A 125,768-nucleotide genomic window follows, 5' to 3' on the forward strand; every position below is an offset into this window, starting at 1 on the left:
TGGGAAAACACTGATATCAAGCACACTTCCTTCAGAAATGAAGTTGGATCTGTGTAAGTAATTTAATCAGAATTTTCAATTGGTATCTTTACAGTGATATAATTATCGTGTGTCAGTATGCGCTAATAAATACAAGAAATAAAACCCCAAAAGTTTTGCAAGATTATTTATGCAAGCAGTTTTATCTCAAACTGAGAAACAAACACAAAATCAGATGTGGAGCCGTTTTGATGTGTTTGCATGCAGGGCAGAATTGTGTGCATTGTGAGATGCTCATCATGATGCAGTCATGAAAGGCAGAACTGTTTATGCACTAGGAGGTAGCTGAGATCTCTTTTCCACATTTGGAAATCTGAAGAATTTTTTGTCTTCCTCTGTCTTAATCCGGTAGGTTTCCTTCCTCTGCATTTCAAGTCACAGAGCTGTGCTGAAGGACACAGGACAACTTCTAACGTGCCAACACATAGTTAACATTAGTACAGAGAGCTGAAAAGTCGGTATCCTACACACATAACCTTAGAGATACATGTTAACAAAAAGCCCTGTCCCTCCCATGCATGCTAAGAATACCATCAGCAAATGTCACTACAGTATGTTCAGGAGTTGAAAATTGTCCAGATAAATCATGTTGGTAATTATGTTCTGTGTCTCTGGGCAGGAGTGGTTGAATAGCCCTAATTTGGAAAGTATTTGTTAGTCTCTTCTGAAAGAAGGTCAACTTCCAAGAAACAAGAGTGGCCTCATGAGGGGCATTTCAAAGGCTAGGTCAGGGTATTGTTGGTGTGTTGTGGGTTCTATCTTATGGGTTCTGCATAGGTCATAGAAAATTAATGAATATAGATAACAGCAGAATTTGGACAAAGGAGTTTAACCATTTGTATCTACATCTACTTTTTTTTACAGCCAGTAAGAGACATGAATTTGGGAAAGAATATATAAATACAAAGCTATATAAGCACACAAGTTGTCCATTTGCCTTACTGGCTCAGTCAGGTAGAGTAAATATATATAACCCTCTACTTCAGCTACTTCACTGTTGCAGGATCCAGACTCACTGCTAAAAAAATGGTCTTCCTCCAAGATTTGCCTTTTATTTTCTACTCCAACCTTTTTTTTCTGAAAAGCATTTACAATGTTTTATGCAGTTGTGCAAAGATGAGTGAACCATGTTCTGCTGGACAGAGGCTCTGTAAATTAACGCTTAAATGTGAGCTGATAAAGGCCTACAGGATTTAGCCTTAGAAACACAGTGAGTATGGGAACTTAAGAAATGCAGCGTAGGAGTCGAAATTAATTAGCTGCTAAGTTCTCAAATGACTTGGCTCCTTCAAATGTTTTGCTCTGTATGATTGTTTAGAACCTCCATAATTCCATAGTGTCACTGCTTTCATATACTCTTTATGCTTTTTTATACACTTCAGCTGTGGAAGGCCATGGTTTCTATTGGCAAAAAGGATGATTGTGGTTAAAGTGCTTTTATGGGCCTTTGACTTCCCCATCACTTGGTAACTGCAGCTGCATATTCACTTTCAGAGGTAAAATTAGTCATGAGAAAATAGCTTCAAGTATTATTCGTTACATTGACATTTTCACTTTGTAAATGATCATGTCTGAGAAATGCTGTCATTTACCTTCCTATTGGAAGTGTCACAACTAATGTCAATCTTCAGAGCTCCAGGTGTACATTTTCCTTGATGCCTCTGGGGTGCTGAGGGTCTGACATCGATGTTTCCATAAATCCACAAGATCATTCACAAGGACCATTGAATAAGTGGGTTACCTACCTACATGTTTGCAGAAACAAGCCTTAATGAGTAAATGGCATCAATCTCAAGCCCATGTGGTAGAAATGCACAGTATCAATGCTGTCCTCATGTGCCAAATATTCCTTAATATCTTTAGCCAGAGTGGAAAAATGGCTTCCTGCTGGTACAGAATGGAAACCTCAGCAGTAATTCACATTTTTCCTCATGAAATAAAGGAAATATTCTCCATTAATTTGCTGCCCACTCCCAGACTTCCAACTTGAAAAAGGAGCAGGCTCTCCCAAACTTCCAATGTCCCCCCAGACAACTGGGCCAAGGATCCTATATTGTCTTTATCTTAAGGGATGTTGGCCTTCCAAAACATGGCAAGGGCTTTTCATTTACTGGCTATTTAAAAGAACTAATTCACATTACATTCCTCCTTACCTCCCTTGCACCGTAGCAATGAAATGAGAGAGCATGTAAAAGCTTGCCTTGAAAACATTATGTTTAACTGTGATGAGGTCCGTGGAACTCCAGGGGGTCTCATGGCTCATATCCTCCCAAATTCTCTTTTTCTGCTCCCACACATCCTGCTGTTTCTCACTTGGGGTGTGTCACTGCTCTTTGCACCTTCTAGGCCAAGAGCAGGATTTTTTCCTTGTTCTCACAAGCATTTTGATTATCTAAGCAGTTCAGGAAGCAGTGGCAAAATAACAATGAATTTCCATGAGTTACTCCAAATGGATTGTGACTTTGATTTAATGATTTGCAACAATGGAGTGCAAGATTTTGCTATGTCAGCTACTGGATTAGAGCAGGAGTCATTCCCAGCACATGCCCACAGGAGCATCTCCAATGCAAAAAATGCTTTAATCACTCCTCACGCAAGCTGAGTAAACGTGACTCTGCAACATGAGCAGAAAGCCAGCAGCATTTTCCTGCTCAAGCACCATTGTCCCCAGCCCCAGCACTTGCCTGACTTTTGAAAGAATTAAGTTATGGAGAAGGAGTGACTAAAGAAGCTCTTGACAAACCTCCCCTCTTCCTTTCAGGATAGAATCACTAAGTTAGTGATTTCTGGCTGTCACTGCAGAAAGAGAAAGGAGGAAAGGATTTTTCCAGCTTTCATGCCTTCTGTGTTAACTCTTAGTTCCCATCAATTGAAGCCACTGAGATAATCTTTCCTCTAGTGCCAGAATCCCCAGATGGGTAGGTCAAGGTAGTTCAGCCAGTTTTGTCAGAATAGTCCCAGTTCAAATCACAGCCTTTCTTTAATTTGGTCAGGTACAACTCATACCTCATGGCCTGTATGAGATCCTACCTGAAGAAGTGAGAAATATATCCTTTGCCCCACAGGACATAATTACAGTAATCCCATGGGGTGTCTCTCTATCCCCTGAAGCATATGGGCTGCTGTGAGAGACATGGTGCTGAGATCAGCCAGCTACTCTTAGCACCCTGCTGAGCCCATTGGTATTATCTAGGAGTTTTCATTCAGCCAACACTATTGCCTTTCAGTGGCCATCATCTAATTCCTGCTCAGCGGAATGGGATGGTCTCTGCTTAGCCAGCATCTCCCATCAGAGCTCCAGTTGGGATTACACCTAGGGACTGCCTATCCCATCAGAAACCACTCCAGGCCACAGCTGCCCCTGGGTAACCATGGGCTAACATGCCAACCTGCTCCACCTGCCCAGATGCCCATCCAGTCCTCTCCCCTCTTCTTCACCAGTGTGGCCCGAGAGACATCAGCCAAGTGGGCAGAGGTTGGGCAATGCAGGACAGTCATACCCTCTGCTTTGCCTGGTTTGGCATGATGACATTATTTTCTGGGGCAGCAGGAAGATCCAGGGAGCACCTGTGGTTCATGAGGGATGCAATCTCCAATTTTTTCTGCTGCTTTGGGTGCATGTCTCTGTGGTAATCTGCAGTGTGGGGATTACCAAACTGACTCAGGTCATGGGGAGCCTTGTCCCATGACGCTTAAAGGTCCCCACTGAGTCTGTGCTAGACACGTTTATGTTACAGGAGAACCTCTTTCTTCACCATCCAGCAAACCAGTTTTTCTCCTAAGGAAGGACTCTTCCCATTTATCCCAACCTACTGCCAAGCAATGAATGGACTCCTGCTTACCCTGTCCTGACAGTCATCCCCTTTGTCATCATCCCCTTTGTGCGCTGGCTAGCATCTCGGAAATTCTGGCACTCAGCAGTTTGGATGTTTTGGATTGGTTTTAGTGGATGAGATAACACAGCCTGACTATGATCTCCTATGGCTGCAAACCTCCAGCCTCATGGGTCTTCTCCCACTGTGGGATCTTTCTGCCTTGCTGTGTAGAGCGAAGAAGGGAAGTCACCCTTTGGAAACTGCCTTCTGTTCTTCCTTCCCTCACTGCATGCAGCAAAATTGTTGTCCTTCCACCATGGTCAAGATGTGCTGTGGCTGCAGGGGAGGAAAGATTTGCCTCTTAGCCACGAAACCAGATTTGCTTTGGTTGTAGATTATTCTCCACCTAGTGAAAACCATGAGGAATTTTGTTTTGGACTATGGAGTTCAGCTTCTCTGTACAAGATTTTCAGCCACTCATCTTGGCTGGGATTGGAGACATAGGAGAGACCATCAACTGAATAGAATCACCAAAGTGCTCCTGACATAAAACATGGGACAAAATACATGTGAAAGCCAAGTGAAAGGCAGACACAAAGAAATGTTATGCCGTGCTTTGGTTATCTATGTGGTCTTCTGCCACAGGATAGGAAGACTAGAAAGAAGGGACAGGCAAGTATGAAATTGGATTGGCAACCATCAACTGTGTAACCAAAATGGACACTTAATAATGTGTAGAAGAGCTGACTCAGATTTTGATGTTGTCTTTTAATTTAGGATCGATGCCTGTGTAGATTACGTGGCACATTTTGCCAGACGAGTTCTCATAGAATATAGATGTTAATAGAGCAGATTATTATTTTAATTTTGTGCCAAGCCAAAAGCCACTTTATGGAAAGGTTTTAAATGCAAGCTTAACAAAATTATTCAAATGCAGAAATGAGAACAGGAAGGTTGATCTGTGTGTAAAGGATGATTCACATCTAACTCAGACTGCTTCCTTTTTTATGTGAGTCGCTTTAAATTTAACAAAGAAAATCCTCTAACAGTAGTTTTCAACCTGGGCAGGCAAAGGCTTCAGCTATTGAAAAAAATAGTGGTCTCCTTCACAGAAAGAATATGCAAATAGTCCCCAGTGGGAATTTTGGAGGGCAAGATCTGCTGACACTTAGCCACATCCCTGTTCTAGTGTTTCCTCCTTCTGTCTCCCTGCAGAAGATGGGGCTGCTGAAAGCAAGCTCTTTTCTGGGCTGTTTCCCTGTGCCCCAGGGCTGATGCATTGCTCTGAGGTGCTCAGGGTATGAGGGGGAAGCAGAGTGCCTATGAAGCCTTCTAGCTCTTCACGAGCATAAACATTTCTGTTTAACTTCCAGAATCCCTCTTCCCTCAGGGGAAACTGCTGCTTGTTTCTCTTTTTCCAGTGGATGTGAGAGCGGGCCTGTTATTACTGGCAGTCCCTTCCCACGGATGCATTTTTCTTGGTTTAAGAGATTCTGAATTTTTAAAAGGGAAACATGAGGCTTTTTTGTTAAACCTTCTGTATTTTATGTGAACAGAGGAGTTTTCTGTGTACATTTTATATCATCAGGGCCTTGGACATGAGTGACTTCTTCTTTACCCAGTACTTCATATACAACTCTATTCTTTCTTCAGTCATGAAATAACCACACCAATGAGAAAACAAAAGTCATTGCCTACCTATAAAACAAATCTGCAAAACCAGAGTACAAAGCGGAACTAAATAGCTGCTCTTTCCCTCTTTTTATGAGAGATGAGTCTTGCACATAAAATCCACATCCCAACTGTAAGCAGGAAGGAGAGCTGTAATGCACAAACATCCAGAGGATTTGGGGTTGTCAGGTGCTTCTGTGATGTTTCCCAGCATGGATCATGCCCTACCAGGACAATCCTTATTTAGCAGCCCAAGACCTGGCTGCTGCAAGCACTTGAGAGTCTCACCTTCAGGAGAGACTCTGCCTTCTTCTGGGGTGCAGAGCCATGGCTGACACAGGCAGCTGCTGGGTCAGCAAAAGGACTGAAATTTGTGCCTCCAAAACCTGTCATGGACCATGCCACAAGCTACACAGGAGTAGAAAATATTTTCTCATCTTGATGGTTTGCTACTTAGAGTCACACTCTGTCAAATAGTGCCAAGACCTACCTTTCCACTTCTGCTATTCCCTCAAGGAGCCTACTGTATTTTCCCTTTCTTCCATTAAAAAAAAAATTGTCCTGAAACAGCCTTACTGAAGTGGCTACAATCCAACTAAAGCCCAAGCTCTGAAACAGATTTTCCTCCCATCTTTGAGGGCATTTGGATCCTCCCTATGCTAAGCACTGGGGCTCTGAGTCCATCTCATCAGCATGTAGTGGAGCTCAGAGAGGGAATTGGACCAGCTTTTGTTTCACGTGCCTCTGTGCCTTTGTGGTGACACAGATCATCTCCCATGTATTGACCCCACTGGCAATAGAGGGGTCTTCCAAACCCTTTTGGGAAATCATACATCCACTTGAGCTTCCCTGCTCAGTTTCCCAGCCTAACCCCAGACAACAGGTGTTCCCTGGGACTTTTCCTTGGGGGGACCCTGTGGCATGAGGCATGAAGGAGTTTTGAGAAAGAAAACTTTACATGAGCTACTTATATGTGATCTGTCCTCTTTCCCCTTTCCAAAGTCAGGGTGGTACTTTAACCTTGGCATTGGCTGGCTGGGGCTGGTGGTGCCACTCAGCTTGTACCTACAGGCTTCCAGACTGCTCTGGAGCATTCCAAGCTCTCATCCACAGCTCTTGTCCTGCTGGTCATAATCTCCCAAGGTAAAACGTTGGCACAGAGCGCCCTGATCCCTGTGGGCCTGGTGGAAAGTTTGCACTAATTGAAGGAATAATGGCACACATCAGACATACACACAGTGAGGAGGGAGCAAAGGAACTTACTGAAGAAAACAAATCCTAACAAGTATGGGATACTAGTTTTAAGTAGTATTTCATACATTTCTTAGTGCTTAAGGGCAAAATTCATGCCTCTCAAGATACTTTCCTAAGCTTGCAATGCATGGCATTTGCAACAGAGTAAATAGGTACATGTTAACACTTTTCATGTCCACAAAGATGTCTCTGTAACCCATACCACATCAGACATTCACAAGGCAACAGCATGATGTGGGAATACATTTTAGTGTTGTAAAGAATCCAGAGGAGACCCATTCCTGCTCTCCCTCCCAGAGGGGTCCAGGCTGCCATCACAACCACATTGAGCAAGAAGCAGGTGGAGATGTGCATTAACCCCTTAATTAAGTGCTGAGATGGCAGTCACAAGTCAGGGTGTGCCCAGAACAGCCAGATGAACAACTGCAAAGAGCAGGAATCCCATTTGAATCCACAGGGCTGTGGACAGTACCTGTGGTAACAGCACTGAGTTTAGATGCAGCTTTCCATTTCTGGAACTTAAAGCCGATGGTGATTAACCAGCTAAATCTGCCATCAGGAGGCAGAAATTTCTGTTCTGGAGCATGGAGGAGTCAACCTGAGTGCCCTAACATCAAGCAGCTGTCAGCGCAGGACAAGGAGACAGACTTAAGGGCACCTTTGCCAGAAGACTGCTCTGGTTTTATCACAATTCCTTCTCTTTGTTTCCCAGTTACAAGAAAAATGTAACTATAAATTCTGCTGCTGTCTGTCCTGGAGGTGTGTGCACAGGAAATCAGGTGGGGTTTATCCCACCTGCCAATGCTCACACACAGAGATGGCAGTAGGTGGTGATGGTCGATGAAGCTGTTGTTTTTGCATCTTCTCCATAGCCTCCCACCAGGACACCAGGGGGACAAATGACATTGCCAGCCATCCCCAAAGAGTTTGGTAGAAGAACACAAGGTCACTGAGCTGCTCTGCCCAGTCATGGCCACAGGAGTAGTCAAGGTTGTTCTCTCATACAAGGGATGAAGGGTCCCAAGGCAGGAGTGTTCCTTGGCCCAATGGGTTGCTTTGGCAGGTGAATGGTACTTGGGTTGCAGGTGCTGCAACACCTCAGCTCAGCAATCTCAGCCATCCCCTGTTGATCATCTTCTTATGGGATGCCGAGACAGCATCCCATAAGAAGAAACTCTGTGAAAAAGTTAATGGATGTCCAGAAGAACAGTAGAAATGTAGAAACATCTAGAACTGGACTTTCAACATTCGTGGCTCATCACAATCCAAATTTTCTTGGGATCCTCACCACCAACCTCTCTCAGCATTAGCAGGAGATAAATGTATGGGAAAGAAAAAAGCAAAGTATCTCAAGAATCAAATTGCTGTGCCAACTAGAAGGCAAATATATGTCACGAGATAAATCTCCTTGTATAGAACAATGCGCAAAAGTGAAACCAATTCATTTTCTAACAAACATCAGTACAAATTTCAAGCAACACTGAGTTTTCATCTTTAGTTCTTTTCTCCCCCTTTTATTCTTTCTTCCCCGTTTTCCCATTTTAATTTCATTTTGGTAAATATTTCTCCCTGTTGCTCAGATAACCGTATCTGATTGCAGAGACTTGAAGCGTAACCGATGATGAAAGACGACCTGAGGGATATTGGAGTGCACACACCACAGGGGTGTGGACATAAATCCCTGAAATATGCTAGTAGTATGACCAGAGTCGTTCTACCTGTAGGTTAAGTCAAGATAAGAACTTGCCTGATGGTTGCACACACAGGATTAGACAAAACCAATCCTTTATGCTTGTTAAAAATCCACCAGGACTGTGGGCTTGAGATGGAGCTGAGCCTGCAGGCTGAGGGGATGAAGGGGAGCCTCATGTGTCTTTTGACACAAAATTTGATGGTGACCCTCTATCCCAATGATGCACTCCCAGCTGGGAGAGTGGGAACAGAGGGTTAGCCCTACCAGCCAGGACCAGGGGTTTTGCCCCAGGTGGGCTTTTCAGCTCACTGTTGCAGCAGGTCCTCCTGCACCAGGCTCACGGGCACCACTGCCTCTTCATGGCAGGCTTCAGTGTCACTTGTAGCGCAAGGTCACTGCTGGGCGCTGGTGGCAGTGGGGGAGGTGGCTGCCCCTGGCAGCAGCCAGCCCTCCAGGGAGTTACATAAAGGCAGTGGAACACGTCTGCTCCGGGCACAGGCAGTGAGGCATGCGGTGAGTGGATGACTAATACCCCCACACTGGCCTACTTAGAGCCGGGGCGGCTTCGCTACCTGCTGCTCTGGTGGGTCCCCACAGCACCAATGGGCAGGGGAGAAGGATGACCTCTTCCTGGAGTGGAGGGCAGGTGGAAAAGCCTCCCCTCACTCAAAGATGCTGAGCAGAGTTCACCCGTTCATACGTGAGGAGAGCTTAAATTTCACAAGAAACAGATAATCAGAAAATACTGCTGCAGCATAAAATCCTGCACTTCTTGCACTTCTTCCTCAACACCTTCATACAGAATCTTCTTAGAAATTATTTACAAATACCAAGCAAAGTTGAAGGCACAGCCATGCAATGCTGGTCATTGGTTTGCAGGATTTTATGAGTGCTGACTGATGATAGATACCCTCTTTGAAAAGTCAGGGCTGCTTGTGTCACCTGGTGAGTGCAAAGATCTCTACAAACAGCACAGACAAGCAGAAGAGGTCAAATCAAAACCAGCTCCCACAATGCATTATTAATCCTGCAGATTGCACGTAGTGGAAATAAAGAGTCATCTTAAAGTAGCCAAATGCTCTAATATAAAGAACTAATTAAAAAAAAACCTCCCAAACTATTAACAACAAATAGAAAGTGTTCTTGACAATGAAAGCTTGCATGGTTTTACCCCAGACCTCTGACTCTCAGGCGCTGGCAGTACTGGAGCAGTTCCAGGTGTGTGTATCTGCTTTCCCATTGCATGGCTTCTCAAGCCTAGCCCAGGCAGGGTATGTCCTGCCCCACCACAGCTGGGTGTGGACAGGCCCTGATGGAGAGCATCTCTGCCTGGATATCTTCTGAGTTTGAGAGGCTCAGGTGTCAAAGGAAACTCTCAATGGAAAACTATGGCCATAGATATGCTATTTTTAACAGTTGAAAGCTATTTAATGTTTAACCCCTCAGTTCACCTCTCCCTTCAGGTCTGTACCTCTAGCATTAATGCAGCTATTGTTCAAGTGTTTAAACTTTCCTTGTTATCAATCAGCTCAGGAACTGAAAACACTCACATTGTGGATCCATAATATCTTGTTCTCCATCAAGTGTTAAGATGTCATGGGACAGCTGCTGGGTTTTTGCAGACTTTTGGACACATTTTTATGCTGAAATTCTTTATGCTGAGGCCACTGATTGGGCTGTGCAGCAGGACAGCAGCAGGTATCTGCTGCCAGCAGTGACACAGAGGAGTGCAGGGCTCATCCATCCGAGCCAAGGGAAGGAAGCACTGCTCTAAATGAGGATCTTTGTGCCACAGCAGTGGATATGCACAGAGAGGGAAGATTTTTTTCCTTACAAGCATGGGGCCAGGGCCTTGGCCATGGCTTGGTGCTGGCAGGGAACAAGCAGCTCCTGGCTTAGGAGGAGAGCAGGGAATGGAGGATGACTCACAGCCCTGCCCAGTCCTCCCTTCCTGCCAGCCACAAGTGCTGGGCAGCAGATTTCAGAGAGGAAGAAAAAGACAAAGCCACTCATCATCCACTCCTGTTTCTCCACTGATTCACTCTTTGCTCATCTAGATAGGGCTGAAAATAACAGCATGCAAAAGGAAGGGCAAGAGGTGCAGGCAGCCCAGGTGGGAGGTCTGAGTGTGCCAGAGTTTGGCTGGGATCACCACTGAGCATGGTGTGGGCTGCTCTGGCATGGCAGCAAATTAGTCTGAGGACTGGGGAAGCACACACATTATCTTTACTCCTCTTCAAACAGAAGTGAGCATTGATATGATGTGATTTAATAGAGGCTAAAGATGTTTGCCTTAATTAACTGCAGTGTGAGGTCCTGGTCTGGACATGGTACTTGCAGACCTGGACAAAGTGAGAAGCATTCAAGGAGCACAAGAATCAAGAGAATTATACACCAAGGGATTCCAAATGAATCACATGGCTCATTTAGTCCAAGGAAAGAATATTTCCAGAATAGAGATGGAAACAATTCTCTAACATATACGGCCTTCTTGGGAAAATGATTGTTTTATATTATCTGTAGACAAAAACATGAAGAAATCAATTTTTCTTCTGCAACAAAGAGTCCTTTGACAACCCACTAGGGAACATTTCCAAGAACTACAAGGCGTGGAGTGTGGGGAGAGGCTGGAGGATCCCTTTCCAGAGAGATTTTTCAGGAGTCCTTAGACAAACCTGGGTGTGATGTTTTGCTGCGCTGAGTGCCTGTGGTGGGGGTCCAGTAGGGCTCCCTGGCCTTGGGATGTCTCAGTGCAGAGAGGGAATCCAGCATCCCTGTCAGGTCTTCTCCTGGCTTACATTTTGTCGCCTCAATGTGGCATTAAGTATTCTTGGCAAGAGTTGTGACTTGGCTTGAACAAGCCTTTGATAAGATCCATAAAGCTAAACACAGATTACTGTGTTTAGCTTACTCTATAAGAAAGTGTTGAACAGCAAATATGCCCCACTTTCTATGATCTAAACCATGTTAATTCTCTAAGCACAATTCATAACACATCTGGAGCCAACTATTTCCATCTACTTATAGACAGTGTTAAGTGAGCTACTGTTTTAATTTTGCTGAGCCAGCAAGAGATAATACCCCCAGGAAGCAATTTAAGTCTGTAAAAAGTAAAATTGACAGTGTAGGTTGCTAAGTGATAATGATTTGCAAAACATAAATACTTACACACAAAGGAAGTGATTAATTCAGGACATTCTTTATATATCTTTATCTACTATAAACTTTTCAGCTGCAGCCCATTCTGTACCCTTATCTCACAACATATTCACTTTGTTTTACAACTAATCCTTTTAATCTGCCCAGTTTTTTCAAATTCACATTTTTTATTTACCCAGCCTTTTGCCTGCTGTAGCCATCCTTACTCCATGGAATGACACCCATTGACCCATCACACACAGGATCAGAGACATTTACACTTGGACACCAAAGAAAGGTACAAATAATGGTTCCAGTACCAGTGTACTGTCCAACACAGGTGGCTGAGCAAATCTCCATTTGTCATCATCCATGGAGGAGTTGGTGGTGCAGAGTCCATCTGCAAACATAGCACCTATCTGTTATTTATTAATTCCTGCACAACAACATTCTGCCCTTTGCCTTAGATGAACACACTGGAGATGAGAAGCTGTAAATCTAAGGTGAAAGGACTGATGCTTGCAGCAAATGGAGAGTGTTGTCACTAATTTAAATACGTCTGATATTTATACTGTCTTACATGCAGTGACCAAGGAACAGCATTCAGATCTTCCATGGGAATATCGCTCCCAGCCCCTAAATGCCAAATTGCTGCTCATGGAAATGACAAGCACAGGAGCTCCATAACTCCTTGGCCCCATTAGTACTTACCTCGACAATGGCTCAAAGGTTTGCTAATTCTTGAAAAACTGCAATCTTGTTGAAACCTTCATTTTGTTTTATGATGGTTTTGTCATTTTAGTGTCTGCATGACATTGTTTACCCTGTAAAATGCTGCTTCCTGAAGCAGATGCCTCCTGCAAGGAATGTGCATGAGCAGCCCATGGCATCCCCAGCTCCCTGCCCCATTGTTGGGGTTGATTGGCTTCTCCTTGCTCACTACTGCCTTTAAAGTGATGTGAATCCACTGACAGCAACTTTACCAAGGCTGCTTCCAATACTGTCTCCCATCATATCTGTAAGGAAGCATTGAGGTGATGTTCCATAAAATCAGGGAAGAGCAGTAAAACCTGCTGGTTGGTATCTATTTACACTCTCCTGGTTTTGCAGATTTTTTCTGATGTTCTAGCAGCCTTTCCCCACTAGTTTCACATCCATGTCCTGTTTCCCTCTTCAGTTCTTTCATCTGTCATAGCCTCAGTGTTGACAGTGATTTGGCCTTCCCTGGTTATTTCAACATGCCTCTGTCTTGACTTTATTTCCTATTTCCTTCACATCTTCCTCTTTGTCAAAGTTGTGAGTATCTGCTCTTGTGATTTCTTCATTGGTTTGTGCAATGGGGATGTCCCAGCAGCCCTGGCTTGCTCATACCCTTCTGGAAATTATTGTATTATGTATTATTTGCGTAGCTTTGCCATGTTTCAAAAATGCCTACCACCACTCTATCTTGGATTGCTTCCTTGAATATTTGTCTTGTTTACAGTAAGTTTGGATTTGGATTTTTTTGTGGTTTCAGTTTGGGGTTTTTTTTGCTTTGTACAATGACCTAAAATGCTCCCAAAATGCTCCCTTTGGAAACCACCTACTCAGAGCTAGACTTTACTTACTGTGATCAAGTGTCATCCCACCTTTTTCTTCATTTTCCTCTTGGTCTCTTTAGATAAACTAATTTGTGGCTGCATGAGCATGGGATGTATGCTTATATTAAGCATTAGGCCATGTTGTATATTTTAATTGTTTCTAATTTGCATGTTTATAGGGATCGAGGATCTCTGATTTGTACTAACGATATCCGCATAATCTCCAAGAGGCGTGTATCAATCCTTTCCTAAAAGAACTCAAAGACCTCTGCAACTGCTCTAAATAACTTGTTCAGTTTCTCAACTTACACTTAGGAAGACTTTTTAAAAAAATCTCAGCTGTGGATCATCTTGTATTTGCAGCTTGATACTTGTATTTGCAGCTATGGCAAGCTTCATATGACCTTGTAAAAGCTTGAAAAATATTATTTAATCTATTTCATAAGCTTGTAAATGAGCCCAAGACTATAGATAAGTATGTGAAGATGGTCTCCATGCCCACAAAAAGGAACAAAGGTCATGACCAAGCAAACAGTTAAAATAACTGTCAGCCAAAATCATGGGCATCAGAAGGAAGAGATGTGGGAGGCTGAGCAGCAGGTGATAAATCTGCTGGCCTTGGGCTGACAGGGGATCGATCCCAGTCAAGATTTTTTAACTTGCCATACAGAGGGCTGAGACCATGGCTTGAGTAAGTAACCTCTGCTAAGGTGCCACCCTCAGATCAGGCTCCTGTGTAGGTCTTGCAGCCATTCCCTCTGCCATCTCCAATCCTCTTCCCCTGGGAAAGTGTGTGACCCAGAGCACTGCTAGCCTCCACCAAGGGAAAAATGGGAATGCAAAGGTGCAGTTGAGCATTAAGTAGGCAACTGGAAAATGAGGAAGACTGTAAGGGACAAACAAGCATGGATTAACAAATTTAGAAATATTTTGTAGTGCAGGAACTGTATAAAGGTACAAATGCAAGCTAGGAGAAGGCACAAAGCAAAAAGAAGCTGAGTGGGTCAGGACCATTGCATGTCCTCCTGGGCAGTGAATGGAGATGCTGACACAGATCTAAGGATCCCCCAGTGCAGCCTCCCTCAGTCTGGGCTGTGCTCAGGGTGTTGTTCAGCCCTGTGCTGTTGTGATGTATATGAGATTATTGCCGGAGGTGAAAATATACTGTCATAAAATTCTCCCCTAATAAATTTCCCTTCAGCTTGCATTTTAATTGTGGAGACTATACTTTCTCCACCCAGTTACTATGGTTTTCCCAGGTATGTAAACTGGGGATTTTAGCCAGGGGTGGAATTGTGTGAACCGTAGCTGGTTCCATTCCAAACCTTCACAAAAGTAGAAGCGTGTATTAGGCATTTCATAATTTCCTTACAAAAGGAATAAGAAAAGAGGAAGAGCTGTCACAGATTTGCCATAAGAACTTTCTCTAGGTAAAATTGTTGGAAATACCACTAAAAAACATGTGAAAATAATGGTTCAAGTTACAGAAATAGAAAGGTCTCCTTGAGAAAACTATGACTAGAAGGACAGTATTTGCCAAACAGGCATGGAAGCAAGAAAAAATGAATCCCATTTCTGGGCGATAGAAAGAATATGAAGTGAGAGCTGGAAGGAACGAGGGCTCAGAAAAGCGACATCAGTGAGCACTGGTACATCCAACACACATCGCCTCTGTGGGGTCTCTGCCTCTCAGGGAGGATGCAAGGAGTTGAAAAGGCAACAGGCAGGAGCCAGGGACTGGGAGAGCTGCCCTGTGAGGCTAAAAAATAAATATAATGTCCCACATTACAGGGACTGTGCTGACCACAAAAGTCCTGCTTCTACTGCCCTGTGCCTTCCAGATCCAAACATAAATCCTGTGGGCTAAAAATTCTGCCAATAACTTTGTTTTAAGGCTCTCAGAGTAGTTGATCACCAATAATCTCCGCAAACACCAAGTTGACAGATAAATACCGAGTCAGATGTAAAATAGGGAGCAGCTTCATCTTGGAACCTACCATGAGATTAAATTGGAGAAGTCAAATCTTGCTGTCAACAGGGAGGATTAGGAAAAGGCTGTGTTTGCACTCCTGCACCTGCAGCACACACCACTGTCCTGGGAGGAATGTGAGTCAGAGGAGTTTCTGCCAATGAGCTGCTGGGCTGTGCCTGGGGAACTGCAATGGGAATGACCAAAACACACCCTTGAGACACCAGCCATGATGAAACAGGGTCCAGATGGCCAGATTCAGAGTTTAGATACAATCTACTGAGTGGAAATAATCACTATGCATCACAAAGAGTTTGCTTGTAGAGGCTGGAGTGGGAGGTTGGTACAACATCTGGGTAGCAGTTAATCCCCATGTGTAGCTTTGAAATGAAAGATGATCCTCTCAGCAGCTGAGAAACATCAGTAGTGAAGGGTCACCACAAGCAACTCACGTGGAAAGAGAGGTGGATGGTGAATGGACAATTCAACGGAAAGCTTAAAAAAGGAAAAAAAAGAAATACAGCAAAGTATAGAATATACTCATATGGCTACAAGAGCTTGGAAATAATGCAAAGGATCATAGTTTTCTAAAAAATGGCTGCTAAATACAAGGTTATGCTTCCCTCAGAGAAACTTCTTGAGGAAATGCACACTAAAAGGATGAGAAGCAACCAGAATAACACTGTTTCAGTGCCACTATTGAAAACAAGCTCACTTGAGTGTTGCCAAAAGTAAGGGACAGCTGTGGTGTTAATGCTGAACAAACCAGTCTTCCCATGGTAACTGGGTTTTATTCAGTTCTGGTCTTTGTGCTTTCCTGCTATAAACGAGGTGATTGTGTGTTGTTTTAGAAGTGTCTCAACATTGCTTTAATTAGCCAGCTTACAAATTATCTGGCTTTTAAATTACTCATAAATCATGAGCACGGTCATGTTAAAGCCCTCCTTGTAAGCTCTAGCATCCAGTGATGATCACCTCTACCTTTTAACAAAAATTTCAGAACCTTTGACACAACCACCAGAGGAAGGTCCTGCAACCACACACATCCTGGCAAAAGAGCCCCCATGCTGCAGCTTTCCTCAGCTTTCCTCAGGCTGAAGTCACACCATCAGGTAGAGATGGCAGCTGGCAGTAGCCAACACCAGCAAAAATCAGAAAAGCTGCAGCAGGGATCACAGAAAAGAGCTTGGATCGGCACAGCACCAGGGCAGATGGATATCAGCTATCACAGGTAAACTATCTTGGAAGAAAAAAAAATGCTTTTATATGTGAATAGTCCAAGTTTGTTAGCCTGGAAAATGGGCAAATGAGGATGAGTTGTTAACATCCATTGCCAGCTCTGCAACAGGCTGTGGCTGGCTTCCTGGGAGCTGGGCAGACTGGCCTATACAGGCAGTACAGCCAAAAGCCCTTTGCTACAGAAACAGGGCAGCAAGCCATGCTGGAGGCCAGCACAGACTGACCTGGCCTAAGAAACAGAACAAACCCCAGGGCTGTGGGCAGAGCTGCCCACATCGCCTGTTTACTGACCTGCAGCAGCACGGCCAGCAGCAGCGTGCCAGAGCAAAGTCCTTCTGGCAACAGGCAAGAAATCACCTGCAGCTCACAGCAGAGGTGGCAGCTGGAAGTTACACTTTGTTCTGCTCTTCACAGGCATAGGGACAGGACTGCCAACAGGGTGGACAAGGCAGTAACTACCCGAGGCTGGTCAGTGGCCACTGTCTGGCCAGTTGTTACAGCACATTTTATGGCAGCGCACCCCAGAGGAGTCTGGACTGTAGATTTTTAAGAAGAGACTTGAAACCAAAACCTATATTCAGATGCAGGAAGCACTGTATACATAGTGCAACATGCACCTACCTCCCTTTTACTGATGATTAAATATGTTTGCATTAATCTCTACCTACTGGTTTTCCCTTATAATAAACTATCACGACACTAAGATCAGATTAAATCTGATTTTGTCATAATATAAGTAATACCTGCATCTGCCTCAGAAAAATTGTATTCTCTATTTTTCTCTGCAGTCACATCCTTATTTTTAATGGTTTTTGTTTTGTAAACAACACACTGGAGTAGTATGAGATGTCTCAGCAACTGAAGCTATATTCAGACTTTTGTGATCACCCTTTACTATGCATTGATACAGATACTGATAGAGGGGAGATGATATTTGTAATCAACATTTCTTTCTAAAGAAGGAAAATCAAAAGCAAATGGAAACATTTCTGGTTTGTAGAAGTACAAAATGTGACTTCATGCTATTCCTATTCCATAAAATTCAGTACCACATGGGCAACAGGCATGCTCATTTAATGAAATCACCTGGCTATGCAATGTGCTGTCTGCAGTAGCCCATGTGTTTGAAATGGCACAATTATATCTTTCCATTACTGCATGGCTTTGAGTAATATCAGAAAATCTGGTTTTATGGTTGCAAGATGCTCTGGAATGTGGAAAACTACACACTTTGGTGACTGCTGTCTTTGTGCCTGGCAATTCCAGAAATATATTTTTAACTGCACAGAAATAATTTTTATATTACTACTAAGGATTTAATATGCAGATTTCACCCCATTAAGTAGGGTTGATTAAAAAAACCAAACAACAAGCTCCACATCAACCATAGCTTGCAGTAAAGCTGACTCATAAACAACAACCTAATTTTTTCAGTAATATCAGAGTCACAGTGAGGATTTTCCAGCCTCATCACTTTCTGCTTGAGCTGCCAAAAAATGCCTCCATTGTATTCCTTAGGACCATTACCTGTTTAAACAGACCAAGAACAAGTAACCGTGGCTTGATGTGGAAAGTAGGTACTGTTTTGGTACTGGAAAAATTAGTGCAAGACCTGATGTTAAAGTTTAAACACATCATGAATGGAAAGAAGGGTTTTCATAGTGCTTTAAATTATAGAGCCTTTTTAATGTTTTCTATTGGAAAACCTTTCCACTGGGATGACACAGAGGTGTTGGACCCTTGTGGAGGCCTTGAGCAGTCTGTTAAAACTACAACAGTGTCATCATCTAGGCTTAAGCTAAACAGATCAAACATTCAGTTTAGGGCAAATTTACAGCTCTTATTGTATAGAATCTTCTAAAAAAAGTAAGTTCAGCATAAAGCTTTCCTGTATCCACATGAAACTATGGACTCTTAATTAAGTTTTCCATGTTAGACTATATTCTACCCATAGATAAAAGGAAACAAGTTTCTGAATGATTCTGCATCTTACACATCTCTGCTTCTTGTGAAAACAGGTGTGAAATGCAAGTAGCTGGAAAGAGTGCACCAAGACACATGTTAAAATCTCCATTTCACACCCACATTCAAGAAGAACTCTCATACACACTGAGTGCTCTTTTATTCCAAGCATCTTTCCATTTAAATATCTAGTGAAGAGCAATCCATCCTTGCAAGCCCATGGAACATTTCTTTGAATATGTTAAGAAAGTATGTTGTACTGCTCCATAGAAAACTAGAACACTGCCAGTATCTTATGATCTCCCATTGATAACAGAACCAAGAGGTTTGTTTAGCCTTTCTAGAGAAGAAGGTTCTACCCAAAAAATTAACTATAACAGATACCAGTCCATAGGTAACTTCCTCTAAGTGATGTGCTCTAAGCTGCACCCCTGCAGCTCTGAATAACATGCTGAAGGAATTCTCTTTTTGAAATCACAGAAAAGTATAGAAAGAAATCCTTGGCTGTTGGCTTGGTACATACGAATCCTTACCAAATTGAATGTGAATTTCCCCCTGGGGTCAGTTTTTGTCTTTCCACTCTGCAATAGCACCCGCATGCGCATGCACACACATACTCTCACTGGAGCTTGAGGGAACAGAGCAGATGAGCAGCCACATAGAGCAAACATATTCATTTACACTTGTTTGCTCTAAGTAGATCCAAATTAATTTGTTGAAGACTCCCTTTGGGCCTAGTAGGCTGCTGAAAGCAGAAGACCATTTGGTTTTCCTCCTGATACTTCATGTAATTGTAAGGTTCACATCTGCTGGGCTCTTCTTCTCAGGGAGAGCTCCTGTCCTCCGTATCTCCATCCCTGCAATGGCACCACAGTTACAGATTCTCAAACCCTCTGTTGTAACTCCATACTATGGCAATGCAATCCTGACATGGAACTATACAGACACTGGCAGCAGATCTCATCTTCCAAGAAATTGAGACTGACAATGACATCACTTTGTCTCAAAATGATTTTTTTCTGTTTTTATACAAGCACCACAAGCACTTCTCCTGCTTCCCTAATGAAGCACAGTTCACTCTTTGCCTAAAAGATGGTATAGACAGGATAATACAGTTTAATACCATTCCAGTTAGATAATAGTGCAATCAGAAAAATGCTCGCATTTTAACTTTCAAACTTATCATGACTTAACAGAAGAACAGGGAAACTACTTCAGAATAAGGAAAGCAAATTAATATAGCTGCTTTGCAAGCTGCAAGCTACTCCACTACACTCAGAGATTTAGGAAACAGAGGTATTGGAGACTTCCCTTAAAGAAGCAATTGAGTATTTCTGTGCATCTGTCCTTTCTTCCTATCTCACACATCACAGATGGTTTCTTTTTAATTAAATCAAAGGCTTTGGTATAATATATTGGACACTGCTTCCAATATGCAGCAGTAACAGTAAAATACATGCAATATGGAAAACAATAAATATCAAATTGGTGAAACGGAGAAAAACACAGTGTAACAAAGACTGCCTTTGAAAATTCTATAGGCGCAACCTGAATAAAAAAATACAGGAATTTAAAATATGTAATTGTGTAAAAAAGAAACCACAAGGTAAATTATTCCAAAATATCTCATAGTTTACCATAAAATAGTTACTTGATCATTTAAGTACTGCTCATTCTGTTGACAATCAAACAAAATAAATATTTGACTGGAGAAACATTTCTGATGCAAAATTATCCAGAATCAAATAAAACTTGAAATCAGGAAATGCAAACCAGGAGGAAGCTTAGGAGGTCTCTACTGTAACCTCCTGCTCACAGCAAGTCAGCTTTGAGGTCAGACCAGGCTGTTCAGGGCTTCATCCAGTCGGGCCTTGAAAACCTCCAGGCTGGAGGACTGTACCACCTCTGTGGACACCCTGTGCCTCTACCTGACTAATATCTCCTGGAGGCTGGAACTCCTATGCAAATAGCAGTTAAAATACACTTTTTGTCAAGCACCTTCCCCTTCCCCAACTTATAGCTGTAAGCCTGTGTGGGAGCTGATGCTCCGAGGCGAGATCTGCTGTAACCCTGTGGAGCAGCTGCTCACTCTACAGAACTGCTCTGTCTCTCAAGCATCAATCATACTGGAGCACACAAGTTAATACCTTCCTAATTAAAATATTTTATTAATAAGCAAATAATAAAGGCAGCAGCAAATATTTCATGGCATGATCAAGTTTTAAAAAAATCTCAGAGTAAACAGAAGCACTGCAAGCTAATTAGTTATGACAATGTCATATGCCCACAAGAAAAACAGGTCAAATCTTGAAAATAATCAGAACCTTCTTCAGCCTTGTCTGAAATGCAAAACCATACACAAAATGAGGAAATCAACCTCATAATTAATTTACTATTGCCTAGTAAGGCCTCAGGAGTGAGGACTGACTTCTCAGATATCTAAATGCAGGTTGAGCCAGTCACTGTGGCAATAAAAAACAAGAGAAGAAACATGAACATTTTAAGTCTCTATTGGGATAAAGTAATAATTTGAGCTTACAAATTTTCTGTTCACTCCACTGATTATAAAGACGCACAAGACAACCTCTGCACTATGCCTCTATGCCTCCCATCCTATGTTTTACATCCAGAGATGTGTTCTTGACCCACTTCTTGTGTCAAGCAATACAAATTATCTTATGTCCCTTTTACTGTGTCACAAACACAAATCAGTGGGTTTGGTATGTTCATGCAGATATTTCTGCTAAGCTCAAAACAATAACTAGTAAAGTTACAGCTTTAATAAAAACAGCTTGTTTGTGTACTGCATCCTCTATAAAAAACACATGAGAATTAGCAGAATGACAGCTTAAAACTTCTGCATCTGTACTGTGAAGTTACATGACAAACTAGCACAAATTCAGAACTGCATAACTCAAGCAGGGTGGGTGCAATGCAATGTTTCAAGTTATTCCTACTATCTGCATTAACAGTAATGCCCCAAGGTTCCAGCTAAGATCAAAGTCCAACTATATTATAGAGTACAGATGTTCATAATAACACTTTGCAGGGGACCAAAACATGCCACTGCAGAACCTCAGGTTGATCCTGCTTCTGGGTGTATCCTGTGTTTTTCTATGTGGAGATATTTTATCTCCTGAGGGAAGGGCAGCAGTAAAGCATAAATGTTACATTTATGCCACTGGATCTTTCCCTCTGTAGGGGACCAGAAGAGCAGATCATAGAATCATCAAATGTCTTGGGTTGGAAGGGACCTTAAAGATCATCTAGTTCCAACTCAGATATCTGGGTTCCTTCAGCTACAGCTGAATCTTAAAGAAGCAGATCTTGCTTCGACCAGTGTATAAAACAGATGTGTCAGCAGAGAGGTAAACTGCTTTCTGATCATTGAGAAGGTCATGGAGAAAGCCCAGACAGGTGCACTACACCACACTGTCTCCCAAACCAGCTACTAAATCCAGATCTCTTCTTTCTCACAGACAAGTCATAAAATTGGGCACGTACTTATGCAGCAGCGCCAACAGCCAGCATCAAACATCAGTGAGCAAAGCCATGGGCTCTCAAGTGCGTGGTCTTGAAGACCAAGTAGGTCTCTGGTAAGTCTTACAGAACCAGGGGGAGGGGATGAAGGGGGAATTCTGCTGTATTTACTCACATTTAGATCACCATACAGGTACAGAAGTGCCAAGGGGAGGGACAGGAGGAGCAGTTCTTTCCCCTACATTGTGAAACAGAACAGACATGAACTGAAGTGACCTTTAACTGCTGCTGAGGTCTCAGCTCATCATCCAGTGAATCCACTTTGTCAATACAACCTTCTCCTATCTGCAGTCACTGCTTTACAAATTAACCTCACTGTCACAAGGACTGGTGGGGGACGGCTTATTTTGTCCAGTGACGAACAGCTGATGTTTGCCTGTTTCAGATCCCTGCGCTAGCAAATATTGCTCAAGTGCTGAATTCCTAAGCAAGGTGAAAAATGCATTGTTTAAAATGTGATTGTGTTCCTGCATTGCACAATATTAATGTTGCTAAAGCTACTTAATGCTTACACATCTAATGCATTTATATAGCAATTTGTCACATTTTAACTGAACTTTTTAATAATTGTTTCTAGTCATTCATGAATTTGGCAAATTTGGACCAAATGTTTCATTGGTTTCCATGTGCATATATCATTGGTTGCCCATTCAGACTCCTCTTCTGCATGACTAAAAGTTTCAGCTTTTTATGAAGATCTGCTCTTCATTTGGTCTCTCCTGTTAGACAAGGTGCATCTCAGTCAGATTTCATTTGTGTTTTCAGTTTGGCAAGACCAGTGAGACATTCATCTCTCCATTTTCTCCTGGCATCCAGGGCTTTTGGAACAACTGGAATTTTTTCAGACAGTGCCTGGAAGAGAAAATTTAAGATAACTAAATTTCAAATTCTGAGTGAAAAGTTTTTCACCAGCATTTTTTTCCTGCTTTCCCAAGTCACCATCCACAGAAATTATCATTTAGGCTATCACAAGAAATAGGTCACTCTTTCCATGAGTGACTGGAAAGGAAGCAATCTGTATGGGAATAAAAATGCTCCCACCTGGATAAGGTCATCCTGAATGTGGCAATGTAGAGGACTACAGAAACAAGAAAGCATCAGCCTCTTCCCTCATTTTGCTCCACACAGTCACTGTCTTGTCTTTTTGATAACAATCTTTTATTAAGTAGAAAGGAGACAACCTGCCCATTTATGTTGCTGAAAATATGTTCTGAACCAGATTCCTGCGTGTGGTTCCCCATAAATGCAGTGAGGGATATCATGTTTATAAAAACATTTTGTCTTAAGAATACCAGTTATTATAAAAATGACAGGGGAAGACAGGGAAAAAAGCATTTCTGAGTGCACAGTCAAAGTTGTCTTAGAAGTGACAAGGAAAAAAAAGTTGTTTTGAGAGTGCAGATAGAGACCACAAGGTCATCTTTGCCAAAATAGGACCTGAGGTCTTAGGCTTAAAAGGCAAGTGTTGAGAAACTGGGTACCAATGACTGGCAAGCTGCAGTCACTCCAGAAAAAAATCAGGGAAGGACAGAGGAGTAAGGTAAGAAATGTTTAATGATTTACTCTAACAGAGGATCCCCTGCAAGCTCATCTTCGGCACCGAAGATTTAAGATAAAAATACAGAAACAGATTTTTAAGTGGAATCCAGCCTTCTATAAAGAAAGCAAACTGTTTCATACCAATTATAAGCTTCTGATTGTGAATGATGCCAAAATTATTATTGACTGTTATTATAAGCAGTCTATGTTATTTAAGCATAAAAGAATGTTTTTCCTCAAAATGCATTAACATAAATAGGAACACAACATGCTATCTTCCAGACAGGCTGCCTCCATATTTGGAATTAATCTCTGACAGCTGATCAGAAATTATTCAACTCCTACACATATTCTTTAGTGAATCATTAAAAAAGGCACCTTTTGAAAAGGCAGAGTTAGGAAATGACAATACTTCAGTTGATTCCTATGGTCATTCAAAATGACTATGTAGTGACTATAAACAAATTGTGGGCTTAGAAATGTTAATACATAAACTAGATCCCAATCCAGAACACCACTTAAACACATTTTATCTTTAAACATGCAAGTAACCTTACCAGACTGCTCACATGCTTCCCTTAAACATGTATTTGCACACACGACAAACTGGAACTCTGGTTTGTGAAGTATAAAAAGAACACCCAGAAGAAAAAAATCTACAGGTTTATGCAGGAAGATGGAGTAGGAGGAAGACACAGGATGAATATCCATGTAGGAATGGAGGCTGAGAATAATACGATAAGAGGAAAGAAGTGATAAGGAATAGTGTGGAGGATTTATTTACCTGATTGACTTTCTGCACAGTTTCACCTGAAAATTCTGGAACTGGCCCAAAGGTGTTCAGAACAAGTTTCATTCCTTCAGCATATCTTTCACAATAACTTGATACACCTGAAAATAAGAGTGAAAAGTTACATTTCAACAGAAATTCCCAGTTAAAGTCAATAAGGCTGCCTGTGCTTAAGCAGGCAGAGACCCAAAAATCAGAGATCCAAAATATGGTCTGCTCTTATGATTAAGACACCTAATTGTCATGAAGGAAAAATGGATTCTATCCAACCCATTTCCATTAAGGTTCACGGAAAAATTATTTAGGACACTGCTGCATTGCAAAACCAATGAATGTCACACACCAGCAGAAAATGCTATGTGAGGGTGTAGTGCACGACCATGAATACATCTGTGCTTTGTTACTTGTGACCAGAAAGCTTCCCTGACCAGGGAGCATGAGGAGAGTGTTCTCACCTCTCCTCCCAGTCAGTGTGTGTCATATCTTGAAGCATTCCTGTCATTACTTCCATTTATTAACCTGGAGTGTATCAAGGACAACATGGCTCAGGGGGAAAGCATCAAAGGCATGGAGACACAGGTAGGCTCCAGTGAAGGAAACAGGCTAAAGGAGGAACAGATGGGTCTTGCAGATCTGTATCTTTCAAACTCTAACTGGGGTTAGAGACAGGGATTTGGTTTTTTTAACCCTCTCTGATGGTTGAGGACTTCTAGGGGAAGACAGGGTTCACCTGACAAAGTGGAGAAAAGGCATCTTTGCCAAATCCCTGGCCCATCTAGTGAGAAAAACCTTATATCAGGGGCCACTGAGGTGTGTGGAGATGGCTCACACAACTGGAGAGATACACACTGCAGAAGAGATAAGGAGGGCATGTGCTATGTCTGTAATGGAGCAGCTCAGATCTGTGGAGCTATTCCATGGGAAGGGCAGCTGGCTGAGTGAGAGCCTGTGGACAGGCCAGTAAAGCACAGCATCCTCCAAGAGCAGGAACAGTCCATCCTGATATTCAGGAAGACAAGTACATGTATCAAGAAATTTGCTTGGATGAGCTCCTGTGCAAAAAGGTGTCATATAGCAGGTGGAAGCAGGGACAGGCTGTAAAGAAGAAGTTGAAAAACACCCCCAGGCATCTAGGAATAGTGTCAGGAAAGCCAAAGATCAGCTCCAGCTGAACTTGCAAGGATGTCAGGGGCAACAAGGTGGACTTCTGCTAGTAATAGCCCTTATTGTTACTAGCATGCCCTTGCAAGTCTGCTTTCTACCGTACTTTAAACATAAGTCAGTCAATGCACCAGTGTCATCACGAGATCTTCATATGACTGAAGGCAAATATTGCACCCATCTTCAACAAAGGTAGAAAAAAAATCACAGGCCAATCAATCTCTCTTCTGTCCCTAAGAAAATCAAGGAGCAAGTCCTCTTGAAAGAAATTCCTGGACACAAGAATGAGAGTGTGATTGTGACAATCAGCACGTAGTCTCCAATGGTGTAAATCATGTCTGACCTCGTTGCCTTCTGTGGTTAAATAACTGTGAAAAATAGGAAAGTAGTGGGTATCATTTACCTCAACTTTAGAAAGGCATTTGACATAGTCTTTTATGATATTCTTGTACCAAATTTAGGACATTAGGGTCTGTCTGTCTGTCTGGACAATTAGATGGACAAAAAATAAGTTGGACATGTAGGCTCAGAGGTAGTGGTTAATGGATTGCACTCCACCTGCAGGCCAGCAAAAATGGAATATTGAAAGAAATTGTCCTGAGACCCATACTGCTTAAAAAAACAAGCTCATAAGGTGTGAATAGCATCAAATTGGGTAGGCATAGGAGCTAGAGTGGTATGGACCAGCTGATACATTGAAGGGCAAGACTGCCCTTAGAAAGGTTAATGAGCCAATATAAAACTTTAACAAGGACATATGCAAGATCCTGAATCGCAGAAGGAAGGGCTCCTTGCAACAACACAGGCTTGTGAACTCCAAGAGCTCCTGGTAGTGGCAGGCAGCAAGCTGCACAGGAACCAACAGTGTGCCCTGACAGCAAAGAGGGCCAGCAGCCTAGGCTGTGTTAACAGATTGAAGTTAATTAACAGCAGACTGAAGGAAGTAATTAACACCCTTTACTCAGCACTCATTAGACTGCATCCAGAATACTGCATTCAGTGTGGGACTCCCCAGTACAAAAAAACACTGACAAAACAGAGCAACTTCAGCAGAAGCCACCAAAATGGTGGGGGCTGGAGCACTTGTCCTGTGAGGAGAGGCTGGGGGATCTGCGTGTTTTCAGCCTGCAGGAGAGATGGCTGTGGGGGAACCTACCAGCAGCTTGCAGTGCTGCAGCAGAGCCTGTGGGGAGGTCAGTGAGCATACAGAGCCAGGCTCTTTACGTTTGTGGGACAGCACAAAGACAAGGGACAACAGGGACAATTTGATATGAGGGGTTCAGACTGGACATTCAAGCACTGGCACAGGTTGCCCACAGAGGTTGTGCAGTCTCCACCTCTGGGGTTTTTCGAGACTGTATGAAACCCTGAGAGCTTGGTCTGACCTCAGGACCTTCACACAGGATCTGTGAAGCTCTTAAAACACATGGTCAGAGAACCTGGCAACCAGCTAACTGGTAATGATGGGTAAAATGGCAGCCAAGTAGACCTTGGCTGAATTACAGAAAGACCCAGGTTCCATCAGCTCTAGTAGGAATCTCTAAACAATTACTGTTGAGGCACTAGAGAGTATGAAATCATACATGCACCAAAAAGAGAAATCAGTCACTTAGCCAGACATACATATCTAGTAGACTTTTAGTGCTATTAACTACCACATAATCAGGAAAGGATAAGGATAAGCCTTTCCCAATCAGGATGTCAGGAACTGCATCACAACAGTAAATGAGCACTGCTTGTCTGGCAGTAAACAAGCTGACACTGATAAAAAACACAGAATCAACTAGCTTGAAAGAGACTTTGAGATCACTGAGTCCAACCTATCACACCTATGTGGATTATCCTGATGATCACCCCAGATCTGAGAAGTTCTGGACATCCACTAAAGGCTTCTGAGAACCACAGAGACTTAAGAATTTGCACACTTAATTCTATTTTTATTAGCTAATTATCAAAGCAAAGAGAAGAAACATGCAAAAGACAGAGGCAAGCAGTTACAGTTACCAACTCTTCCATGAAGACTCAGGACACCCTACAGATTGAGAAGCATGAAAGAAAACTGCTCATGGTCTTATCAAAACACAAAATGCAGGAAATATAAGTGAGTAGGCCTGACTATCACACAAAAGAATGCAAATCAGGTCTAGAGTCATTAAGTGATCTCTTTCCTCAACAGTTCCCTGGAATGCACTACTGTATGATATCAATACCTTACAAGTCACACCTGTCTAACCCTAAAATGGCTGAGGTTGGAATGAATGAATGGAAACCTCTGACTACTGCCAACTGTGTATCATAAACTCCACTACAGACTGCTCAACATGCCTGAAATTGCTGAGGTACAGGGTTTCTGAAAGGCCTCAGGTCAGTAGGAGGATGGAGAACACTCTTGTTTCTGGGCCAAAGAAGAACTTTCAAAGGACAAAGCCTCAAGGAAGTACGAAATTTCCTTCAGCACTCTGAAGTCATGATGACCATCAGCTAAACAAGAAAGGACAGAACAGCAGAAAGCTAAACTGAAAGGACAGAACAGCAGAATATGTCCATTGCATAAGAGCACCATAAAGAGATTTGTATCCCACTTCTTTAAAAATGGACTAGAAACATTCTCCAGTATCTGAAGGAAGGAGGAGGCTCTTAGAAAAACTGCAGCCTTGTTAAATAGCTTGAACCTGTATTTGGTGGCAAGAGTGTGACAATCAGCATTCGGTTAGTCTGTTTCCTTGTGTTATCTACCCATGGAGCCAAGAGTGTGACAATCAGCATTCAGTTAGTCTGTTTCCTTGTGTTATCTACCCATGGAGCATATGCATTCCTAGAATACAATCTGGCACGTTCCAGCTTTCCCCAACACAACAAGGAATGCCAGCTAGTCATAGAGATATATTGGTTTTCTAATTATAGAGAAAATTTGTATTTTGATCAATTTTCTTGATTGACACACAGCCAGAAACCTCCAGATTGCCTTGTGGGATTCAAAGCATCCCTGGCAGGAAGTGAGGTTCAGGAAGCACCACTGTGGGATGTGGAACAGGCTGTGACATCATCCTATCTCTTCACTGGGGGAAGAAGCAGAGACCACCATCCACTTCCATAAGCACTCTGGAAAGGACCACTGGTTATCAGGGTTTTCTGATCATACCCTGCCATTAGCATAAGTGTTTGCCTATTACATTTTAACAGCTGGGTTCACAGACTTCAGCACCTGAAGCCAACCCAGACTGACCTACTGGGGGTATGCTAACCACATGAGCAATCCTGGGAACCCAAGACAATGCTTTACAGGACTCATGCACCAGCCACAAGACAAAGATAGTTACATGCAATTTGCTCATGTGAGCTTTGTCTTCTAACAGTGAGGAGTCTGAGCAAAAATGTTCCCACATGCAGAAGTAGAAATTACTGAGGCAGAAGAGTGCAGGTTTATTCTGCCAGCAGCTGTTGCCAGCTGGAAAATGACAAAATAAACAAAGGCTACTCAGTTGAATATAGCAATCCAAGCAAATCCCCATGAGCAACTGGCAACAGAAAGAATGGTAAACTGAGCAGTGTCAGTTATCAGTTATTCTGGTGTTTACCCAGCTCACACAGGTCTATGACACTTAGACCTAATAGTTTAGATTTGGTACTTTTCCAAAAGTCAACGGGAACCCTTCAAACATCTGGTAAGCTTGTGCAATAATACCACAGATCTGAGTAGTTTTGACTGTGGTAGTAATGAGAAGGTAGCCTAGAAGAGTGTGCACCAGAAATCTTTTTCACAAGCCTCAAGTGCATTGTTATCTTGGGAAAGCTGAATGCTTGGATGTGGCTGAGCCATTTATCTGCTGAGTATAAACTCCTGAGCTGGACATGGCCTTTAAAGCTCACTCAGCCAGCTAGACCTGGAAATCAAGCATCTCCTGGCAGTTCACCTACTGCTTGAATGAATCAGAACAATTTCTGGGTGGGTGTAGCTCATCAATGCAGCAGAGACGTGCCAAATGCAGGCTGGATAGCACAATTCACCCACTGCATGTAATGTAAGAATAAAAAGAAGCCTTATGCAATGTCAGCAAAAGAGGAAAAAGTGAGAAAAAACTTAGAGGTCTAGAGAAGAGCAGTAACATTAGCACAGATGATATCAACATTGTGGCTGACATGGTAACGTGCAGGCACATATGCTGAACGCCAAGCAGGGTATGGGCACTGCAAAATCTTTCAAGTCTCAAGTGAAGTCAGTAGACCAAAAGTTCGAATACACACGCAATCTCACTCAAGGATTAAAAAAAATGCGTAGTTCAAATTAATAACTCAAGACAGTTCTTCCAGTGTGAAATGCAATTTTAATTTGATTCCATAAATCAGTATCAACTGATTGAATGCCTTCTTGAAGCTGGCACTTGAGCAATGGGGAATATTGCTGAAAAAAATCACTTTGCTTTTCAATGCAAACTCATAGCAAATATTTTACTCCAGGCCTTTAGACTTGGAGTCCTTTGGTTCAAGGGTCAGGGCTATTGCAAGGGTGGATAAGAGCCCTTGGCTGGATCATAGGGACAAGAAAGCAAACAAATATGATAGAATCTCTTTAATCCTTGTTGATACTACCCAGGGAGCAGCTTAAGCTGGAAGAATCAGCATTGGCAAACAGTGTGAAACAGGAGCACCTGGGAGGTGGAAAAATAGCAAGATGGTAAATGGGGTTGATGAAAACAACCATCTCTCTGTGTGGGCCACTGCTGTGCCCACACTGTGCCGCGTTATCTCCAACTGGAGAACAAGAATGACACAAGATGGGACAGAGGAAAAGGATGATAGCTTCCTCTTGTCTGTGCAGTTTGCTGGCTCCCTGTCTAAACCTTCCCCTGTCTTGCACACGCTCACCTAGCCAATGTTGGAGGAAAGAGGCCATGGGAGGAGGCACATGTTGCAGCAGGCAACTGAGAACTATGAATACAAAACAGAAACACTTCCAGGAAAGGTAGGAGTTTCCTGAATCTTCTTTCCACCACTTAGTCACAGCTATGGCAGGGTGAAAGAAGAAGAATGAGTTACAAAAAGTTCTAGGGGGCAGTACATGCAAGATTATAGAGATGAAAAGGGGAATACTCTATCTTCCTTGAAAATCCCAAACTCTGTCAGCATTTCTGACTTCTACAGTCTAGTTACAAGAACGTGTAGACAAAGGCATTGATTCAAGGCTCTTGAGCTGCCCATATGTATCTAGGACACACAAGGCTCCAATAATGGAATAAGCTGCTGCTTATGCAGTTTCGGTGAGACTTCAGGCAGTTTCCAAAATGGCTAATGAACTGTCCCACAAGAATTTGTTCTAATAACCACACTTAGAGTTTGCAGCTCCTTACCTGAGAACTTGCACAGGTGTGGTGCAAACATGGTTACTGCTGCAATGCCTCTAGTTGCATCACCAAGATGAACACAGTATTGATGAAGGAAAAGGAACTCAGGACAGATACTTAGCTTAGAAACATGCACTAAGTGCTTCACTGCCCTGAGAGAAACTACAAGTGAAGTTCATAAGGAGGATAATGACTGTAGCAGTAGGAAAAGAGAAGTGAAAACACAACAGTATAAAATGTAGTACATTCATGCATTATAGTTTGTAAGCACTTTAAAGTATCAGCTTCTTGTATGTTGTCTCATCCCTTTCTCTTCACAAGAAAGGCAACAGGCATGAGGGCTGAAGGATACAAGCAAGCAAACTCGGTAAACCAGCCTAGCAAGCACTGAGACACTTTGTGACATGGAATGAGAGTCAGGAGCAAGTGTCACTGGCATGGACAGGGAACATGCCAAAGAGAGGGTGCTCCACCATACTTGATGACTTTCAACCTGATGAGCAGCATATTAAGATACTGTAATGACTCAAAGAGAGGAGGCATGATGGTCAAGCCACTGATGCAATAGCATCAACAATTTGAAAAGACTGGGGTGGGGTTGACTTTAGCACATAAAATCTAAGAAGAGCCTGCAGTGAAAGATGGATGATAACAGAAAAAAGGGCCTATTTTAACAGAAAAAAGGGAACATCGTGAAGGAATCTGACATGGTTATATTATGTTCAGAGAAACAAAAGTTCCAAACTTTTTTAATGATAGAGGGATTACATTTCTAGACATCACACCTCCAAGGGCAACTTTTTAAATGTAATCCTATCTTCATCAAAGGTGTGTCTGAACACAGATGCATGCTCTGAGCTAGGGTGTGAATTCACAGGACGTTTTTTACACTACATTAATTGCCATATGAGTTCACTTACGGCTCTAATCACACAAATACTTGGAACTACACTGAAAAACTGGTAGCACCAAAAAAGGTTTTATTCTTGTTGTGCCAGTGTTACCATCTCAACAGCAATGCATGCCTGTTACAGCGCTTGCAAGGGTCTTTCAGGGTGAAGAGAGAGGCGAGAATCTTGACCTCATGTTCAGAAGGCTTGATTTATTATTTCATGGTACATATACATTATTACTATACTAAAAGAAATAGAAGGAAAGATCTCAGAATGCTAGCAAGCTAAGAATAGAAAAAGAATAAATAAACAAAGGAGCTCTCTCTGATTCTGTCCCAGAGAGAGCGTGGCCTTTGATTGGCTCTTAATTGTACACATCCAACATGGGCCAATCACAGATGCACCTGTTGCATTTCACAGCAGCAGATAACCAGTGTTTACATTCTTTCTCTGGGGCCTCAGCTTCCCAGGAGGAAAAATCCTAAAGAAAGGATTTTTCACAAAAGATGTCTGTGACACAGGCCTGCTGGATCAAGGAATAAAACTGAGTCATTATGAACTGCTTATTTTCTTAGATCAGTTTCAAACTTGGGATGAATTCCTCAGTCTGAACCACTTGGTGATCATTTCACACTCTCATTAATGCATCAAGACACTTTCTTTGGGAACCATCTATAAGGACTTGAGGAATAAAGCTCCAAGAATTCCTGTGCAAAGTCATGTGTTCCTGTCAGAAAGCAGAGGGAACTACTTTACACCTATGAGCCCATAGAAGGAAACTGGTGCACAGCAGCCAGTATTCTGAAAAATTCACACCTTGACTTACTGCATATAAACTCTTTCATACAAAAAAGCCCTGCAGCTCCACAAAGGCAAACAGCATTTCTAGAAGGCTATAAACTGCTTTTTTTCAGCCTATTGGGAAGGGAACTGAATGCATGTAAACACATATGAAATATATGGTGGGTTTATGAACATTAAAAGGGTTTGTATGATTATACACCACTGTGATACTCCATCTCAGTAGCATCCTTTTACAAGTATCCTGAATTGGGTTGAGATATTTTATTATCCTAAAACATAACACATAGACTGGACAGAAAAGAAGGCAGTCTTCCTTTTCTTAGATGTTACTACCTTAGACATTCTCATATCTGCTGACCAGCTTGCAGTACAAAAGCTCCTGAACTGGGTTAAAACTTGGTTTGCTCCCTGTGCAGCAGTACTGAAGTAGTGGCCATAGCAATGGAAATATACTCTGCTCTTGAACCAGCCAGCATGTCTGTTTAGAATAATTCTTAGAAACTACACTTGGCTATGTCTTGCCCAACAAAAAAAGTAAAATTTCCTCCCTTTCAACTATGACTTAATGATTCTCCACTCTTTCTTTTTCATATTTTGTGCTTTTCACACAGCACAATCATTCTGCCCCTATCATCCAAAACCAATTCACCTGGCAAGTGCTTCTAAAATGAGCAAATATTCCCATTTTCTGTAAGAGAAACATAATATTGATCATGAAGACTCATTTCTAGCTTACTGGATAGTTGCACTTTCTTTACAGGGACCATACATCAGTCCCAATTTCCACATAACTCCTATAGACACCTCTATGAATACCTCAGTGAGTGACAGGTAGAATATAATCCTGGAATGGTGTTGATATAAGATAAAGATCCTTCAACCTCCCACCATCCAACTCTTCTGCTGATATTGGCAGTTTAGATCAAGTTCCAATTATAGCTCACTAAATAACCTACTAACAAAATATCTGATCTAAGCCAATTATGAAATACATATTAAGAACACTTGCTGCAAACCTGTAAAACACAGGATGTTATAGTCTAGCCTCTGCTTCTACAGATGATTGCTTGCAAGGGCTTAAAAAAACAAAAAAGAAGAAACCAGATTTTTCAAGAAACAAGCGATTAAGAAATACAATCTCACTGAGGCTGGAACATCTTCACTATATTCACAGATTGCCCAGTACATGTACAGGTGGGATGTAGTGTCTGCTAACATAATCCTACAACAGTGAACATGCAAACTGACTGTAGTGAAGTCTACTGATCTTCCTTGTAAAAGACTTAACAGCATTTGTTGTGATGCTGGCATGTGAAATCATAAGAGGATAAACTCAAAATCTAAAACAGATATCAACATTAATTTTATTTGATGAAATCAACAATCAAATTTATATTATTATGCAGTTTGGGTAGGCTTTTTTCCTCCCCAAAGCAGTTTCTTTCCTGTCTGTTGCAATTCAGTCCTCAAACTGTTGTTGCTGTCTCTGCTCCTTCTAATGACTTGACGCTGTCATTTTATTCCATGTTCAAGGCAGTTGGCTCACAGCCATATAGTCAGCATTCCTAATATTCATGCATTGATTACATGGTAACCTGAAGTGGCCTAGATAATAGGTTTGATAGGATCCTTTATGAATAGGGAGGAAAGGATGTAAGAACTAACAGAGGCAAAAAGTGACAGTAGCCCATAGGAAGTTCAGGGCAGGATCTTGATGTATGCATCCCACAGGGAAAGAAGAAACACTGATCTCAGAAAAAATAATTGGAATAAATTTATTCAAATCCAAACAATGTCACATCAGCATAACAAAACAAAACAAAAAAAGAGGGACTCTCCCTCTACAAATAACACTATTTTCTCTCACATGCTTCCTTCATCCTTCCTCACTGATTAACAAATAGTTTAAGACTGTGGGCAACTAATATCTTATACTGTAAAAGATGGCAGCTGCTGTGAAGCTGACAGGCTAATGAAAAGGATAGAGGCACTTTTTTGTGTGCACCTCCACTTCCTTCCGCAAATAAAAAAAAGACAGTATTAGTACAGAGCATCGGAGAAGGCTTTCATAGAATCATAAAGTCTTTAGGTTGGAAAAGACTTCTAAGATCAAGTCCAACTGTTAACCCAACATTGCCAAGTTCACCAGCAAACCACATCCCTGACTGCCACATCTACATGTCTCTTCAATGCCTCCAGGGATGGCGACACAACCACTTCCCTGGGCAGCCTGTTCCAATGCTTAACAACCCCTACCATGAATAATTTTTCCCTAATATCCAATCTAAACCTTCCCTGGTGCAACTTTAAGCCATTTCCTCTTGTCCTATCACTTGTTACCTGGGAGAACAGACTGATCTCCACTTGGCTGCACCCTCCTGTCAGGCAGCTGCAGAGAGTGATGAGGGCCCCCTGAGCCTCCTTCTCTCCAGGCTGAACACCCCCAGCTCCCTCAGCTGCCCCTCACAGCACTTGTGCTCCAGACCCTTCCCCAGCTCCGTTGCCCTTCCCTGGACACGCTCCAGCCCCTCAATGTCTCTCTGGCACTGAGGGGCCCAGAACTGAGCGCAGGATTGGAGCTGTGGCCTCAGCAGTGCTGGGTACAGGGGGACGGTCACTGCCCTGCTCCTGCTGGCCACACCTGGCTGATCCAGGCCAGGATGCCATCGGCCTTCTGGGCCACCTGGGCCCACTCTGGATCATGTTCAGCTGCTGTCAACCAGCACCGCCAGGTCCTTTTCCACCAGGAAGCTTCCCAGGCACTGCCCCCAGCCTGCAGCACTGCCTGGGGTTGTTGTGAGGCCAAGTCTCACAGTGCAGAACCTGGACTTGGCCTTGTTGAATATCATGCAATTGGTCTTGACATCCAGTATGACCAGATCACTCTGCGGGGCCCTCCTGCCCTCCAGCAAATCAACACTCCCACCTAACTTGGTGTCATCAGCAAATTTACTAAGGGCATACTAAGGGCACACCTGATCTCTTCATCCAGATCATCAATGAAGATATTAAACAGGACTGGGCCCAGCACTGAACCCTGGGAGCACCACTTTGTGACCAGCCTCCAGCTGAAAGTAATTCCATTCCTCACCACTCTCTAGGCCCAGCCATCCAGACAGTCTTTTAAGCATTGAGCAGCCAGTTTCTCCAGGAGGATGCTTTGGAAAATGGTGTCAAAGGCTTTACTAAAATCCAGATAGACAACATCTTTTTCCTCATTCACTAAGCAGATCATCTTGCTTTAGAAGGAGATCAGGTTAGTCAAGCAAATCCTTGGCAATATTATTCCACATTATGTGAAGCAATACTGGGCAACCAAAGAGAAGTTGGCACTGGCACAGAACTATGAACATAAGCCATCACATGTCCTGACATCAGCAATTTTGATTTAAACCAACTGATGAGAGCAAGAGCCTGAGTCACTCTGTGAGCCCATAAACAGGAGCAGCCCTAGACTCAGAGACAATGTATCTGCAAGTGCAGGAGTGAAGCAATCCTTCTCACAACCCAAGTTACTGAGCCAGCCAACAAGGTGCTGTTGTGGAAATGGTTCAGTGCACAAGTGTACTGCAGCATTGCCTAGAAGATCCAGCAGCAGAGCAGAGCCTACCATGTCAAGGACCATACAATAGCAAAATAAAGACACAGCCCATAATATAAAGAGCTAGTATTTAGGTGATCTTAACTTTTTCAAGTTTTTGTGTTTTGTTGAAATCTTTGCTCAAACCTTTGTGACGCTGATCCATAATTTTTATTTCATTTTACACAATTCACTTTTTTGAATAGTATATGTGAATCCCAAGTAAATAAAAACATCTAAACGTATTAATTATGCAAGACAGATGTCAAACTGTTTCTTGACTGTTTTGTCAAGTCAGCTTTGTATGCACAGGATTTTGCTGACAAAAGTACTTTTATTTCATTCAGGATATAAGCTTAAAACACAGCAGCTCCAGGGATATTTACAAATTCAGCTTTGCTACAAATTCAGCAGCAGGGGGGTATTCATGTGTGGAAAGTGATTTTCTGTTGACACTGGATTATCAGCTAAACTTTTTCAATATTTTTTTTTACCTGACACTCAGATGGTTCAGAACTATGACTACAGCAATGTTATCAAAGTATGATGGGATGAATCTCAGAAAAAATTTGTTACACAGCTAGTGTTTTAATAGGTTGTTATCTTTCATCTGATCATTTGAAACAAGATAATCAATATCCATTTCCTTCCACTGACCTCACACTTTAAATAAGTTTTCCTTAGCATTACATTTAAAAAAGAGACAAGCCTAGTTGCAGCAATCCTAACCTGGTTTGTTACATAACATTTCCAGTGTCTTGTGCAAAGCAAGCCCTCCCTTCATATTTATAACATTTTACACTACCTACCTTCTGCATTAAGATGCATGGTTTCCAGAGGTCCAATAAATGCGTATCGCATTCCCAATCCATCAGACATCACAAGGTCTAGATCAGTAGGAGATATTACTCCTTCCTAAGCAGCAAAAGTACAACAGGAAGGAAGACAGGTTAATGTTTGCTTTTAACACAAAATTTCCCATTTTTTTTGTATATAATTAAAAATTAGGGAAGTAATAAAAACTAAGTCTAGAAATAGCAGTTAGGATTTCAAAGAGAAAAACAAACTGCTTGCCAGAAATGTCCATCTACTATGCAAGCTTTCATACAGTTCAGCATAAGCATTCATTCATATCTCTAGGACTGTACTTCCTAGTCCCAGAAACTGAGAATTGGAGAAGAAAGCAAGCGTGACACTCTTAATAGCACATGGCCTAAAGAGTTTATATCAAATCCAAGTGCTATATCACTCCTTTTAAATACAGGAATTTTGGCTAAATTTACACCTCCCTTCATATTATCTTAGTTCTGGATTTTTGGGCAGAGTCCCAATTAGTAGAATGGTGGTGCACCAGAGGGTACTGCTCCTGAGGCCACCTGCAAAAAAGGCTGGGTCCAAGCACGCAGGCAATGCAGTTGCCACTCCCTTCCACAAAACTCACCCAACATTCAACCTACTCAGCCTCAACCTGCCCAGGGTTCTCGAGTTCACGGACAGCCTCACATCTCGAGAGCTGGCAGGATACACAGCAAGCAAAATGAAGCACTTCTTGTGTTAGAAGTTGAGCATTGCTATTCCACCCACATGCAGCACTTACAAAACAGCCAATGCCTCCATCAGGTTGGGGCAAGCACAGAAAGGCTTGTAAAAAGTGATTTACAGTTCTTTACCTGAACAGATTTACTTGAGAAGAATACTTTTTATTACATGAGGTTGTTTTCCACCTCTTAGAAAGATATGACTTAATGAAGACTTGTTCTAACTGCTTTGATCAGGTTTTGAGAACTTGTCCTCTTTATTCCCAGAGACATGAAAACATTTCCTTCTGGGTAGGAAGGTGGAAGAGATGCTGAACTGCTTGTAATTTATCTTTTTACCCTATTCTGAGGTGCTCAGCCTACTCAGTGCCTCTTCCTTAACAAGTCCCTTTAAGCTTCAGAATACTCATACTCATTTACTCATCTGCTTAGATAAAACCACATCATTTTCTGTTAAGTTTCTCTCTTGCAAGGCCCTGTCTGAATGCCCCTTTGTATCATGCAGTCATGGGCTAGAGTTACGGGCACACAGCTCTTCTGATCTGTAGTAGACATTGACATCTAAGCTAGACATCTAGACTCTCTTCATAATCACCAGGGGAAAAAGGAAATCAGCATCCTAAAGCAGGCATCTAGAGGAGGTAAGATGAGTTGTGTCCTAAAAGGGCCTAATTCTCCTCACCAATTGAAAGATGAGTAAGAAGCTTAGATATCACAGTCTACATTTTCAAGATCCCATCTTAAATGAGCTGAATCTCACCCACAGTGTCTTCCTGCATCCATGATTTACATAATCTACTGCTACTTTAAAAGAAACTTTAAAGCCACAAATGAACATAACTTCTACAGCTGGCCACAGACATCAAGTTTCATCATCTCAGGCCTATACTGAAACTTCTGTAAGACAACCTCAAGACTCAACCTGTTAGTAGGCCTTGTTCCTATCAACCAAGCCAGTCTGAATCCCTATTGCAGAACTCTGATTTGAAAAGGAAACACTGACATAATTATTAAGATCTATGTACCATATTTGGAACACACAGTTCTCCTAACAATTAGCCATAAAATGGCAGGGATAAGAAAGCATTATTTTCTTCAAATTAAAGGTAAAGCATAGACATGGTAAGCAAACTCCTCTAGAGGCAGACAGAAAGGTCTGCATAAAAACAGGACTAAACAAAAACCTCAGAGAGAATTCAGATTACAGACCAGCATCAGGATAACTAACACAGGCACCATACATTCTGTGAAAGCTTTTTCCCCTGACATGACAATGCAACTTCTCTGAACAACATCAGCAAAGTCAACAAAAGTGTTCTTCTGTAGGGAATGCTTCATCCAAACAATGAGTTGTGCTGCTAAAGCTGTGCTTGATGAGTAGTTCCCCCCTGCCCCCACTGGCTGACATGGATTTGTGGACAAAAGACTAACCACAAATTCCAGACAAGCATTTGAACCACAGCAGCAGTTAAAAACTGTAAACATAATGTTAAAAGAGTTAACAGGCTCTTGAAGCACTTTAGAATCATTGGAAAATAATTTCCAAATTAATAACTTACTTTCTTTGGATACCATAGTCCATAGTCCTCATATTTTTGAAGACCAGGTGCCCTCAGAATCATGAGTACTTTGCTCTTGGCCTTTTGATATAGCTGCAATTTGATGTTTTCAGCTGCCAAAAGGCAAAAATTGCTCCTACCAGAAGGAAACTATGACAGATCCCTTCAGTTGAGGGATACAGTGTTCTACACAAATGAGCTCAGATTCTTCTTGTCAAAAAGACCCTTCTAAAGAAAAATTTTTACTTCTCTTCATAAATTAGAACACATAAACGATAAACAAGTTAGACCTTCCTACCCTAGGCAATAACCCTACTCTCATTTATGGTAAGGAGATAATCAGTTGTTGGAATGATTCACCTGGCTGCAAGGTCAGCAAGGTGTCTTCCACAAAGATTTATGTTTGTGCTAGGAACTAAACAAGAAAGAGTTCCCATCCGGTTTCACTAAGTGTAGGTGTGAATTAATCTTCCCAAGGGGATTTTTCATCCTGGATTACCCTTCTGGTAAGCCTCTGCCTCCAGCACTTGTCAGTGGGAAGAACTATGGTAGGAGTTCACTAGAAGCTCTTACAGCTACTCAATTAAGATTTAAAATCAATTCCACCACAATCCTCAGTGATCCCATTGGCCAGTCAAATTTCAAAATCTAGACTATCTCAGAATCCTTCACACTTCTTATGACAACATTTATATACCATAATCTCATTTTCCTAGAGATTCTAATCTCCAGTGATACCACAGGATTATCCTAATGAACCTTTGGTATTTTATTAGTGCTTCTCCCTATGCAGGGATCCTTTTCACCTTTCCAAAAAGCTGTGGTGGTTCCGCAGTCTCCAGCATTAGGCTCTGACCCAACCTGCCTGGTTTTAATGAGCAGTCTTTCTTTTCATCTCTGAGTCACACCTACATCACAACTTCTGTCATGGACTTGGTTTGCAATCATACCAAATGTAAGGGCCAAAAGACATCACAATCTTACTTTTTTCAGATTCTACCGATTCATCATGTTCTCCTGTTCACTCCAGTCTGTTGAAGAGTTATTTTGGGCTTCACTGCCTCCTGGACCACATACTTTCTGCTTCCAAATCTGCCACTTCATCCTCTCTCTTTCCCAAATTCAGTATTCTTTCTTTTTTCTTCCTCTGATTGCCACCATACATGCATTCTGTCTTAGCAGTACTTGTTACACCCTCCACTTCACTATCACTTCAATCAAGTCCCTTCCATCCACACCCTGATGAAATCTTTTTCCAGTCCTGTCATTTTGAGCAGATAACTTTTCTCCTATATCCCTCTACATCTTTCCATTTCATAATGTTTAAGAAACTTGTTGTTCTCCACACTTCACACCTCCTTGCTTTACTGGCCTTTATCTTCCTTCTTCCATGGCACCCTCACTCACTCACCCTGTAAGAAACACTTAGTATCAAAACTATTTCTCTTCCTGTCCCTTTAAATTTCCTTTTTATGATATTTCCCATTTTATGAGGCACTGTAACTAAATGTTTAATCCTATATCTTCAATCTTTTGGGAAAAGGGTCTGAATAACACTGTAGTATGATTAATAGTAAGGAATTTGGGCTTTAAAAGTCTTGTCAGCATTTAAAGTCTGCTAAGCTAGTCACTTGAGAAAAGAGAGGTACATAAATTAATGATTTGAAGCCAATGCACCTGACTGCCACAAAAACAAACTAAAATGGACACAAAGCCAAACCATGACTTTATTTTCCAAAATATTAACAAAAATTTAATAGCTGTCTGTTCTTTCATGTTTTACAATGACTATAACATAAAAGAAGATCGACTTTAAGAGAAAAAAACCACATTAAGACAGTATTAAAATGTTATGCAGAGATAAGTAGAGTATGTACACAATCCATCCTGTAACACTTTTAACATGTTCCTAAAACTGAAACAGCTGAAACTCCTAAATTATATCAAGGTTAAAAACTGTTATGCTTCACCTGCTATCTCTGCTGCTGTGTTTTATGAGCTCCTTGCAAATTCCAGGTGATGCTTAGGGAAATATTTCAAAAAGGTAAGATTTCACTCAGTGATCCACAGTTAAATGACAATCATAGCTACTCAGAGTAAGGCTTGAGACTCCTGAAGTGTTTGGTTGTTATTTTCTGGATTATGTTTAACCAAAATTTTACCTTCACAACAAGATAAAGTCAAGCCATTTAATTAATACCCCTTGCAACATAATCCTAAACTACTCTAAAATGTACTGGTAAAAGTACAAAAGTAATGATGTCTACAGTGCACAGTGTGCTTCCCAGGCAAATATGGGCAGTAAGCTTCTGCTCCAAGAGTTATGAACAAAATCAGACACACCAGTGACCACTGTCAATGGAGATGTGAGAAAGCAAATAAATGGTAACAGAGAATAACAGAGAAAGCAGTTGAGGTATTTTTCCTGTCACTGGCTGAAGGTTATTCTAATATTCCAAATTGGTAATATAAAAATTTAGGGTTGATAAGAGAGGAATAAGGATCTTCAACCTCAACATCTCACAGAACTTCTTTTACTCTCAGCTTTTATCAGCTTTGCAACATTTCTACCAGAGCCCTAGCAATTGAATACATAAATAAGAAACCTACATGAATGCCAGTCTCAGATAGGCTATGAGGTCCTACAAAAAGTTCTCAGACACATGACCTTAAAGAGACGAAAGGGAGTGCTCTCACTATCTGCTTTAGCATGGAATAAATGTGGAGCATGAGGAGACACAGATAACTGATACAAAAATTTCCTGCCACGAACACCTGCACTGCCCAAATGCTTGGGACTTGCAAGTCAAAGCAATCTTTGAAAAGACATCTTGTCACTAAAAGACTAACTCAGACCCAAAATGAAATCTATTTTGTAGCACTCTTGCTTCAAAGAGAAGCACTTGCTTGAAGTACATCTTTTAGACCCATAAAAGAATCCATGGTCTTTGCTTCTGAGTTGTTGTAAAATCAAACTTCTGCATTCTGTAATCTACATTCCTAATGATCCACATAAACAAAGTCCTCAGCATTCAACAGTGCATCTCCAAATGAGTTTTCTTTCTCCTACTTTCCAACAAATTGGCTCTCAACTTTCAAGCCTATTATTTTTTACCACTTTACCACTACACTTCCCACTCCCACATTCAGACCAGTCCTGTATTCAAAGCACTCATTTTGTGCCCAGCTGTAAAATGCCAGCCTCCCTGTGTGTGCAGCTGGGAACCCCAGCATCTTCAGCAAAGACAAACTGCATCCCAACACTCAGGTTTCTCATTGCTGCTTTAATCTCTTTGCCCTGAGTTATGCTCCTCTCTGTGCTCCGGCATCCATGCCACATGCAACTTGAGCACCATGTGGAGTCCTGAGCCTGCACCCAGATTTCTGTGTTGGCAGAGCCTTACCTCAGATTTCTGGTTGTGTTAAAAGTGTGTCCTACTCTTGGACCCACAAGGCAGAAGTCAGCAAGCCTCACACAGCATTCAGCAAGCAGATATCTTTACCACATTTCCTTCTAAACAGCTGCATCTTTACTGTCATGCTCTGTATCAGAGCCTTTCTCCCATAACATGACTCCTCACCCATGTCTCATCCATCCCAACAGAGCGCTGTTAAAGAAAAGAGAAAGACTGACAGGTTGTCAGTTTCCCAGACAAATTTGAGAACTAAAACATATTCTGCAAGCTAATCAGCCTATTTATTACAACGTTTTCAAGAGAAATGCTGTAAATACAGCTGTACTGCATGTCTGTCCTGCCACCAATGACTTGAACAGGACATTAGTAGTTCTACTGGAGAAACTTCCACTAGTTTCTTTAATGAAATAAGCTCAACTGACTGAAAAAACCCAAAAAATACCCCAACCAATCAACCAACCAACAAAAAACCCCAACAAAACAACACAACAATCCCCCAGTGCTTCTCAGAGTAATGAAAACATTTGTTTGAGATGTAACCAACATGAGTAAAATCGGATTTTTAGGAGTCTCTCAAAGATAGAGTTGGGGAGACTGATGTTTTCAACAGTAAGAACAGGAAAGTGACTTCACAATCAGAAGCAAGAATTATGTTTCCCTATTTGGAAAGTGGAATACACGAAAAGAACATGACTTGCAATAAAAATTACTGAGTTGGCAGCAGAACAGTAGAAACACACAAACTGGCCCAGGCCTGCAGCTCTCACCTATCTGCAGGGATCCTCCTCCCATCAAAGGCACTGTGCAGCCTGAAGTCACACAGCTGAAACTATACACCTTTGACAGATGCTACTGTTCAGGCTTCTGGAATGGAAATACAGCCACCAAAGTTGTTAAGTTTAAATGTGTGTTTGGCTGAAACGCTGTAAAATTCTACAAGAACAGAACAACTTGGAAACTTTGATTTACAACAAAAGCAACTTTCTATATCTGTCAGCCCTTCAAGCACTATTTTATTACTATTCAAATCACCACCACTGCCACAAAAGCATCCATATAACAGGTTCATACTAAAGTTTTGCTTCAACTCAGTACTTCCTTTCCAACAGCAGCCCAAGAAGTGTTCTTAAATGCCTTCCACAGCAAGACCAAACAGAGAATGATACTTTCAGGGATATGTACTGTACTGCCTCAGCTCCCAGCAGCCCAGTCTTTGAGACTTTGAAGTTGGAGGTTGCTTCTGCACAGTCCAACATGAATGTATCTAAATGATCCCTGGATCCATTCAAATTTTTAGCATCCTAGGTTACTATGGCAGTGGCTTCCACCATTGAATTTATGCTCCGAGATGTGAAAGAATCCTGTTAGATTTTTGAGACATTACCTGAATGTCTGTGCTGACCGGTCCACAAGGGACAAAAAGCACAAACTAAAAACTCAGAAAGTTACATCTGAATAGGAAGAAAAAAAAAATCTTTACTTAGAGAGTGACAGAGCACTGGAGCAGGCTGCCCAATGAGAATGAATGTTTTCCTCCGAAGTTATTCAAACCCACCTAGACGTGATCCTGTGCACCCTGCTGTAGTAGGAGGATGGGATTAGATCTCCAGAGGTTCCTTCCAATCCAAACTATTCTGTAATTTTACGTTCCTGTCTTTTCTATTCTATGTTTTCCAACATGACTACAGCTTTCTGAAGGTGTTTTTCTTATCATAAACTTGAGACTTTGTATTAAAAGTTTAACAACAGACGCCATTTTTATAATTTAAATAAACATCTTCAGTAGTAGATCAGTTCCTTCCTCACAACACTTTCACTTATTACTATTATTCACCACCTCCTTTATATTGCTGTATTAGGTTGCTAGTGAAAGCCAGCTACAGGTAAGCAAAATCAGTTCAGCAACTATGTTTAAACACTTCTTTGGAAAAAGAATTGCTTTGTTTACAGAAATATTACCTTAGTTTTAAGATCTTTACCTGCATTTGTGCACATGGTTGTTTTAAACAGCTTGAAAAATAAAAACACTCCACAACAAGAAAGTAAGTCCCATTAAAGCTCAGTTGAAACTCTTCTCAAGAGAATAGCAACAGACTCATAACCTAGCTCCTGCTGAAAGATGAGACTCAGCACAGAGCAGCTAACTGTGGGAAAAGCTGAAGGCACACAAACAAATGATTCTCAGCTAGAAGTCTGAATGGACAGAAGGAGGAGAAATCTGTCTTTACCTACAAGTATCAAGTAACAGTTAAACCTATGAGTGCAGTTCCTGAAAGGCCAAAGAGAAAACCATTTAAAATATTTTCAAGACCACTGTACAGTAAGCCAACAACACTAGAAAAGACCAAAGAAAATTATGAGAAGCCTACAAAAATAAAAATTGGTATTTTGCTTCCTGTGCTTTTAAAATAATTCTTTTGATTGCCCTAAAAATAACAGTATTCTGAAAAAAGAAAGCAGGATAAAGAATAATTTTTACCATTGCATATCACCTCATTTTTGTCGGTCTTTGCTTTTTGTAACTGACATCACTTCTTACTGGGCTTACTTTACATTTAAATATACATTTTATGTTCATAAGGGACAGCTGAACAAAGATGACACAAATTTAAAGGGTGTTTAAATATAAAATCTCACTTATCACATCTACAGAACTGAACAAGTACTGAAAAAGAAGATATACATACACCCACAAGTCTCCAAGCTTCACTTATCACTGCATACTGCAGTCGATTCAGAACAAACCCCTCAATTTCTCTGTTCAGTTTGACAGGAGACTGACCAATCTTCTTCATCAGGGCATATGTTCTCTCTGTCGTAGAAGGATCTGTTTCTGGATGAGGAACAATTTCAACCAACGGCACAAAGTAAGGTGGATTTACCTCAAGAAGAAAAACAAAAGAAGAACATCAGCCACCAACAGAACAAGTTAATATAAAGCATCTTTATAGATGGCACTAGCTTGGATAATTTCCAGGGAACACAGCAAGCCTGATATTCAGACTTTGACAGACTTCACTAATCCAATAAAAGCTGGTGCATTAACTCAAATTAAAAGAAATTAAACTTGCAGTAAATCAAACTCTGTTTAACCCCAGCAAAATTCATGGAGCTACACCAGAGATGACAGCACTCAAACAGTACTGCAAGACTTTATTCTGACTTGAGGAACTGTTTGCTCAATATTCAGGCTAGTTGTTGTTCTAAGACATATGGTCACCACCTGTCTTTCCAAATTAAGCAAGGCATTTCCTTTTAGACAGGAACTTTATAGCGAAAGTATTGCAAAACACCACCTGTAAAATGCAACACTTAACAGATAAGCAGCTACTGGCCCCAAGCCTGTAAATATATGCTAAATACAGTAACAGATATCACATAAAACATACTTTGAAAATGTTGCAGAACAGGTTACCTTCAAACACTGTACTTAGAAAAAAATAAATTACCTCTCCCTGACTCTTCCTAAATGTAATTTCTCGTCAAGTCAAGACCTTTGTGTTATGTATTTTTGCAGTAAAAACCAAAAAATGCTAAAGAACATCCTGGAAAGAGCTAAAAGTTCTTCAGGTCATAGTGTTACAGACAGTTAAACCGCATGCATTCTCTTTCCAAAGCAGCAGTCCTTCAGCTGTACTCTTAAAGGCGCTAAATTCAGCTCTCCATGTAGCTGCAGGCAATAAAAGGGGCTAACATATAATAAAGTTACTACCAGGAATAACACTGACATTTGAAGGATGGCAATTAACTACTGATTCTTTCATCATGCTCCCTTATAGTCAACTACTCTTAACCATGCTCCTGTAAATGCAAGGACAGGATTTAGTCACAGGAATGTGCAAGTAGCCTTTCCTCCCTGCATGTTCTTTCTTTTCAGTATTTACATGGTTCCCTTTCCTGCAGGGTCTGACATGTGCTCTAGCTACTGATGTAACACACTTCATTCCTTTTAGAGGGCCTTGTGTCCCAATACAGCCTCTCTCACATCAGTAGTTTTGGCACTGCCATCAGCAATGCTGAGTACGGTGTGGTGGATGGACACCATCCAGTGGTGCCAGGCAATTGAGCAAGACCCAAAGCACTGCAAGCATCAAGACATTCTCTAAGGCTTAAGTATATCACAGGTTCCAGTCAGAAAGAGGACAGGTTAATTGTTGAGAGAGACTAAGGCTATTAAAAATTTCTTGGAAGATTACTGTTGACAGTGATCTTATTGAAGTATTCCATTTCATGAACTTGGCACAGGGAGCATATGGGTGTGCTCATGAGCACACTGAGGAGACACAGGAAGGCAATTTTTCAGGAGTGAGATAATAAATATTGGTAAAAACTGAAGGTAGTAGAACATAGATGAAGTAGGGAATGGGGGAAAGTTTCTAAAAATGAGAAGTATTTCAGGGAACAGAAGGTCACCTTAGCGTAACAAAGACACAGCTAAGAAAGGAGATAACAAAGAAAATGCTGAAAAGAATTAAGTTACAGAAAAGCTGTCAACAAACATAAATATTAATTTTAATGGACTAGTAATAAGATTGGAACAAAAATTAGAAGACACAAACAATTTCTAACAGCAGTACTGGAGTTTAAAAAATAATCGGAGAGAGTTTAATGAAGTTTTAAGGTTATTTGACTGCAGGGTTTCCTGTGCAACAGGGGACTTCACTCAGTGGCACAGTCTCCTCTAGCCCCATATTTCTAGTTGTGTGGTCTAGCAGGCCTATACAGTACATGAGAAGAGAACCACCCTGCAGCAGACCCCTATTGATCCATTGCCTGAAACTGCTTTCAGAGAACAGCTGTATCTGTTTTGTACTGTAACATAAGGATTGTGTGCTTTTCTATCATACAGCTGTGCTGAGAGATTCTTTTTTTCTAATTACTGAACCATGTTAAGCAAAGGGATGAACTGCTTCTGCCCTTTGGGCACTTCATTTCATTTTATCTCAACACCCTCACTCATGCCAGAGGCTCTACAACTTTAGCTTTTAATTCTTCTGGTATATCAAATTCCACACTTGTTTTCAGTGTCTTGCAGAGTTGCTTGCTTCCTGCAGCCATCAAATCCTACTTTTGTGTTCAAGATCTTAGTTAAAAATAAAACAAAACAAAAACCCACCCAAAGCCAACAACTACTACAAAGCAAGCATGTTTCCTGATGCAGATGCAGAAAGGCCCCTGGAAGAGTACACTGCTTTACAGCTTCTTTGGTACACTCAGTACAGCTGAGTGAAGCTGAGATTACTACAAAAACAGTCTTATTTGGACTGCAAAGCCATTTGGGAACAATTAGACACTTTAAGGTACTCCAGAGTGTTCGTTTTGACAAAATACATATCCTTACAACAGAAATGCAGAAAATGTTTATGCAGAGACCACCTTTCCAGATCTGATAAAATCTGGTTTCAGGAGTCACTTCTACAAAGACTGCAGTTCAGACTAAACAAAGTCAACTGGTACAGACCAGCTTGGGAAAACAGTAAGAAAGAGTACAGTAAAATCAAAGACTGACAATCATGCAGCCAGGAACCAGTTAAAAAAAAAGAAATTGTATAGTTACTTAATATAGAAATGTTGCAGAGACATTATCTCTTCTCTTGCACTAGAGAAGACTACAACCCTGGAAGTAAGAGATAAGAAACTATTAAACTCTAGACTGGAGAAAGACTAGATCTAGGCACAGATATATATTTTGAAATTTGACCTTTTTATAATTAAAAGGGATTGAAAACTTGTTATACAGAAGAAAAACAAACCAAGCCTTTTTTTCCCTTTGCCACACAGGCACTCCAAGGCACAGTGGTGGTGGAGGTATATCAGAAAGGCACTGACCAAATGCTTTGATACTACAGCAGGAGGCTACAGGTAGCTGTAGAGACACTACAGTGAAGCAGTGCTGTATTTTTGTGCTCTTGTGCATGCCCAAGGAATTTACTTTACTTTTCATTTACTTTACACTCTGAGGGATGCCCTGGAGAGATATCATGTAGTTACCAAACTGCAGAGACCAGGGCAGTACCTATCTTCATGACAACAGTTCTCTTTAACTGATCAGCTGACCACCCAACTAACACTGGGTTAACAAATTCTTTACCTTCTTGAATAGTGGAAAACAGAAGCAGTAAGAATCCCAGTGATGATCAAGATAAAATGCTCTTCCATGTGGAGGAGAGATGCTGCCTGGCAGTTCCAAACAGACCTCTACAGAAGCCCACAAGTGCCTTTGACCATTCTGAGGTTCTGCTGCAACCTCCAGTCATTCCATTTTTGCATCACTGCCCTGTCCAGGTTGGTCATGAAGCATGCAAATTCAGCTCCAAATCCAATTTGTTCCCTTTCATCATTCCTTAATTCCTCTTTCAGAAATTAAGAAATATTGCTTCTGCATCACAAGTCTGAAGAAACTGGAGTCTAGATTTCCCATCTTTTATCAATATATCCTGACAAGCACATGAAGCTCAGTGTTTGGATTCTTACTGTTACCCAACAGAAGCTAAGAAAGGATACTAGAAAAGACTAATAATGATACAAGAATAAAATAGCAATGTTATGAGCTTGTACACAAAACATAGAATTCCTACATTTTGAAAGCCACTAGTTTGAGAAACACACAACAATATGAACACAACAACTCACACAGAACATATCTTGATCCAACAGCATGCAACATGCTACATCCTCTCAATTTTGTAGATTAGTGCTGCGGCTCACAGAATAACCAAACTACAGCTTTTTTGAAAAATTGGCCCTGCACACTAACAATTGCACACAACAGCCCCAAACACCCTTCTGAGTCTTTCAGACTGCAGGAAGGAGTTTGGGCAGCAGTTTACACAAAAAGGAAACATGCCATCTTACTTACAGGATGTGACACGATGCACTGCTTAACATGTTTAAGGCCAGTGAACAATTTGCTGGGTAAGAGACAAGAGGTCGAGCTGCTCAAGATAACATTGTCACCCACAATAAGATCCAACTGACCAAAAATCTTCTTTTTCAGTTCCAGATTTTCTGGAGTGCATTCCTGGAATAAAACCAAAAAACAGTATTAGAAGTTATGTAGTTCAATAGTATCTATCTATACATCTCAGACTTCACTGATCCCATCCTGGATTGATATTTATGAATTCAGCACAAACCATCTGTTTTAATCAGCCTAGATATATCAGTGAGCCAGTAACATAAAAATATCTTCCCACAGTTAAAGAAATGGAAAGCCCAAGAGTTTATGTACAGCAGAAGATGGACCACCACACGCTACAGGAGATTTAATACACAAGAAAATATTCTGTTTTGTCTAAAATACAGACTTTAACTCACACAAGGAGATAACACAATACAGAGGAATAAGACCTGGTCTCCACTTTTTTTTTAAGAGTATCTCACATGATAGAAGTCAGTATTCTCTCTAAGACAAGATGGAAATGAACAGGTGTATCTCAAAGGAAGAAAAACTTACAAACTCCAGAACTATGGCAGGAGATTCCAAGGTACATCTCTGCAACCTTTGCTTAAACAACTCCTAGAGTTGAAATTAATGAAGATACTTATGCATTTTAAGTATGAGGGTCACTGAGAAAGACTTCTGGAGACCATCTGAAGTAGAATGAATGCTATCAAAACCCCTACCAAAGCTACTGAGCACATTCAGATCTACATCACTGTGTGAAATTTTACATGTGAGCCAAGAGCCACAACCTACAATCACAGGATTCCCAAAGTTATCTCCAGGAGATGCCTGAGGGACAGCATGCAAAGATCCACTAGTCTGGGAGGAGAAGGACATGGGATAATAACTACAGTGGATCCCACAAGCAACACAAAAGTCTTCACCCTGTGAGAAGAAAATGGAGGAAGAAGGCCAACCTGTTTCCAAGGGGTTTTGGAAGAGTTTAAAAAAATCCAAACAGGTTCCCAAAGTTGCAAAACATCAGCCTTCCCTTTAAAACACAAAGAAAATACCTGCTCTTTTCCAACTCTAACCTTCTCCTACCTGCCAGTACTTCATTCTGTCCTTTCTGTTATGTTGAACTACACACAGCAAGGTTAGAGGGAAAGGCTACACATTTGATGTAATCCAAAATTTACATTTAACATCTGCTGCTTCAGACAGACTCTGTGGCAAGAATGCCCAGGGCCAGAGGTTTTAAACCAAAAAATGGGTTAAAAGTAATTTGAAGTCTTAAAAAATAAGTTGCATGGAACAGTACTAAAGGTTCCATGATGCAAAAGCGATAAACAGGGTCATTTAAGAACTCCAGATAGAGCCCAAAGTATTAGACAGCCTTATCAAAACAAAATGATACTCTGCTCATAGTTCCAGAATCCCTGCTTGTTGGTTAAGTTTAAATAGTTTCTTTTAGTGAAGCCAAAGATGATGAGAACTCTGCAGATACTGTTCAAGCTAATAAAAGAGGTGCTTTGAATAGGTTTGTGAACTTGAAACTCTAAGCCTGCTCTCACATCAGATGATAATCAAAAAGGCAAACTCAAATCTGCTGGAAACTCAAACCTGCCATGGTTACGTAAGGTTTCTGAATGGGCCATTTGCTTGGAGTATTTTGCATAGTGTCTCAATTGTATTCAGGTTGTTGGACCACTGCAATAAAGCTTCTGTTCTCAAGCATGCAATTATTTTCTAAGAGACATCAATTCCCTGAAGAACAGGGGGAAAATTAAGCTCTAAACAATCCATTAAACAGGAACCTCACTTGCAGTCAGTTTTGAAGCCTGGAGAGGTCTGAAGCTATTCTGTTTACCATGAGAAAGGGAATATCAGAAAGAGAGCAGGTAAGATATGGGTTTAAAGCTACCACAGTTTCTCTCAAAAAATCAGTGCAAAGAGGTCAGCATGCACCACTATGCATTTTAAGTGACACTGTATATTTCTGTGCCCGTTTCTTAGGGAAGATCATACTTCTCACTTGCAGAGAACAGTAAAGCTTTATTCCAAGGCCCGGTCACCTAAGGTTGCTACAAATCTGGCTTCTAATTTAAACTTTATTAAACATCTCTTAAGAGCCTGATCAGAACATGACAGCTGTTAATTTTTAAAACCCATCTCCTGGAAGTGTTATATTGAATTAAAGGCTTAGATGTAATAGGAATTTCACTATTCAAATACATGTTCAGAGAACACACCACAGCTACTTGAACCAGTAAAGAACTACATAAACACATGCTAGACTTCCTCCCTCGCCAACTGATACACCACATGGTGATTGAGGTCTAGTCGTCCCTAAATAAGAAACTGCACTCACATGACACAACCCCTGTACATGGAGTGTACAGCCAGTGAGTTTCATCTGTTTAAATCCAGTGTCTCTGTGTTTTTGTATAGGCCTTTCTCACCATGCCACCCCCACCATCTGTGCTCCCACATTCATCCACGCTCATCTAAATGCACAACTTCATTTTCCTATATTTAAGTGCTGGCATCTCCCCAGGTTCTTCCCAGCCATTCTCAAATAAGCCAAGATAGCAACTCCTCTGTAACTTCTAGGAAAACACTCCCCAAAACACTATCTTGCAAAATAACTTTTCCTTATAATATCAATGAGAATTACTGCTGTAAATTGAGCATTTATTACTACCGGGAGGCAAAAGAAAGAAAATATGGCCTGAAGCAAAGCCCTGCAACCCAGTGGTATGGTCTAAAATAAGTAGACATCCTACACAAGCAGTATAAGAGGAAAGCCAGATATTTAAACTATGCAGAAGGTCAGAGATTAGCAGCCACTCAGCAACAAGCAAGGCACTTTCTGTAAGATCATCTGGAGCTGCTGTCACAGGGAGCAGCATCAAGCCTTCCCAATAACAAGTATGGAGTTTGATGGTAGTCATCAGCATTAGGAATCACTGAATAAAGAAGTCTGAAAGCTACAACTGCACAACAGTGAATTCCTACCTCCTGACTAGAGGCTGGCTGGTGCAAATTCAAAACATAAACAAGAAAGTCTTTCTTCCCTGGCAATCCTAATATGAAGGTTTATGATAATATATACATTCCTGCAAGTGAGAACAGATCTGCCTTGAGCTCTCCTAGACCCACCTTCATTGCAGGAGTCTATCCCATACCACAGGACTCTTCCAAGTAGATTTTGGCCCAACCAGCCAAAGTTGTGCCTCTTGAAGTCCAGGGCTGTAATCCCAATTTTTGTATTGCTTCTCCTCTCAAGGATCCTCAACTTCACCATCTCATGGTCACTATAGTCAAGACTTCCCCATTACCTTCAGATCTCCAACCAGTTCTTCATTGTTTGTGAGGTCCAGCACATGTCCTCTCTTCTAGTCCTCAACCACCTGTGTTAAAGTTACCATGAATGTATTCCACAATCCTTTTGAATTCTTTGTGCTCTCCTGTGCTGTCCCTCCAGCAGACACTGATGTGGTTAAAGCCCCATCATGAAGACAGGGGTCTGTGAATGTGAGGTTTCTGAAGAAGGCCTTTTCTTCCTGATCAAGTGGTCCATAGCAGACATCTACCACGAAGTCTCCCATATTGGTGGTCCTCCTAATATTGACCCAAAGTTCTCGACTGGATCATCAATCGACCCAAGAGAGAGCAAGAAACACCCTATTCCCCTCCCACAGCTATTCACCTTTGTCTTGTACCACCTAACCCCCAAGAGTTGCATTTCACTGCCATGCTACTGCTGCTATAGCAAGAGCACCCTGTGCCCTTGCCAACTGAGGTAGAAAATTCTTTTCTAGAGTTCTGCAACTTTCCCTTTCCCAGTAAATTCAGTAAGGTTTTAAGTAGCAGGTAAGTTGTTTAGGAGCCATGACTACTTTGACTGCAACAAGAATCCTCCTCATCTTCTGCTGTTAAGTGAGGATCTCCAAACGTGCCACAATCCCCTGCTCTGTTTACACACACATAAAACTTACAGCATTTTAAGAAGCCTCAGCTTGTCAGTGCTGTGATTTAGCTGACATTTTTAAGGCATTCCTGTAGAACAGTTCCCAGAGTCAAGTGACAGCAATCCTCTCCTCTCACAGATGAGACCATAGCAGCAGCTTTCAAAGCACCAAACTATCCCACAAGCTGGACCCAGACTGTCAGCACTCCTGCAACAGGAACCACATTATATCCAGCTTTTTGTGGGAATATAAAGAACTTCACAGGATTAGGAGACAAAGAGTTCTGCATGTTAGAAAAGGAGCTTTTCTGAAAGCTTGGTGCCTAATACATTTCTACAAATACTTCCATTATCTTCTATAGTTATAATTCACTAGAAAAGGAACTTCACAGAAAAGACAGGCAAAAGACAGGCATAATTGTTTTACTTTCAATCTAACAAGTCACTTGAGAATGTTTTATTTCTAAAACAAAGCCTGATTAATATAAACCTACAAAAAGTTTAGGCCTGTGGTTTTTTATACACATAACCTGAATGATGTTTAAGACAGACATTAAAAACACCTGAAAAGGAGACCTGCAAATTTAATGAAATTAAATAGAGATTTCAAATCACTATCTATAGCAACTGTACAGTCAAATACAATTATTCCCTATAATTTTACCATACCTAATTAATATAATAAAGGATTCTTGTAAAAGCCTCTTTGAAAAAAGTACGTATGCTAAAATAAGCCCTCTGCAAATTAAACCCTGCCATTTGACAACCAGTTCTCTTTCCTCCAATATGACTGGCAAAGCTGAGGTTACTGAAGTTACCAAAGCAAAATTCCATCTATTTGTTCCATCTTGCATATAGACTGCTGTGTTTTAGTCACCTTTTTATTGAATCTATATCAACTTATATTTTAAGCAAAAAAATGTTTAAAACGTTCACTAATATCATTAGTATTTCAGTCCTAATTATTATATTGCTGTTTAGGCTTTTGTGTTGATATGCTGGTTTGTTCTGTTCCTGCAGGGTTTAGGTGTGTATCTCCATTCTGGAAAAGTGAAGATGCATCTTCTATTAAGGAAATTTGAGTGCTTTTTTAATTGTATTCCATGTCAGACACTAAAATGCACTCCAGTCAGTAGACAAGAGTCACACACATGAACCTGGGGAACTACACCACCTGCAATTAAAAAATATCACATCTTGACTGCAGAGGCTGGAAGTTCAGCTAGTGAAACAAGCAGAGACATAAAACTGTATTTTCAATATCAAAACAAATTATTAAATAGAAGTACCAATTTTGCTTCTGATATTACTGTTAGCTAATAGAACTTAGCTCATATATATATTTAATACATTGAATAAATTTGGTAATTTCACAAAATTCAAAATCATTACTTATTTCAAATGCAAATACTTGACTTGACTCCCCTCAAAAATAGTTTTAGATGCACATTTTGAGGTACTTTAGAAATAGATAGTATGTGCATCTAACAGTATACCAAGACATTATTAAGACAGGGTGACTAACAAAAATTAGTTATTTCAAAGATGGTAATGGGAAAACACATTTACTTCAGTCTCCTTTTGTAAAGTGTTGCTACCCTCCTTGAGGATAAAGGCAGGGCCAGCAGCTGGGTAGGAGGCACACACACTTTTGCATGGCCTTGAGATGAGACACACTCACAGCTGTTGTCGAAGGAGGCCCCAGGCTGTTGCACACCTTTCAGCGCAGTGTTAAGATTTTGATCAGTTAAAATTAGGTAGAAGGAGGGAAGAAAACCCAAAAAACAAACCACCACAAAAACCCCTGAAACACTTGGGTGTGAGGCAGAAACCCAATCCAGTGGGATACACACAGGGGAGCAGGAGCTCATCAGCCTGTCCATCCTCTTCCCACAGCAGATACTCATTCCACTAAGTGGATACACAACTTCCTCCAAGATGGTTTCAAGCTCATGAACAAAAACCAAATCATTAACAAAAGTATCATTTGCAACAAAAGCCTCGTTAGGTGTAATCCAACTCTACTTTGTCCAAACCAAGCCACAACCTTGGCAATCAAGACTTTTATTTTGAACCTGAACTATTTTACTAACTACTGCTATCCTGTAAACCAAGGGTACAAAGGCATCATAATGGCAGAAGCTCCTTTAACTGAAAAGCAGACTAGCTGTTTTTTAGGCATGGGAATGCCATATTATCACCATGTGACACAATTATAAAAAATATGAATGAAGTACAGGCATGTGTTTCCCATCCCAGACCTTCAGTCATAGACTTTTGATGAGTTATGTATGCACTGGAGCAAAATGCTGAACATGGGAGGAGAAGGAATCACACCACAAAAGAATTTTAAGAACAGGTTAACACATTTTTGACAGACAGTTGTCTAGGTATGACTGATCCTGCCTGCCTTTGGTCTCATCACTAGATAAAGAAACTTTTTGTAAAAGCAGTCATAAAAGACCAGGTGAAGGCACCAGCACTTTCAGTCTAACCTAATTTAAAAAAATAAGTTAGGGCTATAAATCACTTTTGATCTAGAGTGATAACTTCTTATTTGTCTTGAACATATGAGCTCATATGAGTGTGAAATCTGATGCTTCATGAATCACTACCTCTTGAGTGACATGAAAGACTGTTGACTGCAAGATACTGTGCACGTAAACATGGAGGTGAAATCCAGCACTTGGATGGAAACATTTTGTACTTTCCTACATTTCATAAACATACTCTCTAAAGAATCTGACCAATAAAAATATCAAGTCACTGCCATTTTATACTGTTCAGAATAAATGACTGAATTACAAGTGTCCTTTCAACCTTCAGCAGAAAAAAACAGGATTTGTGGAGGTACTAGTTTTCAGAACTACATTTTCCAAAATCACACAAATTTGGGAGGGTTTGAGGGGTTTCTGTGAGAGGCTTTTTGGCTGTTTTTTTTGTTTAAAGCAAATACAGCAAATGAAGACAAGTTTGCTTCTTCTCCTGTTAGTATCATGGCATGAAATGATTCATCATTTTCCATTATGTTCACATGTCCAACAAAACTTTCAAAAGACAGACAAGTCGATCAGGCTGCGACAGTTGAAGATCCTTTTTGTTCCCTCAGGAAAGGGCAATAAGATCTCAAACTAGTTGACTGACCTCCTCCTCCCTACATCTTCTCTCAAAGTACTAGATTTTCTGTTTTTCTCTACCCTGATCTCTTCCACCCTGAAAAACAGGGAAAGTGATCTAGGAAAGGCAATGGAAACACAACACCACCCCAGAAAAGGGACCAAGGAGCAATGGAAGAGAACCTGAAGAGTAAGATTGGTTGTCAGGCAGGATGACAGTTTTGGCAATGACAACTTCCTGAAACAAGGACCAAAACCATATTCAAGACTGTAATGGTAGATGACACCAGCTGCTATATGCACAGAATAGATGGGAAATAAATGTTAAAAAACTTGGAAGGACATAAATCCATTCAGCAGCAGCACCACTACAGTGACACTGGCAAGCTCTTTACCTAAACATCATCTTTCAGTTCAACTCAGACACTGACTTCATAAAATGTTTTACAGCAAGTCTTTAAGATCTGATCATTTAAACCTTTAAAATTAGAAAGAATTTTCTCAAAACTTCTACAAAGACAGCAAGTCAAGTCCCATGCTTGTTCTCAAAAGCCAAAACAGAACTTCTGGTGCTTCAGGCCAATGTATAAGCTCTGTAGGGTAAAACCAGGCCTAAGGTTACATTTGCCCAGCTGAGAGCAAACAGACCCATGTTTGTCTGTCCAGGGCTCAGTTCAGAAGAAGCCATGTCACCGCAATGCTTTCACACTCTGCCTGCCAGCAGTTTTGTTTTCACAGAGATCTGTGACTAACAGAGCCTCCAAAACAGTACGGTCTTCCAGCCTATGAGCTCAGGGCAGCTGAAGATATCTTCACCCACTGTCTGCAGACATTCCCTCATCCCCAGAAGTAAAAGGGTTCTTGAAAGACATCAGGAAAGCCAAACAAAAGTTACAAGCAGAAACTGGTAAGAGACAGTCAAAAACTAACTTCTATGACCAGAGACACAAGACACCTGTTGACAAAGCTCCAAAGTCAATGTTGATTTTGCACCCTGAAGGCACCACCAGACTCTCTGAAAGCTGTTAACACTGTTTTTAAAAATATGTCTAACTGGAAAAGATGAAAGAGCGAGCAAGATCTGAAAGATACCAGGTTGAAAATCTATTATTGTCGTTATCACCAGCTCAACAGCCTGTGCAGCTGTAATGGGGGGAAGAAGAGAGGGGGCAGAACACCCTCTCCTTTTAAAGGGGTGGGCAGGAAATGAAGATACTGTTCTAAGGCTTTTAGGCAGAGTTCTTTCAAAAGTAAAAAGGATAAATACTTCAAGAACAAAAGGTGTAAGTTAAAAGCTTCACCAGTCTGTTCTTGCCCAGTATGTTCTGTTCAATGCCACAGCACAACAGACAGCTTCAGAGATCACCTCTCAGTGACCTTTTGTGTCCATCTTCAGCCAGCCCAGCCAGCCCTCACAAGTCACCAAAATACACAGCAGCTCAAGCGTCAAGAGGAACATCTTAGCAATGGTTAGCCATCGAATCTTCCTCTGACAGCCAGAAAACGTTATTGTTCTGTTAGTAAATTGTTCAATTTAAAACCTGTGGTTTTGTCTTACTTGTGTTGTGGTAAACGATCATACAAGTGCTGCACTTCTTTCAATTTATCTTATTTATGAACTAGACACATGTCCACTAAAATCTGGTTTTAATACTCAAAGGAGAACTAAGATGTTCAGAACCCAATATTCACATAGAGACAGAAAACTAATGTAATCATATTTATGCAGGAATGCTAAGAGCACAAAAATAAGAAACATTTAACTCACCCATGACAGTCCCATACCAGGAACATTCTAGTACAAACATATCCATTAATTTATCTCCATGGAGTTTTCAGCTAATGGAAAAGTTATTTCAGAATTAAAGCTTTTAAGTGATATAAAAACTTGCAGCATACATTTACCTACATGCTATAGACTATGCACTTATTCCAAGTGGCACAGGAAAGTTCTGAGAAGTGAACTCATGTGAATACTTAGGTTGACAGCAAAACACAGACTAATTTCCTTCTGAAGTTGATGTAAAGCACTCTAACAAGACAAGTTACTTCGTGAAAATGCTCTGGAGAGAGAATATATAACCTTTTAAAATGTTCAAGACATCACTGTTATAAATTTTCTTCTCAGTTCTTCTAATTATCTCTTGCATCTTTTTCCCATTTGTATCTTCACTGATTTAACTTGGGAAGTTCCATTTTTTACTTTTTCATGCCTTGTGTTTGAAGTTATGCCCTATAACTATAACTACTTGGAAGGCAATTGTCTGAAGAATTTACTCATGGAGGGCAAACGTCAAGAAGTTTTTTAAAGCTTTTAGTGGACTTAATCTACAAAGACCAGATTTAAAAAGAAGTTAAGATTTAACCAACTGATATCCAGGGTAAAGAAATGGAGTTCTCATAAAAATTCTGAAGTAAGCTAAGCAGTAGGTTATATCATTAAGCATGAAAATTGAGTTCTCTATATTTGACTAAGATTAATGCAACCAATATTTTATTTTTAAAGTAATTAAAAGTCAGAACACTTGCACTCAGAAGTTACAATTAGTACATTTTGTCCTTCCACATTCAAAGCTGCACTAAGCAGCATTTCTTAAATGTAACATGGTTCAGTCATAAAGTAGTCTACTCACTGCTGAAATAAGGCTGTGAGCCTAGATTGTTTCATTCTATTCCACCACCCTCCTTTAAGAGAAAATTAAAGTCTATTTCAAATAAGTTGCCTGCCCACTTCCATTGTGCATTTGTTAAGACTTGGAATAAAGCTAAACTTTAATGCTATAGTTTGGAGACCTGATACAAATAGTGCCAACCATGTTTCACATGTTATCCATGGGCATATTGCAGCTATTTTGTTTCTTTTTATTGATATACTAAATACTACATGTTTAGAGACATCAAGAAGACTAAGGGAACATAAAATAGTGCCAGAAAGCTGCAGTTACCCCAGGTACACTGTTGTTGTTTGGATACTACCAACACAACACCACTGAATTCAGCTACCTGAAAGGAACACCCAGGTTCTCTGAGGTGCAGGCTGGTAGGACAGCAGGCAACAGACTGAAGTTGCAATAAGAGACTTCCAATTAGATATTAGGGAAAAGTTGCAGTGACCGTAATTAAACATTGTAACACATTACCCAGAGAGACCAGAAGTGCTTACCCAAAACTCAACTGCACAAATTCTATGCAAGCTGATGCAAGTTGGTCCTGAAATGGGTTGGGCCAAATGAGTTCCACAGGCTCCTTCTAACAGAAAATTACTTTGATTTTGCAACATTTGCCCAATGCCCATTTTGTAAATGAACTGATAGTGGCAGGACCTTGATTTAATCTGATGTTGCATGCAAGACCTTGTTCAAAAATCTTAAGATTTTGTCAAAGACCCTCTCTCATGGGACCAATAGCATACCAAAACTCAACATCCCTGCCAGAGCAACAAGACTCAAGAACTCCATCACAGCTAGCTTCAGTTCAAAATAAGATGATAAAATAGAAGTCAGAATGCTAAAGAGATACAAAGTTGGCACTAAGAAGGATCAGATCCTTACAGGTAGTATACAGGGAAAGTCAGAACACTATATGGATATACCAGGTAGTAAGAAATGCTTGAAACAGCAAAAGAAAACAAGAAGAACTAAGAGAATACTGGAAACAAGAAGACAGCCTTCACAAGCAAAAGGTAGGAAGAACAGTCAGTTCTTACTCACTGGAATAGGCTGGCCAGTGCTGTTTCACAGACATCTGTGCCCTTTGTTACATCCATTCATAAATGACCTGTAAATTAGCTCATGAAATTTAAGTTGGCCATCATTATTATAAGCACAAGCATTTGCAGAAGTTGTTTACAAGACTGAGTGATTGGACTATAAATTTGCAAATTAAACTCAGTACAAGTAGGCAATACATGCATGAACACAATACTGCAAACTAACAAGTTTCGAGCTTGCTAGTGACGAAAGAGCAAGATACTCTTAAGAGTAAGGGGTGAATATATAGTTTCATGCTATGAAGAAAAGGGGTGAACACAAAGCAGTGTACCACTGTAAAAAGCTAGAGTACATTCACACATTGACTTCTGCATGAGGCTTTGCCATGCCTCCCATTCTCTCCTCCTCACTTCATCAAATTGGGAGGAATAAAGGTCTGAAAGTCCGTGCTCTTTTCAGTTCAGTTTGTTATTAGGGTTATGTTGCAGCTGATCAGACTGGGAATTTACAGCCTGAAACAGTGTAAGCTGTAAATGAGAGTGCAGCACAAATCCATGTAGAGACAGCTAAGGGTCCAACACTGGAATAATACTGGGGAGCCATTTAGGGTAGAAGATGCCGATCCTAATGAAAACACATTCATACTTTATCCCAGAAATGATCCCAGATTAGCCTATTCTCTGCACTATGTCCAATCCAGTGAGCATATTAACAATTAAGCAGCCACAAACTGGCTCTCCTAGCAGTTCAGCTTGTTCTCCATTCCACTTTTACTAAGCAGGACAGATGTCAAACCTATGTATCAGCCCTGGTTTTAATACTCTAGCATTCTGGGATAGCTGTGTTTGGTTACAGCACTCCCTCACAGTCAGAAGAGTCATCCCATATGTCATACTCCCTGCCTTCACTAGGTACATGGAGAGGAAAAATACATTTTAGACCCAGCTCTAGAATGTGTGGCATTCCCTAAATGACAATCTGTCCCCCAAATATCTCCTGCCAACCTTCACCTTACATTCATGTTTCTAACAGGTACAGTCATTATTATACATGGAGGTCACTGATTCCCTCCCAGCTTAGCTGCCAGCCTCTCCCCCCATAACTCAGAATAAACTTGCAAAGACTCTAGTGCTAGAAATTCTGCAAGGAGGCATGATCTCCCACACCAGAATGCCATCAGGCTAGAAAGAACTTTAACAAGCATGACTATATTCTTATGGGGTCATGCTGTTGAACTCTCCAGTGCCCACCTACTGTGTAGCACAGCTTTTCATCACCTTTCTGACCATTTGCCATGAGCTAGCAAATCTTTGCTTACCTGAATGAAAGTAGCACCCTCTACTGCTGCCTTCAGGTCTGTACAAACGCTAATGAGAGCCAACTGCTGCTCCGCACTCAAAGCTCCTTTCAAGACTCCCGACTTCTCCATCTCTTTCATTTGTTTGCTGACAGAAAAAACATAGACACATTTAAACACGTTATCATTGTTCAGCCACCATCAATTTTTTAAAAAACCTTCTTAACAAACCATGTTCTACACTATTTGTTATGCCACTGCTCACATCTCTATTCAAAAATATAAAGGTTCATTGCAGTAATTTCTCCTTCCTCCCCCATCTTATCAAAGGTTTTTCTTCTCTTCAAGCACAGACAGCTCCAAGATCTACACCTAGATGTCAGATGGTCACCACTTCAAATTTGTTTTAACTGGTGCACAATCAGCGAGAGGTTTTTTTTGGCTCATATTTAATGGCAAGCAAGGTCCCTTTTATAAACTTCATCTCGTTTTACAAACAGCTCTTTTGCCACAAAGCCTCACTGTAGGAAAACCTCTTTACTAGTATAGAAATAAATAAATATATTCGATACAGGCAAGAGTCCTTCATAAAAACCAAACCTACATTTTGATGTTTTTTTAATGACTACAGAACAAATGTTGAAAATTTTAAATAGTTACTAAACTTGAAATGAATGCTCAAGTACACACCCTGGCTGGGACTGGACATGCCACTTCTTCAGAAAAGGTCTCTATAGTTTGAAGCCCTCAAACATCCAGAACAAGTAAGCCATTTTTCAAAACCGTTATAAACTGCTTAGAAGAACAATGGCCACAGAAATTAGGTGGGATTAATCTGTCTGATCACAATCAACTTAAAGCTCCTTGATGTAGTCTTTATCATGGTTAAATCAGTTCAGTTTTCATCAGTTTCAAGACAGAACTCCTCTGAGCTGTTGGTTATTATTCAGCAAAAACTGCTCATCCTCATGAATACGTGGGGAAATTAACCTAATGAATAGCAGCAGGAAAAAGAAAAAATCCTTTATTCTTCCTACCAACTTAATTAAGGACATGGCAAATAGATGGCTGAAAAGCACAGACTTCTACTTCTTAAGCAATTTATGGCAAAGAATAGGAAACAGGGATCTTCAGCTCCCTTTCCCTAGGTCACAGGGAATATACAGCATGCTGGACAGAAACTTCATCCAACACTTAAGGCTTCTAGCACTAAAGGTGCCAGTGCTTCATCTGAAAAGAAACAGGTGCCCTAAGCTACAGAATCCAAACTTCTGGCTCCCTCACACCTTGTGAGGCAAGATGAATAATTCAAAAGGTCTTTACTATCCATTCATTAGAACTTCATTTCCCAGGTGCTTTTACCCAGTAAAACACATACAAAACAAAAGTTACATTTTAGGAGATCCTATCAGAATTACTTCCTTCTTTGAAGAAGAGGGTGAAGTTCTTGTTCATTTTCATTGCAATACTACATTTGTCTTATCCTCCTAGGTTCTCCAAAATTACAGTACATGGCTGGTGTCTAAGGGATTCAAAAAAGCTGGAGTCATAGACTAAGTGATCCAGCTTCTATTTTTCTTCCCCTTGCAGCACCCATCTCCTCTTTCATATCTTCCCTTCTGTGCCAGTGATAACCATTCTGCATTTCTGCTTTTCTGTCACAAATCACTAACAATACACTGTGCACTCAGAATATAATTTCTTAGTTAACCTTCAAAACTACCACCTTCATCTTTGGAATTTGAGGCTGGACTGATTTTTTTAATTCCTAAACAAAGAGCATTCCTATTAACATAACCAATCTTCATGTTAGCCATGCATTTAAGTCAGTTAAAACATGGAGTAGGAAATGTATGCATTACTTCAGTTTTGGCTTTCCCTCCTGGGAAATTTTTTGCACTCTTTGTCAATCTACTTGTAGCCATTCTGGTTGCTTTGTTCCACAAACAAATTTTAGTCTTTCAAGCACTAAGTCACCATTATATTCCCATGGGGTATTAGATTGCTGCAGAACTGTGGGAAACCAGTGTTCCCTGATACTTACCACACATAAGACACAAAGGTTTGTACATAGAGCAGTGCACCACTGACCTCTACTGGATGACTTTGTAATGAAGACAGCCTAAACTTTTTTGGGGTAAATTTGTGGTCCCTAGGATGACCCTAGACTGCGATCACCGCAGCCATATCCACAGCTTCACTCTGCAGCTGGATTGTATGTGCAGCGCAGAGTTTCACCTGTAAGGTCTTTGAAGAATGAAGAATTCACATCAATGAGAAAATACTATTTCCTTTCTGAGCTTATGCTTCATCTACCTCCAGAGTTTTACTGTTGTACCTGTCTGCCTGTGTCAGCACTGTTCTGGGAACTGGGCTAGTATTTGCTTCAGGATAAGGTATCCAATCTACAGGAACACTCCCAATCACATAAAATGCTTCTGCTTACAAACCCTACTCTAAAAGTCTTTACAGAAGGACCCTGAAAACAATGCCAACACTTAACTCATCTTCTTCACATCCCACTTGCTTCACCTTTATCCACAGCCACTACTGGGCACTTATATTCAGCACACACAGTTGCAACCAGCAAATACTTACTAGAAATAAGGCTGCTTAATCACAACCACACTGCTCACACTAACAAGAGGGGAAGGAAGAGAAGAAAACACCAGCCCTGTTCTTCACAAGTTCAGCCAGCTGCTGTTGCCCAGAGATTAGAACTATTCAACAGTCAGTGGTGTCTGATAAATGAGAGGGTAGTTGGCACGGTGAGAACAAACCAAAACATCACTCATCTTTAGCCTGAGACAGAACACACCAAGTAGGTTTTGTGTAGCCAAGCTTGAAAGCTTTCAGGAAAGGAGATTTTACTGACTCCTTGGACAACCTGTTACTCTGCATACCAGGCAAATGTGAGCACTGTAACTGTTCTCAAAACACAACTTTAGTCATTACATAAATCACCCTTACTGAAATAATTTGTTCCAGCTGCCATGGGCACTGGCTACCACACAGGAATGAGGTGAAAAAACATTTCCTTTTGGAGGTATTTTCAACTCAGTCAGACAGAACAGTCAGACAGAACCTTTTAAAGAAGGACTCTATCCCCTTCCAAAGCCTATCAATATGTTCTCTAGTTAGTTCTGCAAGTGAAGCAGTTTTACCCAGCTAGTTAATTGCACTTTTGGGCATGGTGGGTGGGCAGAGATAAAATCAAAAGGTAGAACCAAGCCTACAATTTAGCACAAGCTCGATGTGCCAGCACCAGGCACTCAATATCAAACTGTGTTCTGAAAAGAATCATCTATTTAGAAGATGATTCTCCCCTTAAAGGAGATAGATAAAACTATCAAAGAAGACCTAAGCCAAGCTGTATTTTGCCCTTGATATATACAGTACCAATACAACAAAGCAATCCATAATACAGACTGGAAGACCAAGCCAGCAAGCTTGGTAATTAATCGGTCTATATCAGCAGAATAATAATATTTAAAACAATAGCAGAGTAAAAAGAAAAGTTAGAAAAATTTATGTATTACAAGAATAATAATTTTATTTTTGGCAGAGGGGCATGCACTAAAGCATTTCTGAATCCTATGTTTTAGGACTACTTTCAGGAATAGGACACTTTTTTTTCTAATTCTCATTATTTCAAAATTAAGCAACCTTGCATTCAAACCAGAATCACACCGATGCAGAAAAAAAGCACGCGGGATATGAAAAATTACATTTCCCAAGGCAGGCTACTAGAGCATGCATTCAGTAAGTCCAGTGTGGTATAAGGGTGTTCACTAGTTTGTCTCTTCATCAGAACAAAAGGTTGTTCCATTAGAGCAGACCCTGAGATGTTCTGAATTTATATAAAAGGCAATGGCTTCTGGGTTAATGGACTAAAAGGCAACAACATAGAATAATTAAGTATAATTTCTGCCATCAAAGAAGTAACATCTCCTTTTAGAAGTAAAGTGAGTGTTGCTTACTACTCAAACCCCATTTTATTTGGAAAAGGGAAACTACAAATAGTTATCTGCACACTTCAGTTTCTCCCCAGTAAGTCATACCTCCATACAGTAGAAGTTTGTGGACTGCAGACTAGAGTGGAATAAATATGTTCCAATACTAAAACAAAATAAACCACAAAACCCCAAGCCTAAAATCTTCTCTAAAACTATTTGCTATTTGGAGGGAAAAAGGAAAGCAAATTATATCAGGTTCAGAGAACCAGTCACCAGCTGGCTCTATCAGACAGACATTCCCTTGCTGCTCTCCTGTTAGCATGCATTACCTGCTCAAGCTCCAGCTCTTACAGAAGTATCACATCAGTAAATCACTGTGATTTACTGCAGGTTGTGTGCTATGAAATGAGTGCAAAGAAGTTTGTATCTATCAAGATATGATCAATCATTAAAGCAGTGGTTGAAGAAACTGTGTAGCTTTGTATTCTTGTCATGAAAACTATGTTTTCCTGAAACTAGGCTTTTTAACTGGTGTTACAGTAGCCAAAATACACAAGTTAATTATAAGTTAAGATCATCTTATGTAAGAGGCAAAATCTGCCTTGAACTCAACTGAACTTGCCTTGAACCTATCAATGACTTGGATGAAGGGGCATGTGCCTCCTCAGCAAGTTCACCAATGACACTGAACTGGGAGGAGTGGCCCCAAATGTCTGTGCAGCCCTTCAGAAGGACTTTGACAGGTTGGAGTGAAGGGCAGAGAGGAACTGTCTGGAATTCAACAAAGGCAAATGCAGAGTTCTACACCTGGGGAGGAATAACCCCAGGCACCAGCACAGGCTGGGGGTGACCTGCTGGAAAGCAGCTCTGTGGAGAAGGACCTGGGGGTCCTGGTGGACACCAAGCTGTCCATGAGCCAGCAGTGTCCTCGTGGCCAAGAGGGCCAGTGGGATCCTGGGATGAAGAGCAGTGCCAGCAGGCAGAGGGAGGAGATCCTGCTCTGGATGTCTCCTCTGTCCTGGTGAGGCACATCTGGAATGCTGCATCCAGGTCTGGGCTCCTCAGTACAAGAAAGACACAGAGCTCCCAGAGGGGGTCCAGCAGAGGGTTATGAGGATGATTATAGTTCCAGAGCATCTCTCCCACAAGGAAAGGCTGATGGAGTTGGGCCTGTTCAACCTTGAGAAGAGACAACATAGGGGACCCCAACAATGTCCATAAGCATCTTAAAGGAGGATGTCCAGAAATGGATTCAGGCTCTTCTCAGTGGTGCCAAGCAATAGGACAAGAGACAACAGGCAGAAATTGGAATACAGCAAGTTACACCTGAACAAGAGGAAGAGCTTCTTTACTGTTAGGTTAACTAAACACTGGAACAGCTTGCCCAGAAAGATTGTAGGGTCTCTTTCCTGGAGCCATCCAAAAGCTGTCTGAATACAAGGAGCTTTAGAAAACCCTGCTTGAGCAGGGAGGTAGGACTAGATGACCTTCAGTACTCCCTTCCAACACTACCTGTTTGGTGATTCTGTGAACTCCTGCAGGAGAACACACACAGGCACACAACAGTACAAACTCACTTAAATAGCACTCTATCCTATTACACATGACACTCTATGCCTCATGTTTCCAAGCTGAAAACCTTGGAAGGCTAACATCCTCATGCTGCTATAAGAAAAAATATGGGGCTTTAGTAATGAACACCACAAAGCTGCCACCCAATAATCCAGAGTCTCATTGTGGCTACAACTATGACAGCGACTCTGAAAAACCCCAAAAGTTTGTGTCATCTACGTGATGCAACAGGGATGTTTGGTCTAACATCTACCTGGAAAGAAAAAAAAGAGGAGATAGGCTTGATGACAGAAGAGTGGGAAAGTCTTTTTTAGCAGATCTCAATAGACATCACATACTGTTTAACTTCTGAACTCTAACAACTGAATTGATCTACAAGGGGTTTCTGAAGTCATTCCTGTTTGCTTTAAGGCTTTTTACAGAAAGCAATTAGGATGCAGCACACCACAACTTTTTTTCAGGTGTGCCTTACACCCCATAGAGCCGACACACAAGCTGACATCATGTCAGTCCAAGGCATCATGAAGGGAGAGCTGATGCATTTAGGTTGATGCTAACTGTGAAGTCATCTGAAGTCCAGCATTAAATGCCAATACAACAACATAAGGTTGTGCACAGAACCACTTTATAAATATACTTTCACCTTCACTCACAGGCAGATAAAAGTTGTATTTTCAGGCCCAGCAAGAAGAGGATGCATAGGACCAAGCAGACATGTTCCTTCTAACACAAGAATTAGGGGTCAATTAAAGTAATTTAGGAGCCAGGTTGAAAACAAACACAAGGGAACAGCTCTTCACACAATGAGCAGTAAATTTGCAGAACACAAAGTCCTTTGGTAAGGAGGCCACAGAAGGATTTATATCAGTTCAAGGGAAGGTTAGAGAAATACTTGGAAGAAATCCAGTTAAGAGTGACTGAATAGATAATTAACTTGTTGGCATTGAAGGCTGGGGGAGGGGAGCAGACAGGCAAGACTTGAACTTGTAGCTCTTGCAGTACCAAAAGCACGAGGCTTTAGCCACAGTGCCATGGGCAGCAGAAGAGGGCTGGAGGTCCCCTGGACTCAAATGGTGGGAGTGACATCAGGTTCACACCCTCACACTGGCACTCCTTCTAAAGATGCTTCCTACTTCAACTATATCTGACCAATGACACTAGCAACCTGTTCTTCTAGGACTCAAAAACACCAATTTAAGAGTTTAAAAACTAGGTATAAAATGCTAATAATTGTAGCAGGGCTTCTCAACAATCCAACTTAACCTACCTCCACTTGAAAAGGTCTTTGTTGCCTTTCTGTGGAAAAACTCTTACATTCATATATTTTAAACCTAGTCTATACATAGCCTAATGGTGGTAAGCATTATTTTTAAAAATTGAATTTAAACATAAGATCTTGAATAACTTAAAAATTAAATTTCTCTTCAGAAATGTCAGTTACACTTGGAAGTACAGATCTTCTGATCTTAACCTGTGCTTCTAAGTTAAAGCTTTCTTCAAAGCCTAAAATCTATGCTCCCTGAAATAACAAGATATGGCTATTCATTCATAATTACAAAAATCCCACAGTTTCATTCCAACCCCAGTTATTTCAAGTCAGGTTACCCACCGAATATTTTCCAGTGCAGTTGTTAGCTGCTCTTGTGCAATATCATAAAGTTTCACTCTGAAGCCTCCAGCAGCAAACACCATGGCCCAGCTGCGACCAATGAGTCCACTGAAAAAAAAAAATATATATCAGCCAATTAATAAACCAGCATTTAATAGGGGGAAGGAGATCTTGAAAGCATTGTAAAAACCAAACCAGAGCTTGGACGCTTAGATATTTGATAAAAAGATCAGTTACATATTGATGAGAAATAATCCCTCTAACATAGAAATAGTCTTTGCTGGCTATGTATAACAGGTTCTCTGAAAGCTGGAATGAAAATAACAGGGAAGAAAAAACCCAAAACAAAACAGAAAAAGGAGAGCAGAATTCAAATAGGAGGAACCATTACTTTGGGATAGTGGACTCAATCACCAACAGTTTTGTCAGCCACAATCTTAACCTGGACTTGGTTAATGCATTTATATTTAAGAGATTTAAAATAAAGAAATAAATTTAAAGATCTGTTCAGCTCCTAGACTGAAGACAGGCAGCAGTCCACTGATCCCAGAGTGCAGGACCCTGCTTCAGAAGGTGATCAGAGGTGACCCAGCAACTGAAGTCACAGGTCCTCAGCAATTCAGAAAGTATCCCAAGCACATGAAAAGGGAAAAAAAGAAATCTTAACTGAGCATGGGTTTGATACTATTTTTCCACCTAGCCACTTCTAGCACTACCTTTATTTTTAGATTAAGCACTTTATCACGCTGGATACACATAGGAACAGTCTGCCTACATCTTTTGGTGAATCATATTACTGAGCAACACATGGAGGAAATCTGTAGTAACTGACAATTTTATTATCTCTCTTAAAGAGATGCAGGTTCTAACTTCATTAGATGTGTAGCAGGCAGCAGTCTTTTCAAATGGAAGCACCAAGGCACAGTGTCACAAGCTTAAGTAACCTGAAATCACAAAAAATTAGGAAAAAAAATCCACAACAGAGACAAGATCAGAACTCAAGATCCATGATTGTTACAGTGGGGGTTTTGATAATTACATGCATTTCCTATCACTTCCAAGATCACTGTATTTGCATTATTAAACTTTAGTGATGTCTGGCAACTGAAAAATTCAAGGTCATTAGGGCATGAATAAAAGATTAAAAGGGGAACAAAAGTCAGATATAAAGTAATAGGACAGATTAGAAAAGAAGGAAGAAAAAACAGGAACATGCTCAGCCTTTGGTTTAACTATATCTTTCTAAAAAGGAACCAAACAGGAAGCTTCAGGAAATAGCAGGAATCAGTGGAAATAACTGGGACAAAAAAAGTCAAGTTTTGCATTTACTGCTGTTAAGCAGACAGTGAGGTCTCTCTCAAAACCTACCATTTAAAGGTAAACATAAACAACTTCTCTGTAGTAAGCCCAGAGCTCATCAATTCTGAGGCAAGCAACAGAACAAACTTACAGAATAGGAATGGTCAAGATTTGCTAGCTACTGCAGCCTCCTGGCTAATGAGTATTTATAAAATAAAAGCACTTGAATCACTTCAACTTGACATAAGCATATCTGAGCTACCAGTATCTTTACAAAGTAGCATAACCTTTCTAAAGTGCACTTTTAAATTAAATTTCCTTAAAACACCAAAAAATTCTTTAATACAGGTTTCTAGGATTGTGGGGGTTTTGTTTTGAACCGCAGAGCACACAAAGTAAGTTGATGGTAGGTATCAGGCCTGCACCGTTACTGCATTGTACATGACAGCATCATCACAACCTGATGTTAGCATATTTCACCCCAAGACAGTGCTTTCTGACACTTTAAGTGCTGTCATTTTGGGCTCAGTGATAAAATATTAACAACCAGATCTGCTCACACAACTTCCACAGGTGCTACCAAAACCTGCAGTAGTGCCACAGGAGCCAGAGCAGGCAAGAGCCCAACTCTCCTGACCCTTCAGGCACACCTACAGTGAACAAAATTTCCCTGAGTACCAGCAGTAGGAGCCAGTTTGGTCAGTGTCACACAGCAGCACCCAAACTCCCATCCTGAGGCTTCCAGTGGTCTTGCTGATAAAGCTGGCTCCAGCCCACACTTGTAGCACCAAGGTACAGTGGTGCACAGGAGATTGTTACTATCCTGCGCCTATTCTCTCTCCCCTCCTGACTCTTGTTCAAGTAAAGAACTTTAGGTTCAGCTCAATGAGAGGATGAAACAATGCCTTCCCACACAAGCCAGAAATACTGCTGACTTTTGTGGCAAGTCAATATTGCTTCAGGAGTGTTTAAGACCAACTTAGGAGTTTCCTGACATAGCTGACTAACAGGACGTTAAGCTGTGCTTGGATTTCTCTGCTCCTCTTGCACTTAGACACACACAAGGCATTGCAATGAAAAGGGACAGCAGTCCTTCAGACGTAAAGGGCGACTCACTTCGGTAAAGATGTTTGTTTGTTGTTTGTTTTACAGTAGCACAGAGCTGTCAGGGGCTTAAACAAAGGCACTCTAAGTAGAGGCAAGCAGGTGCATCCCCCCACTTCCCGAGATCCAGCAGCAGCGCGCCCCGGCGGCTGGGGAGAGCCCACCGCCTGCCCCGAGCCAGCACCGCGCTGTCACACCCGGCAGCCGCAGCAGTGGGGACAGCTGCGGCAGGGCTGTACCCTGCACTGAGTCCCCGAACCCCCTGCCCGCAGGCCGGACCGAGCCGGGAGAGGCGCCCGAGCCCCTTCGCACGCCGCGGGCATCCGTCCTACCGGCGCCGCGCCGGAACCTCCTCCCAGGGGCTCTGCCCCGGCCCGCGGGGGACGAGAGCGTTACCTGCCGATAATGGTAACCTGCGAGGGCTCCATGCCTGCGGCCGCCGCCACCGGGAGGGAGATGCGGGATGGGCAGCGGGATGAGACACCTCTGCCCCGAGCGGGCCCGCCCCGCCCGCGGCTCCCGCCATGTCACGGCCGCCCATTGGCTCCGCGGCCGCCCCCGCCCCGGGGCCGAGCCTGATCGGGGCCGGGGCGGGAACGGGGCGGGGACCGGGACAGGGCCGAGCCTGCCCTGGGCCGGGGCCGGGGCCGAGGCCGGGTCGGGGGCGGGTCGGGGGCGGCTCCCCCGGCCGCAGCCCCCAGGTCCCGCCCCCCCGCTCCCCGGGCACGGAGAGAAAACGTGACGTTTAATATGTTTGATTAATATTAAAAAATATATTAAAGTATAATACATCCAGGAAATACTTTTAAGTTTTCTTGTCTTTCTCAAAAAACCTAACAGTGGAAAAACAATACATTCGAACCCAGAATAAAGGTTTGATAGTTACTGATGAAGTTCAGTGAACTTTTGGCTATCATTTGAAAGTTTGTTCAGCTTCTTCTGAACAAACTTCTACTTTCCAAGAAAAAGAAATAAGGCTAACATAATAATTTGGTACATCTGCCAGCTCACTGGCACTTTGCTAATTCCAATCACATTCAACAATGAGATGGAGAAGTCAGAACGATATATTCCTAAAGGCTTCGTGAAGACTGCTCAACGGGTAGCAGATGGAAAACCAAACTATTTATCTCCTTGGCTTCCTGACCTTAACACCACCCATGTAACCTGAGATATGCCAGTAGCTGGGCAGTGTTAGTGGAACCAAGTGGCAGTAAATTGGGCCATGGGAAGATTTAAGGCAGTGGGACAGAAGAGTGTAGCTTGCTGTGCCAGTTCTGCTGCTCAGGGCTTATGTAGGCTGCCGTAGAAAGCAGCATTTTAACGTTTTAGCATGTACCAATTTTGTTCCTTTGAAGACTAATTCAAAATGGTATGACTTGGCACATGTTCTAAACACAAAGACCTTTGTATAGACAGAGCATAACTGAAGCAAACAATGCATACTTTCTTTGTGAACTCGGGTTTTTACCTCAAAGAAAAAACGGTAGTTCCTAGAACATAAAAGTAATGTCACCTGGGCTTGAGAAAAAATGGTCTTCAGAACAACTTTACCATCACTTCCATTTAGAAGTATTTATCAGTTATTTTAATACTGACTTCCTGAGACGTGTATTTATTTGACCTCCTGAGACTTGTCATCAGCAATAGACTAAGAGACAAAAGCCATTGCAGATCTACAAGTGGATTCAGAGAATTAAAAGTTCCGAGTGTTACTGCAAGGGTTTTAGAGCTAATCACAGCTGTGATAAAAACAATTACAGGGCCTTTTAGTTCTGGGGGTGAATAAAACAAGTCTATGGCAATGAAATGCGAACTATATTATTGTTATTGTTGTTATTATTGTTGTTATTATTATGATCCATATATTAATGACAAAGCCCCATAGCTCTGCATTACTTAATCAAAACTAGGGTATGACCACAGTACAAGTTTAATTTTTGTGTAATAGCAGAAGAGTTTTAGGCCCAATTCTTGCAGCGACCACAAGTTAGGGACTGTGATTCTCCTCCCTCTTCTACAATTCACATGGAAAGGATAGAAGGTGCTGTAAGCCCAGAAACATCAAAGACCATAACCAACCAATAATATGGTGAAAGGACTTGGGCTCCATTAGGAATGAAATGTAGGGCTTGTACTGGCACCAGGCATGCATTCACCAGCGTATGTATTCTTTCTTCAAAGCCAAATAGGTGTAGAGGCAGATTTTACTTGTGCTGGGAGCTGCACAGTTGATCCCTCTATGGTTTTAGTCTTTTCCTATGGAATATGCTCCTCTGCTGCCCCATGGGCAGAGCTGAAATCTGCTACTGGCCACAGAGGGGTGGATTTGCCGCAGGGGAGAAGCAGGATAGTATAAAAGGGTCGTGTAATAAGCAAGAGGAAATAACTCTCGCTAACTCTGAGCCTTGGTGACGTGTAATATGTAGGAGATGTGAATTCCCCTTGGAGAAAATAAAGGAATGGTATGCTTTTAAAATACAGAGAGTGCTAGCCTAAGCTTTTAGTGTGGAATAATAACAGAGGCATAGTTCACATTTGTTAAGTATTAGATCTGTTTAATATATCACTTGTTCACTAGAGCAACCAGCAAGTACATTTATTTGGTAATGGACTATGATCTGTTGCTACTACGTTCCTAATGGTTCATGAAGTATAATGCCTTAAAAAGATAGCTTTAATTTGTCACTTTATTGCTGTTCTGTAGAGTTCTAACTAATGGTTTGCATACTGTGTTGTAACTAGTGGTTGTATTGAAATGATATTACAATTAAAACTATAATTTTAATTATTGTTAGCAGTTCGTGCTGTTAATTTGAGTGGTCTTTCAAAGTGCAGATGGCCTGATGCAAATACTATCAATATTGTCAAAATTCTGATTCCTAAAGAAGCAATCGGAAGGAATAAGAAAGTAAACAGTAGCAAAGTAGATACTACTAAAGCACAATTCAGCAAAACTATATAGAATTATATGGTTCAGTAGTAAAAATACCTGTTAAGAAAATGATTTTCCTGTTGCAAATGCATTTCAAACCCAAACTACAACATGTGGTACAACAAAAAAGGGCACATGGTGTGATCCTTGGGGTGTCCTGTGCAGGGCCAGGAGCTGCACTTTGATGATTCTTGTGGATCCCTTCCAATTCACACATTCTACAGTTTCATATACATTACTTGTAACATATGTATCATTCATAATGAGGTTCTTCCATTCACTTTGTTTTCAAATTGTATGCTGACTAGATGCTTTAGTTCCGTGAGGAGCAGTCAAATGCAGCTTCACTGTTTCTGACAGTCGAGCTGGTTGAATGGTTTCTGCATGACAGCAGGTAATCCCAAAACCTGGTCAGTCCAGAATTCAGTACTAGAAAATTACTTTTTTAAAGATTACAGTTGGAGAAGTACATTTTCAAATCAGAAAAACAGCAATCAGTGTGTGATCAGATGAACAACTCTACTGGCAGAGCAAGGCTAAGGTACACACTAACAGCGATTACAAAAGGTACATACTAACAGCAATTATAACAGGCAGACTGTGGCCAGTAACCCCTGAACCCAAATTAGTAGGTGCTGGAATAGTTTGTCTGAGTCCTTATTTGCAAAGTTACTACAGAAAAAAGACAGATTCACCATGTATTGAAAGGCAAAGAAATTCCTATTTCAGAATATAGCTTCATGGTTTCTTTAATCTGTACTAAATTTTCACTGAATTCTCTCGATCGGGTACTTAATGTCTTGAATAGTGACTGAAGGAAAACCTCATCAGATTAGCAGTTTGCTTCAGCTGCACAAGTGTGTAATTTGATGCAGTCAGAGGAGTAATCCGAGGAATTTAGTGATAGTCGTGGTTTAATCCACCTTAAAATGATCAGGAATTTAAAGCATACAATGCTACTAGGACTAGAGTAGATACTAAATTTACTATTTTGGGTTTGTTTTTTTTTTTTTTCACTTTCTAGGTTGCCCTCTGGATTTAGCCAATAAAGACAATTACATCATCTTACACCATTACAGGCTTTCTTACTGTAGCATCATCTTGTTAGATGAAGTCTTATGATCACAACCCATGAGTAAGGCCCTGTGTTGCCACAAAGGCTCCTGAGATTTTGGGGGTTTCTGTGAAATCTTCATGTATTAAGATGTATTTATACTTCATAGCACCAGAAAAAAAGAAAACAAAAACAAAACAAAACAAAACAAAAAACCAAAAAACCCAAAAAACCAAAACTAAACCCTGTCGATTGACACAGCTTTTCAAAACATGAACCAAGTCATTGAGACTCATAATCTTGTGAGTATGTCAAAAGTAGCAGCTGGAATGCAAGGTCTCAGGACCTGGGCCAGGGCATGTTCCCAGGATGGTCAGAGTCCATCCAGGCCAGGGCCCCCTTAAGTCTGAATGTATACACCCAATTTTGGAGGGTAAGGAAGTCTGACAGTAGGAACATGGTCAGATTCCAGGGCTGCCTTGGCACCACCTCATTTACAAATCAGATGCACTGCCTCCTTGACACAGTGCCTTCTTTTCACTGCCCTAGAAATTTGGGTTGAGAACAGTGCTGGGCACCAGTATGCCAAGGTCCCCAACATGGACAAGCCGGATAGCAGAGCTAGGTCTATTACCACACAATCTATTGCTCAGGTACATATTAATGCAGTTGGGGACAATGAGAAAAATCTAAAAATCACAGGTTCAATGTATATGAGGAGTCACAAGCAGAAAAAGAGGGGCTATAAATGTACATATTTTTCTTATGCTTAAGTTTATGATTTGTGGGAAGTAATGCAGCTGAAAACTTTTCCCACCCTAAGTCTGTCATTCTGCAAACTACTTGTACTCCAGAAAATTCAGGTATAAAGACTCTCATGACCAAAGGTCGCAAGCCTCAAGTTTCTGTGTGAAAGTGGTTCATGCACGGAATGTGAACAGGTTAATGCAGGAAGTAAAAATGTCTTAATAATTCTTTATGTTATCTTTATTTCTCTTGTTGGAAGCCAGAGTAGAAAGACCTTTCACTTGTCCTCTGCGCTTATCTCGTCAGAAAGGACTTTGAGGCTGAAAGGTGAGCAGCAGAAGACTCTGACATTGCATAATGTGCACAATCCCTGACCATAAAAAGGGTGTTCTGACTGTATTGCATATTGTCTTTTGAGCTTTCTTATGCTATTGGCATAAGGCAGTAGGGGTTACAATTGGTTTCATAAAATGTTTTCTCTCTCAAAAATACTGTAGGCATGTTCAGAGATCCCTTCTCTATTCTGTTTTCCATTTAGGCATAGGAGACTTTCTCTAGAGTATAATGATTTGCCGTGGGCAAATCAACTGACACTTGTCAGGGTTTCAAAATACCAAGAGAAAGTAGTAAAGATGTCAGGAAGAATCATCTTTTTATAAGACATTAAGGATTTTTATTTTTCAAATTTAGTTTCAGAGGCTATGGCATACAGGAAGCTTTAACAACTTTTTTTTTTTTTTTTTTTAATCGAGCCTTTTAGTTTTAAGAACACATTTCTCAGCTCATTGGAAGAAAATCTGACGTTTTGGATTGCGACTGGATTGGAAACGTGTCCAGGCATTTGACGGACTTTTCCTGCCGTTTACTTGGCAGGAGGGGCCGCTCCCCGTTTCCCCGAGCGCCGAGGCCCAGCCCCCAGCCCGCCCCTCACGGCGGCACCGCCCGCCCCTCACGGCGGCACCGCCCGCCCGCCCGGGGCCCCGGCTCCGGCAGCGCCCGGCCCCGCCCGCGGCTCGCCCCGCCCGGCCGCGGTGCATGCGGGGAGCGCCGCCGTGTGCCGGGCAACGCCGCCCGGCCCTGAGCGCCGAGCGGGCCGCGGGCTTGCCGAGGGCGAGTCCCGCCCGTGCCCTGAGCCGCCCCCGCTCCGGGGCTCATTGCCGGGTCCCCGCTGGAGGAACCCGCGCCGGGAGCGGCTCGGCCGCGGGACACCGCGCACGGCGGGGAACATCCTCTTCATCCTCCCGCTGCCGAGGACCGTGCGCTGCGACCTGGCTGAGGCTTGCTTGCTGAAGGGCATGTACTTCATGTTATCGATGAAAGCAAACGTTGCCTTCCTGAGGTTTTTGTGAGAACAGGTAGCCAGGCAAAGTGAGACGCCTCAGTGTGTGCCCTCCGTGAGTGAAAAGCCACCAGGTGAAGACACCCTGTTAGACAGGGAAATATTGGTGGAGAAAGACTTTGGAACCCGGGCTTCCTTAATGCTAGCTTTTAAAACCCGTTTTAATTGAAATGGCTTCATAACTGTAGCTATGTTGATCCTAGAATGCGGAAGGGAAGCTTTAAAGCAAGATTAAATACCTTTCATTAGACTAACTACTATGGTTTGGCCTATAAAGACTAACTTTATGAGTTGTCTCAAACATGAGTTAGCTGACAGTGGAAAGATACTATTCTAGAAGTAGTAATTCAATTACTTATTATTATAATTTAGTTTCAATGATAAATACCTTTAAAACAATTTTCATAAGTGATATAAGTATAAACAAAAATATAAATCCATGAAAAGGTGCCATTTCATATTGTTTATAGGTGAGTCCTAGTTTTTATGACTAATCAAACTACTGCTTATATTTTGCATTTTAAAATATTTATATAAAACCACCAAGATAACATTTGGCATGTTACATGTTTCACAGAAAAATGATGCAAAATGTGCATCTGGCTCCTGAGAATAATGAAGATGATCTCTATTCTGGCTACAATGATTATAACCCCATGTTTGACACAGAGGTAAAATATTTGCTATTTCCCATCTTTCCCATACATAGGATTTCAACTTAGAATTTTAAGATAAGAATTTATGGGTACAATAATATACAAGTTTACAACTTCTTTGAAGTGAAGTTTACTTTATTTAGCAAGAAACATCTGAAGGTTTCAGGATCTTTTTGAATAGTTAATTCTTTGGTAGCTTTCTATTCCAAATAAGCACTTGTGCAGATCTCAACAGATCTAAGATGCTGTAATGTAAATATAAAGCATTTTTGATGTATAAAATCATAATTATTTGTAGGCACATTCAGCCTGGTGTTTCCCAGGCTGTGTGCAGCAGCAAGTTTTCTGACAAAAGAGGCTCCAGAGTGGTCAGTAGGTCTTTGGTTTCCTACTGTGCTGCTGCTGGAGGGGCTTGCATTAAAAACTGGAATCCTGCAGGTCTCTGTGCAACTGGGTAGAGCATCTGGGATGTCTTAAAGTAGCCCTGCAGAGCACTTTTGGGTAACTGCTGGTTTGGTGCAATTGGGACACTCCAGTGATGTCATTTGGTCCAAACCCACTAGCAAGACTTGGCATCTTGTGTGAAATCCCAGTACCCAGTCAATGGGAGTTGCTGCAGGACCTGAGGGACATGAGATGTTTTAATGTCTTGCATTGCAGTTGTTAATGTGAAAATTCAGAGAGAGTGTAAGTATTTGATAAGAACATTTGGATGGGAAAAGAAATTCGTGTTGTATTTTATGACTTTAGCTCTCTTTCCTCTGTGTTTTTAGAAAATAATGAGTTTTTACATTTCTTAATCTAAATAACATAAAAGATCAACAAATAATTTAACTGTAATTTATTGTCAGTAAACCCTGTTGTTCAAGTTGTTCAAACCCTGTTATCTTCAAGTATTTTGTGAAGAATTTTTGATTTTTTACCAATCTGCTACAGTAGTCTGAAGGTTGTGGAATTATGAGCTGGATGATGTGGTTTTAAAAGGGGTTAATGTTTTTATCTTTTCTAGGATTTAGAAAATGATGTAGCTTTTCAACAGGCTGCAAGAACAAGTCATGGAAGAAGACCCCCTGTAAGTACCTTTTAAAACACTGAGCATTAATGTAGATCTTACTATATAGAAACACTAATAATTGACACATACAGGTTTTAATTGGTGGGTTTTTTTTGTTTGGTTCTTTTTTTTTTTTCCCACCCAGGTGACAGCCAAAATTCCTGCTACATCAAGTCCAAGACCTCTAGCTACTGGATTTGGGGCAGGTTTTTGTTCTGTTGTATCCTTAACAAAAATGTTGTTTACAAAATATAAATGTACCATTTAATTTCATGCACAAAATGAGCCCTTCTAAATTAAGAATTTCATTCCAATGAACTGCATCTGTTAATTGGTTTTAATTTACAGTTTTGCACTTGGTCAAGGCATGGTTGCTGGTTGTTTTTATTTTCTCCTGAACCATGCTGCAAATCTGTGCTGCATAAGGCATTAGAGTCCGTGGTATTAATTGGGTTTACTTGCAGGGGGAACTGAATAGGTTGTTATTTGGGCTTGGGAAAGTTTTTTGGAAGTTAAGGTGAAATCAAGTCTTGAAGAATATGGGCTATGAAACATCTCTAGTTGAATCAGAAAAAATTGGTTGTGTTCTTAGATGTATTGATAAAATAAATCTGCACGAAATTGTAATTTAAGAGATTAATACAGTGACAGATTATATCAGCTCTACATAGAACTTTACTGAAGTATTTTATCTAAATTACTTGTTCAATTTCAAGGCAGCAATTTCAATCATTTAATAATGGAAAGTATGCTGTCTCAGATAATTTTCTATGTACTTCTTTTTAAAAGAGCTGATGGAAGTATCCAAATACATGAAAAACCTTTGTTGTGAATTTGTGATAACTGAAGCATTCAACATCTTTGTCTGCCAGGAACTGGCAGTATATTGCATATGAGTAACATAAATGGGAACTTTGCTATAAACTTATGTGAGAGTTAGCTCAATTTTAAAATTTAGTGTTGAGAAGATAGTATGTAGGCCTCTTATGCTTTGTGAATGACAATTTTAAACAACTTACTTATTTTTGTAGTCAAAGGCAACTTTAACTTCATCTATGGGACGACCCATGACAGGAACTATACAGGTAAAGCTTCCAATATTTACATTTTCTATTCATTTGGAACAATGAATTTTTCTGGTAAGTGTTAGATACTAGTATTTAGAAGTTCATTGAATTAATACATATTACTACACTTTTAATTTGTTCTTTTTTGAACATAGTACTGTCAGAAAGCATGAGGGTAGTGATGTGTGTTTTATTTGAGCACAGATTTGGAAGCAATAACAGTGTAGTAGTTTCTAACACTTACTGACATGCAATGAACAACTTATTGTTAAAATAATATATATGGAATATTTTAAATTTATGTATAAGATATGTAATTATGTCTGTATTGTCTACCACATAATTTTTACTGAGTTTATTTTAATATATCTTCTTCTTTATTTGAGGATGGGATTTCTCGACCAATGACAGCAGTGCAAGCTGCAGGTTACACTAAAGCAGCTGTGAGAGGTATGGTTTGTAGAAATCACCAGCTGCCACAGGGAGATGTTACTTTACAGTTTTCAGTACTCTGTCAATTTTTCAGGTTCTTCATTTGATCCTCTTGGCCAAGCAAGAGGTCCTGCTTCACCTCTGGAAAAGAAAAATTCAGACAGGTTTGTTTGGTTCTGCATTACATTCTTTCAAAGCATTAACAGCAACAAAAAAAGCCATGCATAGAGTTTAAAAACATCCAGGCAGTTACAAAAACCTTGATGGGCCAAACTCTGAACTTGGTGGAATAATGCCACAAACATTTGTGCATGTGTTTGGCTGCCTTTCAGGAGCACCTGATCTCAGTGATTTCTGGTTCTGACTCGCTCAGAAGTTTGGGTGTAGCTGTTGCCACACAAATGAGCTGAAGCTTGCAGACTGGTGCCAATGTTGGGGAGTTCGCTCACAAAATCCTTGAGTTTTCCAAACCAAAGTTCTGTTCCTCAAACAGCTGTACAGAAATAGGGAATCCTATTGAAATGTTTGGTTATTTAGCAGTGGAAAAAGTCTAGAAGAACTACAACTTTTTGTTATAATCTGCATTTGCAAGCAGTGCTTTAGAATTATGTATGCAAATAAAGGTTCAATTAATTGCTTTTAGTGTGATATTTCCTTTCATTAGTGTTTGATATGAAAGCTCATCTGTTGTTTTCTAGTTACTTCTCCTGAACAAATTTGATTTGTGAAATTTGCCTGTCTGTACTGTTCTTGTAAGAGGATTTATGTTTTCTTAGGTCTCTGTTCTCAAATTAAGGTGTGAATGTGATATCTTTGGACTATCTTCTCTAGGCATAGTTTCACACAATACTTTCTTTGATGAGAAAACCAGTTAGTTGTGACATGTGATATGTCATTGTGTTGTTTTATTGAGAATATGTGTAAAAGCTTAGTGTTTGCAGTTGCATTACTTTAGTGTTAATCCTTTTATTGTTATTTTTATTTTAGTTTGGAGGAGAAGATGAGGCAGTTGGAAAAAAAGGTTAATGAACTGGTTGAAGAAAGCTGTGTTGCCAATAGCTGTGGAGACTTGAAATTGGTAATTTTTCTGACTTTCACTTAATTTCTGCTGTAATTTGTATAGATAGATGTTTCAAAATTACTTGTCATCAAATGTTTAAAATTATTAAAATTATTTCAGTTCTAAATTTATTATACTCTTCTAGTCTAGTGATACTTTGCTTTGTGGGGAAAAAAGGTAGGAGCTCTATTTCTGGCATATACATTTGTTAAGATTTCAGTGTTGCAAAAATTCCCTTCTGCCTGTGTCCATTGACCTCTTCAGATGGGTCTGATGGATTAGTTGTACTGGCACAGTTCTGGATCAGGCTATCTAGCATTTGATGGTTCCTTTGAATGATCATAGTTTGCCATGGATAAGGAACATTTCCAATGGACAGTTTGAAGGTACTTGTTCTGTTATAGGGGATACTAGAGCATTGTTGTGCTGCTGAGTAGTGGCTAATTAACCAATCTATTTTGTTAGTTTTTCCTGAGCCTCTTGCATGCATGCTCAAGAATGCTCTTGATGTCAAAGGGGTTGTTTCTTATGTAAATTCTATCAGACAACTCCAGGGGTCCCATAGGATGTTTGTTTCTTACAAGTCTAGCAGAATATCCATTTTCCTGCAAAAGTCATCAAAGTTGTGAACTCATTATCTGTAAAATAGCCAAGTTTGATTTGCCTCTTATCATAAGGACTAGGAATCAAACTGTATCTTGAAGTACTTCTTCCACCACTGGCTTCCAGATAGCCACCTTGAGTAGTAGCCATTACTTTCTTAATCATTGTACCCTTGTGGAGGCACACAGGACTGCTAATGGCACTTGCTACACCCAAAGTGTTCCTTGTGCAAAGGATATTGACACCAATCTGCAGAGAATTATAATTGGGTACATAATTACACAGCTAAGCAGACTTAGATAACTGTCTGTCTGCTTACTGCTAATTAAAACCTTTCAGTGAGTTATAGTGCTTTTTTCAGGCATTTGGTGCAGTCTGTAAGCCAAAGAAAATAGACATGAGTGTATTCTCTTCATACTTGTTTTGAATGTATTTTCATCACCATGAGTCTGTAAGATTCAAGGCACTGTTAAATTCTAGTATTTTGTCTTAGGCTCTGGAGAAAGCAAAAGAAGCTGGAAGACAGGAAAGAGAATTGTTGAGACAACGTGAACAAATCGCTCCTCCAGAAAGTATCAACTTAGACCTCACTTACACAGTAAGTGCTTAGAAACCTTCAGTGACTGAAATGTTGCTAAAAAAAAAACACCTGAAGGTAAATGTCAGTGTTTCCTGAAGTGTATGTGTGTCTGTGTTGTAATGCTCCTGGCAGTGTACAGAGGGGATCCATTCATGTCATTGAGTCCATTCCCATGCAATCTCAAATGCCAGAGAAACCACGGAGTCTACATTAAGTGGAGAAGAATTTCCATGAATATATATTTCATTTATTTATTCACATGTAAAACCTGCATATCAAAATACAGCAGATGCAGACTCTGTATTTCAGAAATAAATAGCCTAGAGAGTCTAATATGCCAAGAGGAGAAAGCGAAACATGAAAGATAAGATACTGCCTTTAAATTGAACCATAAAATGACTGGGCATGTGTTACATTAAATAGGATATAATAATATTTCTGAATCTTAAAGCAGGTATCTAGATTTACACTCTGGTGTTCAAATAATAAACTCTTTTTTTCTAAGAAAAAAAGCATGCAACATTCATAAAAATGCTTGGAAGATATTTAAATTCATACTCCAATAGTGCTGTAGAGACAGTTATTAACAATTGATATATTGAATTAGGCAGAACTGGTAATTTATTTTACAATGAAGGTCAGAGTAAAGCTGTGGAAAAAATGCAGAGCTATTTTACTTGACACCAACAGAACTTCTGTTGTGAAACAGCAGTTTGGAAAAATTCTCCCCTTCTAAACTGAGTGACCATGGGCATTGGGACCATTTTCCACATGTTGAGAGTCATAAATTACACACAGCTTCTGAGAATTATCTTGTATGAATTTTTATTAATAACCTTGCATTATAATACTGTGTTTACTTAGGTCTAAGGCCCATGTAGCATAACTTTGAATGCTAGTAATTTATGTACAAAAATAAAGGAATTCTCTGTAATAAGTAGCTTTTAAATTTGTTTCCTCTATATCAATTTGCAAGAACAAAGGAACATTAAAGATGGGAGGCTTACAAGTGGTAAAGACAGTAGTTGCAAGGTAAAATTAACTTGAAATCTGTCATTCCAATTTTTATAGGTTCTCCTCAATCTGGCCAGTCAGTATGTTGCTAATGAAATGTATGCTGAAGCACTGACTACTTACCAAGTTATAGTGAAGAATAAGATGTTCAGCAATGGAGGTAGGTTGTAACCCAAAGTGAATTAAAACTGGCAGTCAGGAATTCAGAGTGAGGACTGCATCTGCATGGTGCTGATACTCAGAGAATTCAGCCCTCATGTCTGTCACTCAGACTGGATGACAGATATTCATAATCTCTGACTTGGAGAGCCAAACCACATTAAATTATACTGACTCATGAAGTCTTTTCTTTCAACAGACTAAGCTAAACATAAAGACAAATACATAATTTTCTCATGTCACACATGCTATGTGGTCTTCTCTATTACTATTTTTTTCTCTTTTGACTTGGCCTTTCCCTCCTGAAAGCTTCTTTTAGTATTTTGCATATCTCTGAGACCCCTGCAGTGGTTTTTTTCAGAGATGCTTATTTGAAGTTTCTTCCTGGAGAGCTCTATAAATAATCTCCACTTCATCCCTCAATTCAAAACCAGAATATATCTTATGTAGTTCTATTCTAGGTTTCATCACTACTTCATCTTCTCTCTCATCTTCTCTTGAGTTAAACTCAAAGAAGGCAGTTCTGTGCAGTGCAGCTTTAAAGGGACATTGCTATCCTATAGTGCAGACAAATTTATTAAGGTGGTGTTCTCTGTCTCTTTGAAACACTTTTAAAATGTTGTAACTCATTGACTCCTTTTGATAGGTATACTGAAGGTAAATATGGGAAATATTTACTTAAAACAACGGAACTATTCCAAAGCTATCAAATTCTACCGTATGGCTCTAGACCAGATTACTAGTTCCCACAAACAGATGAGGTGAGTTTCTTCTAGGAGGCATGCTTATGAAGTACAAGTTTTGAATACAGTATGATTTAGTAGTTAAAAATATAACCTAAACCTGATTTCTTACTTAGGATAAAAATAATGGAAAATATTGGAGTTGCATTTATTAAAACTGGCCAATATGTTGATGCCATTTCTTCATTTGAAGAAATAATGAACATATCCCCAAACCTGAAGGCAGGCTTCAACCTGATCCTATGTTACTTTGCTATTGGAAATGCTGAGCAAATGAAGAAAGCCTTCAAAAACCTCATCGAAGTTCCCTTGGAAGTGGATTATGAAGACAAATACATTTCTTTAAATGTAAGTTTGGAAAAATTAAACTGTGTCTTTAGTAAATCAGGAGAAAGAGGGAGAGATACTGAATGCTTGGACTGTACTGAATATGGAAATTGATGTGTATTTAAGTATCTGAAATGACTTTTTTACCAGCATGCATTTAGTGTGGCAGTAGTGCTCAGATGTGTAAAATAATGAGAGAATATTGTAATCTCTGTTTCCTCAAAAGAGATGATGTACATGAAACCCACACCACAAGATTGTCATCGTAATGATTTTGTTGAAATTCATTTGGGTTTACACAGCTCACTAACTGCTTTACCATCTTCATTTATATAAAATTTTAATAAAATATTTATAAGGTAAAATAAAGGAGCTAAATAATAAGTGGGTTAATGCAAGTTTCCTCAAGTGAGTGTTAATAAAACTTGTAAATATTGTAGTGTTATTTTACAGAAGAAAACTATAGTGACATTTACGGATGTTTATTTTAGTCTATTAGACTTTGCTGGAAACTGGACTTCCTTTGACTTTCCATGATGCTGAAGAGAGGAAAAAATAGTTAATAGGTTTAGGGTCACTCTTAGAAAAATCCTCTATAGAAAGATCAAAGCTTTTATCTTCTAGCAGTCTTTTTTTCGGTGATGCAAATCTTTCCGTTCTAAATATCAAATACATAACTAATCTTCAAACTGTCTGCAGCTTAACAATAGCTGTTGTTTCCTATTGTCATAGCATAAGGAAATAAAATTTAACATACAAAGCATACAGATGTATTTATTGATATACATATATTTTAATACATTTTATATAATTTCTTATATTAGAAATTATATAAGAGTAAGGATCATTTAGCCTTTGGATTAATTGAGGACTATATAAGATCATTCATTGGAAGAAAGCCTTGAGACTGCAGAATTTATTTCTAAGGGTAGGCAAGCTATGGTTTTAACACACCTTACAAGTTCTCTATTTTTTTAAGAGGTCAGAGAAAAGATCACAGTCTCCTTCTGGTCTTTATTTTGCATACATCTATTATCTGTCCCAAATAAACAAGGAAGGGGTGGATACCTAACATACATAATTTCTTAACATACATATTTCTTAACATAACATGCATAATTTCTTTTAGAGCTAACAGATGTGTGATAGAAACCATAAGATGATCATACAAGTTATTGTAACAAGGAGGTAGCACAAGTCCTCATCTGCTGAGTACCACAGCAGTTCAGCAAATGCTTATTTTTAAGTGTGAGAATATTGTCAGTGTGATCTGCAGCCTTTCTGGTCTGATACACATGACATGAACTACATCTGTTAACAACCTTAATGTGAGCTGTGACAACACACATAAGCAGAAAAACAATATTGAAGTAGTTGTAACACCAAATTTCAGAGTATACACTTAGAAAACTACTTTGAACTGAAGCTAGCTTTTGCAAATGTAGAAAGTAAGTGACATAATAGACTATTTATTTTTTATCGATTTGTGTTTGCAGTCATATTGTCTATAAAAGAAGTAAAATGTTTGTATGCTGGTATAATTTGCATTTGTTTTGTCCCCTTCCAGGATGATCTACATACAAACCTACTGATTGAAGCCATTAAAAATGACAGTTTAAGTCAAATAGAACGTGAGAGGTAATGGTGGACTCTGTTCTTTCTTGACTTTGGTGCCATGAATTTTAGCTCCAAGGAGGATTATCTGTCTTGTCACCTGTCCACAGCTCTTGTTACAAAAGTGTTCTCCCAGTTCTTAGGAAAGAACATGCTCAGAAAAAACAGTTGGATCACTCAGTTCAGTGTACTGCCCTAAAGCAGAGTATCTACCCCAAATGTTACAGGGTACACTGCTTAAAACTTGCAGTGTTTGAGATTTTTAAAAAATACAGTTAGTGTGCAGTGAAAGGAAAACAGAAAAAACTAAGAGCTTAATCACAATGCAAGGGAATAGTGGTAACAGGGAACTGGTTACATTGACTTCTGAGATTTGTACTGAGTGCAGGAGGAAGCCAGAACACATTTTGTTTTGGTTTTTTTTATATACTTGTTTTTGAAATGGTGACATAGAATTGAATGCAGATATAGAATGGTTTGGGTTGGGAGGGGCTTCAGAGATGATCTGGTTCCAGCGTCCCTGCCATGGGCAGGGACACCTCCCACTAGATCTGGTTGCTCAGAGCCCCATCCAACCTGGCCTTGAGCACTTCCAGGAATGGGACATCCACAGCTCCTCTGGGCAGCCTGTTCCAGTGTGTCACCACCCTGACAGTGAAGAATTTATTTCGTATTTTGTGTCGTGTTTTTGTGGTTTTTCCCCTTTAGGAAGTCCTTGGCAGAGGAATACATCATGACAGCTGCTAAACTCATTGCACCGGCAATCGAGACATCTTTTGCAGTAGGCTATGACTGGTAAGAGTCAAGTGGGGCTTCTTTTTGTCTAAGCTGTGTTAACTCTTGTGCTGGTTATGAAACCAGTTCAGAGGTGGAAGCAGCCTGGAAAACACAATTCTCTGTGCATCTGAAACAGCAACCAGGCTATTTTCAGTTTGCCTCCTAACACAACAAAGCATTAGAGTGTGTTCTGTCTTAAAAAGTAATTTATCATCAAATGTCATCTCTTAATTACACATTTTGTGGTGTTCTGAACTCACACAAAAAGTTCCAATTCAAAACTGAAAAGATTTTAAAAGTCTCAGCAGACAAATGCTATAAGGAAGGCAGTGATGGCTAGCCTTTAAGGTTGGGGATGGCATAATGAAGACTTGGAGTGCTTAAGAATTTTGATTGCTTCATAGAGTTGTTATATAAAATACTGGAATCTAAATTTTAAGAAAGATTTGTTTGAATTTCATTTATGAACTTAATGTTTATGAATATAAACTTAATCTACCATTCCTTAAAACGCTTACGTAACTGTACACAGTGATAGGCTGCTGACACAGTTCATCATTTGGACTTTATTTTTCAATGTACAGCTTAGCTTTTGCTTTCTTTGATATTTTCTACAGCAGAATACTCTTCTCTTTAAAACAAATTCAATTAGACACACTTCCTATAATGACAGTATAAAAATTACTAGCATAAGTTTTTCAAAATTTATTTTTAGTTTTTTATTATAAGGGTTACCTTTGATATTTTTTGTATTTTAATAGCATTGGAGAATAATATGCATGCACATTAATGTTGTGTATTGCAGGCACAATATTACCAACATATATGTTAGTGTTTGGGCAGTGAATAATGTTTGATGGGAAAAGAGGATTGTCCTTTACCTGGGGATTATGGCCCGTTAGAATTATTCTCAAATTTTGCAGGTCCTATAATTATAATTCACTAGGAAAGCTATTTATACTAACAGGAAACAATCTCTCACACAGACATGTATTGTCTGCTTGAGTCCACAAGGTGGTGTTTGATGGTTTAATAATAATTATAATCTTATAATTTCCTACTTCTGCCATTCTGAATTATCAGGATTCAAATAATACGTCTTGTGAAAAAATAGGTTATTGCTTTCTAATTTGTTAGCATTAGCAAGTCAGATTTGTTTGCTCTGTGTCTTGTATTTTGTTCAGAAAAACCAGAAAAGGTTGTCAGATACTCAGTTTTCGTAGTGCTATCCACAGAATACTTGTCATGGAGTAACACATTCTCAGATGTGTTCTGGCTAATTGAACAGCTTTTGCTGACATTTGTGGGATAGTTTTTTGTGTATCAGGACAGATTTACTCTTTGTTGTTTTAAACTGAGGTATTCAAGCCCAAAGAAGAAGTTTAACTGGCAGCTTGAGCTTAGTTTTTCTGATTATAAATTTTATTATGGGTCTTCTGAGTATTAAGTGTACTTTCAATCAAATTCATTTTATTTAGAGAAAGAAAGTGGGGACAAATACTCTTCGGAGTTCGTAACTTCCTACTTAAAATGTGACATATTATTGGGACTATTCTGTCATATTTCATAAAGAACAGTTGGATGGTCTCATTGCATTTTATGGTTAAAAGATGTTACAACTGACAGGTGAAAATGCTTTTTTGATGTTGCAAAGACATCTGTAATAAAAGAAGAAATTACCAATTTTTATTACAACATTTTCTCTAACTTAAAAGGCATTTGTCTAAAGACTGTCCATGTGCCAAACCAAATATAACACCAGGCAGTTTGTTGTATTAAACTTCTGTTGGCAAAATAGCCAATTACTAAAAGGAAAGAAGGTGACTTTCCACCAGTTAAAAAATAGTGGAAGGTGTTAAGGAAGCATCCCACAAGTTGTTCATTTACTGTGCCTATTTTCCAAATGTTTGAGAGACCAGGATATGCATACAATAAATAAAGGTCTTACTTAAATGATCAGGCAGCTGAAAGCAGATCACACCAAACCATGGAAGGTGGTGGCTGTGAGTGAACATCCAAACTGTCTGCTGCCTTCTGCTCTGCACTCTTTTTGCAGAAAACCCTAAGCCACAACCTACTGGGGAATGGCCAGAAAGAGACTTATTATTATGACTTGATCAGTGTTATGATGTAGCTCAGGGACACAGTCTGTAATCTCTGGCTTTGTTCACTAGTATTTTTATAGGTTAGGTAATATATGCATCAGGAGATGAAATTTGAAAAACCACCTTATAGAATGTAGCCAAAGAAAGTGGTTTGAAAAATAATTTTTATCAGTTTTTGACATCAAGCATTGCTCAGTGATAGAAAATAAAGTGATATTTAGACAGCTGACTCAAAAGAAACAAGTTAGTAGAGATACTGTAATTAGGGTAGGTTATAGGACTGGAATATTCTTACAGGTATTTTTAATCAGAGTGCTCTTTGCCACTGTGAGGAAAGATTACCTAAGAAAACTCACTTTGGAAAGCAAATTGTCTGAAAAAAATGTAACTTGGAGGCATTTGCATAGATGCATTTTGTTTGTCTCATGGCTTGCTTTCTGTTGCAGGTGTGTTGATGCAGTGAAAGCTTCCCACTATGTGGAATTGGCCAATGATTTGGAAATAAATAAAGCCACTACTTACTTGAGGCAACAGAATTTTAACCAGGTATAGTAACTTCTCACATTAGTACTTTTCAATACTGTATTTGCCCTTTAGTACTTTTCAATACTGTATATACCTTTGTTAGCCACAGGGGTTTTTTTTTGGCAAGAGAAAGTGTGATTTATGCAAATAATAATTATTTTGATGCTGATCAGTAAAATAACTTTATAAAAACACTGGCAAGAGACAAATTTCATCTAAATGAAATTTCTGCAGTGGAAGTTAGAGTGGATAAAGTGCATTTCAAAATCAAAACACCCAAGTGTAGTTTTCTTCACTGAGTGTCCCAGCTGTCATTGCAGTTAATGGAACTCAGGTCAGTACAGTCAATAGAGCCTAGAAAGCCTTTGCTAATCAGCCTGGGGGTGTTTTCATTAATGTGAGCTGAATCTTTCTCTCAATTAGGTTGGCTATAGTACCAGAATACATGCAGCTGCACCTGCTTTGTATAGTTACTGTTTATGCTCTGGTATTCTTGCAGCTCCCCACGTGCTACAGCATTCTCTAAAATACTATAAATTGTCCTTATACTTTAGTTGGCTCTTCTGTCATTCCATTACATACAAGGCTTGGTTTGGAATAGGAGTAATTAGAAAAAAACTTCATCTGAACAAAAACAAACTCAAATATCTGAAAGGATTTGACAGGTTTTCTTTTAAAATGCACTGGCTGGTACATTTAGTGATAGGAATGCTTCATAAATAAGAAGGAATAGAGCAATCCCCAGCTGTGCATGAGTGGCAAGAATTACAGTAGATCATATACAGCAAAATTAGAACTGAAGCTGTGGATACCTGTTATCCTCTAAGGTCATTCATATTCCCACATCTTGGAGGGATACACACAGGGCCACATGCTTAACTTCAGGCTGCTTTTACTTCTCATATTTAAGCTTTTCTGGTTTCCTGAGCAGCTCTTGCTCTCCCTGTCTGCCTGTCCTCTTCTCCTTCCCTGTAGGTACAGCAAGAGAGTTATCCTGTATTATTCTGCATGTCTGACTATTGTGGTTTAACCCCAGCTGACAACTAAACCCCACACAGTCACTCACTCGCTCCCTGCCCTGCTGGGATGGGGGATAGAATCAGAAGAGTAAAGGGGAGAAAACTCATGGGCTAAGATAAAGACAGTGTGATTGATAAAACAAAAGCTGTGCACACAAGCAGAACCAAGGAATTCATTCAGCATGGGCAGGCAGGTGTGTTCAGCCATCCCCAGGAGAGCAGTGCTCCACCATGCATAATGGTGACTTGGGGAGACAAGCAGCATTGCTTAAATATCCCCTCTTCCTCCTTCTTCCCCCACCTTTATATGACACCTCTACCTGGGAGGTCTGGGACCTCCCTTTGATCAGCTGGGGCCAACTGTTGTGGCTGTGTCCTGTCCCAATTCCTTGTGCACCCCCAGTCCACTCACTGGTGGAGTGGGGTGAGGGGCAGAAAAGGCCTTGGCTTTGTGTGAGCCCTGCTTAGCTAAACCTGTGTTATCAACAGTTTCCAGCACAATCCCAAAACAGAGTCCCCTACAAGTTTTTATGGAAAGAATTAACTATCCCAGCCAAAACAAGCACATTGAAACCTTTTCTGAGATCAGGAAGCAGTTTGAGAGTTTGCAAAGATTTGGGAAAATCTGGTAGCTTTACTGATGATACCTTTTGAAGGGTGAGAATGTTACAGGTAGGTAAAAAGTCCGATGATCTCGAGAATTTATTGTTTCAATGGCAATTTTTTGTGATTTCCAGTTAGTGTTCAGTATAGGTTAAAAAAAACTAAAATCAGTTCTCAGAGATAAAATGAGGTACAGAGATTGTTGGTGTTTTGTGGAGTACTTCAACGGAGGGAGAGGGAAGTCTGTTGGAAGTTAGGAGTAAGGGGAGAAGAACCTTTTTACTTGGATTATGTGACAGAAGACCTTTATCCTGCACTGGAACCACTGAACAGTAGAGTGGGGCTGCAAAGTGGTGATGGCAGAGCATCTTTCTATTTGTTTTGTTCTAATAAAACTGCAGCTGATATTTACATTCATCCTGCCTGTCTGTTGTTCATATACTTCCTAACTCACCAACTGCTCAACACACCTTTGGCTGTATAACAAGAATGGAAACTTTTTGAAATACTCAGTTCCAAGACTGAAGTTTTATTGCATCTTTTTAAAAAAACAAACAAACAAACAAACTGAAATAGATTTCTCCTGTTACAACAATGGGCTGTATGGGTTCATCATAATGATTATATTATTTTAAAACAGTCCTTGCAATTAAAATATAAAATAAAATTCAAAGTAATGTTACCGCATTATGTTTAATTGTGTGTATAAAATACTTTGATTTTTTTAATATCAAAGAAAAACTTTGAAAATTAATTAAAAAATAAAATTCTGCATGTTAATGATGCATCTTCATAACATCTCTGGCATAACATCTCTGCTGGAGTCAGACAAACTGCTTTGAAGTTTAACTTCTATAACCAAATAATTTAGATACACTGGAAGCAACTCACAATGAATAGTTTGGACAGTCTGTGTTTTGATTGTTGAACCTAAGTAATTGTTATTGTTGGGATTTAAAAGTTAGAATTTCTTTAGAAATTTTTAAGTGTAACTGATGATGCAGTGCTACCTTACAAGGACATAAGGAATATTGCCTATGGATTTTCATCCTCATAACTGGGGGCTCATCCTAAGACTCATAATTGCTGAAATGGTTCAAGAGACCCACAACATAATTTACCAGTAAATAAATTGAGTTCAGAATTGTGTGAACTTTTTGTTATACATGAAAAGGGCATTTCTGTCAGGTCTTTATCATCCAAGTTGCCATTTAGCAGTACAAGCAAAGGTAAATAAATCAGATACAAGGAGAAATGGATTTTCAGAAAGTAACTTTGAACTGTAAAGCTCTAAATGATCCAAAAGTTAATTCCATGAAGAAGCAAATCTTTGCTTAAGAGTACCTCAGATATAGTAGTGTTACATCTGGAAATGTTTGGGATTATTCCCTTCTTAGAGAAAATCATAAACATATATATATAAAAAGTTTAAAAGTATAGTTACAAGTCTTACATTTCTGAGACCACAAAATCTAGAGCCTAACTTTTGTAATGTGCTTTTCTTGATTGAAATTGGTATGTTTTTAAAAAATTTTCTATTAGAAGAATATTAAGATCATTAATAGTTCATAGTTCTTGGGTAGGATGTAGTTGACTGAATCTATGAACTACACTTAGCTGTATATATTTTGTCATTTTGCACATCATTAATGCACTTACAGTTTTTGTGTAGAGTAACTGTGAAAACTGTGTATGACAGACAATTAAAACTTCTCTTTATGTTTGTTTTGGCATTTGACATACAGTATCATGCCTTTGCTTTGATATGTAAACAGCAGCTTAATTTCAGGCAAAGGAGGAAGGAAACTTTTGACTTGCTAATGTTGGTGGTTAAATTGTGGTTGCCACATCTGTGTTGTAATAGATGATGGAACTGGGCTCACTGTGATATTCTAACAGCTTATGTTGTTAATATAAATATTTAGCATAAGGGAGATAGGTTTATTTAGTAATTTAGTCTGCAGTTACAAATGTATTCCATAGTCAATGAAAAGGAAAAGCTGCCTTTTATATCAGAGGGATTTTTGTAGTTTATTTGCTATAAATATGCTCCTTTTTTTGTCTATAAACATGTTTATTTTGAAGTTTATGAAATTTAGTTTTTATGTTCAAGTTTAAAAAAAAATCTTCTAGCCTCAAGTTTCACATTTGAGTACTTCCTAAACTTAGACAGTTGTCATTTTGTTATTACACAAAACAAAGGCACATTGAAATCCAGTCCTACCCTATGGTGTGTATTTTTTTATATAGTGTGTTCTTTTTTGGATTTTTGATAAAGGTTTTATGTCAATTCTTTAGTTTTCACTTAAAGAACTAGAAAAATAGGCATGAGAATTTTCATTAGTTGACTAGATTAAATCAAGTCATCTAACACTGCATTTTGTACATACAGAATTGTCAGATACCTGTAGTTCACAGTAGCCTTATCTAATCTAAATTTTGGATAGGTAATAAATAGCCAATATTATTGAAATATTGTGATGAAAATTAATATTGTATAAATACAGTATTAATTGTAAAGGTACAATTTTGTGTGTACATGCTCAGAAGTGCGTGTTACAAGCTCTAGTAATTATCATGTATGTGAGCATATGAGTTGATAATTTCAGCTGTTTGTTACTGTGAAGTTTGTCAATGCTTTCTGAAAGGATTTTGGAATAAGTTCACTTCAGTGTGGAGTAAGTTGTTTCCAAATTATTTCTAGGCACTGGAGACTTTGAAAATGTTTGAAAAAAAGGATAGCAGAGTAAAGAGTGCAGCTGCAACAAACCTTTCATTCCTTTATTATTTGGTAAGTGTTTCCTTCAACAAAACCAGTTAAGAACTGTGGTTTATGTAGCAGGCTCTGTATTTTTGTAGCAATTTCTGTGTCTGCCTAAATAATCTCTGTAAACAAGAAGACACTGCACCTTAGAGTAGTTATTTTGGAACACCATTGGGAATTTGGATCAGATCCCTTTGGGTACTGTTGATGGGAAGCAGAGTGAGTTTGAGCCCCAGGCCACAGGAACATGCTTGCAGTTGGATTTGTGCAGAAGCTCAGTGGCTGGATTTAAAACATTGGCCCTGGGAACCCCAGCTGAACTTCAGAAACACGTGAAATAGGTAGCTTAGGCAGGTCTGTTTGTGTATGAAGTTTGTAGGATATGGATTTTTAAAAATTTTTTTTTTAGTAAATGCTACTTTATTGCAACAGAGAAAGGTTGCAGACTGAATGGGACAGGGTGGCCACTTGAAAGAGATGATCTACCTTATGCAGATATATAAGAAGTATTTTAGAACAGAGTAATGGGGTTGTTTTCCATCCTCAACCCCTGAAATTCCTGGAAGAAGCCACAGCTGCAAGAAAGTTACTTGACAAATGACTAATACAGTGTTTGTTTTGTTCATGTAGGGGAATGAATTGGAACAAGCAACTAGCTATGCAGATTTAGCAGTAAATTCTGATAGGTACAATCCAGCAGCTCTAACTAACAAAGGAAATACTGTTTTTGCAAATGGAGACTGTGAAAAAGCAGCTGAATTTTATAAGGAAGCTCTCAGGAATGATTCCTTATGCACTGAAGCACTTTACAATCTTGGTAAGTCACAGGTGCTATTGTGATTTAGCTTTTGACTGAAGGTAACACTAGTGTTTTTGAGAATCTGTCTTTGAAAGTTTTCTTGTAGAAATATGTGTGAATTATTATTATTTTATCAAGTTATTTATGTTATGGCAAGGTATTAAATTTTACTACCTGTCTGTTCTGCAAAAAAAAAAATCACAGTGTTAACAACATAATTAGTAATTGCAGATGAATAAGTTACTTTGAAGATTTTCATACTACCCACTAAAAGGATACCAGTTTCACCATTATCAAGCCATCAGTCATTCTCCTCTAAAAGCCTTGCCTTTCCCTCATTCATCTTGTTCGAAAAATGAGATTACATAAGTTCTTGGTCTTTGATTGGGTTCATGTTCCTTGTGTTTATCAGTTTGGTAGGTCATGCTGGCTGATAACAGTTCTGTGCATGGCTCTCACAAATAGAGAGTCCTTTAAAGTCAAGGCAGGTACGCTGCCTCCAAGTACTGTGTTTCTATTTTGCTTTTCTTGGTTATCCTTTCAGTTAATATACTGAAGTAATCTGTTTCTCATTATATTAATACTGTAATCTTTATTTTTTAGGTTTAGCTTACAAGAAGTTAAACAGGATAGATGAAGCTTTGGATTGTTTTCTGAAACTCCATGCAATCCTTCCAAATAGTGCCCAAGTCCTTTACCAGCTAGCAAACATGTATCTTTTTCTGAGTTATTATAAGGAATAGTGGTTTTAGTAAACTCATTTAATCTGAAATACGTGTTTCAGTCATGTCAAGGCAATTTAGAAATTTGCTATGGTGTCCATTATAGTAAGAATGATTTATTATCTGATGTTTGCGAGAAAAATGAGACCAGAACTTAATCCTTATTGAATATTTCCAGTGAAGCAAGTGAAGAACATTAAGCCTGCTCACATTGCAGGGATTAGATTTACACTCAGTATTAAATTGTGTCATGGAATATTTAAACTGCTGCTGGTTTTGCTATGAAAATAATATGGCAGATGTAAGCACAATTAAGTAAAATATTTAAGAAGAAAATCATACAGCTAATAAATGTGAAGTTCTGCTCTGAAAGCTGTTTTCAGATTAGTTACTGTATGTGTTAGAAAATAATTGTCTCCCAGCACTGCAGAAGCTCAACAGATTGAAAAGCTGAGGGAAGAGATTGGCTTTGCACATCACCTGTGATACCCTAAACTATGAGCTTCTTTAACAGTGCTTCTGAGGGTGTCCAAACTGTAATAAAATCCTCCCCAAGGCAGAACAGATTCCAGCTGATGTACTACACTTTTAAGAATAGTCTAAGTAATAAAAATATATTCTAGTCAGTAAAATAAAAAACCTCCAAACATACGAAAGGGCTCTGATCTCTATTCCATGTAAAGCCCCTTTATAGCAGCACAAATGGCCCAACAGCTCTGTGTCCATCTGGGGAAGAGCTTCTCTGCTCCACTGCTATGTAAAACTGCTTTCCACCAACTCTCAGAAGCTTCTTCAGTGTCAGGTAGGATGGAGTAGAAACTGAAAAAACAGGTTGGGCAGTAACTCCAGCTGACACTGCCAGAGCTCTGAGCCATTGTGCCATTCAGGAGGGAAGAGCACACTGCAGGCTGAGTTACAGCTAAAACTGCTGTTCTCTGGACCAGAATAGTCTGGACTGTGCTCCTTAGACATACAGCAGAAAAACCTCCTGCTGGCAAAAGGCTGTTCTTGGAACAGCAGTTTTACCTAATCACTTTAGAACAAAATCTGCTAGTACAGAAACTAGCCAGGTTGTAAAGGCTGCAAATAAATGGCCTGGCTCTCACACTTTGTTCATATAAATGAGGAAGTCCAAGTCAGATTAGTGTCAGAGAGAGAGAAGGGACAAGTGAGCCCAAGTTCTCTTAAGTCCAACATGGTTCTCAGCTGAAAGAGCAGACAAAGTCTCTAAATACTTTTCTTCTTCTAGCATAAGAAAATTATTTCTGATACAAATGAAATTATGAAAACAGTGTGGAAAAAAAGAGTCATTGTATCTCCATACTACAGTGACTGGTGTAATGTTCAGCATATGGATTGCATTAGGCAAAGTATTAGGGATTTCTAAATCAAACTACCATTGGCATCAGTCCTTGACTGAGGAAAACTCAGATACCAGATCATGGAAGATCCCAATCAAGCCATAGAGTGGCTGCTGCAGTTGATTAGTGTAGTACCAACTGATCCACATGTACTTTCAAAGCTAGGGAATTTATATGATACTGAAGGTGATAAATCCCAGGCTTTTCATTATTACTGTGAGGTAATTTTGCTTTTTCAATGCACTTTGTCCTAAGTAAAGAAAATTTTGCCATAGGTTCCTATATGAAATTAATAATTGGTTAATTTAAACCTTATAAAATGTCATCCAAAAAGAGGATAAAAAAGAGATACTGGGGGAGAGTTAACAAAATCTGATTTTTGTAGTCAGATCCTAAGGAAACATAGGTTATGTTTTCATGTGAATATTGCCCTCAGACTTTCAATTTTTTTTAATGTAGTCATTATTTACACTGACCTGCAATAATGTTAATTTAAAATATGGCCTGGGACAAAATAAAATCGGGATATAATAGAAGTCATTTAGAGGCGTGTAATGTGACTGAGTTGATTGGAAGCTGTGTCTGTATAATATGGAGATACATATACATTGTGTTTTGTTTATGCTTGGAAGATTTTATATATATTTTAACAGTATAGCTATACATTATGTATACACATTTGCCTAAAGATAGGCAGCTTCTTTCATTTCAAACCAGCTGTACTACTGTCCACAGTTTGTAGAGATTCTTCTGTGTTAGAATTGAGAATAAGACAGAAGTGTCTGGTGCAATCCAAGAGTTCTCTTTCTTTATCTGTGCAAAGTGAGGATGACCAAGTCTGTGTTGCAATCTGAATTACCAGTTGACTTGTTCTTGATGATAATTTTGTTGCCTATTTCAAAGGGAATTTCTAAAAAGCTGAAAATGCTATTCATGTAGTTATGTACAGAAAGGAATGCTTTGGGGTGAGTTTTCCAGCAGACTGATGTGAATGTGGAATTGTACACTTATTAGTTAGCATTGTTTAATGTTTTAAGTAAGTTATTCATACATAGATGTGATTTCAGTAAATGTTTTTACTGTTACAAGCTATTTAAAATAGTATTTCAAATAAGGCTAGATGGAAAATGTGACAGGCTCATCTTGGGTAACTTCTAAAAAGCATTCTGCAATTAGAAAACTTAGCATGCCTTTTTTCCCCCCCCCCACCAGGATCACTTAGTGTAGCACACTACTTCCATTCATTTATATTACATGTTTTGGGCATCTGGAGAATTAAATACTTGAGTAAGATATTCCAGAAGCAACATAAAGATGTTGTTTATCACTAAAGTTGTGTGGTTTTTCACCTTTCCTATTTTGTCAGTCGTACCGGTATTTCCCTTCCAACATTGAGGTCATTGAGTGGCTTGGAGCGTATTACATTGACACCCAGTTCTGTGAAAAAGCCATTGAGTACTTTGAAAGGGCAGCACTTATCCTGTAAGTAGTTATTATTTTATGCCTGCTCAGATTTCTGATTAGATATCCATCAGAATACCTAGAGATAAACCAGCTGGATAACTTTAATACTATAAACAAATAGCAGGATTAAGAATATTTGTGATATTTTTTAATTTTCTCAACTTTCTGCTCATTTACAGTGTGTTTTTGCTCTTACTGTGCATTTTCAGTGTTAAATAAAATCCTCCACTGGGCCCAAGAGAGGGTTAGCTATTAGAACCTATTTTTCTCTATTATCTGCAGTTAAACACAACTATGGAGTGGAGAACAGTTCTCCAAAGCCACCAAGACCTCTTTCTCTGTGTCTTTGTGTCAAATATTTCCTTTCTATTGTTTTATTATGTGGTGAAGATTTGGTGGTTCAGATTAGTGTGTGTTTTGGCTGATCTTACTGCATTTCCTCTTTTCCACATGACTTCTACTTCCATCAAATAAGGCATGTAAGTAAGCAAAAATGTGCAGTGCTATACTACCAGTAATCAGTGAAAATAAATTGTCAGGCTAAACTGATCCTGATAAAGATATTTGAATTATGTTGAGTCTAGTTCAACAACTTAATTGCTGAAATTGTTCTTTAGCAGAATATGATGCACTTGAGTAAGTATATAGGTCATATACTTTATTTTAGTTCAGAAAGAGACCTCACTACAGAATGGTTTATAAATAATTTGGTCAAATTTAAATTTGTAATCCAGAGTTCAAAGAGAATTCTAAGAACATACACAGTGTTTTTATCTGGAAACAAATATATGTCTATAGGTTCATGAAGAATTTAGTGTTAATAGATGAACTAAAATTCACTCCCAGTAAGTGTGAATTACTTTATTTTGTGTTTTAGGAAAACTATGGAAAATTATGCAAAACTCTGTTATTGCTTCTCTTGAGATGATCTAACATTAGACATTCTTTTTGTTCTTGAATCTGAATGACATGTATGTACAAAACACCATATGAACAAAAAATTCATTCAGTGTAATTCAAGGAGAAATGATTCTGCATATAGCTTGTAAGAAATTCAGTAAAAAAATCCTAACTCTGGCTTTGAGATGCTTGGGTGAGAGTAGACCTTAATTACAGATGAGAAAATCTAAGGTTTAATTAAAGATTAAAAAATGAAAAAAAAATAGAGAAAAATAGACTTCGCTGAAATGGTAATTTATTTATAAGGAAATAGAGAAGTACTTTAGACAAAAATGCACAGGAGAGCTGACAGAAATCACAGTTCACACGTTTGCCAGCATTCTTTTCCCTACAAATACCAGCCACCTTAAAAAATCATTTTAGTCAAGCCATGAGATTTCATATGCTGGCAGTCACGGCCTTCTTAGAAAATTTGGAAAGAAACAGCTGAGAATAAGAGGAATTATTTCACAATCTTGTTTTGGCAAAGATTTAAATATTTTGTGCTTCATGTCGCAGTCGGTCCATGCATTAAGTATGTGGATTGTAAAGTACTTATGAAAAATTGGCATATTAAATTCTTCAGTATTACTTGTAATTTATCTGTAATACAGAAAAATGTTTTCTTTATGGGAGGAGATTTTTAATTGTGGATAAGACAGCATAAATATTTTGCTGTTTATTTGGTATTAAAAATAGAGACTAGATATGCTAATTGGTAAATATGAATATGAATATAAATTGCTACTAACTTTAAAGTTGCATTTTAAAATTATATCCTTATTTTAACTGTCAACAGCATTTTAAAATTTTATTTTTTAATGCATTCAGTATTTTAATCACAGTAACTACTTTTTAAATTGCATTCTAAGATAACTTGTTAGACAATGAATTGGGAAACAGTTTTTCACTATTTTATTTTTCCTAGCACACTGAAGTCTATCCTTAATAAAAGGACTTAGTGTAGTTAGTACTTGATGCTGACAATTTATTCTCTCTAGAGTTTTCATACTGAACTGAGTAATAAATTCTGTTACAGTGTGTGTTTGGCTGCCTTTGTTTGCAGGAGACACATTCAGCTGAAGGTAAAAAGGTGCAACATTTGTATTTCATGAACTTGCTTGGCAACTACCAGGCAAACAGATTGCTTAGAGTTAAAAATGGCCTGTGCAATGATTAGACAGGAAAACTGAAGAGGATAAGTACAAAATTATTCTGAAAATATTAACTGACAGTCCCTTTTGGATATGCTGCTATTCAATTGTAAGCCACTTGTGCAACATTCTTTGGTTTATAGAGGATGCTTACACTGTTAACATGAAAATTTCCTAATTTTCACATTGTCTGGGTAAAAATGATGAAAGAGTCCAACAGTTTTATTGCACATGCTCAAGGATATTAAGGTGATAGCACAGAGGAGGAGCCAGAGTTCAAAGCTGTGAGTAGGGACTGTGTGTCCTGGCAGGAATCCCTTGGGCATGTGTGGGACCCTAGTGATGGGACCTCCTCAGAATACAATTTAGCATTTTGTTCCTCCCCCATTGCATGGTTCTGTATCTCTGACAAAGATTAGTGGTTCACATGTCAGGTCTACTAATTGTGTCTGGGCACAGAATCATGAACCTGAGGAAAAACTCTAACATGGGACTGAAAATGAGTGACACGGAGTCTTGGAGACAAGTGTGTGATTCAGCAGTGTGTGAGCTGAGCAGGATACATTCTTTCTAGGAAGGCAACATGCTAGGTGAAACACTGATTAGTAGGTAAATAGTAGGTCTTTACCAGTGCTATGCAGATTATTTTGCTCATTCACTGTTTGGCAGTGTACATGATTTTGTTTTGTTTATATGCAGGCCAACACAAGTGAAATGGCAGCTGATGGTTGCCAGTTGCTACAGAAGAAGTGGTAAGTTCTGTAACTTTTTTGTTATTGCTTTCAGGTTTGTAACATTTTTTTGTAATTCATTGAGGTTGTTCAGCTGGGAGAATAATGAGAGGGTTTCATGGGAAGGATGGAGACAGACTGGGGTCTGCAGTTCCAGGTCATGGAGCAGCAGTTTTAAACTGAAAAGAGTAGACTTACACTGGGCATAAGGGAGGAATTTTTCATTGTGAGCCTGGTGAGACACTGGAACAATGGTGTCATAGAGGAAGGTCAAAAAAACCCCCAAAAATCAGTAACCTCTTCCTCATTAATTCTCTTATTTACAGAGTAATTTGGACTGTTTTCAGATGCTTTTAATTTTTACTATCCATTAATAAAGAATGTTAAGTTTGTTCTTACAAATTTAGTCCTACAATATTAAATCATTAATTATAAAGATGAATTGATGTTAAGGTGTTCCAATTTCTTATCAAATATTCTTTTTTATATTTGAATGTGTGGATAGGAGATGTTTGTTTTGTTTGCAGGCAACTACCAGAAAGCTCTGGAGAAATACAAAGTCATTCACAGAAAATTCCCAGAGAATGTTGAATGTAAGTTGTCTCATTCTGTGGTGCAACTATCAAAGGAAACTTTGTTACATTAAATAGGTGTGTTAGTAATCATATGATGTATTTTTCATACAAAAATACTTCCATTAACTAATATTTTTATTCATGCTAATGCTGCATGGTTTTTGTGACAACACTGACACGTGATTTAAGAAATGTGAGGGTAATGCTGAAGAAGAGCAATGAAAAGAAACTTCAACTGAGTTGCATTGGATGAGTTCTTTCTCATACATATGTCCTAGATTTTATAACTATGTTACTCATTTAATCTTTCTTCTGAAAAATATATGTATTTGTACTTCTGTTTCCTGTGAGTTGAAACTCCTGCTGTAAATTTCTAGATATGAGAAAATCTTATTCCTAAGTTTTATCAAAGTCAGGGTTTCCAGAAAAAACATTGAGGATGAAATTTTGTTGCTGGGTTTTTAACTATAGCTGGTCACCCAGCCTCTGAAAATCCATAGAGGATTTCAAACTAAACTGCAGGAAACACAACTTTGAAGAGTAAGACATTTTGCAAAATCAGTCACACCTGTACTGTAAATAAAAAAGCCCTGTAGAAAATAAGGGCTCCCAGTGGTTGTGTAAACATTCTCTTCCATCCCACACCGTGCCTCACAAATTCCAAAATACAAGGTTGTTGCCGACGAGTATGTGCTTTCAGATGCAATGTGGGAAGAACAGTCGTTGTATTTTATTTTAAAATTGTATCGTTCTGCTTTAACAAATGTATTGCTTTTTTAAAGAGCAGTCACAGCTCTCTTGTACAAGTGAAATTCAATACTGTAATTCCTTAAAGTTATATGCAAAATGTCATGTTCCTGTTGCTCACACATATTTCAGAGGAGCATCTAGTAAACCTTTTAGAATGCAAATATGTTTCTGAACATAGTTTCTACAAATTTCACAAATGGAGGCAGGAGTTAGGCAAGACAATTTAACTGATCTAAGTTTTCTACTGCTGAAACAATGGTTCTTCCCTCATCCATCCCTGAGCATGGGCTTCCTAAACCAGCAGAAAACTAACTTAGCACAAAATGAAATAATATATTTGTGAAAGCAGTCTGGACAGAATGGATCATGTCCTGCTTGTTTCTGCTTCAGTTCTTTGAAAGGAATGTTAACAAGCACATAGGAATACCAACAGTGTTTTCAGAGTTTGGTAGAGTGTCTCAGGAAAATGTTTTTCAGGGATTCTTTTAGTTCAATCATACAGTTACATTTGATTTTTATGTCAGCTTTGTTGGGGTTTCTTAATTCTATAAATATTACTCTTTAAAAATCAACCACAGACAGAGGAAAAAAATATTTTGATTCACTTGGCATTTGCAAAATTGTTTTCAACAAAATTCTCTTGATAGCAGCTCCTTAGTAATATTGTAGTATCATTTCTCTGCTTTCCAGCTTCCAAAATATTTTGCAAATGTCAAGAGTTCTGAGCCAAAATAGTTAGTATGCCTTTTGCCTGCCACTTATACTGATGGTATCTGTACTGTTCATGGATTAGGACACAGAGAAAGTATTGAATTACTTGCAAAATATCACAGCTTGTATAGTGACACTGGACTGGAGTCACCTTGTTTGCTGTTATTTGCACTGTTTGCCATTCTGCATGTCCAGTTCTGTCAGGGTGCACTTGTAGTTTGACCTGCTTGTAAGTCCTTTTCTAACAGTGCTTTGCTTTCCAATTAGGCCTCAGATTTTTAGTTCGTCTCTGCACAGATATGGGGCTGAAAGAAGTCCAGGAATACATAACAAAGCTCAAGAAAGCAGAAAAATTAAAAGAAATCAGAGAGCAGGTAAGTTTGTTTCTGTGTGTATTACACAGTATTGCTGCAGAGGTAGGTGAAGCTAAAGTAATGTTTATGATACTTCAAGATACTTCAAAATGTGTTGTTAACTTCCTGGTTTACAGAAGCTTATATTTTGGGGGTTGGGAGACTTAGTTTTAAATTACTGATCAGTCTTACATCTGTCTGAATAGTTTCTGAGCACCACATTTTCTGTGATTTTTAAATACTAGTGAAAGATGGACTATGTGGACATGAGGGAATGCCAGAGCCACTCACATAATTCAATGTCTGTGGAATGTTGTCTTTCCTACTCACTTGCCAGATTTTATTTAATACTTCAGTGGATTTATGAGCCAAGTAATAATGCAACTATAGGGAGAGATGGGAAGCCTAAGAATTTGTCCATGTAAAAGAATTCCTTTTTCATTATATAGAAAACTGCAGCACTGACATATTATATAGGTAGAAGTAAACTATTCATGTGAGTGCCAATTTAAAAAAAAAAAAAAAAAAAAAAGAAAAGAATCCCATGGAAAAGTAACAGGCTGTGAAAGGTATGAGATCATAACTTGTGTTCTGTTCAGAAGAGTGAGCTCATGTTTGTGTGTGTGTGCACTCGTGCATTGTTTTCTTGCTATTCTGGTGATAAAATAAGATTTTAAAATTAAAAACAGCTGCTTGTTTGAAAAGCATTATCCATGCAAAGTATTCAAGCTTGGTTTGCCTATCCAGAGAATTGCCTCAGAGCTACATAGTCACATTAGGATACTTTAAGTATTAACTAATTTACTCTGCTCTTACTAACACTTATTGGTCCCTTTTGATGACAGATCATGTGCACATGCATTCTTGGCTGCTTCTGCTTAAGTTCCAGGGAGCCTGAGTATGCATGTGAGCACGGGGACACTTTAAAAATGAAACTCACGAGGGGAAACACTGACTGAAGGATTGCGGCTTTAGCTACAACCACACTTTGAGGGGCTAGCTGAAGTGTACTGACTGGGCTTTTCAGTAACTGTAAAATTCAAAGCACTTGGGAAAATGGACAAAAGAAAACAGTTAACAGCTGTATGGGATTGATATTCCTTTATGTCTCCCCATAATTGTATCAGTAAGCAAAACAGATGACCAGGTATAATGTACCTATTCTGCAGAACTCACAACTAAGAGATTCACTGAAGTGTGTTAAACAGCCTTTGCCTGGTTTCTGATCGCTTCAGTGTCAGTGATGCACATAGTTTGTTGCAGTAACTTTCAATACCTCAGTGCTTTACTTGAGAAAGCTCACTAACAAAACCAGTTAGAACTGGTTTATTTTGTAGTTGACTAGAGAGAGAGAGGTCCCTGGAGAAGAAAGGCCATTTCTTTGAATGTAATTCTTGGCTTTTTTCTACACTGAAGGCGTTAATTGTAGATGGGCAATGTCAAGGACTTTAAAGAAAACACCTTTTTTTCTTTACAAAAGTTAATATTTGAATACAATTTAAAAAAACCTAAAAATTGTCATGTCTCTTTCTGTTTTTTTCATATGGGAAGCAAGAGCTTTCCCAAACACGTTACTTTCTGGCGAGGAAAAAGCTACTGATAGACTATTTAAAAGTTTAAATCCTCTAAGTAACTTAAGATTTTAGTAGCATAAAAATTATGTTTAAATTATGGGCGTTTTTCATTCTGACTTCCTTGTGTTAAGGGAATTCATCAAGTCATACCTGAATGACAGAAGTGTCAGTGGGCTCCAACACAGACTTGTGGTTGAACAAGTTATTGCACACTTGGTTTAGACTGTTCAGGCTTTAACATGACCATAACTCAGCCATGATGCGGGAAGCTCCCTCTGTGTCTTGCATTTCAGAATTCCTGTTTAAGAGTGTGTTGACTCTATCCTGTCACAACACTAACCTTGCAAAGCTGGATCACAGAATGGTTTAGGTTGAAAGGAACATTTAAAGATTATCTAGTTTCAAGCCCCTGCTGTGGGCAGGGACACCTTCCATTATCAGGTTGCTTAGAGCCCCATCAAATCTGACTTTGAACATTTCCAGGGATGGTCATCCACAGCTTCTCTGGGCAATCTGTTCCAGTGTCCCAGCATCCTCAACATATTTTTTTCTCCTTCTCTACCCTTTCTCAGTTTAAAGCCATTATTCCTTGTCCTGCCACCACAGGGCTTAGTAAAAAGTCTGTCCCCCTATTTCTTTTAAGACCTCTTTAAGTATTGAAAGGCCACAACATTTCCCCAGAGTCTTCTCTTCTCCAGGCTAAACAACTTCAACCCTCTCAGCCTGTCTTCACTGGAGAAGTGCTTTCAGCTCTCTTTTCATCTTCATGGTTCTCCTCTGGGCCCTCTCCAACAGGGCCAAGTCCTTACACTGGATGCTCCAGAACTGGACACACAACTCTGGAGTATCAGGAGGGCAGAGTAGAGCAGATCAGATAGGGTTTCTATGATGGCACTTTTAACTAGTCAAAGCTTTAAGATAGATCTGCTTAAATATTCCCTCTAGTGTGTTACCCAGAAAAAAAAAATTAATTCAGCCTTTTGAATAAGCCTGATAGTACTGTAATTTAAACTAAGCTGATTTTCATTTAAGCAGATAAAATGAAATGCAGTAAGTTTAAAAAACCCAAACAAACCCCAGACAAACACACCTCTTTCCTTTGTGCCCCCTAAAAACCACAGCCAATAATAAAAATACAACAGGTTTCTTGTCAGTTCTGTCAACTTCATTCCTGCAGACAGGCCAGTGTTTCCAGCCTGAGTAAGCTCTGAATGGGAGCAAAATTCTGCCCCTGTGGTTCCAAGTACACTTTCTTCAGCACCTCTGAAGTCTGAGCAGGTGCTTTCTGCTCCTTCTTGCTGCTCCTTGTCTTGGAGGGACATGCTCCCATCTCCTCCTTCTGCCTTTCTCCTCTGCCACGCTCTCAAAACTTTCCAAGTTCCTCCCAAAGGAATGGAACAACTTCTTCTGCTCCCAAGGAACCCACTGACACATTTTTCTTAATAATGAACACTGTTGTAGTTGGTAAAGGAGCAAAGACTCTAAGGAAAGATGTTTCGGGGCACACTGTGACTCAGTGTGCAGCTGTCCTGCATTAGTACTGGAGTATCTTCCTGTGACAATCTCTGCATCAGTGCTGTCCTGCAAACAATAGCCCTGCAGTTCCTTCTTTTGCTATTGATGTTACATCTGGGTTCCCATCCTCTGATTTTGGGTTTGGGAAGGTTTTTTTAGTTTGTTTCTTGGTTGGGGGTGGGTGTGTGATTTTTAGTCTTCTCTCTGCCTTCTGGCTTTGGAAATTACTAGGGGGTTTTTTTCCTAAGTTCCTTCTGTCATCCATGACCATACACTAATAAACTATACTTTCTAGTTCTAAAATTACCAAATTTTAATATTTCACCACCTAAGTTTCCAGTTGGAATACTGGTTTCAGTTAGCAGTACCAGATACAGTTCAATTCCTGCTCCCAATTTTAGACTAACCCTTGATTTCTCAATTGCAGCCAGTAAAGACAAAATAGGTAAAACGCTAGGATAGTATACCTGCATTTCACAGTCTGCACACAGACTTTGTCTTCCTATAGAAATTTATCAAAATTTTCTATTTTGGCATTGTTTTTCCAGAATAAGTATATCCACATGGAGTTTATACCAAAATAAATATTCTGGAGTACTTATTTCCCTCAGTTCTCAAATATGGACAAGTTGTTAAATACTTCCAGCCAAGAATCTGGGAACATCTGTGGAGTTCATTCCCTGTAGAAATTGTTCTCCCTGCTTCTCACAGCATTTAGTTTTTACTGCAACCTTCATATGTTGGAATGTTGGAGGGATGGTGGGGGTGGGAGCTGGGGTCTTTTGTTTTTGTTTGTTTGATTGGGGTTTTTTACTGCATTAGTCTTCCTTTTTCATGTTTCACTCTAAAAAAGACAGGTAATAGTGTCAAAGTTCACAGAGCCTCCTTGGCACTGCTGTGCACGCACATTACTGTTTATTTCCCTTCAGTGAGCTTAATGGCTGAGAGGGAGCTGATGGGCTGTGCTGAGGAGCAGTGATGAGAGGTGCAAATGCTGCAGGGGCCTTACTGCCTTTGCCTTCAGGCATCCACATCTGGGCTAACCATCCCAAATGTCTTTTGCAGTCATGGGAGAAATAGGCATTTTTAGGGTGGAAACCTATTTTGAATGTCTGCTTTTAGTGTGGGATTACTTACAAACTATTCACTTGGAATTTTACAGCAGTTAATCATATGCTTAAATTGTAGTTATTATGTTATATTTTGGGAGGAAGGTTCTAGGGTGTAAATGCCAAGAGGGCACTGTCACATAGGAACTGCTTCCCTTGGGTGGACAGAAGCTGAGCTGCTGTCAGACTTGCTGTCAGTCATTCAACAGTTGGGAGAGTCTGGACAGGCTTCCTGAAGGATTGGTATATGCTGCTTCACTGGGCTGTGAAAAGGACATTTAATCCAAAATTCAGAGAACATATTTTAGGCTTGGGGATTTCCCAAAGCAAATAAAAAAGTGTGAGAAATTCTGGTCCCAGACTGAATTGCTCCAAGAGCAGTCCTGGTTTCACACTAGGCTCAATGCTTTCCTGTCTGACTCCTGTGGGTTTTGATTTAAGAGTTCTTCCTTTTTCTGTTGGCATGAATCTTGGAAGTTCTTTCACTTCTTTGGTATCATTCCAACTTTGCCAGACTTCATGATATTTTTCTGGTGAAAAATGAGTGAAGAATTTATAGTAATTGACCTGGAGACATGATGTGTCTTTTAATCAGATCCTGAATTCCTATTTTGAAGTAAGATGCAGAGATACTTTATTAATAACTGAGTGCTTTAAACATCAAGTTTTTGTACCTGCCTATCAAAAAGTCCCTCACTGAGGTGTCCTGTCTCATAATTGACAAGATGTATGCATAAGAAATCTGGTGTTTTGCCAGAAGATCTAAGTCTGCCATGTCATACAAAGGTATTGCTTTGATAAACTGTTAAAATTTTCAAATAACACTCAAAAAAACACAGCTGGGAGATGTTTATGGTGCCTTCCCCTATGCAAGAGAGCTGACTTGTAAAACACAGCTTTTAAAGTATTTACCTTCACTTTTATCTTGCATTTAACACTCAACAGCAAATTAAATTTTGCTGTGAAATACAGTTCTGTGCCAAAAATTCAAAATCCAAGATCCATAGGGTGAATAGTTCTTTTTATAGATTCTCCCACTTCTCCCTTTTGAGTCTTTACAATAATAAAATGCTTGTGGGATTTACAAGATGTTAATGGGCAGAGGCTACTTTGAACTCATGCAAGGAGGGCTGTGTTGCCTGTTTTTTGAGCTGTACTTTACAAAGGAACATCTGAACTATTTTTAGGCACATTCCTTGTATAAATTTTATCTGAAGAAAAATAATTTACTGAGATATTCTATTTGAATTTCACAGAACTCTTGTTTTATATAAACATTGGATTTAACCCTGATTTTAAGGACAATTTTATCTGTTGAAAAACAACCTTTAGTAGTTACAGTGTAGTAAGCCTATTTTAACATTCTTCTACTGTTTTATTAACAAGCTGAGTTTAATTTTCAATCATTTTCTCTAATATATATTGGTAAATGAGTTTTTTTGTTCTGTTCTTTTCAAACCTTTTCCATTGTTGTGCAGCGCATTAAATCTGGCAGAGAGGGCAGCGCACGGAGCCGCAAAGAGGGAAGTGGTGGTAAGTAGTCAAGGCCTCTGCTTAAATATCAGTTTTGACAGGACCCTGAAGGAAACAGATTTTCTGAAAGTGTTTCTAAAGCCTCCTTTCATCCTGAAACACACACAAATATGCACTGAGTAATATGTAAGGGCTTCAGAAACTTTGTTTCATACTTTTTGATTTTCTCATTGCAACCGGTACAGTAGCATGGATTTAGTCCCACATTTATGTTTTATATACAGACCTTATTGTATGCCTAAAGCTAAATTTCTGCTTGTTTTCAGTACTGTGGACGTGAATGTTTTTATCCCATTAACTTGGTATTTGAACATTTTTAACTTCGGAATATTTACTAAAAGGAATCATTTGTTACAACAAAACAGAACACATAAGCCATGGAAATTAGGAATTCATTGTTTCTTTATTTAACATGAAGGAAAAGGAATTTTGTGTAGGCAGATTACCATGTAATCTGCTATGATAGGTGTTTGTTACAAGTTCAGCAGATTGTTCTGTGCAGTCAGCTCTGTATTAAGGATAACATACCCTTTACTATCTTTGAGCTCATCCTTCCCCTTATCTCTAGGTAGCAGAACTGAAGTTCTAGAGTCTTTCCTAGAAGAAGTCTTCCTCTCTGGACACTCAGTTTCCCTGCTTCTATAAATTTGCAATCCTGATTTCCATAAATGTAAAACTCCTGCAATGTAAGTCAGGAAACTGCCCTGTATTGTCTTTTCTGCACTAGGTAGCCTGCGTATTGCAAGGCAAATGATTTTTCCCTCCCATTATTAAATCCATGAAATTAGTAATGTAAACCTAACAGTCCCTCACTGCTGCTCTAAGGAAACTAGAAGACTTCAGGCTACTTCAACTACCTGCAAAAAAAAACCCAAAAAAACCCAACCAACCAAAACCCCATATTTTAACCCAAAAAGGAAATGGTTTATTTGTATCCTGCTTTTGATTTATCTTGATATCAATGGGTTTCATTAGAAGATGTCCCCAGTAAATTCTTGCCTCTCTTCCCTTCCTTTTACAGAGAAATATTTTTTTTTTCTTATTTGGTAATTTTATTTCTCCACCTACATAGCAGATATTTTACTACACTTATCAAATTCTATAGGGTCAGGGAAAGTCATGGCAATTACTAATGTAATCTGAAGATGACCTTAGAATGCTGTTACATTTATGAAGACTGCTTCCCTGGATTTTCTGAAGCCTAAGAGTGAGTGTTAGGTGCTTGAGAGAGATCTCATTCCTTTTCCAGCTCAGTAGTTTCACTAGAGAAGCTTTTAAATAATTTCTTGATGTGTGGAAGAAACAACCATTCACCTAGGATTGAATTTTACCTGTTCTGGGCCTCAGGCCAAAGTAATTCTTTATTTAAGTAGCAGAGCAGAGTGGAAGAGGATGGAGAGTTTCTGGGCCCTGCTTTGTTACATAAACCCTGTGATCAGGCAGCCAGCTGGAGGTGCCAACAAAACAGCACTGTGAGGCAGGATTGGTCCCTGTTCTCTGTCATTAAGAGGAATCCACTTCAGCATCCAGCAAGTAGAAATGAAGAGCAGCATTGGAAACAGGCAAGGGTATTTGCAGCTGTGCAAAACTTTGCATCAGGTGTGTAGGGAAATGGCACAAAGGGTCTCTTCCAGCTCTATTTTGTAATTATCCCCACCCTCATTCATGAAAAAGGGGCATGTTTCAGGAGGGAGAGAGTAATTCAGCAAAAGAAGGTGTACCTAATGCTTATGCTGAAAGGATGCTAAGACAACATAAATCCCACAAACTACCAGTTTGTCGGTATTTCTTTTAAAGACACAAGTATCTATGGAAAGTTGTCTTCCTTTTTTAATTTTTTCTTTTTTTTTTTTTTTTAATTTTAAAACAATAAGGAAGGGGATGAGAGGTTAAGAAGGATAAGTGTTGACCTAGAATTTGCCCTATCAGTAATTCTTAGATTGTTGAGTTTATGATATTATGTCAAATATATGAAAGAGTTGAATAAAACAGTTTGGGAACAAGTCTGTGTAAGAGCATGTTTGAGAAGTCTTCATTATACAAATTCAGTGCCAGAGATCCAGCCTTTCTGGAAATGACTTGGCAAACAAGCAAAGGTACAAAGAAGGTCCTGTACTGAGCCTAGAGTTAACTTCCTGCTGGGATTCTTAATTAAAGTTGTGGTGAGCTGCACTACTTATATGTATTTTTAGAATGAGTCAAAGGCACTGGGCACATTTTAACTGTAATGTTGGCTCTAGGGAGCCTTATCAGTGAAGAACCTGGACACTCACAGCATCAGATGTTAAGGACTGGGCTGTATTTTGTCCACATTGTACTGAGGATGACTAATAGACACCTGAACACCCAAACATTTTATTTTGTCCAAAGCTTGGCTTTGTTCACCTGGGTTATGAGCTGTAATTTGCAGTTTTATAAATTCCCGTGCATGGCCTGTGTGAAGATACGTATGAAATATAAACATGGGTTATTTTATTTCATAATATTAGTATGCTTTTGGTAAATTATTGACTTCAAAAGGAGAGGAAAAAAAATAAATGTATGCATTTTAAGGTTAGTCTTTTCCAGTGGTGTTGCCAAGAGCAAAAGGGTTCATTTTCCTATACTGTATGAGGGATTTGCCATCATTACTGAGCCCAGTGAAGCATGGAATCCTCCTTAGTTTAGTACTTACTAGCTAAATCAAAGTACTTACTAGCTAACTGAAGTCTTATGCATTCCAAATATTTTAAGTATGATGCCTGGTTTTTTTTCTTTCCTCTTAGCAGCTCACTGTCCTCATACTTGTCAGCATTCCTATGAGATTTTCCCCCCCAAATATTTTGTCCCCATACAGTTATTTATATTAAGAGTATTAATAATTCAGGTTTCCTTGTTTTGGGAAATATGATCTAAAATTGCTTTTAAAGAGGAAGCTAAGAAGAAAGAGAACTAAGCCAGCAAGGTTTGTACTTCACAGGGCATACTTTACAGGCACAGTACAAATTAAAACAGAAAGGTGTGTGAGATGCACCACAGCACAATTTCCGCAATATAATTGGTGTGTGCATGAATGGTAGACAGAATGGAACAGAGAGATCAAGAAAACTGACATCTATATATCAATGTCAGTTAAACTCTGCTCTTGTCCTGAGAGAGAGATAAGCATTAAATCTAAAATCCCTACCCAAAATTGAACACATTTGTCACTCACTATAAAAAGGGAAATTTTCTTCTCCCCACCATAATTATCAGATTTATTGTTTTCAATATTACTTGGGTCATGTTGGAAGCAAATGACATTGATACAGTCCTGTTAATCTTTTTTTTTTTTTTTTAATTTTAAAAAGGAGAAAAAAAACCCGAAAACCACAATACCATGAAACCGTGAAGGAAGCTAACAGTAACATCTGAGTTTAGGCAGTTCTCAAAGATTTTCTTTCCATTATTTTTTTCTTGTTTTCATACCCACTTTTTTGTGTTTTGCAGATACATGATTGTAATATCCAGAACTTAGCAGTTGGTGCACTGTGGTTTTTACCAGCATAAGGAATTTTTCCTGATTGATAGCATAATGCCTTTATAAGTGTAGATAATGCAAAGTATGACATTAAGCAACCCATTCCCATGGCAGTGTTTACTTGGTCTCTGCATTTGCCCAGCTCACTGAATGGGGAGTTCTGTGCTGGATGAGAGGAGCCGTGCAGTCTCGGACAGGAGCCCACAGAAGCAGTGTTGAATTCAGAAGAGGAAAGGCTGAGTACTTTGCATTCTCCTTGTTACCTAGGCCTGTCAGGATGGATTTGGAAAATAAACCACATGGGAATAATTTAGGTGTCTTTTCCCTTTTTTATTTCACTGGTGACTGTGTCAGTTTGTCCATCCCCAAAGATTTCCCATATTCAGACACCCTTTACCATCCCAGAGGGATCTCCTTATATATTATGGAAGTATGTTTTAGATGTTTGAGCTCTAGGCATCCCAGATAATCCTGACTGTGATAAAGATGAGATTTTCTTGTTTCTCTGCAGCCAGGACATGGCAATCATTTATATTTGCTAGGCTTTGTGTGCCTGTTGATGCCTCATTAATTACAAGTCGTTTTGGGAGGGTTCCATTAGCTGTGTGTGAAGAATAGAAAAAAGTTTTCTTAATTAATGGAGAAGGGAAAATCTGTTGAAATGAAGAGAACATCTTAGTCTGTTTTCTGCTCTGAACTCACCTAAGGAGTGAGCTGCACTGACACACCACAAACAATTGTCATTCAACAGAATTTCAAATCAAAATAAACAGCAGCGAAGTTATAAATTGCATCTACTTCCCATGCTGTTTCAAGTTTTAATATATTATTCTGCCTTCTGCACTGAACTTACTCTTCTCTTTGGTCAAACCAATGTCAATTCTTCTCCAAAGATGGTGTCTTCATCCCAAATATGAAAGATACACTGAGCTGCCCTTAAAACACATTCTGGAGTTATTGGAGAGTTAGCCCACTGTGCTCTTTGTTTCATAAAGATTTTACAGAGGAGGTAGATTACCAAACAATCTTACCCTTTGATGTCTTTTCTTGATGAGTAAAATAGTACTAAAAGTTCTGATTTACGTCCTTTGTGGTACTGGAGGAATTTCCAATGCAATATTGTCATCACTGTAATTGCAACTAGTTAGATTCCTCTAAAAAAATAAATACAAACACAATGGATTTTTTGGTTTGAAGTACACACAGGTATCGTGTGACACAGGAAATACAGAAGCATAAAAAGATGGAGAATTTTTTTTGCTAGGTATCACTACTTAAATTACAAAATAGGATTATTTTTGCAGTATGTTGCATTATTCATTGTTCTGCCATATAAAATTGGTCATTTTTCAAATTAGGTTTTATATTTTTATTCTTTTTAATTCCCATCCAAATTCTATGTGAAGGAATGAGTTCAAATCAGTTTTTGTAAAACATTGAACAACTCTAAATGAATGGAACAATTCTAATACAATAATTTAAACATCCTAAATATAGTAATATGGCCATGACTTTTGAACAGATGAGAGGAAGGAATGCACTGTAAAAGATATCAGCATGCAGAGTGTATTATTTATGTCTTTGTATGCATAGTCCTCAGTTAAGGCTATTTAACAGAGACTGTGAGGGGAAGGTAATGTCAGCATGGTAATCCAAATCTCAAGTATTATGATTTTACAGAGTAAATGTATTTATAAATCAGATTTTATATTGACCAGCTCTGCTTAATCGGTTCCTGTTGCTTTTTCAGCTGAAATCTGGAGCTGTGTTCCTGTGGTCACTTCATGTGTAGGTGTCCACATTGTCACCCCAAAATGAGCACAGTGGGGATGGCCTCTGCATGAGCTACAGTAATAACTTAATAAAAGGCCAATAAGTTAATAAATAAGGACTGCAGTGCAGGTTTCCTTAGATACAGAGTGTGATTTAGTTCAGCAGTGGTCTTCCATTATTCAACAGCTACTTTGAACTAGGTGTTGGTGTTTGCATAGTTAATGCAGTAATAAAAAATTAATTTGCAGTTTCAGAAATACCTACCTGTAGTCCTCTGATTGTAGGTACAATCGGAGAGATGTTAACACTCAAAGCTGTGCTCTTAGTAGATAAAAACTACAAATAAAGCTTTTCATCCTCACTGATATCTTTGTTTTCTTCTGTGTATTACTTTACTAAAATTTAATTTCATTCCCATAATTCAAAATGTATGTAAAATCTTTTTCCTAGATGGGGTAAGAGCAGCAGAGAATGATGACTAGAAATTGTAAAACTTGCCTCCAAAAAGTATGTGTGTTTGTGGAAAAAATACTTTAAAAACAACTCCTTCTCTGAAGTTTTCTTTACTGTAGGATACCAAAATCCTGAAGTCTATATTGCAAGCTTATATTCCTTAATATTGCCAAATTAGGTGTGAATGTATGCTAAATAAAAAACATGTAGATGATTCTCCAAACAGAACTACAAAAAGTAATTTCAAGATGATATTCAGACTTCTGGCATACCATCATGCTATATGGTCAACCATCATGTTATATGGTCAACAGAATTTTTAATAGCTGCCATATTGGCAGCCAAATCCTGTATCCCATGGCAAGAGTGTCAAGAAAAGCTTACCCCAAATGGCTTAACAGCTAGGGCATTCCTTGTGAAAGCTGGAGCTGTGGGTTTGAACTCCCTCAGGTGAAAGCAAGTATTGAGCCAGACGTCTCACTTGCTGCGCTGCTGTCTGACATCTCCATGTAATGCAGATGGTGTCAAGCACCTCTTATTTCTTCTGGGTGCACTTTAAAATGAAAGGTGCTCCTCTTCCTCATCTTCAGGTATGCCCAGAGCATACTGCAGTCCACAGAGACTTGATGTGGTTTTGCATATTAGTCTAATCTAAACTAAATGTGAAGAACTAACCAGAAGGGTTGTTTCCCTTCACTCTTGCTGGATATAATGCTCATACAGAAGTAAGGTGAGCAGTGTTACTTTGTTGATCCACCTGAGAAAAGATTTTCACTAGGTTACTTTTAAATGTACCTAGTAAAACTTAAGGATCCTAGAACATCTAAAGAAGCCTCTGTTTTCAGCTGTATTTTTTTAGGGCAGTAAGATGTGCAGGTAACTAGTGGGTATTCTGTTAATCCCTCTCAGTTTGGTGTGTCTGCCATCATTTTCTTCCTTCTTTCATTTAAAATAAAGTGTTTCACCTTCCTCTGGTAGCATTGCTAACACCCATGTGTTCTCCTCCTTCACAGCTGAAAACATTTGGTATGCCATTTTCCTCCTCTTTTCTTTTCATTACATACAGTTCTTCCTTTCTGGGACCAACCAACTAAACCTATGGAGTCTCTTCAACCAGCTCAGTCTTCCCCTAGTGTAGTCTGCTGTATTGTTCCTGTCTTTGCATCTCTTTACTGCTCCTTACAACTTTATTTATCATGTTAAAAATTGTTTTCCATTATGCAAGACTGTGCCTATTTCTATCCTACTCTTTTTCTCATTGATTATTTGTATTTTCCTCAAAACATTTTCATCCATGGCATCTCTGAAGGCCAGCTCTCACCTCCTTGCCGCACAGGCCTGTCCAGAGCCCAGTCAAATCAAGGGGACGCCCTTTTGTAATTTCACAGCCCTTTAGCTGAGTTTCTCTTCAGGAAAACTCATTGTTTTCTCCCTGTTTCTTCAAATTCTTCAAATATTACTTCTTTCATGAAACCTGTCAGTGAGAATTGGTCCAAGGGAAGTTGATGTACATTAAGAAATGTGTTCCTTGCTTTGAAATTTCAACTGCAGTATGTGTCTTGTGAATTTATTAACTGCTTGACATGGCTGTATGTGTTAGATCTTTCTTGGAGCAGAGATGTCTTCCAGTTTAGGGTTGAGCAAACAGAAGTCTGTCGTAGTATTTATAGAAAGATAAATGTTTGTCATCTTTGTAGACCTTTGGAGGGGGAGTTTTTTTTCCTTTTAATTATAACAATATCTGTTAAAATAACATTTGTAGTAAATAAGACAATGGAAATATGTTGCCAAGTCCAGACTTTGTAATTAATGTTTGCTGAATGAAAGCCATTTTTCCTCCTTACGATGGAAGACTTTTAATACCCACGTTGTTTGGTGTTGTAAATGAACGTTTCTATTTGGCTGCACATCCGGCCTTGTAAATGTACCACGTCAAACTCAAAATGTTTTCTCCCAGGTGAAAACATATTGCATAAAAATTTGTTGTAGCAGATGAGATTGAAAGCTTGCCATGAATGTGAAAAAGAGAATCAGAGGTGAAGAGAATATTTCAAGTGTCTGGAATACTGCTGTGGCAGGAGAATGTTAATCTGCTGTTGTCCGGGCAGGAGGCAGCCCTTGGAGCCGACACATTCCTTGGGGCCCTGCTGCAAAGGGAGCTGCCAGCAGAGTGTTTACAGCGAGCTGCAGGGCCAGCCTGGTCTGTGCACATGGGCTGAGCCTGCTGCCACGCACACAGCACATGGCAAATATGCTCTTCTAATTAAAAGCTAACTTAAGTGTCGCATTTAACCTTGACAGTACTGAGCAGGTGCATCACACTGATGTGTAAGTAAGCACTGATGTGTAAGTAAGCACACTAACATAGGAGATGTCCAGTGTACGTTGTGACAGCGTTTATATATTTATCATGCTTATTTTAACTCCAAAATGTGCCTGTAATTTATAAGCAACTGAAATGTCAGCATTCGAAGCAGAAATATTTTAATGTGTTTACTCCAAAGTCATAAGGCTGTATATATTTTTTAAAAAACGTTAACGCACACGTGTGTGGACACAGTGTCCACTGTGTCTTAAAGACCACTACTACAAATGAGTACTGTGTCTGTCATGAAAAGATGGTTTCATCCAAGTCCAGTTTGACAGATAGTAGTAGCTGAATTGGTGTTATTCTTGTATCGTGGTTTCACAGAACATAACAGCATGTTGTCTTTCTTTTTTTTTTTTTCCCTGTTCCCCAGATAGTGGTGGTACCAAAGGGGAAAGACTGAGTGCCAAACTGAAAGTTCTGCCTGGAACAAACGAACCCTATGAAGGTAGCAGCAGTAAAGAAATAGGCAAGTGGACATCTTATACCTTTTTTAATTTCATGGTCCTCAGGGAGAGGAGAAATAAGGAGAGAGGAAAAAATATAAGTTGTTGGAAGAGTATGTAAAATTAGATAATTGGGGAAACATTTTCCCATGAAAATGAGGCTTTCGCTTCATTGTTCAGAGCTCACTATAAAGTAATTGTAAATATTAAGAGATGTGGCCCTTGTTAATATTACTTTCAATATCTGTCTGCTGTGCCCTTCAAGTCAGTTCTTGCCATTCTGCAGTCATAGGTTCTTCAATAAGAACGGATTTTCAAAGGGGTTTAAAATCTCAAATTCATGTGGAATGTGGTACTTCCTAAAAAGCCATTCTTCAAACAAGTCATCAGTCTTGCTGTTCCTTGCACATTTCCAAAGTCTTTTTCTCACTGTGGTATAATAAGAGAAATTTATTTAAAAAAACAGCAAGAGGCTTCCATCAGTAGAACTCTGAAACTTTGCTCTTGTGCCCTGCCTCAGTTCCTGAATGCATTTTGTTCTCCTTCAGCATTCACATGCTCATTCTGTCTGCATTTCAAAGGCACAGATGTGTAGTGCTAAATCCTGATCTTGTATTTGATTTTGTATGTTTAAAACCAGCTAAAGTTAAAGCTAAAATAGTTTGTAACTGTTTCACATGTATTTATTTAAACCCTAGATGCCTCCTACGCAGATCCACTTGGCCCACAACCAGAAAGACCAAAAACAGCAGCAAGAAAAAGAACGGAGGAAGATGATTTTGCTGATGAAGAACTAGGAGAGGATCTGCTTCCAGAATAGCATATGGGCCACTCATCTTTTTTTTAATCCTTGTAAAAGTTTTAGCTGAAACACTTTTCATTCATAATGATTTTGTAGTGGATTTTTATAAACTATTCATTAAATACTTTGAACATGTGGTACCTTATGTTAAAAACTTGGATTTGTAATTGCAGTGTCTTCTGTGATTGATTAAAAAAATAATGGTGAGGTTATTTTACTCATGCATAAGATGTACACAAGTACTCAAACACATTGCAAGCTGTATCAAATGTGTAAAGCTTTTGCTTTCAGAGATACATACAATGATAATATTAGACAGAAAAGCCTCTAAAATTTCATCTTTCAATGCAGAATACCTCGAAGCAATGCTTGTAAGGTTCAAAATCCTGTATCCTTCATCCAAACCAGAATTAAGTCCTGTGAACTGACCTGAAAATGCTGGTTATGACCTTGGTCTTCCTTAAGGTCCCAATTCAGTGAATCACTTTGCACTGATACCAAAGAAAGCATCTTAATTTTAGCCTACTTTTAGATGAACTAGGACCATTTTTGCAGTCTCTCAGCAAAATGTCCTTATTTTTATTGTTGGTTTGGGTTTTTGTTGTTGTTGTTTTTTTGTTTTTGTTTTTTTTTTTTTTTGAGTGATCAGAGTTCTCAGGATTTCAGCCTAGTTTGTTCAGAATTGCTAATTAGACTGCAGCTTTTGTCTTATGTTGTAGACTCTGGCACTGACCACACAGGGGTAGTTTTCTACAGCCTAACCTGAGTATGGGCAAAGGTAGTTACAGAAATCACCATTTTGCTTATGAACTGAACAAGTTGGATCCGAAGTTACTGAGACCTGTTAAATTCCTGTAGTAGGGATCACATTGGGGAGATAAAAATATTAGTCAGGTGTTCATAATTTCCTAATAAATACTTGCAAAACTAGTGCACTGAGATGGCTTGTTTTTGGAACCCTGGCATGAGTTTGGTTTAATAGTTAGACTTTGGTTATTGCACTTTGAATTGCAAGAATTCAATCTTCTGAAATTTTCAGTGTTCCCTCTCAGTGTTGCTCAGTGCTGTTCAGACTGTTTGTCAGTGACAATGGAGAAGTCTGTTTGTATCTTCATGAAATGTTTTTTCAGGTTTTAGAAATGCTGCCCAGTTTCATAGGATGTCTGCAGTGGTCAGAAGTGTCCTGTGGGGTGTATGAGCTGCTTTGTGTGTAGCATGCTTCCCATGGGACCGGAGCAGTTTCATCTGGGATTGCACCACTTCCACCTGATGGTACGAGCAGAGCTGTTCAGTGCTGTTTGTGGAACACCCCAAGGGGCTCACCAAAGAGGAAAGACAAGGTAAGCTCTGGGGCCTGATCCTTCTAAGGGGTGGAAAAGAGCATGAGAAGGAAGTGGATGACAGCTGCCTTATTTCTGCAAGTCTCTCTTGCCTGTTCTCAGTCCTGCTGTATCTACTGCTCTGGTTGTACAATGACAGATTCCTGGATGTCATGGTAGTTCTTTCTGTCAGGCTTAGTCTTGGAAGACACCAGGATGCAATGTGCCATGCAGGAGGGAGTATTTTCAGCTCCAGACTGCAGTGGCATGAGGTATCAGAGTTAATCACAGTAAGAGACAATAAATGGACCCTGGCAGGGAGCGTAGACAAACCTGTGAAACAGTGCAGAAGAGAAGGCAGGAGGGATACTGCCATGGTCTTCTAGCACAGAGACATTTGAGTGGACTGCAGTGGGTTGACCCTGACTGGATGCCTGGCACCCACTGAAGCCTCTCACTCTCCTTTGCAGCTGAGCAGGGGAGAGAAAATACAACAGAGGGTTCATGGGTTGAGATAAGGCCCGAGAGAGATCACTCACCAAATACCATCACAGGCAAAATAGATTTAAATTAGAGATACTAATTGAATTTATTATTCAGAAATCAGAGCAGGATAATGAGTAGTAAAATAAACCTTCAAAACACCTTCCCCCCTCCCTTCTTCCCAGCTCTACTTCAGTGCCACACAGTGAGGCCCAGGGAGACAGGGAATGGGGGTCATGATCTGTTCCGTGGCCTCTCCCATTGCTCAGGGAGAGTTGTTCCCCTGCTGCACTATGGAGTCCCTCCCATGGGAGACAGTTCTCCATGAACCTGTCCAATGTGAGTCCATCTCACGAGCAACAGTCCCCTCAAACTGCTGCAGGGTGGGTCACTCTTCCCCAGGGTGCAGCCCCTTCCAGGCCAGGCTGCTCCAGCATGGGCTCCTCTCCCCAGGGCCCTCCCACGGGGCCGCAGCCTCCTCTCAGGCATCACCTGCTCCAGCATGGGCTCCTCCAGGGGCTCCAGGTGGATCTCTGCATCCCTGGGGATCTCCATGGGCTGCAGGGGAATCTCAGCACTCTGCACCAAGGGCTGCAGGGGAATCTCAGCTCCAGTGCCTGGAGCCTCTCCTGCCCCTCCTTCTGCCGTGGTGTCTGCAGGGCTGCTGCTCTCACGTGTTCTCACCCTGCTCCTCTCACGTCTTCTCTGGCCACAATTACCTCTGTGCAGTAACTCTTTACTGAATTCTTCTTAAATATGTTATCTGAGAGGCATTACCACCATTTCTGATAGGTCCAGCCTTAATCAGCAGCACGTCCATTTTGGAGCCAGCTGGCATTGGCCCCACTGGACATTGGGGAAACTTCTGGCAGCTTCTCACAAAAGCCACCCCTGTAGCCCCCTACTAGCAAAGTTTGGCCATGCAAACCCAATACAGCATCTAATAAAAAATTGCAATCACATAGGCATGTCCAAGATAAAGTGGCATGAAGTACCAATACCTTGGGATACAGTTCACAACTTAAGTCTGTAGAAACACTCCTGCCAATATCAGAGAGATTTTGATCAGCAGCAGTTTCTTGATTCAGTTTGCCCAGATGCATAACTATACATTGGGTAAAATTCTGTGGATTACAAACAATTGCATTTTTGTTCCAGCCCTGCACAAACTCACAGGCAGTTCTGGAACATGTTGTTTCCTATGTACAGACTCCCAGGGACTTCTGGATCATGCTGTTTCCTATAGCATGAGGATCTGATTATATAATGCTTTGGGTTATGATGAATTTGCATGTTATTTTGCAAGCACAGTTGAGCTTGTTCTGAACTGACAGAAAGCCATGTGATCCAGCTCCAACACTGGGATAGTGAGTCCTGCTGACAGTCAAAATGATGTAGCCCAGGTTCATCCACTTCAAAGCTGTGTTCACTGTGGCTGCATCTCTACTAGAGCATTGCCAGGGCAAGCCCAGAGCAGAGGAGGGGATGTGTACCCAGCTGCTCTGTAAGACCAGTAGCACAGCAGTGCACAGTAGCACAGTTTTGGACCATGACAATTCATCTCCCAGACAATTGCCTTGCATGATCCAAAGGTAAGCCTGGGCCCGGAGCCATTCTTTGGAAGCAGCCTCAGTGCACCATCCTTCTTCTTTGGTGTAAGATGTTCTGTATGAGGGAACACAAGACTCAAGGACCGGACTGAAGGCCAAAGAGTGATCCCTGATGGAGATGAATTCGACTGGGATCTGTTGAGAAGGAAGCTGCATGCACATCTCCAAAGTGCTGGGTCACCATGTTGGAATGCCTCAGGCTGTCCCACAGGTGAGCACACCTGCGTGATTCAGGCAGCTCAGCTCTCTGAGGAAATGTGGAGTGCTCTTTTCAAATAATTACCTGGGTTATATGGGATTATGTGCTGTGTTGCTGTGATGTCCCTGGCTGGCACGTAGCTTGGATGCAGTGAGTTGCTACCACATAGGATGCCCTTGATCCTGAGATAGGTCTTAGAAACCACAGGAGTGGAAACCTGAATGAGCTAAATAGTTGTATTTTCATCCATGAAATTCAAGCAGAAACTTTTCTTCAGGCTTGGTTGCGCAAAACAGACCACATCTCCAGAAGCCACACACTGTAGGGACTTCCAGCAGCATTTAAACCCCATTTTGTGTTCATCATTGTGGAATTAGTCGATTAATCATTTAAGATTCCTGGTATTATATTAATTTATTAGTTTATGTTAGAAAAGCAGCAACATTAAACCTAGGAAAATGCTGAGCCCCTTGAGAAACTGACTCATGAGGTATTTTAGCTTCTATTGTCATGAAAAGATCTATTATACAATATTAAACAATCCTCAGTTGACCTCTTAGACTTGAAGTCTTCCTCAGGGTAGGAACTTTACATACCAAGTCACCTTTCTCTTTACATGTATGAAAAACATCTCTTTGTGCAGTAGCCAAATAGAAATAGCTGCTTGAGTACTATTTTTTTTATTTCTGAACAAGCCTAGCTCTACAGCATCAAAATATTCTTAATCACATATTTCATGTTTTTCTCTGAACATCCTTTGTCAGATTACATGACTTAATACTTCTAAACCAAAGCTATTCCAGAGTAAAATAGGAATTGAAATGTGTACAAAGGTACAGTTCATAGAGTCATAGAATGGCTTGGGTTGGAAGAGACCTTAAAGATCATCCAGTTCCAACTCCCCTGCTGTGGGCAGGGACACCTTCCACTAGACCAGGTTGCTTCAAGCCCCATCCAGCCTGAGCTTGGACACTTCCAGGGATAGGGCATCCAAAATTGCCAATAAATAGTTTTATGATAAAATTTTATGATAAAGGACTGTTTCTCTTGGTCCCTTTGCAAGAGCAGTATGAGATTGTAAGAAATTCATCTAATATGCTAAGTTTTGATTATTCTTGATGTCAAGGACATGGATGATCAACTTTATGGTAAAAAGGCTATTTTTAGCCTGTTTGCTCCTCAGTTTCCCCCCTTGACAAAATGAAATCTTTGGAAGATTCTGCACATCTCAAGAATTCACTTTTGCAAAGCTAAATTGCCTAACAACTGTAAAATGTGCTGAGATGCTGCTGCAGAAGATGCCATGCCAAGGACACTGCAAAGTGATATTACAACTGTGAGGAAGATGAATGGGACCAGAAGAGTTTGGGTGACAGGTTATCTGCAAACAGAATGTGAGGCAGAAGGACATCTTCAGGGAGTAATTAAATTCTCTCTCTGGAAATTTTTATCTGCTGGGGATGTCAGCTGAATGCCTGTTCCACCCAACAACTTGAGTTGTTCAACTTGAAGGTCTGTATGATGATTTTTAAAACCTTTTTCACATCATTATTTCAGATAGAGATAGGATCTCATTAATGCTGTAGCAGGATGGGAATGAGCAGTTGGAATATGCCAGTGTAGGGCAATTCTGCCATTTTTGTGGCAAGCACAATACTGTGGTATCATTGATAATGTTTGTCACAATAATGTGATTTATTTATGTGTGAACCATAGTATCTGAAACCGGCTGTTGTGTGCCAGAGCAGCCATGGAAGACAACAATCCCAACCACAAAATGTCCTGACAGTGCTGCTCCTTGGGGATTAATGGGGAGAGCTACATTCTTGCATTTACTGTCAGGTTTTCACCATCATTCCAATGGTTCTGAAACAATTTTCCAAATTATCATAATGGTCTGGTGATAACACATTAGAAAAGGATTTTTTTCTCCTGCTATGACACATTTTTCTCCAGCTGTTGGAAACAATGTAAGGTTGAAGACGAACCTGGTGTGTCCTTCATTAAACACGTTTCAGCATTTAGCAGGGCATGAAATGCTCTCTGGTGCAATCAGGTGCAGAAAATGTTTCTTCTTATTTATATGAACTCACTAAAAATGTCTTTAGTGACATTTCACTTGCTGAGCTTAGTTTTCTTTGGAACATCCTGACTTTCTCATAGCAGGAATTTGTGGAACTGAACTTATTATCTGACACTGATCACTGTGGTGATAAACTCGGGAGAGAGGTAGATACCAGTCCCAAATATAAATATTGAATGACAATCTCCAGAAAAACATTTAGAGTATTACTTAAAAGTGAAAGACATAGTTTTGAATCCATTGATTGAAATATCCTGTATTACATAAAATTCAGAATGGATTTCATATTACTGAATATCTTTTCAATTTTTCATTTGTATAGATATTTTAAATCCCTCTCAAATTCTAAGAAAATTCTAAATTAACACCAGTATCAAAGATACTGGTTAGTAATTTCTTAAAGTTGTTGAAGAACCTAAGTTGCCAAAGTGTATCAGGGAATATTTTATGACTCAGATGTCTCTAGGGTAGACCATGCTACAAGAACTGGCATAGCACTCTGAGTTCCTCTGTAATAGAATCTCACTTGCTGACCTTCTGTAGATCTTATTATTTGAATCAATGTGATTTTTCAAAAGACAATACAATGCAACTATTGTTCAGAATTAGAATATTGCCTAGATAAGACACGTAGCCTTAAATTCAATGGCAATTTATTGTCTATGCCATTGTTTTGTTTTCATCTGCTCGGATTTTTTAAGGCAGGCCTCTCCCAGAAATGTTGATGCATATAAAGGAAGTACATAAAACTCACATTTTGCAAAGCCAAGTGTGACATCCTCATGCTACTCAGAAATCTGAAATTTCTGAAGATGCTGATTGGTCTCAGGAAGAGTAATATAGAAAGATCTATGGTGATAAATATTTGCCATGTTGCCACACACACCACTCAAAGGTGGTGAAGTAACAAAAGGCCAGGTGCATGGTCAGGGATTAGACTGGACTGGGCTAAATGGACACACACCTTGTCCCAGTCTTTCACCTGAGGATATGACTGCAAAGGAAAGTTTGGAATTCAATTTAAAACTGTCCTTCCTCAGAGCTGAAATCTGATTCAAATCCCACACTGTTAAAGGTCAAGATACTGTTAATAAGTGATACTGATCTGTGATGCACATGGCACAAAAATCACTAAAAATCATAGTTAGATTTAACTGTATGACTTTTCAGAAACCACAAAATCAAGTCACTGCATTACATTTATGAATGCCAGACAATTCTG

General features: G+C 39.7%; 2 protein-coding genes across 5 annotated transcripts; one reads left to right on the plus strand and one right to left on the minus strand.

The window, feature by feature from the left end:
• Positions 1 to 20,500: 20,500 nt before the first annotated feature.
• On the minus strand, positions 20,501 to 71,553 carry CRYL1 (crystallin lambda 1). The gene is made up of 8 exons (XM_054271569.1): positions 71,441 to 71,553; positions 68,642 to 68,749; positions 61,526 to 61,652; positions 49,382 to 49,543; positions 45,210 to 45,404; positions 36,819 to 36,924; positions 24,224 to 24,330; positions 20,501 to 22,752 (listed from the first exon to the last, which is right to left on the minus strand). Exons 1-8 carry the CDS (start codon positions 71,470 to 71,472, stop codon positions 22,639 to 22,641), a joined length of 951 nt encoding a protein of 316 aa, XP_054127544.1. The 5' UTR covers positions 71,473 to 71,553; the 3' UTR covers positions 20,501 to 22,638.
• Positions 71,554 to 76,880: 5,327 nt separating this feature from the next.
• Positions 76,881 to 118,983, plus strand: IFT88 (intraflagellar transport 88). Of its 4 annotated transcripts, none has more exons than XM_054272291.1 (26): positions 76,881 to 77,135; positions 77,697 to 77,790; positions 78,785 to 78,847; positions 78,975 to 79,031; positions 79,861 to 79,914; positions 80,283 to 80,346; positions 80,423 to 80,492; positions 81,316 to 81,406; positions 82,485 to 82,589; positions 83,643 to 83,745; positions 84,391 to 84,505; positions 84,604 to 84,835; positions 86,382 to 86,452; positions 87,137 to 87,223; positions 89,757 to 89,856; positions 94,162 to 94,248; positions 94,852 to 95,038; positions 95,624 to 95,732; positions 97,174 to 97,324; positions 98,470 to 98,585; positions 101,360 to 101,412; positions 101,919 to 101,984; positions 103,695 to 103,801; positions 109,457 to 109,511; positions 117,978 to 118,073; positions 118,749 to 118,983. In XM_054272291.1, the coding sequence occupies exons 2-26, from the start codon at positions 77,701 to 77,703 to the stop codon at positions 118,868 to 118,870; spliced, it is 2,451 nt and encodes an 816-aa protein (XP_054128266.1). In that variant the 5' UTR covers positions 76,881 to 77,135; positions 77,697 to 77,700; the 3' UTR covers positions 118,871 to 118,983. The 4 variants fall into 4 exon arrangements, with proteins under 4 accessions (XP_054128266.1, XP_054128264.1, XP_054128265.1 ...); XM_054272289.1 differs by having other exon boundaries at positions 76,881 to 77,073; XM_054272290.1 differs by having other exon boundaries at positions 77,091 to 77,193.
• The last annotated feature ends 6,785 nt before the right edge of the window (positions 118,984 to 125,768 follow it).

The sequence above is a fragment of the Melozone crissalis genome, unplaced genomic scaffold (assembly GCF_028551555.1).
Source record: "Melozone crissalis strain CALT ecotype California unplaced genomic scaffold, PUWL_Pcris_2 ptg000013l_1, whole genome shotgun sequence".
Lineage (NCBI taxonomy): Eukaryota > Metazoa > Chordata > Aves > Passeriformes > Passerellidae > Melozone > Melozone crissalis.

Coding starts and splice junctions, on each gene's coding strand:
- CRYL1 (XM_054271569.1), bottom strand. CDS start 71,472: ATGGAGCCCTCGCAGGTTACCATTATCGGCAG. Junction 61,653..68,641: donor ACTGCACTGGAAAATATTCG/GTGGGTAACCTG, acceptor TTTTTCTGTCAG/CAAACAAATGAAAGAGATGG. Junction 24,331..36,818: donor CATGCATCTTAATGCAGAAG/GTAGGTAGTGTA, acceptor TCTTATTTTCAG/GTGTATCAAGTTATTGTGAA.
- IFT88 (XM_054272291.1), top strand. CDS start 77,701: ATGATGCAAAATGTGCATCTGGCTCCTGAGAATAATGAAGATGATCTC. Junction 101,413..101,918: donor CAGTTGCTACAGAAGAAGTG/GTAAGTTCTGTA, acceptor TTTTGTTTGCAG/GCAACTACCAGAAAGCTCTG. Junction 109,512..117,977: donor CCGCAAAGAGGGAAGTGGTG/GTAAGTAGTCAA, acceptor CCTGTTCCCCAG/ATAGTGGTGGTACCAAAGGG.